Source organism: Dasypus novemcinctus, chromosome 3, assembly GCF_030445035.2.
Source record: "Dasypus novemcinctus isolate mDasNov1 chromosome 3, mDasNov1.1.hap2, whole genome shotgun sequence".
In the NCBI taxonomy this organism is placed as follows: domain Eukaryota; kingdom Metazoa; phylum Chordata; class Mammalia; order Cingulata; family Dasypodidae; genus Dasypus; species Dasypus novemcinctus.
In genome coordinates, this window is record NC_080675.1 from 41,040,495 (window position 1) to 41,181,992 (window position 141,498).

At 51.4% G+C, this 141,498-nt stretch overlaps 1 protein-coding gene and 1 pseudogene across 3 annotated transcripts; both read left to right on the top strand.

Moving 5' to 3' along the window:
* Window positions 1–790: 790 nt before the first annotated feature.
* On the top strand, window positions 791–95,827 carry ACTN1 (actinin alpha 1). Of its 3 annotated transcripts, XM_004477315.5 has the most exons (22): window positions 791–1,183; window positions 53,272–53,386; window positions 56,672–56,791; window positions 62,787–62,873; window positions 64,853–64,940; window positions 65,493–65,571; window positions 67,097–67,178; window positions 68,901–68,986; window positions 76,452–76,544; window positions 77,803–78,033; window positions 81,655–81,802; window positions 84,925–85,075; window positions 85,601–85,709; window positions 86,200–86,340; window positions 87,579–87,761; window positions 88,044–88,178; window positions 89,221–89,400; window positions 90,066–90,212; window positions 91,236–91,316; window positions 91,822–91,887; window positions 93,091–93,249; window positions 94,895–95,827. In XM_004477315.5, the coding sequence occupies exons 1-22, from the start codon at window positions 1,079–1,081 to the stop codon at window positions 95,051–95,053; spliced, it is 2,745 nt and encodes a 914-aa protein (XP_004477372.2). In that variant the 5' UTR covers window positions 791–1,078; the 3' UTR covers window positions 95,054–95,827. The 3 variants fall into 3 exon arrangements, with proteins under 3 accessions (XP_004477372.2, XP_004477373.2, XP_004477374.2); XM_004477316.5 differs by lacking the exon at window positions 91,822–91,887; XM_004477317.4 differs by lacking the exon at window positions 91,236–91,316 and having other exon boundaries at window positions 94,895–95,475.
* Window positions 95,828–125,848: 30,021 nt separating this feature from the next.
* Window positions 125,849–127,025, top strand: LOC101438433 (ADP/ATP translocase 3-like; annotated as a pseudogene).
* The last annotated feature ends 14,473 nt before the right edge of the window (window positions 127,026–141,498 follow it).

Consider the following 141,498-nt stretch of genomic DNA (forward strand, 5'->3'; position numbering starts at 1 on the left):
CTGGCCAGGGTAGCCCGATCCCCGCCCGTCCTGCAGGGGACCCCGGGAAACGGAGCGGCACAGCCGCCTGCGGGAAGTCCCACGGCGGGGCGATCCCCTGAGCCCCAGGGCAGGCCGGAAAGGACCCTAAGGCGAGGCGGGAAGGTCCGGTGGCCCAGAGCGCTGTTCGCAGGCGAGAAACCTCGCTCCGGGAGGAGAAGCCGGTAGACAGGGTCCCGCCGGGAGAGGGCGGGGAGAGGGTGGGGGCGGGCGGCGCGCCACCAGGAAATTCCCAGGACATTCCTTTCCATTCCGTCCTCTCCCCGCCCCCTTTCCTTAGATGCCGACCTGCCGGGACCCAGGGCTCCCCAGAGAAAAGGACATGTTTTCCGGGTTTTCTCGCGTCCCTTCCCCACCACCTGCCCGCCCGGGGGCCTGGAGCTTGCGTGGGAGCGCTATCAGGCCCGCGCGCCCGAGTTCAGGTCCTTCCCGCGAGCGGCGAACCGGTCCAGTCCCCGACGGCTCCGGGGGCTCCAGAGCCCGCCGCTCGCTCCCCGAGCTCCACCAGGCATCCCCCGGCTTCAGTGCCGTTCAGCTTAAGCTGGTGTCACATGAGCCGCGGGGGAGTGGGAACCCGGGGAGTGGGCGGGGGAGCGCGCGCCGGGAGGGGGCCGCCAAGTCCACCTATATGTGCCGCAGCCGGGCTGACGGATGCCAGGAATTCCCAATGAGCGGCGATGGGGGGAAGTTTGGGCAACTCGGCCTGGCCAATGGAGAACCTCGGAAGGGCCCTGCCCCTTCCCCCGCCCCCGTCCGCCCCGGCTCCCGCAGCGCGAGGGTGTCCGCCTCGCTCAGTGTGCGCCGAGCTTAGGTCCGAGCGCCGGCCCCGAGGCAGGCAGTCCACGAGCTCCAGCCGCCGCCGCCGCCTGCAGCAGCCTCCGCGAGCAGCGCCGCGGCGGAACTGGGCGCAGGCGAGCTAGCCCGGCCCCGCCAGCCCAGCCCGACCCCCTCCCCGCGCCGGGGCAGCCGCTGGAGCCGCCGCTGCCGCCCGGAGAGAAGGTGGAGGAAGAAATCCAGCCCCTAGCACGCGCGCACCATCATGGACCATTATGATCCCCAGCAAAACAACGACTACATGCAGCCGGAAGAGGACTGGGACCGAGACCTGCTCCTGGACCCGGCCTGGGAGAAGCAGCAGAGAAAGGTCGGTAACCCACCCCGCCCGCCGCAGCAGTCCCCGGCCCCAGCCCGCTCAACCCCCCGGGCTCCGGGCTCCGAGCTCGGAACCGGTTCGGGGAGCGCTCGCGCGGGGGCGGAGGATGCGCGGCCGCTGTGAGGTTGGGGTGTTGGGTTACAGGCACCGGGCGGAAGGGGGAAAGCCGCTGCCCCAGAGCCCGCGAAAGCCGAGTCCGAGCGCGGAGAGGTGGGGCTGCTGGCGGGCAGGTCTCCGTGGGGACCGGGATCCAGGCATTCCCGCTCCCTACAGCCCCAACCCCGCAAGGGCAGGGCGCGGGGGCAGTGCGCAGGCGACTGGGGCTGAGACCCACCCCCTCCCGGGTGGCTGCTTGCCCCGGATCGATTTTTCTCTTCCCTTCCCCGCCCCCTGGCCGCCTCTCCATATGGCGTGCGGTGGCTGCGCTCTTTCTGGGCCTCCCTGGGCTCAGTACCTGGAGGGGGCAAGGTGTCCAGGACTCTGCTCCCCACCCCTCAGGCCGAGGGGAGAGCGGGCGCTGGAAGGATTGATGACCGCCTCGGAGTCTGCCTGGAGGTGGACTGGCTGGGGTGTGGTTGGGACGGGGAAAGCCCGGGGGGCCACACGGTGCCCTAGCTGCCCTGTGGGGGCGGGGTCAGGGCTGCGAACCGTTTTATTGCTTAACTCAGTGGCTTGCTAGCTGCGAGCCCGAGCCGCTAAAGGGCTTGCGTCTGCGTCCTGCTCCCCCGCCCCCGCCCCCCACCCCTTCCCTGGGTGTTTGATCTGAGTCGAGGGGCTCCAGAACAAGAGACTGTCCCCGGGAAGATTTGGGGTCAGTCACTGGGGATCCCTGCCTGGCCACCAAACCGCGTTGCAGGCGCCTTGTGCCGGGCGCGCGTCCCTCCACGGGGGCTGGACGCCACGGGGGCTGGACTCGGAGTTGGCAATGGGACTCGAGCACAGTGGTCGGTGGCCGGAAGAGGTCAAAACCACTTGGGGGTGGGGGGAGGCCGCCCCAACCCTGCTGCCTCTTCCTGCCTGCGCGGTGAGCCCTTGCCCCAGACGGCCACGTACCCTGAATACCCCCTCCCGTCTCCCCCATCCTGTCCCTCCCCGTTTCATTCCCCCCCCTTACCCCATCTGATCTGGGAATGGGGGGACAGGATGGCGCGTCCCTCTGGATGGTGCGGTTAGGGCTGGGCTTGAGGGAGAACGCTCATGTCCAAAAATGGTAACATTCATTCCCTTTTTTACACTTGAAAGGGGGGGAGTTTAGGGAGCTGTCTGAAGTTTTTTTTTTTTCAGCCGAAGGCATCCTGTATTAGCTCACTCAGGAATCCTAAGCCCTGAAACGGCGCCCTTTTACTCACTTCATCAGACAAGCAGAGGTAATTTAAAACACACTCACAAAGCCCTTCCTCAAAGTAGGGCGACCTGGGGCTCTGTGCAGCTGTGTCAGATGGTCCCCTGGCCATCCTGGCTTTCGGCTTGCTTCTTTTAATAAGTTGCCTAACCCTAGCTCTTCCTGTGGGTCCCCCGGGGGGAGAGCTGGGGGGACTGTCAGCAGCCCCCAGTCACCTGGCTTATTCCCAGGGCCATTGGCTCCTGTGTTGGGGGAGCTGAGAGTTGAGTGGATAATGTAGAGATTTCCATGGGGTGTAAGACAAGGGGGCTCTTTCGCCCCCCCTCCTTCCATGATGAAGCGTTCATGAGAATAGATTTTATATTGGACAGGTGGGCTGGGAGTGGGTGATGAACATCCTGGGATCTTCCTTGGGGAATGGAAAAGGAGCATTTAGTATTTGCCTAGGCGGGGCGCCCGAACTGCCCGAGAACTGGGTCCCTTTAAGGATTGTGGGACTTGCCGCAATATATTTGGGAGGAAAACACAGACTCCTAAATTCTGACCTGGGTGGTGGTGGGAATAAGCCTCTGGGTAGCCAGATAGGAACAGGGTTGCTGGGGTATTTGATTCTCAACAGGCAAACTCCACAGCTCCTGGAGCTTGCAGCTGCTAAGCTCTTACTGTGTGCCAGGCACTGTTTTAATCGTGTCATCTATATTGTCCCAGTTGATACCCTCAGCAGCTCTATGAGCCAGGCACACAGGTGGAGAGGAGAGGTCAAGGGCACAGAGGGGGCTTGTGGTGGGGCTGGGGTGCAGCTGTGGTTGTGATAGGCAGCTCCCCCCACTTGCCCCGCATTGGTGAGGGTGCAGGAAGGCTGGGCCAGGCCTCTGGAGCCTGCGAGGATCCCTGGAGGCAAGACCGGCTTTGGTGGGGTTGATGGAGGGGGACAGGGCAGAAGGAGCTCAAGGCAGGGAGCCTGGTCCAAGTGGTTTTTCTTGCCCCTGTTTCCCTGTGTTAACCTTGAGTAGGCCTTGGTTTCCTCATCTGTAACATTTCTGCCCTTCCCCGTGCTCAGCGGGGTGTGCGGCTATGGGGAAGTGGGGGATCAGGCGTTCAGTAACTTGTTGCTTTTGACACCTTCTCTGCTGGCCGCGGGAGGCCAGGGTTGAGTAGGAAGCACCACAGCCCATGAGTGGACAGAGGCTGCCCATTCCAGATGAAGGCTGGGATGGAAGTGAGCAGAGCGTGCAGGACCGGCGCGGTGAGATACGGAGCCCTCTTGGGCAAGAGGCACAAGACCCCGTTTTTAGCAATCGTGAGCTATTTTGGAGACTGTGGACAAGGCATTTCCCGTTTCTTTTTTTTTAAAGATTTATTTATTTTTAAATTTTTCTCCCCTTCCCCCTCCCCAGTTGACTGCTCTCTGTGTCCATTCACTGTGTGTTCTTCTGTGACCCCTTCTATCCTTATCAGTGGCACTGGGAATCTGTGTTTCTTTTTGTTGCGTCGTCTTGTGTCAGCTCTCCGTGTGTGCAGCGCCATTCCTGGGCAGGCTGCACTTTCTTTTGCGCTGGGTGGCTCTCCTTACGGGGTGCACTCCTTGAGCGTGGGGCTCCCTTATGCGGGGGACACCCCTGTGTGGCACGGCACTCCCTGTGCGGATCAGCACTGCGCATGGGCCAGCTCCACACGGGTCAAGGAGGCGGGGGGTTTGAACCTTGGACCTCCCATGTGGTAGGTGGACGCCCTAACCACTGGGCCAAGTCCACTTCCCCATTTCCCTTTTCTGAGTTCCTTTTATTCATTCGTGTGTGGGCCAGGCCCAGTTCTAGGTGCTGGGAATAGGAACTGAATGAGACAGACAAGGTCCCTGTTCCTATGGTGCTTCCGTGGTTTGCTCTTCTGTAAATGGGGCGCCTGTCTGCCTTGCTGAGCCCTTGGGCTACTACAGGAAATGACTTAGTAGGAAGTACTTCCTTGGTGAAAGTAATGCTTGATGCAGGTAGAAGAAGTCCGGACAAGCAGGAGGTATGACTCAAGAAACCCGGTGGGGTTGACCGTTTCTTGTTACTTCCTCAAAGCTTGTTGTGGTGCAGAATTCGTGGGGCTGGTCTTGATGTTTCCAGAATTCCGGTTGTTTTATGACACAGCACGTGGATTGGAGGAGTTTCCTGTACTTTTCCAGCTCCTACAGTCTTCCTGACCTTTGAGGCTGAGCGCTGAAGCTGCCTTTTCCCTGGGCAGCGGGTCTGAATGCTCACCTTTCTAGGGTGACCGTGGCCCTGAGTTTATTCTCCGGGGGAACTTGCCCCTGCCTCCTTTACAGTGCCGGGCATCCTGGCGGTCAGCCGGCCTGGCGTGTTGGAGAGAGCTTGTCACCTTGAGGAGGATCCTGGCTGTACACTTTTTTTTTTCCAAATGCAAATGAAAAGTTTCATTGAATAACAATGTTTCAGACTAAGCAAGACTGTAAGATGGCAGAATCATTTACATCCCTAAAAAATATTAGCGCAAAATCTGTATAAATGCAGTACAAAGCTGACTCTACACTATGAGGCTTGTGATCTTGGGCAAGTTACTTAACTACTCCGAGACTTCAGTTTCCTCGTTTGAAAGGGGCTCCTGCCCACCTTGCATGGTTTACATGAGAAGATACATAAAATGGCATTTCATAAGTGCTTTGCAGATGGCGGCTGTTAAATTTTATTTTCTCTCTTCCCTTTCAAGACCTGGAGACCGTGGTTTAGTGGGTATCCCACAGGCACTGGCCCTGGGGCTTTTTGCATGTAGGAGCATAATCAATCAATATTTGTTGAGCTATTTGAAACAGATATTGAAACAGATGGTTGGGAAGTGGACTTGGCCCAATGGATAGGGTGACCGTCTACCACATGGGAGGTCCGCGGTTCAAACCCCGGGCCTCCTGATCCATGTGGAGCTGGCCCATGCACAGTGCTGATGCGCGCAAGGAGTGCCCTGCCATGCAGGGGTGTCCCCCACGTAGGGGAGCCCCACGCACAAGGGGTGCGCCCCATAAGGAGAGCCGCCCAGCGCAAAAGAAAGTGCAGCCTGCTCAGGAATGGCGCCACACACACGGAGAGCTGACACAAGATGGCGCAACAAAAAGAAACACAGATTCCTGTTGCAGCTGATAAGGATAGAATTGGTCACAGAAGAACACACAGCAAATGGACACAGAGAGCAGACAATTGGGGGATGGGGGAAGGGGAGAGAAATAAATAAAAATAAGTAAATCTTAAAAAAATAAAAGAAACAGATGGCGGCGCTGGCTGGTGAACGGAGGTGACTGTAATTAAGGACAGGGTCCTGAGTGCACCCACATTGGGCCAGGTCGCAGGCTTCCTTGTTTGCAGACTCTTCGGGACACGGAGACCATCACAGGAGCTAACCAAGGTCAAGAGGGCAGGGAGGGCCTGCTGTATATGGGCTCCCCGGGCGGGCGGGGTGGGGCTGGGTCATTTCACACAGACAGGACTCGCCCACCACTCGCCCACCGGTGTGAGGGGCTTGTGTGCCTGGTGGGCCTAAAACCTGAAAGAAGAGAGATTTGCCTCTAGTCTCCATCCTCCTCACCGTTCTGCTCTCCTGCCTGCTTCACCCATGCTGGTGTCCCTTCAGGTCCAGGACCCGGCCCGTCCTGTTCTCCGCTGAATCCCTCCCAGGCATCGGACACAGGGTCAGAACCTGTTAGTGGTGGTCAGGAAATATTGCTGAGATATTTTCCACTCCAGGTAAACCATCTTGTTCCGGGGCTGTACCGTGGCTCAGACTTCTGCAGGTAGACCTGCTCTGGGCACCCTCTGGGTTCCTGTCTTGGCCGCCCCCTTTACTGGCTGTGTGATTTTTTAAAAAAAAATTTTTTATTTCTCGCCCCTTCCCTCCCCCCCCCACCCCCCCAGTTGTCTGCTCTCTGTATCCATTCGCTGTGTGTTCTTCAGTGACTGCTTATATCCTTATCAGCGGCACCGGGAATCTGTGTTTCTTTTTGTTGCGTCATCTTGTGGTGTCAGCTCTCCCTGTGTGCGGCACCATTCCTGGGCAGGCTGCACTTTGTTTCACGCTGTGCGGCTCTCCTTAAGGGGCGCACTCCTTGTGCGTGGGGCTCCCCTACATGGGGGACACCCCTGCGTGGCAGGGCACTCCTTGTGCACATCAGCACTGCGCATGTGCCAGCTCCACATGGGTCAAGGAGGCCCGGGGTTTGAACCGCGGACCTCCCATATGGTAGACGGACGCCCTAACCACTGGGCCAAGTCTTCTTCCCTGGGCATGTGATTTTGAGTGACTCTGCTCTGTGCCTGATGATGCTAATGGAAAATGGGATTGTAATAGTGCCTTCCTGATAAAATTGTATGGTGGTTTGGTGGCAGAGCACTTAGCATATAGTGAGTGCTCAATAAAGGTTAGCTATTTTGAGCAGCCAGAGTTTCCATGGCCTTTACCAAGTGCACTTTGAGACTAGGCATGTTTTATGAACCCATCTTTGAAGGAGCTGAGGTTGGATAGGGATCTAGTGGGGTTTTGTTGTCTTTGACCTCTGACCCTGAGGTCTGCTGCAGCTCATTCTGAGTCACTTGACCTCTGATTTCTCAGTTCCCCTCACTGTGGGGTGGGGCTAAAGACCCCTTGCCTGTCCTTCTCCTACTTCCAGGGTGGTAGGATGGATGTCAAAGGGCTTAAAAGCCTTGTTAAGGTGTTAGAGTATATGTAAAATTACCACAAAATAGGAATTTTCTCTAGAGGAGAGTGAGATTGGTCTTCAGACCCCACTGTTAAATAGCCCAGGGCATTCTTTGGGCCCCGCCCATCCCTTCCAGCAGCTTACCTGGTCCTACTTGACTCAAGGACCTGGTGCAGCCTCCTTCCTTTCTAAAGCCTATTCCGTGTGTGTAAGCTGAGAGCAGGTGCCACTTTGGCTGGGGAAGTGACTGGCAAAGCCTGGAGGAGAGATGGATGGGTGCTGCCACCCAGCGCAGGCCCTCTGGCCCTGGACTAGGTCGGCTGGGGCCGCTTCTGGCTGCCTCCAAGGCTGCCTGAGGACAGACAGGTGTGAGAAGGCCTGGAGAGCACTGAAAACCAGATTTTCCAGTTTCAAGGTACAGTGGGACATGGAGGGGCTGCACAGGGGCTCCTGGAGATGGGATGGGCTTGTAGGAGTAAGGGGCTCGCTAGCAGGCTCCTGCAAAATCCGTGGTCTCTCCTTTTTAAAAGGAGAGGGACTCTGACTGCTCGGGGAGGGCTGCAGTGCTGTTGGTGGTCGTGGGCCCTTTGTGGGGTGTTTCTGAGTGTGTGTGTGTGTGTGTGTGTGTGTGTGTGTGCCCTGGAGGGGGGTGGCTCCAGCCAAGTGGATGTGCTGTAGGTGGGGCTTTCTGGTGATGATTTTGCCTACCCTCCCCCCCATCTTCTCGAGGAAGGCATCTGGCCACTGGCCACAAACCATAAACCTGGTTTGAGGACCTTTCACACAAGACCTGGTGCCTCTGGTGGCTCTGGAGCACCTGGAGGGGCAGCTGGAGCCCTGGAGGGACCTAGAAACGCTCCTGCTGCTGTGTCGCTAGGAAAGAGCCCAGGTTTCTGTTCCCCTGTCCTAGCAGTGTAAGAATGTTCACCATTTCTCCTTGTGGAGTCAGTCAGTGAATGTTAATTGGATGCCTCTTAAGTGTCAGATGCTCGACTGGTTGGAGTCACAGAAATCACAGTTTAGGCAGAGAAGGAACCAGAATGACTCCGCGTCATACCAAGCCATGTCAGTACTGAGCAGTGGTGTGGCTGAGACAGACACAGTGTGCAGTAATGGGGAAGGCAACAAGGTGGTGGAATTTGAGTTGGACCTTAGAGGACATACAGATTTGAAGAAGGTTCTGCTGGGAAGCCTCACCTTTCCTTGGCAGTTGGGTTGTGTTTATAAAGAGAGCAGGGCAGAGACGGGGAGAGGCAGGAGAGTAGAAAGGGCAGGGAGGGAGAAGCCTTGTAGGGCAGAGCAGGGCTGCAAGGGCAACCTGCACAGGGCCGGGGCCCGCTCAGGCCTGCAAGCTGCTGGGGCCGGAACACCCCCTCCCATGGTTCTTCTTTCACTTTGTTTCTCCCCTTCCCGGAGCTGGCCTCTCATCCTTCCGGGAAGAAGGCTAAGTGGGGCTGTCTCTACAGGTCACAGGTCAGCTCTCAAGCCCCATCCCTCTATACAGGTGCCGTTGGGATCAGCCCAGCAGGTTCACCTGCCCCAGCTGCCCACAGTGTGTAACCCACTCGAGGAGGGCAGTCTCCTGGACCGATGCCTGGAGCTAGGGGGCTGGTGAATCGGGGCCCCTTCCCACCAGTCCTGCTCATATCTCCCCTTGAGTGTGGTCAGTGGGCCACATCTCTGCAGGAAGAGCCCTGGGGCCGAGGATCCTGGACGAGGATTGCTGGGAGCACAGGACCATCCCGGAGCTAGGCTGATTTGCTCACCAAGGATACTGGAAGTGTCGTGGAGCCCACCAGGCAGAGAGGGTTTGGGCAGCTCTAGTCTACAGACGGGGCTCCCCAGAGAGGTCATGGCTGAGAAGCCGCAGGCAGAGGAAACCCCCTTCTCCTGGCTCCTTAGCCCTGGTTGGACTGGATCAGCCCCGGTTCAACTCATAGTTCAGCCCAGGGTTCTGTTTCCACATCTGCCGAGACCTGCTCAGTTCTGTTTAGTCCAGACTTGGCCCTCACCAGAGCAAGGAGCCTCGGGAGTATGGGGCAGGGGGCAGGAGACCCAGCAAACCTCGGCCACAGACCTCCCCCTTGAGCCCAGGCCGAGTGGCAAGTCCAGGCTCCCTGGAATCCTTCCTGCTCTGCTGGGGAGGGATGGTCAGGCCTGCTCTTCCCTGCTTCACCTGCTGCTTCCTCCTGGCATCTCCTGGCGGGGAGGGGAGGGGAATCTGCCAGGATCTGGTCAGCGCCTTGAGTCTGGGCTAGTGGTGTGTCAGCAGGCCCTAAAGCTTGGCCCCACCCTGCCCCCTGCCCCCAGCCCCATTGGTTGTCCAAGGGTGGGCAGGGCATAGTTCAGATCCAGTTTCCTCCCAGAAGAATGAGCGAAAACCAAGGCAGCCCGGGCAGACGCATGCTCAGATCGGGGGCGGGAGGGGCAGGGAATGGATTTGTTTTTTTTTTTCAATTTCTTTTTCTCACAATAATGGAGCTGCTGGTCCTTTCTGCATCCGTACTAAGTGTCAGGCACTGTCCTAAGTGCTCCCCAGCCATTCAAAACATCTGCCCCTGTGAGGTGGGTACGTCATTACCGTTTTAGGGTAGCAGTTAAATAGCTCTGCGCCCATCACTCAGCCACCCTGGGGTGGAGCTGGGGCTCCAGGGCCCGGCAGTCTGGCTCCAGAGTTTCCACTCCTTACCAGTTTGCTCAGCTGCTTACATAACAAATACTTGCCTATCTAGGAACATTTAACCAAAGACAAACATATACAAAACAAAATCACCGGCAGATGTGAATGTTCCCGGATTAGAGCAATGGTGGTTGCACAACCTTGTGAGTATCGGAAAACCTACTGGCTGGCACAATTTGAAAGGGTGAATTTTATGCTATGTGAATATCTCCGTTAAGAAAAAACACCCCAGAAAATATTAAATAATATAAAGGATTGCCTGTCATCCCACCTCCCAGGGGTAGACCCTCTGACGGGCGTTTCCGATGGTCTTTACCTCCCTGAGCCTCTTTCTCTGATTTGTGTGTCACCTTGCCTGTCTTGCTCAAGGGCTACGCTGTGGCCAGGGGTCTGGGTTCATGGTGAGTGGCTCCTACAAGAGGAGCACAATCAAGAACTTCAGCTTTTGTGGACAGTGTGATGCACGATGTGGCCCTTTTCTTGGAAACTGCCCAAGAATAGATCCCAGATAAGCACAGGCAAACAGAAGAGCGGGGCAGGGAGGAGGTGGTGGGCTGGGGAGGAGGAGGTGGGCTTGGTGGGTTACCCAGGTCTGAGGCCTTGGGGAAATTCCCGGTGGATCTGTGCCTGTACACACTGTTGACCTGGGACGGCGTCTCACCAGCGTCCCCTCTGCCATCCCAGGGTTCACGGTGGGGGCCCGAGGAGGGCTGCCTGTCACCAGGCCTGAGGCACGGCCGGGGGCCCTCCCCGGGAGGCAGCTGCACCGTTCTTGGAGGTTGCCTAGCAATGGTGGAGAAAGGTGACTTAGCCCACTACAGAGGCAGGAGAGAATAAAGAGGATGGAAATCGGGCGTAGATGCAGAGGATGCTGTTACCCTGGAAACGGCCTGCTTGGTCCTTGGCGGCATACAGCGGGCCACTTCCGGGGCTGGGATCCATTCTTCTAAAAGAGAGAGTGGGGTTCTCTCCAGGCCTATCACCCACAGGGTCTGGCGGGGGCTGGGGGATGTAGAGCAACCCCTCTTGCCCATGAACTGTGTGCTAGACATGTTCTTTTGGTGGCCTCATTTAATGGTCACAACAGCCTTACAAGGTATGTGGGATGATCACGCTCTCCAGATGAAGAGCCTGAGCTCAGAGATGTAAAATAGCTGCAGCCCAACCTCGTGAGGAAGGGCCCGGAATGAAGGTGCTGGTGCCCCTCCTTTTGGTTCAAAGCATATCACAACTTGAGATACCGGGGTACAGGTAAACACTGTGTGCCTCCTGGGAGGGGAAGAGAAGAGGGAGGCTGGAAAGGAGAATCATCTGTTTTACATCCAGTTATTAGCCAACTGGTATTCATTAAGAATGTTCCACAAATAAATAGAAAGAATAAGAGCTCATACTGATCAAAGGCTGAATGGTTTAGATCACCTCAATCTGTCAAACATCCCTTTGAGGAAGGCGCTATTTTTTTCTTGTGTTACGGATAGGGAGAATGAGGCTCAGAGAAGTTATGTATCCTGCCCAAGATTGACCAGCTAGGAAGCCAGGTTGTGAATGAATCCAAACAGATGACCTCGGAACTTGGCTCTTAATCAGAAGTACAGATACATCCCTGTACTGTAGCTATTAAGGAGTTTAGTCTTAATTGGGAAACAAGGCTTATATAAATGAATTTCATAAGAGAACAATTCAGGATGGTATATAGAAGTACTCACTGTATGCATCATGTTTTGTTTTGGTTTTCGACATTTTCATTTTCTCTATTGTTTTCTCTCCATTAATCATGACAAACTTGTGAGGTAGGTCTTATTCCCATTTTACGGATGAGGAAAGAAAGGCTCAGAAAGGTTAGGTGACTTTCCTGGGGTCTCCCTTGCAGCCTGAATGTAGGGGCACTGATTTTGAACCCAGGTCTTTGACTGGAAGGTTTGTGAGGCTAGGGGATGGGTACGAGCCTTTCCAAAGTTACTTTTCTTCATTAAAAGGTAGAGGAAGTGGATGTGGCTCAGGCAGTTGAGCACCCACCTCCCACATAGGTCTCAGGTTCAGTTCCAGTGCCTCCTAAAGAAAAAACAGACAATGAGCAAAAAACAATGAGAAGACTTTGAGCAAAAACAGTGAGCAGACAGAGCACAGACAACAAACGAAAAAAACAACAACGAGCAAACAGATGAGAAAGTCATCTGAGTGGGGGAAGGTAGTAGAGGGGAGCAGGTGTAGTTCAAGTGGTTGAGCTCCTGCTTCCCATGTATGAGGTTCTGAGGTTGATCCCTGGTACCTCCTAAAAAAAAATAGATAGATAGATAGATAGATAGATAGATAGATACATAGATAGATACATAGATAGATACATAGATAGATAGATAGATAAAAAGTAGTAGAGGGAAGTGGACTTGGCCCAATGGATAAGGTATCCGCCTATCATGGGAGGTCCAAGGTTCAAACCCTGGGCCTCCTTGACCTGTGTGGAGCTGGCCCATGCGTAGTGCTGATGCACTCAAGGAGTGCCGTGCCACGCAGGGGTGTCCCCCGTGTAGGTGAGCCCCATGTGCAAGGAAAGCCGCCCAGCGTGAGAGAAAGTGCAGCTGCCCAAGAATGGTGCCGCATACAGGGAGAGCTGACACAACAAGATGATGCAACAAAAGAAACACAGATTCCCTGTGCTGCTGATAAGGATGGGAGCGGTCACAGAGGAGAGTGCAGCGAATGGACACAGGAGAGCAGACAACTGGGAGGCGCAGGAAGGGGAGAGAAATAAATTTAAAAAATAAATCTTTAAAAAAAAAAAAAAAGGTAGTAAAGCATGGTAGTTGTATTTTTCTACATTTCAGAAGGTATAAATTCAGGAGTAAACTCAGGTCCCCTGAACCTGGAAACCTCAGTTGTCCCATCTGGGCTTTCCTAAGGCTGACTCCAGCTTTTGGGGAGCAATCTCCCCTATTTCAGAATTCAGCAGGCCCCTTCTCCCCTCTGCAGTATCTCTTCTTCCAGTTTCACCTACTCCTGTCCTTTGGAGATTCTCTCTTTGTGGGGTCACCCAGGAGCCAGACAGGTTTTTTTTTTTTTTTTTTTAGGAGGTACTGGGGTTTGAACCTGGGGCCTTGTACATGGGAAGAAGGAGCTCAACCACTGAGTTCCACCTGCTCCACAGACAGGCTTTTAAGCCAGGTAGCAGCGACTCCATGTTTATTTTGATTTTAAAAGCCTGGGCACATGAAACCCACAAAGGTTGAGGCTGTTGTGTAAGCCATTGAGACTGTTAAGAAAGTTTGTGAGGTCAAGTTTGGGGCCTTGGGTTGGGGTCCCTGGGTTTGGCTCTCAGCGCTGTGGGGTGGGGGAGCTTTTGAGCCAGAGAACAGCGCTGAGGACAAGACCCTTTCCTGACCCGCATGTTGAACCTGCTGGGCTAAGGGTCTGAATCAAGGGCCTTAAAAGGTTCAGCTCAGGACGGAAAAGCAATCTTGGGAGCAGGAGCCTGTGATCTGAGGCCAGGCCAGGGCTTGTAGGGGAGCCTTTTTATGGTCCCAAAGGTTTGTTTTTTAAAAGCCATCTGCAAAGCTGATTATAACTGATGGGAGTCAAATGGAGTGGTGCTGAGCTGAGCTCTATTTTCAAGTCATCTGTAGGTGCAGTAACATGATGGGAGGGAATTTCAAGGTGGGCGGCTGCTCTCAGGCAGGTCTCCTGATGGAACCCAGCTTTACATCTTGGAAGAGAGGCACCAAACTTTGGATGTGGGTGGGAGGGGATGTGTGTTAAAATCTCTCTCTTCTCCTTCTGTCTGATGGTGAGGATGTCCACGCATAGCAGCTTGTGGTTTGGGGATGGATGGAGAATTGGAGCTTTTACTTTTCCTAAGTCAAATCTCAACATCAAGAATAGGATCCCTGCACCCCCACAGTTAGAGGACCTGGGTCCTCGAAAAGCAGCTCTGGCCCTGCTGGCCCTGCTGCTTTGTGCCTGCCCAGGCCCCTGTGTGCGCGTGGCTCTGTGTGCCTGTCCTTCGCTGCCTGCGTGCGTCTCTGGGTCTGAGAAGCCCCTCTGTTGGTTTTGGCTGCTGCCTTGGCTTGGGCAGGGGCGCGGTTCTCTTTCAAACATCCTCCAGATGATATATAATGGCACTTTCCAGTGGAGTTCCCGATATTTCGGAAGGGCCTTTCTTTCCAGGAACCCAGAGTGCTTTTCCAGACTTGGCCCTGAGAGCTGGGAGATGGAGGAGGCGGCGGCTCAGGAAGCCTGCTCTCCCAGAGGAGGGGGAGTGGGGCCAGGCCCCGGCTTCCTGCCTTTCGTCTGGGACGCTGGTGGCTGGGACTGCTTGGAGTTACTTTCACCTGCATGAATCCCTGAGGCCCCTTCTAAAAATGTGGATATTTTCCCAAATATTAGCCCCAGCGACCACCTATCTTTTTTGTTGTTAAGCAATGATAATTTTAGAGATTCGTTGTATGTAACTAGCTCTTTTAAAAAAATTAAGGAGGGAAGTAGACTTGGCCCAGTAGTTAGGGCGTTCGCCTACCACATGGGAGGTCCAAGGTTCAAACACCGGGCCTCCTTGACCCGTGTGCAGCTGGCCCATGCGCAGTGCTGATGTGCGCAAGGCGTGCCGTGCCACGCAGGGGTGTCCCCGCGTAGGGGAGCCCCACGCGCAAGGAGTGCGCCCTGTAAGGAGAGCCGCCCAGCGTGAAAAAAAGTGCTGCCTGCCCAAGAATGGCGCGGCGCGCACGGAGAGCTGATTCAGCAAGATGACGCAACCAAAAGAGACACAGATTCCCGGTGCCACTGACAACAACAGAAGTGGACAAAAACAAGAACACACAGCAAATGGACACAGAGAAAGACAACTGGGGCGGGGTGAAGGGGGAGAAATAAATAAAATAAATCTTAAAAAAAATTAGGGAATGCCACATTGGGGTCTCAGTTCAGTGGCGCTCCAGGGAGCTGCTCGTTCAGGAGAAGGCCCAGCTTGGGCTCCCCTTCCTGGCCCAGGGAATGTGTCTGGGAATAAGGGAGCTGAACAGCCATTCTTCCCCATCCTCCGGCACGAACTGAGTAGACCCTGCGCCGTGGGTCAGGCACATTTCTAAGTGTTTTACAGATATTAATTTATTAAACCTTCACGATATTCTTAAGACTGTTTGCTAGGAGGAAATTCGAACGGTGCTTGGAAATTAACTTGTTCAGGCCTGAAAGACTCAGGTGGTCACAGCCTTTGTTTCTAAAATTTCCCAGCAACTCTGTTGGCTTCAGGTTTTTAAGAAAATAATACATGATACCTAGCGTTGTGGCCCCTGCATGCTTCTCCCCAATCCCTGAGCATATGTTCATACCATTCCTGCACCTGTGATTATCAATGTTTTGTGCCTGTTTTACAATTTTAAATAAAATTGAGATCATTCCCAGTGCAGGGGCCCTGTTGCTCACACCATCCTGTACCTGGAGCCACGGGTATGGCCTTGGGAGCGCAGCACCCCACTCCACGGGTGAGAGGGCCGAGGCCCTAGAAGACTTGAGGAGGTGACGCAGCTCCTTGCAGGTGGGAGGTGGAACTAGACCCCTGGCTTCCTGCCTCCATGGTCGCCTTCCTTGTGTTACACCTGCTGCTCCGAGTCCCATCTTGAGTTCAAAGACGTGCTTATGTCTGATGAAGGACAGGACAAGTCAGTCTCTACCTGTTATTTTCTCCCCCCATGTGGTTTGGGCACCTTCCTCCTTGCCTGTGCCCTCTTATCCTGGGCTCATGAGAGTCTGGAACCCCACTCAGCTTTGCTCTTTTTTCCCCTCCCAGGGTAGCATTTGTGCTTTTATTACCCCTTGGTGAAGCAAATATGTAATGAGAAAAAGCCACTGTGGATTTGGGAATATTTCTAAATGAGAATTTGTATTTTCTGCATCACAGTGGCATCTCGGAGCATTGGGAAGTATTCGCACTCTAAAAGACAAAAGGCTGTGCTCTGTTTCCAGATGTGGCTTGGGCTGCACATAGAGGTTTGGAAGAGTCCAGAGGTGGGGGGCCAAGTCCTTCCCAGCCGGGGGCCCACTCCCAGGCCAGGGACAGCCAGAGGTATCACAGTTCTGTCTTCCTTGGCCCTGCCTGCTTTCCTGGCTCTCTGCCACCCAGCCATCGCCTTGCTCACTTAGCACCTCGGCTAGAGGATGGGCTGGAGGGAGAAGTGGAAAGGCCAGGTCTGTTTTGCTGCCTTTTGGAAGCCCTCAGAAACACTTTCTTTGGGCAGTGTTGTGAAACTTGGCTCTAAGGACATCTGGAGGCTTCTCCATGGATTTCGCTTATCTATGAGTGACCTGAGGATTGAAGGCATTTGTGGGGTCTCCTGGGGACCCCTACCTAATAAGAGGTCTGTTATCCAAGGATCCTAGAGGCTATGCCAACCTCATCCCAGAGTCCCAGTGCCCAGAAGGGCTGGGCAGTGTGAGAGAGTGGTTTGTGGATTAGAGCACTGGTGGCCAAATTTGAGCGTATCAGAATTCCCTGGAGGGCTGGTTAGAACAGACACTGGTCCCTGAGGTCTGGGGTGGGGCCTAGGAATTTGCATTTTTAGCCATTTCCCAGATTAGTGGAGAGCACTAAGTTACTCTAGCGAAGGGTGTAGATTTAGGCCAAGGTGGAGAATTAGGACCAGATTTTGCAGTCTACTGTGACGGTCTTGAGCGAGACTGTGACTTTTCTGTTATTTCCTAGTGCCTCTCCTTCCTCTACCCAAAATAAATAAAAACTATGTTCTTTCTCTGTTGGAGAGGCCCAGGCTTTGGGGAGAGAGATGTATTCTGAATCCTGAGCAAGAGTGACCCATTCCTCCTGCCCCTTGAAGAGTAGGCAGTAGTGGATGCTCTCCCAATATTGGGTGTTGGAGAATGGTGACGGTGGGTGCCTTTGGGCTTGGGTGCCCCCTGCAAGTCAGGAGGGGGCCAGAGGCCAGGGAAACCGGCCTTAGGATTGGAACCTGGGACCACGCCAGTGCCTGCCACACTGCTCAGGGACCTCCCCCGGGTGTCCGGCGATGGGGTGGCTGGGAGCCAGCGCATGGCCTCCCAGCTCCGTCTTAGGCAGGCCAGCTGCATCTTTTCTTCTTTCGGCCTGCTGCCCCCTTTGGATTCCGCTCAGAGGTGCTGGCCATCCCGACCCCCCGCCCTTTGCTCTCTGGAAGGGGGGCCGTGTGGAGTTTCTGGTCCTCGCATGTGGGTTTTGGGGACCTCGAAGGAAGTAAAACCTGGGCTTCAGTTTCCCTTTTCCTTCCAGCCCTGACCAGAGGGCCCTCTCTGGAGGGTTGGATGTCCGCAGCCTGCTCTCGTAAGCCACAGGGTCCCAGGGCGTGTGGAACCAATGTTGGGCCCTCCAGCTCTCCAGGAAGCGGGTTCCTGCAGGACTGTGGTTGACCTGCCCCTGCACCCTTTCTGTTTGGGACGTGGGAGCGGCATTTGGGAGAGGGTTAGATGTGGAAAGTCCTTTCTGAACTCTTGGGCCAGAGAGCTGCTTGGCAGAGGCCTGTCCCCTGGGAACAGGGAAAAAAACCGTGTTTTAGGTACCAGGGCCTCCAAAGACCTGCGTTCCTTCTCGGTGCTGCCCGTGGCTATTGGGAGATGCTGGGCAGATCACATCTGAGCCTCACCTGTAAAATGAGGAGGCTGAAAATTAGAGGACGGTGGTGGTCATGCTGGCTTTGTTCTCAGAGCCCGCTTGGATTATCACCTGGAGATGAGCTCTGCCGTCTGGCTCAATGCCAAAATTCTGGGTTTCTGTCCGGGTGGGTTGGAGTATGGTCACCCAGCAGATCAAGCCTGAGGTGGACCCCTGGGCTTTCCAGCCTGGCCCTTATCTTTAGGCGTCTTCTGTGTCTTCAGCTCTCAGGAATTTACTCCCACCTTCTGGGAAGGGCGAGGGTGGAGTCAGAGGAATGAGCTTCCTGTATGGACCCAGAAGCCACTTCTTTGTCTTGGGCTCTGCCTTCACTCTCTCACTCTGGAAAAACCTCCTTCAGCTGTGGCCCCGGTAGCCAGGTGCCTGGAGGGGAGAGGGGGAGAGGCCTCGTTCCAGGTTGGTGAAGGTTCACTCGCCCCTGCCTCCAGCCTGCAAGTTCCGGGCGTGGTCTGGGGGTGGGGACCCACCCAGAGCATCTCTGCCCACTGCAAGGTGGACGGTCCGTAAATGGCCCTCTGTGTAGGCTTGGCTGACCTGTAGGCCTGGTGGGAGGGAGGCAACCTGCCTGTGGGCTCCCTGCAGGAGCAACTCCGCCTGGAGCCAGGGAGCAAGGCTTTCAGCCTGGAATCTGCCCAAGGGACTGGTGTCAATAGGCAGCCTTGTCTTTCACTTTGTTTACTCCCAGAGCTCAGCTCTATCCTGTTCTCTCCCTTGCAGAGATTTGAAAGAAATCAAATCAAATCATAGAATGCCTGAGCCAGAAGGGATCTAAAATTATCCCATTCCCCCCCCCCCACCGTGTTCTTCAGATAAAGAGACTGAGGTCCATAGTGGTGATCTGACCTGTCCAGGGAAACTGCCACGAGTTCCATTCCTTGCAGGGGCTGGTTTTAAGGAGCCTCTATTCCATTCACACATAAACCTTCTTCTGAAGTCATCCTTGCTGGTGGGCTCCAGAACACCTGATAGACACAACCAGGATGAGTCTTTATGCTCTGAAGGCAGATGATGCTGCTGGGGTTCTGGCTAGCCTCTGGGTCATCTGTTTCAGGTGGAATCACACATGCTGCCCGCTAGACCCTGCTAGGGTGGAGGGGGTGATGGGCCGGCAGGCCTTTTGCGTGGCTGCCTTCCACTCGGGTGCTCCTAGGGCCGGCTCCTGACTTGGCTCTCCATTGAGGAGGGGCACGAGAGATGCGCCTAGGGCCCGAGGCAGCCTCGTGGTGGTGTGCCCAGTCCTGTGCTAAGTCCATGACGTGCATCATGCCGACAGATATCGTCACTGCCCTGTGAATTATAGGCCTGTTACATATTTATCCCCATTTTACAGAAGATGCTGGAAGTCGGAGAGTTTGAATAATTTGTCCAACCCACCCAGCTCTTAAGTGGGGCAATTTGAACCCAGGTGTCGCGGGCCAGAGCCGACACCCCTGGCCAGCCTGTGGCTCTCACCAGCCTGAAAAAGGGCAGTCCCTCAGGAGAGCTGGAGCTGAATCTCCAACCTCCCTGGGTCCCAAGTACCTCTCCAGACCCGTGCGTTCCCAAGGCACCAGAGCAGTGGAGAGCTGTGGGGGTGGAGGCAGCTGAGGGCCAGGTGGAGCTGCGTGGCCCTCTTCCCACTCCTCCTCTTTACCCTCCTCCTTTCTTCCCCTTGTCTTTCTCCTTCACCCTCTCTGTCCCCCTCCCCGCAAGGGTGGCTGGGCCTTGCATTGCTGGGAGCCTGGTGGTGCTGCCCTGGAGCTGGGGCTGCCTTCTTGGGTGGTCAAGGTCGGGCTGGTCCTCAGAAGTGCTCCAGACCCTGCCGCCTGAAACCTTTCTGCAGGCTCCTGCTGGCTGCTTCACGTACAGTATCTTATTACTTCATCCCCACAACAAGGCAGGAGGTATGAGCCCCATTTAAAGATGAGGGATCAAACACCTGACAAGTTCAGTAACTCGCTGAAGCTGGTATGTGGAAGGCAGATTCCCACCTAGGCTGTGGGGCCAAAGCGCCCCACCACCTCGTGCCCAGGGGGAGGAGAAAGTGGCAGGTGGCTCAAAATCCCCAAACCCGGGAAGCGGACTTGGCCCAGTGGTTAGGGCGTTCGTCTAACACATGGGTTCAAACCCCGGGCCTCCTTGACCCGTGTGCAGCTGGCTCATGCGCTGTGCTGATGCGCGCAAGGAGTGCCGTGCCACGCAGGGGTGTCCCCCGCGTACGGGAGCCCCACGTGCAAGGAGTGTGCCCCGTAAGGAGAGCCGCCCAGCGTGAAGGAAAGTGCAGCCTGCCCAGGAATGGCTCCGCACACACAGAGAGCTGACACAAGATGATGCAACAAAAAGAAACACAGATTCCCGTGCTGCTGACAGCAACAGAAGCGGACAAAGAAAAATATGCAGCAAATAGACACAGAGAACAGACAGCTGGGGGAAAGGGGAAAGGGGAGAGAGAGAGAGAGAGAGAGAGAGAGAAATCAATCAATCAATCAATCTTTGAAAAAACAAACAAACAAAAAAACCCCAAACCCAACCAACCACAACAGAACACTTCCCAGGGCAGGGGAAGCTTCCTGGGCCAGGCTGGGAGTGTCTTCCTGACAGAGCGTGTTGCCAGGAGCGTGTTGCTGGGGTCCCCTGGGAGAAGAGGCCAGGTGGGGAGCATTTACCAGTTGCGGGGGCCTCTCCAACCTGTTAGGATGAGGCTGGATTTGGGACCAGGGTGTTTGTTGGAAAAACCCAGGCAGGTCAGTGCAGTGGTGCAAGCACAGCCTGAAGCCAGACTGAGCCGGGTCCTCGCATCTGGCCTTCTTTTCAGGTTGAGTTTCAGTGCCTATTTACTCCTGGGAAAGTGGGAGCCCAGAGGAAAAAAAGAATAATAGTAGTGATAACAGCAGCGGTGGTGTCATATGCTCTGATCTGTCCTGTTGTTCTGTGCCCAGCGGTGTCCTCAGCTTTCTGCCTCCAAGCCCTGGGGCAAGGGTTTCGGATATGCTCACTCATCAGCTTCTCACAACAACCCTGGCGGGCGGGCACCAGTAGTGCCCATTTTACAGATGGAAAAACAGAGGCCTGGGGTGGTTTCGTAACTAGCCCAAGGTTTTATAGCTAGTAATTGGCAGAGCCAGGATTTGAATGCAAGGATTTCCCAGATTTCCCCTCAATAGGACTGCCACATGGCCTTCAATTCCAGTGCCTGGCATAGCATCTGACAGCTAGTGGGCTTTCAGAAAAGCTGTAATGACAGAATGAAAGGGGGTTGGATCCTGCTCTTTTGAGAGAAAGCTGCCTTGAAATTGGAGGGATCCTGGCATGGTTTCCTGTGGTTGTGAGATTGGCAGCCCTGCTGAGGCTACACCCATGGCTCCTTGCAGCTGCTTATTGCCTGGGTGGAAGCCGGAGCGTATGGGGAGCCTTCCAGCATGGGTGGAGTGGGTGCAACTGGGGAGGCTCTCTGCTCTCAAGTGTCCAGGAGACATGGTGCCTGAAGGCTCCTGCTTCGCAGTCCTTCCTTTGGAGAGGCAGTCACTGTCTTTTTCATGTTACAGAGGTGGTTAGGTACTTAATTCCCAGGGAAGGATAAGATAGCAGATAGTTTCGAATTTTACAAAGTTACTAGTGCATGGGCAGACTGGGGTTATTTCTTGTTGCTCATTTTATCCACAGTGCCTGGCATGTGGTAGGCACTTAAGGAATGTTGCAGGAATGGATGATTTTTAAAAATTTATGGAAAATTCAGGCACAGAAGAAAATAGTCCAGTGAATCCCCATATAACCATTCTCTAGCTTCAACAATTAGCAACTGAATAAATGATCTTGCTTGTAATATTTAGCCATCTAGGTTATTTTGCAAGGAGATTAGTCTGGAGTAGTGAATTGCTAGGAACTTCTCAAACGCAGAAGGACAGGCAGAGATGAAAAGATGCTATGTTAATAATACAATGCACCCTTGGGTCTCCAGGTGCCGGGCAGGGTGCAGGAGCTCAGGTGAAGGACTGAACAGATTACACTTGCTATCTGGCCCAGTGGTACTGAGCTTCAGCTCTAGGCTGTGGGGACAGTTGCTGAAGGGTGAGTTCAGCTGGATACAGGAGATTCTCAAACATATACGCTGGGATTGAAGGAGCTACAGCCAGCAAGAGTTGGTCCATTCAGCTAACATTTACTGTGGATCATCTCTCTCTCTTTTAAATGAAAATTCAAGCCTAAGAAAAAGTAAAAAAAATACCCCTGCACCATCATCCAGATTTGACAGGCATTAAGCTCCTGCTCTTTCCAAGTCTGTGCACTGGCAATTTCCCTGTAATGTACAAAGATGTTACATCCAGTGCGGGGAAGGGAGCCCAGAAAAAGGGCCCTACTCCACCCTGGAGGAGACAGGCAAGACTTCCTGGAGGAGGTAATAATGTGAGCTGGAAATGAAACCTGGGCTCATGGATGGATGGATGGATGGATATTGATAAAGCAAGCAGAGCAAAATGTTAACTGTAGTATTTAGGTGGCAGAAGTAGTATTTTATAATAAACTGTTTTGGGGGAAAAAAGGAGATCTAGAATTTGTGAAGTTGAGTCAGGCAAAGGGGGGGTGGTGGTGCAGGGTGGATGGGAGGCTGGGAGCAGCTGCAGTGGAAGCTGCCCAGGGTGGGCGACAGGACGGTGAGTCAGCGGAGGGGCAGCTTCTGGCCACCTTCATTAGCAGGAGCCGGGCTTGCCCGAGTCCTGCTTGGCGTGCGACACTTGGAGCTGGACGCTACATTGGGAGGGTTATCGACCATTAGAGGGTGTGGAGGGGCAGAAACCATGTCCAGGGAGTTCTCAAGGAACCTGGCTGCTTGGAGAAGGCTAAGGGCTGTCTCGTGGAAGACACGGTGTTTGACTTGCTTCTGGGTAGAAGTAGGACTGGGTGGAAGTTGTGCCGAGAAAGGGTGTGGTTCCGACTAGAATTTTCTGAGTCAAGACTTCCCAAATGGGAAGCGGATTTGGTGCAACAGATAGGGTGACCAACTGCCTACCACATGGGAGGTCCAAGGTTCAAACCCCGGGCCTCCTTTACCCGTGTGGAGCTGGCCCATGTGCAGTGCTGATGCGCACAAGGAGTGTCGTGCCATGCAGGGGTGTCCCCCGTGTAGGGGAGCCCCATGCGCAAGGAGTGCACCCCATAAGGAGAGCCGCCCAGTGTGAAAAAAGCACAGCCTGCCCAGGAATGGCGCTGCACACACGGAGAGCTGACACAACAAGATGACACAACAAAAAGAAACAGATTCCCCATGCGGCTGACAAGAATGCAAGCAGACACAGAAGAACATGCAGCGAATGGACACAGAGAGCAGACAACTGGGGGTGGGGGGGAGAAATAAATTTAAAAAAATAAAAATCAAGACTTTCCAAAGAAGGAATGAACTGTTAGGTTGTGGGTTTCGTGGTCCTGAATGGGTTCAGGTAGACTGGGAGGTCTTCGGGCAGGGTGGGGGGCTGTGCTGCCTGCCCTTCGAGGCACCTCCTCATGCGGAGTTCTAAGGATGTAAGCGGGGGCGGGGGGTGAGGTGACCCGGGGGCTCAGGCAGGAAGGGCTCAGGCAGGAAGGCGGCTGTGGAGGAGGCGCTGGCCCGTTGCCATGGTAACCATCTCTGCTGTGGGTTTCCAATTCAAAGGATGCCCTGGAAGGGAGTGAGCTCAGCCACCTGAGAGGTGATGAGTCAGGCCTGCCTCCAAGGTGCTGCCCACCCTGGAGACTCGGCAGGAAGGGGAGCAGCAGGCCCTGCCCCTACCCCTCCTCAGACCGCCGAGATGCCCTGCCCAGGCAGAGGTGGAAGGCAGCATGGCCGGCGGCCCTGGGGATCCAGGTCCCCTGCTGATTCAGGAGGAAACCGTCGTCCAGTCGGTCAAACATTGGCCCTCTGCCCTCCACTGAAATGGCCTGGGCGCCGGCCACGCCGCAGTGCAGTGAGAACACGGACAGTGAGGGTGTGGTTCAGTGTGCTGAGAGGTTCGAAGGAGACGTGCAGGCTCTTGGTGAGGGTCTCATCCAGTTGGGTGAGGGTGGCTTCCGGGGATGATGGGGAATGGTTCCTGGAGGGAACCATTTGATCTGAGACTGGAAGGATGAGGAAGAGCTAGCTTGAGGGAAGCGGACTTGGCCCAGTGGTTAGGGCGTCCGTCTACCACATGGGAGGTCCGCGGTTCAAACCCCGGGCCTCCTTGACCCGTGTGGAGCTGGCCCATGCGCAGTGCTGATGCACGCAAGGAGTGCCGTGCCACGCAGGGGTGTCCCCCGCGTGGGGGAGCCCCACGCGCTAGGAGTGCACCCCGTAAGGAGAGCCACCCAGCGCGAAAGAAAGTGCAGCCTGCCCAGGAATGGCGCCACACACACGGAGAGCTGACACAACAAGAATGACACAACAAAAAGAAACACAGATTCCCGGTGCCGCTGCTAAGGATAGAAGTGGTCACAGAAGAACATACAACGAATGGACACAGAGAGCAGACAACTGAGGTGGCGGGGGGAGGGGAGAGAAATAAATAAAAAAATAAATCTTTAAAAAAAAACACCTAGTTTGCTAGGTCAGGGGTCAACCCTCAACCCCTGGCCACATGTCCAGTTTGGTGTTCTTGTCAGGGCGTGCTCAGAACATGTCAGCTGCTGACGGGATCACAAGAATCTCAAACCACCGTGATTTCAGAGCACCAGGCAACTTTCCCAAGACCTTAAGGAATCTACACCCACTGGACTCCAGGCTCTACCTAAGGATCCAAATAAGAGCTTTTAGCCTGCCCCCTGCCTCTCCCCCCATATCCCTATAGTGTGGCAGTCTGAGTGATGAAACTGAAAAGCTTCTGCCTACTTGCTTCACCCATATGGCCTCCATTTCCGTTTGAAAAGATACTTTAAACAACTTCAGGAGGGAAAAAAAATGGCCGTTTTAACCTTTTTAACCTTTTTAATCTTTTCACCTAAACACACTACTATTTATATCCTCAGAAACCTATTTTTGTTTTTACCTCCTGCATGCATAATTTTGATAATGGTCGTCATAGGATATATAAAATTGAGTTCTGCTTTTTAATTTTCCCACTTGGTATTTATCAAATACATTTTTCCTTTATTTCATGGTATGGATTTGTATTTTTATGCCTCCTTCATAAATGCATTTGAAGTGGATACACTAAAAGGTGCAGGTATGATTGAGTTTTAAATGAAAAATAGAAGATTGAGAACTTTGTCGGGATGGGGTGAGGTAATTGAGAAAGCAAAACTTAAAAGTGGTTAGTTTTTATAAGTCAGCACTAACTTTAGTTCCAAGCTTCCTGGCAGCCAAAACAAAAAGGGAAACTGGAGGTATCATAATGTTGATTACCTAATAAAAGGAAATATCCCAGTCATGGGAAAGAAACACGTTTTATAAATACCAAAGGCTGAGGGCTTTTACCATTTTAGGTAAAATGGACATGGAGCAGTGGATGATGCTGTCAATATTAGTTTCATGGAACACACAGAAACCTTTCTTTGTATACTTGGTTCTTAAATCAACCCCCAGTAAAAGCCAAGGGAAGGGTGCTAAATCTCTGTCCTGGGAAGGCCTTTCCATAGGGAAGCTCAAGTAATGAAATCTAGTTCTACTGTTTCTAGAGGTTTAACCTTAGCCTAAGGGAGGAAGAAATTCCTTGGAGATGCTCCTTAGCATTTCCTGGACACTCTCAAAGAATCGTTGTTGGACAGGACCTGAAAAGAGGTCCACGTGGACTTCCTGGCTCTGCCTTCTTCAGAGGTTTCCTGAGGCCTTTACTGAAAAGGGAAACAGTTTGTTTTAGGGACTGGGCACTCAAGGTACAAAAGTGCTATTTTGTTATGAAAATGAAGTTTGGCCCAGCTCTCCTCTTCAGAAGGAAGGCTGTCCAGGCCAAAGCTGTCCTCTAGAGGCCGTTTTGGATCTGCTCTTCTGCCTCAGCTGGGCACTTGTGGCTGCGGAGCTCGTTGCCACAGAGCAGGCTCGAGGCCTTTCAGGAAGGAAACCGTGTGGTCAGGCAGGGCCTGGGCCCTGGGTGTGTCATCTCTAACGGCCGCCTCCAACTTCGGCCAGGTGACATGCAGGCCTCACAATTCTCCTCTTGGGACGTTTTTGTGGTTTCTAGTTTCTGGCTCTCGGAGATAATGCATCTGTAAATATTCCTTTCACACAGACATTTTCCTTCATTTTAGGATAACGTCCAGGAGCTGGGTCAATCGGCCAAAGGGGTTGCTCATTTCAGCGACTCCTTTTACATATGAATCAGATTTTGTAAAAGACTGACCAACTTGATATGCCCCCAGCAAAACACAATCTGTTTTTTTCCTAATTAAAAAGGCAACTGATAGTTATTGAGAAAATCTGGAAACTACAGCAAGCTACAAAGGAAATAAGGATTACCTGAAATTCTCCCACCCTGCCAGCACCACGATGTGTGGTTTGGTGTGCTGCCACCGTGAACCTGCTGCCTCTGCCAGGCAGATTTGAGCTTGGGGCGGTCCCCCGTGAGTGACTGCCCCTTGGCACCTCTGACCTGCTGGGCCACTTGACTTTCTTTGGTGGAAATATCTCTTCAGCCGCTTATCTCACTGTCGGGCTTGGTACAGACATTTCTAAGGTTTGGAAAGCCCAATGAATATTTTCTTTTTTTTTTTTAAAGATTTAATTAATTAATTAATTTCTCTCCCTCCCACCCCCCACCCCGGTTGCCTGTTCTCTGTGTCTATTTGCTGCGTCTTCTTTGTCCGCTTCTGTTGTTGTCAGTGGCACGGGAATCTGTGTTTCTTTTTGTTGCGTCATCTTGTGTCAGCTCTCCCTATGTGCGGCACCATTCCTGGGCAGGCTGTGCTTTGTTTCGCACTGGGCGGCTCTCCTTACGGGGCACACTCCTTGTGCGTGGGGCTCCCCTGCACAGGGACACCCCTGCGTGGCAGGGCACTCCTTGCATGCATCAGCACTGCGCATGGGCCAGCTCCACACGGGTCAAGGAGGCCCGGGGTTTGAACCGCGGACCTCCCGTGTGGTAGACGGACGCCCTAACCACTGGGCCAAGTCCGCCGCCCAATGAATATTTTCATCTCGTGCTACATGTATAGAAGGTGATTCAGAAGACTCTCAGAATTTAAATATTTGGGTGGAAAATGTAAAATTATTTTACCCACTGGCAACTTTAGCAGATTCCTCAATAGCTCCTACATGTCAGGCAATACCTCTAGGGGTAGGGACATCAGACTGATGAGCTTTGGTGAGAGAAGTGGTCAAGAAGTGGACTGTCTGAGATGGTTCTTCCCCAGCCTGGCACCTGACCACATTCCCCACGTTCCTCTCTGTCTGTGAGGTTTGTCTGTCAATTCACTAAACTTGAAGGGAAGTGGAGGAGCAGGCATAAATGAGAACCTAAACCTGCTGTCGCTCCACCCGGGGCTCACTTCCCCACCCTGCCCTTTACTTCCTAGCCAGCCCTTCCACAGCCCCGGGGAAAGCTCTCCTTTGCTCCCCTGGTCTGCAGGAGGAACCCTCCAAGGCAGGACAGAAATCTCGCTGAACTCTTGACTGGGGCGCTGGCTGTGGGCTGAGGATTGCTGGCATGCCCAGCCCAGAGTGTTCCTTCTGTTCCTGGGTAGCTCACCAATAACCAGACCAAGTGAATTTCCTAGAAGCCAGGACAGGAAAAAGATGGTCTGTTCATGGAATTACTTGACCTCATATAGGGAGTGAGGCCCCAGTCCCTGGCTCTTAGGAACTGACAAAAGGTTTCTTAGGTGACTTCAAATGCTAAAGAAGGTGATGGGTACACACAGGAGTGACACACCTGGATGGATGTCATCATTGAATATGTGGAGGGCGATGCAGAGAAGCGTCCATCCTCCAGCAACACTGGCCTTCTCTTGAGAGAGGTTTGGGCAGGGACCATGGCTGGAGGTCCACAGGTGTGTCCATGGGGAAAAAGAGACGAATGCTTAAATGATGGCTTCTTAGGGTTTGGGGTATCCGGACTCCTTGGGGACTCTGGTGGAGGATGCTCGTTGTCCCTACCACTGAGTAGCTTCAGGCCTGCACGTCTGATGCTCTCACTTCCACTCTCCAGGCGTTGGGGATGATCAGAGCTTTGGGGCCATGGGATTCACCAGGGAGAATCCTGGGGTGGGGACATTTCCTTGGGGGTGGTGGTGGGGAAAACCACCAGAATACCTCGGCTGCTCTTCCCTGCTGGGGCCTCACAACGCCTCTAGCTTGTGCTGATTGATTTGTTCTGACTGGTTTGTTGAGAAACTCTACCCCCTCTGCCTCCTTCCGCCATGATCTGTAAAGGCTGGTCCAGTTAAGATTCATGGTAATTGGGAGGGAGAGAGGCGTCTTGGGGAGACAATGACCTTATGCTTTTGCTCTGGGAAGGAGAGGTTCCTGTGCTCTGTATAAGGAAGGTAGCATTTGAGGGCCTTTCCCCCCCTTCTTTCCTATCTGGTTGTGTCATCGTCTTTTTGGTGCATCGCTTCACCATGCGGGGGCCTGCGTCTCTCTGCACCACACAGGTCTGGGATGCATTTTTCCTTTTTTCCCAGGAGGCCCCGGGGATTGAACCTGGGTCCTCCATATGGCAAACGGGAGCTCAGTTGCTTGAGCCACAGCCACTTCCCCAAGCGCCACTTGACTAAGCCTGTATTATACAGACGTGATCATTCACGCCAGATGACCACGGCTTCCCTGTAGGTGTTCTCCTTCCCATTGGCATGTCCGCCCTCTGCCATGAATTGGAGCATTTCACTCCAAGGCCAGGTTTCTGGAGGTGGTCCGTGGACCACTTGGGCCTTGCCCAGGCCTACCATGACAATTACTTTGGAGTCAGAACCCAGGAATCTGCATTTTAAAACAAGTTCCCTACTTAATTCTTAGTTAAAGTTTGAGAACCCTTTGAAGATGTATCTGGGGGTAATATTATGGATTTAGTTTGAATGGTGGTAGTTCTTCTATACATACTCACTCCTTTCTTATTTACTCATCCTATAGAACATTCTAATGAAGCTTTGACTCCGTATAGGCATAAATTCACTGGCCTTTCCAAATGTCAATCGGGTATCTCTTCTGGACCCCAAACCTCCATTACTTAGGAGGAAAGTAAAGGAAGGAAAGAGAATCTGTTACTGCCTTCCTGACCATAGTTGTTTTTGGCTTTGGAGAGGGTGGGCCAGTTGGCTATCTGCAAGGCTCCCTTAAAGCGATATTGCAGTGATAGTGGTAGGAGACATATTTTTTCATCATGGGGAAGCTGAGGAGCTGTCTGTACCAGGCAGATGGCCCGCATTGTTCACCGGTCTCTTGTACCCTGCGCAGTGGGCCTTTCCCTGCCGCAAAGCACAAGCATCTGTGTCCTTCAGGGACCCGTCCAGCTCTGTGGTTCGGTTTCCTGTGGAGAGAGGGCTTTTCAACATTCTGTATCCTGCCTCGCCCTGCTCCTGCTCCCCTCCCAGTCCCACCTTAGTGACCTCTCACCCTCTAATCTTAGTTCAGCCAAATTCTGACTGTGGGCTGTTTGTTGTCCGGTCTAGTTTTCATCCGCACAGCGTGACAACAGGGGTTTGGGTTGGCTCTAGATTCTGTGGCTGCCTCTTTGTTGTCATGATACCGGATCATTTCAGCCTAGGGGTCTGCCAGCGCTTTTTGCTGGCGCAGACTCAAGCTGCCCCTGGCAAAGGAAGCCTGAAGGCCCACGGGACTTGATTTAACAGGCAGTCCCCTAAAGGGTTCATTTTGGGGGCTCTAGGTCACGAAACCCCCTAACTGCTTCTCTTCCTGGGGGGGAGCTTCTCAGGGGAGATGTGACACGGTGTGCAGGAGGGGTCAGGAGCTCAGCAGTCACGGGGGCAGGGAATTGAGTATGGTAGGGAGGGCATCAGGGGAGCCATGTGGATGGGGCTCCCAGGAAGGCTTGGTCTGCAGGAGCCAGGGCTTGGAGCTCTTTAAGGAAGGGATCTCCAGAGTGCTTAACCTGGGGGGACCTGGAGACCTGGAGGGCCCCAAGGAGGTGAAACCTTCCTACCCACAGGCAGATGAGGCTTACGTAAAAGGAAAAAGTTCCGATTGGAACGAGGTTCCAGTAGAACTACTGGACACTCTTCTTTCTAATGGCATTGGACTTGGTGCAGCCATTGTGCTAACATCATGGCTCCTTTGTGTAGCAAAAGCCATGAAAACGTTCATACCCTTTGGCTTGGTAATTCCACCCCCAGGATTGTCTTAAGGAAACCATCCAACTGAGACAAAGAAATGCTTAAAAATATCTTCTGTGTGCTATCTATCAGGGCAAAACCGGGAATAAAACCTTGCATGTCTTGCTAACATTGGGGGAAGAATTTTAAGAAGCCATCACGATGGTAGCAGAGTGTTTTTGCAGCCTTTAAAATAATTAGGAAGATTATATAGGAACAAAATATTCAATAGATGGCTCAGAACATAGAGCATTATATAGTGTGTACATTCTATTTGGCTGCAACTGTAAAACCAGTGTAAATAAAGAAGATAATATACAAAAATGAAAATAGTTATGGTATGGTATGGTAAGGCTGTAAGATTAAATGCCTCTTATATATTTAAGTTTTAAATTTTACAGCAAGACAATTTCCAACTGAAGCTCTATCCCTTTTCAAACGTTTTCTGCTATCACTTGCCCCTTTTCTTGAGTAACAGCAGCTCGGGGACAAGGAATCATCCATTCTGAGTACATTTCTGTGTATGTCGTGCACTGCTAGGCCCTGTGGAGCACACAGGTGGAATAAGACATGGCCTCTTGAACTTAAGGGCAGAGATTGTGTCCCTTTGCTGGGCACATATGATATACCTGGTGTTTTTGTTTCCTAAGGTTACTGCAAAAAGTACTACAGAGTGGGTCAACAGAAAAGCGTTGTCTCGCGGCTCTGGAGGCTGGACACCTGAAATCAAGGCTGTGCCAGCAGCCGTGCTCCCTCTGAGACCTGTAGGGGGGAATCTTTCCTGGCCTCTCTTAGCTTGGTGTTTGCTGACAGTCCTTGGTGTTCCTTGGTTTGCAGCTACTGTGCTTCAAGCTTTGCTTCCCAGGTCATGTGACGCTCTCTCCTTGGTCTATTCTAAGGGCCCACCTACTCCAGTATGACCTCACGGTACATTTATGACCATCTTCAATGACCCTATTTCCAAATAAGGACACATTCACGAGTCCTTGGTCACAGGGCTTAGAATTTCCTATCTTTCGGAGTGGGGATCGGGGACACATGACTCAGCCCACAGCACCTGGGTTGGGCAAGCCGATGAGTGCCTGGGGCCAGCCCAGTCCACTTGTATAGGATGGCTTCTGTTCAGTGTGTCACCACTTTGAGTAAGGTCCAAGTTAAATGAGATGTCTGTTATTCACCCCGTTTTCTAGAGACAGGAAGCTGAAGTCCAGAAATCTCCAGCATCCTCCAGAGACGGCTTGGCACAGAGGCCAGCTCCCTATGGGGGCTGTGGAAGCCCCACCTCCATTCCCAGGGCAGACCCCGAGATGAAGATGCCCCTTCTCAGGAGGTGGCGCTTTGGGGCTGGTGGCAGCCCTGGTGGCGACCAGCCTCTCCTTCAGTGACCTCTCCTTTCCAATCTACCGCTGCCCTGCATTGGTGCCGGGTGCTCCTGGGGGGCCGCCCTGTCCACACTTTCCATTTGGGGGACTTTTGACATTCTGTTTAAACTGGGATGTGATTGAGAGCGTGTGAGGGTGAGAACCGGAGGCTCTGGCTCTTTAAGGCTCGGCTTTCAAGAGAATTTTGGCAGAGGAGACACTGAACGTTTAATTTTAGGGCTGAGGAGGGGGGTGGGGGCGTCCCTACTGCATCTGGTTTGTGTTAAGCCCTTCCTTGTAGAAAAGGGCTGTGTTTATGGTTAAAATCCGGCCGAGACCGAGGCAGGAGGGACACACTGGGCAGTGTGGCACAGAGACAATGCTCACTGTTTCCTTGTTGTCCTCTGACCCTGTCCCAAGCTAAAAGGTTCCAACTCTCAGAAAACCGCAACATCCGTTTTTAGCCCTGAAGTTAAAGCGGAATGTTTGCCTTCAGACAGCCACCAGCAGCTGGGCTTTGCCAGGCCAAAGCACTCTCCCTTGGGCCTTGGAACTCCCCGGAGTTGGCCGTCTGTCAGCTCCATTTGTCTGGAGTCTGCAGGGTCCCAGCTAGGTCAGTGTTGCTGCAGGAAGGTGCCGTGGAAGACTTGGCACCCCTTGGGGACTGAGGGCGTGAACTTCAGCGATGCCTAGACTATCAGAGCTGGAATCCGGTCACCTCCTGACAGATGGGGAAACTGAGCCCTGGGGGCTGAAGATGCTCATCCAAGGACAGACAACAAATCAGCGACAGGCTTGGGATTCAAATCGGACTCTCCTGAGGCTCCAGTCTGGTTCGCTGCTCTTTCCATGACGCCTCCTGGTGTTTCCTCCTGCCTTGCGGGCGCTGTTGCTCCTCCGTGCCCTGCCTCAGAGGGGGCAGCAGGAGAGTGCACTGGGCTGAGCACCTCCGGCCCAGCTTGTCCACTGCGGTTTCCCAGCACTAGCATGGCACCTGGCCTAGAGGAAGAGCTGAGAAAGTATGAGATGACAGGATACTAGGGCGGGGGGAGGCTGGCGTTCCAGTTAGACCACTGGTTCTAGGCCAGCGTGGGTAGGGGGAAGAGGGGGATGTGTGTCTCCGTTTGCAAGGCTCTCCTTCTGAGACCACGTCCCATCTTCTCCAGTCCCTGCTCTGTCTCAGCACGTCACCCAACTCTTAGAAAGTCTATAGAGTTTTGCTGGAAGGTGCCATAGGTATCAAATATTCCATCCCTTTAAGTTACAGATGAGGAAACTGAGGCAAGGCTATACAGCAGATGATGAGAACATCAGGGCCAGCATCCAAGGCTGCTGGGTTCCGGAGCTTTCGTGCTTTCATGCTTTCCTGCCCGTGCATATATGACAGGAATTGAGGGTTGAAAGAGGGAAGACGCATCTTGTCCTTCGGGCACCCACATCCTGCGTTTCCTTCAGCAGGACAAACTGTTCCCCCTCTCTTCCCACCTCTCTGCTTCCTCTTCCCCTGCCGTGGAGGGTGGTGGGGTGATCTCACCAGAGCTGTCTGGGTAACAAGGCTGGGCCTGTGGGGATTGGGCCAAGTCAGCCCCTTGTGCCTTCCTAGAAAGGGAAAAAGAGGGCAAGCTGGCTCACTTCCTGGGAAACCAAAGCCAGTCACTCTGGAGTCAGGGCCAGGGAGGGGCCCATCAGTCACTGCGGGCCTTGGGAGACGGCTTCCCTTCTGCAGAAGCTGGTTGTCCCCGGAGGCGGAGGGCTCGGGCTCCCCACCCGAGCCTGCCTTCTTTGTTTTGGGGTGTCTTTCTCCGCAGGGCCGGCGGCAAGGCGAGGCGCCCCGTCTCTTGGCCAGATGGTAGCTCTGCCTCCTTCTAATGGGGAGTTCTGCAACACTCTCGGGAATCATGTTTCAAAACGTTTTTGGTTTACAGTCTTCCATTTCTGTTCATTTCTGTTTCTTATTAGAAAGGTAAGACATGCTAATAGCAAAAAACAAAAACCAAAAAACCAAAACAGTATAGAAAGTCTAAGAAGTCACTTACTGCCCACCCCAGTCCAACTAACTCCTCATAGGTCACACTTAACTTTTCCAAGCCCTATACAAAACTTTACATTTTTACTTCTTTATATAAAAAGTAGTTTATGTTTGATGTGTTTACTGGTTGTGTCTCTCAGGCATTTTAAGAGCCCTGAGGCAGGGCTGACAGCTGGGCAGAGGGCCCCAGACATGCCCCTCTCCCCCTGGGCTGGGGCCCTGGCCGGCCCTGCCACAGTAGCTATCTCCGATGTAGGCAGACTGGCCAGCCGGTCCCCATGGACAGACTGAGAGATGGAAGAGAGGCCGCCGTGGCAGGAGCTGGCAGTGAGTGGCACAGCTCTGGGGATGTCTGGGCTGCTGAGTCCACAGGAAGGCAGATGCCTGCCCTCCCCCCCTCCCCCCCCTCCCTCCCCGTTCCCTCCTCCCCCAGCAGACTTGCTTTCAGTATCCTGGGGAGGAGCTTGCTGTCCCCACTCTCCCCCATGTCCTCTTCCCTGCCTCCCAATTCTTCCTGCCCCAGGCTGTTTTCTCTTCTAGAGACTCCCCCAGAGGGTTGGCTTTAGATAGATTTTTGGCCGGTAAGCTACAGAGACTAATGCAAAACTTCTAATTTCCTTTGGAGAAATTCTTATCTGTTTCTTGCTACTAGAGCCCAGCATCTCCTAGACCAAGTCCTGCCCCGCCAAGGCTGCTCCTCCCCTCCTGCTGACTGCCATTCGCTGTCCTCTCTGCTTGCTCGCCAGAGTGGCCCTCCACTGGGAGCCTTCCTCCAGGAGCACCTCTGACATCCCTGCAGGGCTCTGCGCAGGGTTCCCTCTTGGGTGTTCTGTCGGTGCCACTTGGGGACAGGTCCCTTGCTGGTGATGTATATAGTATGTGGCTAGTTTGGAGCTCCCTGAAAGCAGGGCCATTTCTTGCTCATTTTTGTGGCATGCTAAGGGCTGGTCTAGAACTCTGTGATTAATAGGTGCTCAGTGAGGTATTGGACTTGGCCCAATGGATAGGGCATCCGCCTACCACATGGGAGGTCCAAAGTTCAAACCCCAGGCCTCCTTGACCTGTGGAGCTGGCCTATGCACAGTGCTGATGTGCGCAAGGAGTGCCCTGCTGCGCAGGGGTGTCCCCTGCGTAGGGGAGCCCCATGCACAAGGAATGCGCCCCATAAGGAGAGCCGCCCAGCGCGAAAGAAAGTGCAGCCTGCCCAGGAGTGGTGCTGCACACACGGAGAGCTGATGCAGTTAGATGACGCAGCAAAAGAGAGACACAGATTCCCGGGCCACTGACAAGAATAGAAGCGGTCACAGAAGAACACACAGTGAATGGACACAGAGAACAGACATTGTGGGGGGGAGGGAAGGGGAGAGAAATAAATAAAAAATAAATCTTTAAAAAAAGAAACAGGTGCTCGTTCCAGGTGTGACATGCTCTCTGATCGCAGACACGCAGACCCTTCCCTGCCACATCGTCCAGGAATCCTGCAGGCTAGCACTGGACACTGAGGCTCAGCACTCTCTCCTGCCCCGGCTTGCTCTTGGTTGTGTCATCTGTGGGCCTTTCCTCCCCTTCAAGATTATAAACTCCAGGATCCCCACTTCCCTAATGTTTGGGGATAGAAAATAGCAGTCTTTGTCTCCAGCAGCGTGGGATGATTGGGACCATCCATGGGCTGTGTCTGACTGAGCTCAGGGAAGTGAAGAGAAGCGTGAGGCCTGTTGGGAGCTTTGTTTTGCACTCTGTGCTCCCTGAAGGAGAGTGGTTCTCATGAGGCAGCAAGACATTGGGAAGAGCCCCCAGCAGTCCTGGGGCGGAGGGATGCTGCTGTCTTACTAGCTGTATCCTTGGGCAGGTCTTTACTCTGAGCCTCAGTGTCTTCCTCTGTAAAACAAGGCCACCTACCTCACAGGGTTGTTGGCCGGGACCAAGCGAGATGATGGATGTCAAGCACCTGGGGTGACTGCTGCACCTGCTGGGCTCCTTCAGTGGTGGCAGGTGTGGACGGAGCCCAGGCGCACTTTCAGTAAACCGTTAGTCTTCCTTGCCCATCTCTCCCTTCTCTGCACTGAAGGCGATAAAGACTTCCTGCACCCTTCTCCAGCCTGAAGTTAACCAAACTTGCCTGATTATAGAATTTGGAATTTGTTGGCCAGGCCGACTGGGCAGGACCACCATCTCAGGGCTGCTGGGGAAGGTCTGGGAAGTCTTCTAGACTTGTTAAAATACCGATTCATGGGCCCCACCCCAGAATGGCGAGCATGGGGTGGGCGGCTTCTGTATTCTTAAACATTTGGAAGTTTGGGAAACACTGTGTCCTTAAGTGCTCTCCCAGGGGCTGTATCGTTTGCTCTTCACACCCACTTCACAGGTGAGACGGTGAACCTTTAAGGAACTTGGGGCCCCTCAGCATGCTTGTGGTGGAATCAGAATTAGAACTCAGATCTCCCAGGGCTGTGTGTTCATTGTGCCTGCAGACATTCCACGTCAGCATGGAAAAGGTGGGAGATGGGGAGACGTGGAGTGACAGGAAGGAGGTGAGTAGCACAGGCTGCAGTGGTGGGGGTGAACCATGGCCCCTTCTCCTGCCTGGGGCTGGCGGGATCTCGCCGTGGGGATGGATGGTGGGGCCGGAGCCCTGACCCCAGGGCCGCCCACCCAGGTTTCACTGCTGGAAACCATGGCCCACACGGGCGTGGCTGGCCTCGGGCTTCTTCCCAGGGCCGCTGGGAGTCAGCAAGTGTCAGAGCTGGGGAAGTGCCTGAGATAGGGAGGACCACCATCTCAGGGCTGTTGGCGAAGGTCTGGGAGGCCTTCTAGAAACAGGCAGGCCTGGCTCTGCCGCTCACCTGTGGGGAGAAGGCAGCGTGTGCGGGAAGCGAGGAGTGGGTACTGCTGGGAGGGGCCCACCGCCTCGCCTGCTTCCCCCTTCCCAGGGTCGGCCTGGGCCATTAGAGAAAACCCCTTTTAGGCCCTCTCTGCTCTCCCTCTTTCCAGTTTATCCTCGAGAGGCTCTTAACGATCATTTCCACCTGGTTTTCTCCTAGGTATCGGAGAGGCTCAGGGTGGCTGGGAGGGGCATTGACATTGATCCTTTAGAGGGTGGCCCACCCCGACTGCTCTTTAGCCTGGGGAGCTTAAAAGGTGCCTCTGCCTGGCTCCACCCTGGGATGGGACTTGCAGGGCTGGGGTGAGGAGGCTCTGGCCGGCAGGCTGGGGTAGGGGGAGCCCTGCTCTGGGCAGTTGCAGGGGTGCAGCTGGTACGCAGTGTCCGCCTCAGAAGGGAGGAGGGATGAGGTGGTCCGGGCTGCCGGCGCTGGCCTGCCGAGCCTGTGGTTCAGAGCCTGCGCTCTGCAGCCTGGCTGCGATCCTGGCTTCTCCACCTACTGTTCGTTGTGACCTTGGGTGACTTTGTGAGCTTCTCCGTGCCTCAGTTTCTTCATCTGTAAAATGGGGTTACTGATAGTTCCTTCCTCATGGGGCAGCTCGGAGGAGTCATTGAGTGTGCCCTGGGGGAGCACTTGGGACAGTGGGCTGGGGACGGTGGCCCTGTCCTGTCTCTGAAAGTCCTTCTGCTCTGACCTTCAGATTAGATACTCTTTGGGCCTTCTCTTGTGAACTGTGGGGAGCCACTGTAGGTTTTTGGGCGGGCAGGACCATGTGGAGTGGAGAGCTGTGTTTTAGCAAAGGGTGGCATCTACCCACTCACCCATCCCCGGGTGCAGGTTGGGAAACCTGGGTGTGCCCTCTGGCCCCGCCCCTGCTTCCGCAGTATCTCTCTGATCCACCCACATCCGTCTCCACCATCACACCCTGGTCTGAGCGACGTTCTTCTCTTGCCTGGGCCTTGGTAGCAGTCTCCTGCCTGGTCTCCTTGTGGTCCTGCTCGCCCACCTCCAATCTGCTCCTCGCGCTGCAATCACAAGTCTCCTTCCAAAATGCAGGCGGAAGGGTGTTCGCCAACACCCCAGTCCTGCCTCCCGCCACCCCCAAACCTCCACTGAAGTCACGCAGATCCTCTTCAGTGGCTTCCACTCTTCTTAGGAGAAGCCACCCAAGCACCCTGGGCATCTGCTTGCCTGTCTGTCTGTCCAGCTCGAGCCTCTTGCACCCCTTTCCTCTTTACACCAGCCCCAAGGGCCATTTTTCAGGTCGTTGAACAGCCCTCGTTCCGTCTCGCTGGACGCCCCCAGGGCCCTTAGAGTGACTCCCAATTTGTACCTCCTGCCCTGGTGTTACTCTCAATAGCACCCGCTGCCATTTTCAAGTGCCCTGGTTTGGACAATAATTTGTACGGTCCCCCTTCCTATTTTACAAGCCCTTCATCTCATGAACACGCCTCGACCTTAGAGATTCACCGGCTTCCTGGCGGCAGGCGCCAGGCGCCGACACCCCGGGCCAGGTCTGGGCCCGTTTAGGCCGTGCCGCCCGGGGACTTTTCCTGTGTGTACTTAGCGCACTAAACCAACATGTGCTCATTTGTAGGATTCTCTGGTTTGCGTTCCTCTCCCCTGTCAGACTAAATGTTCCATGAGGACAGGGTTGGTCTGTATTTGCCCATCGGGTAACTCCAGTGCCTGGCAGGCAGCGTTGGGTAAACGCTTACTGAAGGAATGAGTGAACGCGTGAATGAATAAATGGATGAGTCTGGCTCCAGCTCGTTGGCTGGGGAAACCTGGAACCCGGGCTGAGCCAGGAGAATCTGCAGTGGCCTGCTGTGAGGGAGGCTGCTGGCGCAGAGCCAGTCCAAGCCCAAACAAGCCATTTGCCCGCACGCTGGCATGCAACTTGGCCACCCCTTTAGTTATCCAAGGTCTCTCTCAATGGGCTTTGTGTTTGGAAAGCCAAAAAAGAAAGGCGTTCAAACCCTCTTTCCAGACGTAGAAGAAAAACCCGCCTGGCCCACTTTGCCTCTCCTGGAACCCGGAGGGTCCAAGGCCCTCTCCCTTGGATGTGAGTGTTGGAGGAGATTCCCAGCTCAGGGAGTTCCTGGGGCGTCCTGGGAGCTGCGGCGCGGAGGCCGTGGAGCTGCCGTCCTGGGCTGCCCTTTCGCTGGCCCGCTCTGTCAAGGTCCTGTGAACGGGTCCCTGTATGGTGCAGGGCCTGGGGCTGTGCAAGCAGGAAGGCAGGTGGGGCAGGCTGGACGCCCTGGGCCGGGTGGCCCTGGCTGCCTTCGCACTGTACCCCCCGACTTGAGCGGAGGCCAGAGGCCTGCCCAGGGGAGCCTCTGCCCCAGCACAGTGGAGAGGGCCCAGGCGTTCAGGTCCTAGGTCGAGACCCCCGTTCGAATCTCAGTTCTGCCTCCTCCCAGCCGTGTGACTGTGGAAAGGTTGCTCCGTGCTCTGACCCTCAGTCTCCTTATCTGTGGCGTGGGCTTGCTGAGATGGTGTGGGCACTGCCCCGTCGTGAGCACTCCAAGTGGTAATGGTCATAGCCCACACCCGAGCAACTCCAGGGGGTCCGTTCCCGCTCCCCTCCCCTCCCCTGGGGGCTCTGAGAGGTCCACGTTGGTGTCACTGTCCCCATCTTTAAACCAGGGGCGTAACACTTACACTTTCCTCTCGAATGAGGTGTGGCGAGGCCGTGGGGGCAGCAAGCCCCTCTCGCGGTGCCCCTGCTCTCCTCAGTCCGTTCCCCCTGCTGCACGGGTTCCAAGGTCAGGAGCCCCATGGATCCTTTTGATCTTGGAGGATGGTGATGCCCGTCCTCACCCGCAAACACAAGTCCCACGTCCTGCTCCGCCCGAGGCCCCCTGGCCTTCCCAGCAGTGGTAGAGGACCGCTGCCAGACTTCCCTGCAGCTGCACCTCTTCCCACCCTTCCGGAGATGTGGAAGTTTCCACAGACGCATTCCTGTTCCCCAGCCTGCTGGTCCCTCTGCCGCCCTGTCCCTAGCTGGGCTGGCCGCGCCGGGTGTTGGCCGCCCCTACCCCCCCCACCCCGGGGCCAGTAGCCTGTCATGCTGGGCTGGCCGCGCCCCAGACTTCTGTCCAGGCTGGTGGTCAGGCCGGAGGACAGGCGTGGTCTGGGGCCACGTCGTCCTGGGCCTGGGTGTGGCTTTCCGTGGCCCGCAGGCTGCCTGCAGCTCCCTAAAGGGTTTTTGGAGTTCTGTGCTGCTTTTTAATGTCCTGGCCTGTGTGCTGTGTTTTTTTGCTGTTTTTTTTTTTTAGAAGAAGAAACTTTCATTTTTCTGGACCTTCAGTGAAGGGGCTTGAGTTAATGAGGCCCCTCGGGTCACAGCCCACTGTCACCACCGGTCCTCACAAGGCCGCTGTACATCACCGCGTTTTACCCTGTACCCTTCCTGGGACAGACACCCAGGTCGCCCCACCCCACCCCTCACTCCCAACACCAGTAGTGGGACGATGATCAGTCTCCTGCACATCCCAGTATTCCCTCGCTTGACAGTTTCTCTGGAAGGGGAGCTGCTGGTGGAGGGTCGGTGCACGCTGAGTTTCTGGTACAGAGCTGGGTGGCTCCCCGAGCAGCTATGCGGTCCACCCTTCCCCCAGCCGAGCACGAGGACCCCTGGATCTCTGAACCCTGCCACCATGGGGCATCATTAGCTTTCTAATTGTTTGCCAGTCTATTAGGTGTTAGGGGATATATGGTGGTTTTATAGTTTGCACCTGAGGAAGAGCTCTTGGCAATGTCAAGCCTCTCTTTCCCGTCCTCCACTTAGGTCTCCTGGAAACTAGAAACTTCCCCTTGGGCATGGGATAATGACTGTCATAGTTGATAATCTCCATGATCCTCTGCAAAAAGGCCCCTGCGTATGGCACTTTACAGACCCAGCCTGTTGATGCCTTGGTCCCCTTAGGAAATTTCCTGCTCCCCTCCCACCTTCGCCTGCGGTGCTTCCACAGTGGCTGCGCTCTGGTCTCAGGCTCCCACGCCCTGCCGGAGTGTCTCCGGCAGCCGGAGGGCTCTGGGTTCCCTGGAGTGTTGTGCTTTCCCTTGGGGGCGCCATGCCTCACTTGCATTTGGTGTGAGGTCCTGGGCTGCTGGGCGGTGCCCCTCCGGAAGGAGCGACGGCCGTCGTGGCATTGGGTTGGACTTTTGGCCGGACTAGTCCTGAGGTCGTCTTGATGGCGTCAGGGCATCTGGGACTGGGGAGAGCTGGGGCGCAGCGCGTGCTGGAGCGTGCTGGCGGGGACTCGGGAACAAGCTGGGCACCACGGCCACCCCCAGACCCCTTCGATGCTACCGGGTCCCCATTTAGGACACATGGACAAATTCCAGGGGCCCTGGAGTCGTTCCTCTGTCTCACTCCTTTCCATGAGCCATTCTTTCTTTCCCCTTTCTCTCTTCTTTCTTGCACTTTAATAATGAACTCTAGACACTATCGTTATTATTAATTATTATGTGTGAGGCTTTTTGCATATATTAGCTCATTGAAACCCCTTATCAACCCAGTGTGAAAGATATTATCCCTGTTTTACCATGAGGAAACCGAGGCTCAGAAAGGTCAAGATCTAACTCAGGTCTCAATTGCAGACCCAGATCGAACCCTGATCGTCCACACCCGTCCCGTCCACCTAACCTAGCCGGTGGGCCTCAGGGCGTGGTACCTGCATGATCATTAGAAAGGCTGTTTCTCTGCCTACTCCAAGCCCGTCGAATTAGAAATTCTGGTGGTGGGACCCGGCAGTCTGTTTTAACAAACCCGCCTGGTGATTCCGAATGCTGCAAGTCCAAGAACCACTGCACCGAGCTGTTCTGCCATTCTTTCTTCTTCCTGGTTTTTTTTTTCCTGCCCCTGCTTCTCTGCTTCTGTCTCTGGGGCAGCCAGGTGGCTTCAAGCCCATTACAAATAGGTGCCTGGGGCTTCGACCTCCCCCTCCCCAAGTCCCTGAAAGCAGTTGATAGCTGATGCCTCAGCCGCCTCAGGCTGCAGGCTGGTGCCCAGGCGCTGGGCGGAAGGGGATGCCACAGAAAGGGCTGGGTGGCCAGGGGCGGACTGTGGGAGAGGCCAGAACAGAAGTGCTCGTCTGGAGATAATGTGGGGGGCACAGAGAGGAGACCTGGGAACCATCTCTGTCCTAGCAGTATCTGCTCCTTTCTCACGGATTGGTAGGAACTCTGGAGAGGAGCATCTGTGGGGGGCCTTGGCTTCTGGGCAGGCTCCGTTCCCAGCCAGCAGAGCACTGTCGGAAAACGACCTTGTGGAGGGGAAGGGAGCAATCTGGTTGTTTTATTTTATTTTATTCTTCAAGCCTCCACTTTGAGTCAAGTCCAGAGTCCAGTGCTGGGGCCCTGTACACACCATGCAGTTCTTTCCTCAGCCCCAGCAGGGGAAGGCTCGCTCACGCCCATTTCACAGATGAGGCCTTTGAGGCCTCGAGCTGCAAAGTGACTTGTCAAGCATCGTGCCTCAACTACGCAGAGGAGTCAAGTTAGGAGCTCGACTCTGCCAGACCACAGGGCCCCATATGTTAGGAGTATCTGGCCGGGCCAGATCCCTGTCATCTGGGGAAGCTCTCCCTGGAATTGAGTGACCCATAGCTCTAGACATCTGTGCCAGAAAAGCCAAATGATCTCACTTTTGGGTGCTTTTTCCTTCTTTGGAGAAGGAATGTGTGGGCCTCTCCTGTGTGCTGTCAGACCTGCAGGGCCAGACTTGGAGTCCAGATGTGGGGGAGGAGTCACAGGCAGGACCTCAGGAGAATGGCTCTTCTCACCCTGGCCTTCCCGAGCCCCTGGAGGACTGGCCTTTGATGTTTAGGCAAATGCCCTGGGGAGTGAGCCTGTCCTTCAGAGTAGCCACCCCCCTGAGAGGCGTCAACAAAGCCACCTGCACTGGCAGCTCGGGGTTCAGGCCTGGCTTAGGTACTGCATTCACCCAGAGACCAGAGTACCCCCTGCCCCAAACCATCATCTCAGCCTGCTTGTGGACCGCCCTCAGCAGCTGAAGTACATCAGTTAATCCCACCAGTCCCCAAAGAGGGCAAGGGTCAGCGGCTGCCTTCCAGGTTGGGTTCCTGCCAGTGGGCCTTTTTACCTCAAGAGAAAGCTTAGGGGGTCCAGGAACATTGCCAGCTTTGAACATTTAGTGAGCAGCTAGTCTGTCCAGCGCTGAGCTAAGTCCTTTCCATTAGCTCACATAGCTTTCCCTCATGACAGCCCTATGAGATACTCATTTTTTTTTTTAATTAAGATTTTTTATTTTTCCCCTCCCCTGCCCCCACCCTGCTGTTTTTGCTGTCTGTGTCCATTCGCTGTGTGATCTTCCGTATCTATTTCTCTTTTCTGTCTTCCCTTCTCATCTTTCTCCTCCAGGATTTGGAGGGATTCGATCCTGGGGACCTCTGATGTAGAGAGAGGTTCCCTGTCAATTTTGCCACCTCAGTTCCTGGTCTCTGCTGTGCTTCACTTTGGCTCTCCCCATTGTCTCTCTTTTTGTCGTGTCGTCGTCTTGCTGCGTGACTCAACTTGCACGGGCACTGGCTCATCGTGTGGGCATTGGCTCACTGCACAGGCGTGCCTTCTCTTCTTTTTTTTCTCTTCTTTTTTTTACCAGGAGGTCCCAGGGATTGAACCTGGGTCCTCCCACATGGTAGGCGGAGGCCTTATCACTTGAGCCACATCCGCTTCCCAAAAGCCATGTTTGTTCTCTGGGACTCATTTTTGTCTCCATTTTATTGCTGAGGAAACTGAGGCTCAGTGAGGCCAGTACCTGGTCCAGGATTACACTGACAGAGCTCCAGGATCACTGGATATTGCTGGGGTCTCTTTGGTCCCTTGGGGAGAGAGAGACTGTGTCTGGGGTAGGGGGCTGATCGGAAGTGGTGGTGGGTGGTAGTTGACTCCCGTTGGCCAGGACCTGAGGGGACAGACCTTGTTTCCTCCTGGGGATGATGACTTTTAGAAAATGACTTTTAGAACAGCTCTGAATTCTTTTTTTTTAAATTTCTCTCCTCTTGCCCCCCCCCATTGTCTGCTCTCTGTATCTATTTGCTGCGTCGTCTTCTTTGTCTGCTTCTGTTGTTGTCAGTGGCATGGGAATCTGTTTCTTTTTGTTGCATCATCTTGTTGTGTCAGCTCTCCGTGTGTGTGGCGCCATTCCTGGGCAGGCTGCACTCTCTTTCGTGCTAGGCGGCTCTCCTTACGGGGCGCACTCCTTGTGCATGGGGCTCCCCTACACGGGGGGACACCCCTGCGTGGCAGGGCACTCCTTGTGCGCATCAGCACTGCGCATAGGCCAGCTGCACACGGGTCAAGGAGGCCTGGGGTTTGAACCGTGGACCTCCCATGTGGCCCTAACCACTGGGCCAAGTCCGCTTCCCATCACTCTGAATCCTTTAGGAGCCCACAGTTTCCACCCACACGGTGCTGGAAGGCCCCTGAGCTGCCCAGGTTGCCTTCCGAGGCGCCTCCTGGTAGCCCTGGGCCCCTCTCCAACCAGGGACCTTCCTTAGGTCAAAAGGCCCACCACCTTGGCGTCCTTGGAGTGTGCGGTGCTGCGCCTTCCACGGCCACCACTTGCACAAACCAGGAAATGCGGTATCCTACCCCCAGGCTCCTCACCTGACCAGAAGGCTGGTTTCCGGGTTTCCTAGTCAGTGGCAAAATAAATAAATAGCAGAACCTCTTTCTTTCTGACTTGTTAGAGCTCTGTGAATGATTAACTTTGATCAAGTGATAAGGGGATAGGAAATGAGCTTTATGATGGTGAAGTTTATTGGGCTCCTGCTGTGTCCTGGGCCTCTCCCTTGCTGTTTTGCTTCCATTATCTGGAGCTTGACCACAACCTTGCAAAGCAGTGATTTTATTTATCTCCATTTGGCAGATGAGGCCGTTGAGGCTTTGACAAGGTAATTAAGGTCACAGCCAGTGAGTGGCATAGGCTGGTTGGATGAACATGCATTAAGCATCTGCTGTGGACACAGCACCGAACCGAATCTTTTGATCCACATGATCGGATTCGTTCCTGTCTAGTTCCATTGTAGGTTTTGTTATCTGGGTTTTACGGATGAGGATCCGGAGGCTGAGGGCAGATGAAGGGTGTAGATTGGGACTGAAGGTTGGGTCTGTCCGCTTCCCCTCCCCCAGCAGCCTGGTCCTGCGTCTCCAGGACCCCCAGGATTCACGGGTCACGCGGGGCCAGCCTTAGCGCAGAGGAAACCGCCAGGCGGTTCTCACCTTTTTCAGAAACCCCTCCTTGGTGGGTGGAAAGAAAGTCGATCTGGGTGGAGTTGTTCCGAGGCCTCTGCTTTTCATCTGTGAGAGAACCAGCTGGCAGCTTACTTTGCAAGGCTGGCAGCCGGCTCCTGATAAGTTAACCAGATACTCCTGTTTACCTCACCAGAAGACTGGGCATCGGAGATAACTTCTGGGCAGGTCTTTGCTTAGTCAAACCACCCAGCGCCCACACCCCATCCACTGGCCGCCTCCTGGGGTCAGATGGCTTCAAGGGCGGCGGGGGGAGAGAGAACAATCCCTGGCTGTTGTGCAGTGAGCTCCCCCGCCCCAGCGGCAGCGGATGCTGCAGGGAGCTCAGCCCTGTGCACGTGTTTGCCCAGCCCTCTCCGGTTCCCTGGTTGAGGCTCCTGCACAGCAGCCAACAGTGGCAGGGCAGCAGGCTCTTGGCGCCAGGTGCTCCCCCAGAGGGCTGAGGGCTTTGGGGGCTGGTGGGTTTGTTTTAAACTTGATGAGCCTAGACCTACTCCTGGTTGCTTACTCTTCAGGAAAGAGACCACCCGGTGAGAAACTGGCTTTGTGCACACCTAGGGAGCCCTGCCCTGCCGTGAACAGGCTTGGAAGCTTGTTGGAGGGTTTGCTGGGGCCCCTCATCCTTCCCCACCGTTAGCAGTTTGCCGTCTAACTCTTGGTATGGATGCTGTACGCGATTGCCGGTTCAAATTCAAGTCCTGGTCCCTGCGTAGGACTTTATCGCCTCTTACACTGATACGGTCTTACACTCTGAGATTCCTCAGAGCCTTTTCCCAATATATCCTATTTGGTTCTCTTACTAATTTAATTCTTTTAAATAAATAAGATAGATTCCCCCCTTTTTTTGTCTTTTTCTCATTCTTTTTTGTTCTGGAAACATGTCTTTGTTTTTTGTTTTTCCTATGATATGTAAATACCAAGCTCCAACCCTCCACCCCCCACCCCATATCACAGAAGTCTCCTCTGTCCCATCCCAGAGATCTGGCGTAACAAATGTATGCCCTTCTAGGCAGGCTTTTCTTACATTTGCATAGTTGATTTTTTAAAATAGATTTTAAAAAGTTGATCGTGGTACAATATTCAAAAGAAACAAAGGGGTATTCAGTGAAAAGAAATGCCTTTCTCTCCCTAACCAGAGCCTCCCAGGTCCCCTGCTTGGAGAAGCCACTGCTCCCAGGATACAAGAGAGAGATCCTTTATTTTAAAATAAAAAATGCCATAAAGCCTTCATGGACTGTCCAGTAAACTAATAACAAGGGCCTGGTGGGAACTGGCAGTCTTTGAAAAATATATATCTTATTATGATTATCTATATGAAAAACAAAATTTTTCGTTTTCATCATTTTTTTTTAGTGTACAATTCAGTGGCATTAATTACATTGACGATGTTGTAACACCATCCATTACCAAAACTTTTTCATCACTTCAAACAAGAACTTGTACCCATTATGCGCTAACTCCTACTTCCCCCCTTCTCCCAGCCTGGTAACCTCAAATCTGCTGTCTCTAAATTTGCCTATTCTGGATATTTCATATAAGTGGAATCATACAATATTTGTCCTTTTGTGACTGGCTTAGCATAATGTCTTCAAGGTTCATCCATGGTGTCACATGTATCAAAACTTCATTCCTTTTCATGGCTGAATAATATTCCTTTGTGTATATATACCATATTTATCTGTCCATTCATCTGTTGATAGACACTGGGTTGCTTCTGCCTTTGGCTGTGGTGAAGAATGGAGCCAAAAAAAAAAAAAAAAAAGAATGGAGCCGACAGTATCGAGAATGAAACCCTGGTACATCCGCTGGGAATTGATTAGCCTTCTTTGACAAGGAGCAGAGCCCCCAATTAGAATAAACCCACCGCAGGAACAGAAGATTGTCACTGGGCGCTCTGATTGTATTAGGTGCATTATGACGGGAAAAGTTGCCAGGCTCCAGCCTGCGAGGTGTGGGGGATTTGTTTGGGGCTCAGAGCTGGAGGAGGCTGAGGTGACTTATCTGAAGTTGCATGCATGCCTGGCCGAGCCAGGGCAGGGCCCCGGCTTCCTGGCCCCTGGCCCGGGACAGTAACTCCCCCAGAGTAGCCCCTCCCAGGGGAACAGGAGGCTGTGCTGGGCGGGGTGTGGTTGGCACGTGAGGGCCTGGCCTGGTGGCTGGTGAGGCGACACCTGTGCCCCACCAGCACACAGTCACCTCATTTTGCTGCGGGTGGGGGCAATTTTGTCTACCTTGCTGCACAACCAGTAGAAAAAGCACCTTTGTCAACAGAGGTTTCTCTGGTGAGGTCAGCCAAGAGTGGATGGCCTGGACTTGTGCAGTGAGGCGAGTCAACATCAAAAAGGAAAACAAAGGCGGGAGGAAGGGCTAGTGTTCATTAAAAACCAGCCACATTCACAGCTTGGCAAGTAAGGGAGAAAAAAATCCATGCTTCAGTTATAGGAGCACAAGCACTATTTGCATTTTGATGTCTTTCCCCCTCTTCTGTTTGTGTGATTACTTACATAATTGTAAACCTGCAACACATAAAATTCTGTGTCTTTTTTAGTTAATATATATAAGCATTTTCCCACAGTAATATATAGTTTCAGAGCCTCTCATTTTGGCTGTGTCATATTCCGTTAAAAGGACAAAGCGTGATTTACTTAACTAAGACCTTATTAATATAATTTTGGGCTTTCTCATTTTTCACTTGCAATGCTGGCAAGAATGTCTTCAGGCTCACAGCTTTTTCTTTATTTAGTGTTATTTACTCAGAACGGCGTCCCAATATTGGGCTAAGAGTTAATGCCCATTTTAGTTTGCACGGTAGGAATGAGTTTACCCTTGCAAGTTGCTTTCCAGATCTCCCCGTCCATAGTGGTGTGTTGCATGCTTCGTCATTGCACCCATTATAACAATGGGAATTATCAGAAACCATTTCTGCTGATGTAATAAAGGAAAACTGGTGCCTCTGTTTTACAAGGCACGGGCATGTCTAACTGTGGTCCCTTGTGACACGTGTTGGTTGTTGATCAAGCCCAAATGAAGGAAGTGTCCTCCATTGCTCCTCACAGGAATCCCCCTTGGCTTTTGCTACCAGATTCCCAGATGGCGACGTTGGCCAGTGGTCTGCTGTGTTGACCGTGGTAGACAAAGGCATCTGCTGAGGACATGTTTTAAACATGCCATATGGAATTGTGTGTGGGACTTTTTTTATTAGGAGACTTAGAGACATTTCATGTTTCTCATGATGGAACCAAGGACCCTGTGAGTCCTAATTCAGATTTAACCTGCCTACAACTTTTGGGGGGAAACTGTAGGATGGCTTATTTTATTTTTTAAACTGTACCAGCATGTAAAAACTAGAGGATGGGGAGCTGATATGGCTCAAACAGTTGGGCACCTGCCTGCCACACGGGAGGTCCCAGGTTCGGTTGTCGGTGCCTCCTAAAGACGACGAGCGAATGCAATGAGCTGACAAATGAGCAAATACAATAATCAGGGAACAGATGTGGCTCAAGTGGTTGGGCACCCGCCTCCCATATTGGAGGTCCCCAGTTTGGTTCCTGGGGCCTCCTAAAAAAAGACAAGCAGATGCAATGAGCAGAGACAGCAGATACTGCGAGCAGGCAATGAGCAGACAAAAGAGGGTGCCATCTCAGGGCAGTGGGGGGAAACTAGGGGATGTCACAGATTTCTGGCTCCTCTTTATTGGAGGTCTGGCCACATGTTCCACGTGGAGCAGAGGGGGAGCTGCTGTCATCCGGTCCTCACCCCCTGCCCTGACGTTGAGGCTGTGACTCGCCCCCTGCCCCGACATTGAAGCTGTGATCCAGTTAGCTGCTTATCAGCTCACATGCACACTTGGACACTTGCAACTCTTTCTCTGTACCCACATTGATCTGGTGCATGGAAAAGCAAAGGATAGCCCTAGAGAGCTACTGTTCCAATGGCAACAATGCAAATGACTATGCAAGAATGGGTGAGATTCTGCCCACCCTTCTGGCCATTTAGAATCTCAGCCTTGGTTCTGCTGCTATCTTCCAGCATCTCGCCCATATCTGCCCTGAGATCTATGTCCTCCGGAAAATGTGTGGGCCTGGGAGTCAGGGGTACTCTACTGTGTGGCCTGGGGAGACATGCTTGCCCTCTCTGGCCCACAGTGGTAAAGGGAGAGTTCGACCTGGGCTATGGCTAATGTCTCTTCTGGTGCTGGCACTCTTCATTGAAATGTGCAGAACAGAATGAACAATAATAATTAGAACTCTAATTTGCGTGGTTCCATGGTGTGAACAAAGGGCCCGTGCGGCTCACTCAGAGCTGTGATTATTTTATTGCTGTAAGAGTAGTAATAGGTGATTACTGAGCAGTCACTGTGTTCCAGGCCCTTTATTCCTTGCGTTACACGGAATACCTTACTGAATCCTCTGGTAACCCCATGGGGTGGTAGATCCAGCATTATTAATATTTTATTTATTCTTCATCACAGTCCTGCCTGGTAGATTCCACTGTGTCCATTTTACAGACGTGAAAACTGATGCTCAAAGAGGCCAGGATAGCTAAAGTCACATCCTAGTGCTTCTGATCTGGGGAACAGGGAGAGCATGTTCTCAATACCTATGGCTTTTCAGCCTACTTTCAAAGGAAATATATTGCCATGATACTTACTTTGTTTCATTCATTCTTTCATTCATTCATTCACTCCTTCCTCCCCCGCCCTCATTGTTTGTGCTCACTATCTGCTCTCTGTGTTTGTTTGTTATGGTGCTCTCTGTCTGTTCATCATCTTTTAGGAGGCACTGGGAACCAAGCCAGGGACCTCCCAGGTGGGAGAGAAGCACCCAATTGCTTTAGCCACTTCTGCTCCCTGCTTGCTGTGTCTGCATGTTATAACTCCCCCTTGTTGCATCATCTCGTTGTGTCAGCTTGCCATCTTGCTCGTCTTCTTTAGGAGGCACCGTGAACCGAATCTGGGGACTCCCCCCCATGTGGGGGGGGGGGCTCAATCCGCTCCCCTCCATTACATTGTTAATAAATTTCATGAGGTTCATGAGGGAAGCTGATATGGCTCAAGCAGCGCTTCTCAATGTGGCCCTTGACCCCAAGTACTTTCCTGAGACCTCTCAGCCTTCCTGAGACCATTTCTACATCATCATCTCCTATCACCTTGTCAGCCTGTGATTCTGAATGTGGCCCCAGGGGGTGACCAAAGGACCCCAGGATGGGGCTTTTGGAGCACGGAGAAGGTCAGACAGGGCCAGGCCTGGGTGGGATTGTGGCAAAAAAAAAAGGTGGGGGGGCGGGCGTGCCCTTTATTTGGCTGGGGTAGCACACCACATCGGGCGTCCAGGCCAGAGATCGCGGGTCTCTAGCCACGGACGTCAGTGTGGCTGCTGCTTGTCTCCTCCTTGCTGGACCCCTGGAGCCCTGCTAAGGGGTGGCTACCCTTTTTTTGTTCTAACATGGGAGAACGGGAGTGCAGGCCTCCAGAGCAGGCCTACCCTGTTCCCGGGGCAAGAATGTGGCAGCCAGGTGTGCACGGAGAACCCATGCTGCTGGCTTCTGCGCTGCCCCCTGGGGCCCCACAAGGCCACTGCCACAAGCACTGCTGTCCGCCCCCCACGCCACATGTTGAGCTCTCTCGAATTAACACGGTCCCGGTTCACAGAAAAGTTCTTCAGATAAAGCAGCTGTCACCTGGGAAACAGAGTGCAGAGCTCTGAGGGGCTGGCACCCGGGCAGGCGGGTTCCGAGGGCAGCCGGTGGGCCTGGCGGGGAGGAGCCGGCCGGGTGGGAGGACAGCAGTGGCCCCTCCCAGACGAGTCCCGGGAATGCGTCCAGCGAGCCAGGCTTTTCCCCTCCTTGAGCACTTTGTGAAAGGTACCTAGTTAAGCTTCCTGAATTTTATGGCGCCCTCTCGCTATCCCGATTTTACTGTCCAGGAAACTAAGTTCAGGGAGGTTAATCTGGAGGTGGCACAGCTAGTTGTAAGAGCGGATTTGGGACGTGAACCGGGGCCGGCCCATCCCCAAGTGCGCGTGCTCAGTCGCTTGGGTGAACTCCGCCGGCTCCTGCTTTGGCGGGAGCTTCGCAGTAGGTGCTGCTTGTTGGGCAAATGTTCTGCTCCTGTTGGGGAGGGGCTCGGGGGCCCCCCTTCAGCCTTCAAGGCTGTAGCCCCCTGCGGGGGCCGGAGATGGGGGTTGGGGGTTTTAACAAGCTCGGTTCCCCGAGGCCTCCGCGCCAGGGCTTTGTGTGCGAGACTTGAACAAACACAGGTGTGTTTTTGTCTCCCAGCGCTCAAGCCTGGCTTCCCCAGGAAGTGAGGCTGGCTGCTTTCAACAGTCCTTTTCCTCTTTCAAAAGCAGCGTCTTTTCACAAAAGCAGCCTCTTCTCCTTTCTCGTGCCCCCACCCCCTTCCACGACTGGGCAGTAAACAGAATGAGAGTTCACACCCTCCACCTGTGGGGGACGCCTGCGCTCCCCTCCTGGACATCTTGGCCACCTTGGCCCCGAAATAGTTCCTTTGTGTTGCTGGGGCTGATCCAGTGCCCCTCGAGAGAGTGGGAAACCCTGGGCAGAAGGCGAGCGTGGGCCTAGAGGGTGTGGCGGCAGCAAGGTGCTGTGGGAATATAAGATGGTGGTGAATGAGGAAAAGACCCGAGGGGAAGGTACAGTGTAAAAACACTTGCACAAAAGTGCAAATATGGGCAGAGGACCTCAGGGAGAAAATATGCAAAAGTAAAATAAATTATAGTCACTTAAAAATATTTTTAACAACAACAACAAAATGTTATACAACAACAACAACATGTTATAAACAACAACAAAATGTTATAAAATGCAAATGAAAGCTATGTATCAGGTTTGCAATGCTAATGCTTGAGGAAGAGCCACCCGATCAGTACCCATTTCCTCTGAGCCATCTTCTGCTTCCAGAGGGCCCCTAAGAGTGCCGTTTGTCCTTTCGTGCCCCTGCCCTGATAGCACCCACAAGGTGTGGTTTGAGCTTCCAGGGACCTCCCAGCTTTGCATCTCTTTCTTACTTGCACCGTCACTCAGCCACAAAGTTAGTATTACAACCACTAAAAAGTCCATTGCAGAAGAGTAGGAATTGTTGCTATTCTGTTCACTGCTATTATCCCTGATTCTGTGCATGGGACTCTAGGGATATAAAGGTGAACATGAAATTCCTACCTTCAGGAGCTCTCAGGTAAAGAGGGGATGAGGGAAAAGAGGGGTGTGATGATGGAGCTTACAACTGGCCTGGTGATCACTATGCAGTGGGAGATGGGCAATGATGGATTACGGGCAGGGTGCTGTAGGTTTCATGCATTCAACTCAGACATGGCAAGTGACTAGTTAGGAAGCCTTCCTGGAGGAAGTGATGTTTTGGTCCAATATTGAAAGGTAACTGAGTGAGTCAAGCAAGATAGAACATTCCAGACTGAGGAAGCAATATATACAGCCTTCCCACCTCCACTCTGCGTGCCTGTCTTCCCAAAGCTTTGGGATAACACATACACAGCTCTGTTCTCTTTGTCATGGGAGCTGACTACATACAGAACGGAGGTGTTTGCAGGGAGAGAGAGGTGTCCTGTGTGGGTAAGTTCCTAGTGAGAATGATTGAAAGATGAAGCCCAAAGTTGGGGGGAAGTGTCACAAGTGTCTCCAACTCCCCACTTGTGTGGACTGATGTCTCCCCATCTCTCTGCCCCCCTTCTTGGTCACAGGCCCTTCAACCCTTGTTGTAAACCTACGCAGCCATTTCCTGACCCCTGATAGTCCCTGGTGTTCTGTTCCTCCCTCCCCCTGCCCACTTCATTTGGAGTTCCCCAGGGAAGGTAACTGAGGGGCCATGCTTCTGGTGACCTTTCCTAGGAGAAGGGGTGTTTCTAGGGCGGCCGCTGCTAGTATGATATAATACACTGCAGGGTAGGTAGAGGAGAGTGGACTGCCCCTGCCTCTGGGAGAACTGAATGTCAGTTCTTGAGCCCCGTGTAGTTGATGATGCCGTTTAGTGCAGAACAATCTGGGGTTACCCAAGCATAGTTTAGAGCTGAAGTAAATGAGCTCTTCTCTCTGATTCTCATAGAATGTGACAGTTGGAGAGGGAAATTGAAGTCTACACTTCTCATATTTGTTGTCACCCAGTTCCTTGTTTGGGCCACCAGATGGTGCTGTTGACACAGAACAGCTTGGTTGGTGGCTTACCTGATTGAGATCTCATTATAGAACCAGCTTCAGTTTTGCTGTTCTCTCTCCCCACAAACTGGAGAGTTACAAAATTGGTGCCCTCGGCATGTAGCCTCCTTTAGATTCACTCTTGGGAATTCTTCCTCATGCTTTTGCAGGTTAGGTTGTCCCCCTACCCCACCACAAATATACACACCTACACAGTGGGGTACTTATCTTTCTCCTTATCCTCTCACCATGCCTCTGAACTCTGCCCCCCCCCCCCAATTTATTAATCCTTTCCCTTAGCCAGCTACCAAGTGATTTAATAAACTAATTGACCATCAGGTGCTAATGTCTTAATAAATTACTCTGGTAAAACTGAAGATTGAAACTAAGTTTTACAACCTAAGAGACAAATTGCTAGGAATGGAATTGAGGCACCTCTAAATGTGGGTGGGAATGTTGCCAGAAGAAGGCTGAGAGGGGAGACCTTAAAGGTTTATCTTAACCTTTGGCCATCCCTGTGGTGCCCATGCGTGCTGCTTGCTCTGGGTAGGGCTACTTCTCAGCTCCTGCCCTGTGCAGAATAATCGTGCTGAGAGCTTTTCTGGACTCTGCTGAGTGGATTTCCCACCTTCTCAGGACCCATGAGCTGTATCTTCTAATGAGGATGACAATACCAGACTGCCTGGTACCTTCTACAGAACAACTGGAACGGCAGCATGAGGCAGAGGGGTTCTGGGGACCCATCGAGGCCCCTTGTTGTGGGCCTGTGCCCTTGTGGCTTGGGGAGAGGCTGAACACTTGCTCTTCTTTCCTTTGCCCAGACGTTCACGGCATGGTGCAACTCCCACCTCCGGAAGGCAGGTACGCAGATCGAGAACATCGAGGAGGACTTCCGGGATGGCCTGAAGCTCATGCTGCTACTGGAGGTCATCTCAGGTGAGGTGGATCATTGGCCATGGGACTCCCAGGGCAAAAGTGCTGCCAGGTGGACCACTGACCCAGGAGAAAGTGCTGCCTGCTGGGTTCTGCTACTTTGAGAATGCTGCCCTGCCACCTCTGCTTCTGCTCTGAGCCCTTGGTCATGGCCAGCTTTGGGTCTTTTGAAAGAAACTGGGATGGCGTGGATAAATTCACACTAGATGAGGGCTTGTTCCTCGCTCTGCTGCCGACTGTCCAGATGTCCTTAGATGAGTCCCTTTGCCCGTCCACCTCAGCAGTCTCGTTTGCGAAAGGAACGGGTTTGAAAGATGGGCTTGGGGCTCTGAAGTCCCTCCTCCCCCACAGTGCTAGGAGTCTATGGTCAAGAGCGCAGTCACAGGCAACCGTCTCCCAACCTTGGCTTACTATCGCCTACTTAGATCGAAGTGATCTCCGGCCCTTATCCAGCCCACAGCCAGGGATTTGGATGTCCTTCAAGAAAGGGGCAGCTGCACTTGAATGCACCTCTCAGGTTTCTTTATGGATAACTTTCCTGGTGGTCCTCAAGATTCTAGGCTTGGTGTACACCAGGCACTCTTAGCTACTCTCTTTATTTTACCTTCCTCCTTGAGGCTGACGAATCCCAGACTTAGTTTCAATCCAAACCTCTTCCTTGAGCCTCTTCTGAAATACTTATCCTGTTGGGAATCTCCACTCAAACTTGGAATGTCCAAAACGGAAGCCTTTATCTTGTTCTCAAAAAACAATACCAGTGTCTATTCCAATACCCTATGCCCGTTCAGGGAATCAGCTTAGCTCCTCTTCACTCCACTTTGCAACTGGGCATTCAGGTTCTGATCATTCTATTTCCTTTTTCTATAAATCTTTTGACCTCTACAACCACGGCATGGGTACAGGCCTTTGTGAGCGCTCACAAAAGCCTCCGACCCTCCTCCCAGCTCCTCTCTTCCCAATGCAGTCCATTCTCTATACCGCAGGCAGAGTGATTCTAAGACAACCCAAATATGGTCATGCTATTCCCTGCTGAAAACCCTGTAGTGCCTCCCCAGAGCTTTGAGCATGCAGTCCAATTCCTGCGCATAGTTTGCAGGATCCTTTGAGAGCTGGCACCTGCTTTGTTTCCCAACTAACCATTCCTGAAAAGATATCAGACCCCTGCCAATCCAAGAGGCATGCAATTCTCCCCAGATAATGTGCATTTCACTGACCTTTGCACAATCTCTAAATGCCTTCTAGAATGACCTTCCCTACCTCCTCCTCCATGGCCCCAATTTTTTTTTTTAACCCTGGCATTACTTTTTTTTCATCCTTCAAAACTCAGATCAAGGGTTTCCTTCCGGAGGTTTCTCAGACCTTCCCACCCCAAATCTGAGTTGGCTACCCCCCTCTGGCTTCCTACAGTGCCCCACTAATTCCTCTCTTATGGCATTTACCATGTGGTATAATCACTCCTGACTCACTTTCTTTCCCCTTCCACGTGGAGCTCCTTGGGGTAGGGACGGTCTCAGATCCGTGTCCCCCGTGCTTACAACTGTGGTTTGCCAGTAGGCGATGCTCAGCCTTATTAGAAGGACAGTGGGAGCTGGGTTTGTCTGCATTAGGGGAGCTGGGTTTGTCTGCATTACCCCAGTGCAGAGGGGCCGGGCCTGCCCCCGGCAGGAATCTGCACACTTCTGGAAAGCAGCCTTGTCTCTTTCTTGGGGCTGGGGAGATCTAGTTACTGAGGTGCTGCCCTTTCCTCCAAGCATCTTAGGAGATATGTAGGATGCCAACTATAGAGGATCTCAAAGGGCTCCCTGGATGACCCACCCCAGTCTCAGCTGGGCCGCCTGTTCAACATGCAGATTCCCAGACCCCACCCCAGACCTCCTTTGTCAGAAACTTAAGGGGATGGGGGTGGGCGTGTGCAGTGTAGCCAGTTTTCCAGGTAATGTTTGTGCTGGGCAGAGTCTGGCCCGGGCCTCGGCAGCCCTCCCCGCTGTCCTAGATGGAGACTTCCTGTCCAGCCCGAGGGGAGGGAACCCCCCGAGGGTGAGGTATCTGCAGGAGAGGCCACGCGGCACCACAGGGCTGGCGAGGACGGGCCTTGGAAAACCATGGGTGGAAAGCCTTGGCTTAGTAACATGAAAGCTGGCCAGGCTGCCCTGGCTGCTGAGGGGCCAGCTCCCATCTGTGGCAGGAAGTCTGCTCTCCTCAGAACTGGCAGGCCCTGGGACCTGGAAGGGCTCTGGAGAAGCACTGCTCTGACTGGGTGGGCCTGGCCAGCATCGCGGCCCTCACTCAGCAGGACCACTGGCCTGCCGGGGTGGCAGCTGGGTGGTGGGTCTGGAGATCAGGCGGGTGCAGGGTCCTGAGGTTCAGGCTCCAGGGTGGTGCTTCTCAGCTTTTTGGCATCTCTGACCTCTTGGACGCGCTGGAAGCTGTGGGCCCTTCCCCAGGTGTGGACATCTGCGTTGCATATATAAATTTTCAAATAGTTTCAGGAGGTCCCTGGATGACAGGTTAAGACCTCTGTTCTGAGATGAAAGTGCTCCTAGTGGAGTGTTTGGAAAGGCATTCCTCCACCCCTGCTTCCCTGTAGCTGCTGACCTTGACGCCTGAGCAGCAGAAGCATCTGCCTGGGAGGTGGGCGGGCGGCAGGGGGAGCGAGTGAGCGTGGAGGTTGGCTCGGGGGCTGAACCGTGGGTCCTCGGGGGAGGCAGTGAGCAGGACGAGAGCTGTGGTTCTCATCAGGGAGGGGACGCTGTGCCCACGCCACTTAAACACCAAGGGGAATTTTTCAGAATACTCTTAGAATGACTCATAACCCTCCCAGGGTAAAACAGAACGGACTAGAAGAAGTTCAGGGGCTTAGCATGTGCTGTTCCCACTGCCTTGCTCATCATTCCTGTAGTCCTTGCCTGGCTGCCCACTCAGAGGCCTTCCCCGACCGCTGTCTCAGTTCCTCCTCCTTTCCCCTCCCCCTCCCCTCTCCCCTCCCCCTCCCCCTCTCCCCTTCTCTTTGAGAGCTTTGAGCCTTCTCCGGGTTTGGTATTTGTGTATATTTATTTAGGCACTTCCCTATTTAAGTCACCTCTTCCCTACTGGACTCTGTAAGTACAGGAGGGCAGAGACCTTTCTGTTTTGTCCGAGCGCTCAGCCAAGTCCCTGGCTTATTATAACGTCTTAATAATTGTTGGGGGGTGAAAGCAGGTGTGCTTTGGATGGAATCGTGGCGAGAGCATCCCCGGCTCCTGGATAACAGCATCTCACCCTCCCTTTCCTCCCTCTTGGTCTAATCAGGTGAACGCTTGGCCAAGCCAGAGAGAGGCAAGATGCGCGTGCACAAGATCTCCAATGTCAACAAGGCTCTGGATTTCATAGCCAGCAAAGGGGTCAAGCTGGTGTCCATCGGAGCCGAAGGTGAGTGAGGCCTGCTCCCTGGCTGCCCAGCGGAGCCCGACCTGGGCCCTTCCTGCCCTGACTCCTGGACTGACACACCACTGGGAGCTTTTGGAAGCGGGACTCCGAGCGCCTCCGTGGAGCTTCCAGTCTCATGCGTTTGTGCTAAAATGAGAGTTTGGCCCACAAAGCCAGAAATATTGATTATTTGGCCCTTTACAGAAAAAGCTTTATTGGGAACTTAGGCTCATGCTTGAAGCAGAAACGGGGGTACCTTATGTCTCCTAACAACTGCGTCAGCTGAGAACCTCCGAAGGACAGAAACCATGTCTTCTACATCTTTGTGTTCCTATCTCCTAGCAGGGTGAGCATGCAGTTGATGCTAGGAAGTGTTTGAAAAGCTTGAACAAACCACTTTACTTTGTGATTGAGAAATTATTCTCTTCCTTTTAATCAGAAGCAAAGAACAGTTTATTCTCTTAGGGAGGAATAAAGCCTTGGCAGAAAAAGCCTTGACTAAGTAGAATTGGAAAGCCAAAGAAAATGCCACTCAGGTGGTCTAGTGTAAGCTCTGACACCCTGGGGCAGGGAGGTGGAGAATGTGTGGTGTGAGCCAGGGGTGAGCAATGGGGCTGGGTGGAGACCATGGCAAACTGGGGAGAGCGTGTCCTTCTAAGTAGGCAGCCACTACATAGATTTGACCAATTGTTGCTGTATGGGACTAAAGATCTTCCAATTTTTCTAAAGAAGCCAGAAATCAAGGTATTTAGAATGGAAAATTTGGTAGTAGCTAAAGAAAAAAAAAATTTTTTTTTAAGACTCCTTGAGCATCAAAGAAGAGTAGGGAAGGGGAAGCTGGAAGAGAATACCATTTACTGGAGGCCTAGCTCTGTGCCTGGCTACACAGGATGCTTTACATGGGTTGTTTCCTTCAACCTTCACAACAGGCCTGTGGGATGGGTATTGCCATCCACATTTCACAGTGAAGGGAACGGAGGCGCAGGGAAGTTGTTAAAGTGAAAGAGTGTAGTGCAGCTGAGCATAGGCTCTGGAACCAGACAGCTTCTACGTGGGCAAGCCAGGATGAAACCCAGGCAGTAAATCCAGAGCCGAGGTCTAGCTTCCCATCGCCACTAGGCCTTGCTGCCTTGCTCAGCAGGGGCCTAGGCCAGGTCACTTGTCCTTCCTGTCTGACTCAGCTGTAAAGTGACGGGCCAGATGTGCCATGCTTGCTGGAGCAGAGTGATGAGCAAAGAGAAGATACCGGCATAAACTCGCATTAGCCACCTCTCATGGGCCGGGGCAGTTGCTTAACCTCACTGACTTCAGCTTTCCAGTTTCCTTAGCACAAGGCCTAGCTTCTCTAAAAGATTTCTTAAAGCTCCTTGGAAGTAGGAAATTCCTTCCCTTTTCACTGCCCCGGGAGCCAGTGCTTTTCCTGGTTTGAGCAGTAAGATCAGCTGGGATGTCTGTGCTGCTGAGACGGGAAATGAGAGAAGGTGCCAAATGGGCGACGGTGTTTTTAATGAAATGAAGTTTACTGCTGTAAACTACCAAGTCAAGGCAGCAGCGCAATGACCTGGGATGGTGACTCCTAGAGGGCCAGCGGTGGTGCCACTTAGCCCGGGCCACTGGCGCTGTGCCGTGGACACCAGGCCTGAAGGGGAGAGACCCTCAGACCTGTAAAAGGCTCGAGGACGAGACTCTGATTGCCCTAAAGGGAAGAACCAAGCACAGAAGGTTGACCCCATGGACAGACGGCTTCTGCATACCATGTAGAACCTTAGGGAAGGGAATGGGAGTTCTCTGTCCCTGAAGGTGTTCAGATGGACGCTAGAGACAAGAAGCTTCCACGAAGCAAGGGGTTAGAAAAATAGATCCTTTAAGATGTCTTCTATACTTCTTGATTGTAGAGTGTCTAGAATTGATGGAATTGAGATTCACCTGGTTTAAGCAGGGAGAGGACTGAGAAGGACTTTTTTTAAGATTTCCCCTCGTTGTTTGCACTTGCTGTCTGCTCTCTGTTTCTGTTCATTGTGTGCTCTGTGTCCATCTTCTTTAGGAGGCACCAGGAATCAAACCCAGGACCTCCCATTTGGAAGCAAGGTGCCCAATGGCTTGAGCCACCTCTGCTCCCACTTGTTGTATTTCTTATTTTGTTTCCTCGCTGTGTCTCTTTGTTGGGTTGTCTTGTGTTAGCTTACCGTGACAGCTTGCTGTCTTGCTCCCCTTCCTGAGGAGGCACTGGGAGCTGAACCTGGGGCCTCCCGTGTGGTCAGCAGGTGCCCAGCTGCTTGAGTCACATCCGCTTCCCGGATTTTTAATTTTGACATTTTTGAGCAGGGACAGGTTGATGGCTCTGGGTGCCAAGAGTTGGCATAGTCTCTGACTTAGGGTGGAGGGGGCAGCAGGTCTCATAGCTAAAGCATTGGTCAGAGCGGTGGTAACCCCTGTTTCTGTTTCTGTCATGGTGGATTCCTTCAGCATATTCAGTCCTGGCGCTGGCAGAAGGGAGAAGCGGGTTCTGAGTAAACACCGGATGTGAGTAGCATCGTAGCCAGCTGCAGACCAGAATGGCTGGCGTGTGACACGTGTGCCCTGCTCCTTCCCACACCCGTGGCAATCAGTGTTAATCTGTCATGGCCTTTCCCCACCGAGCTCATTTATGGACTTCCAGTCTTCCTTCGGGACCCAGCGTTCCCGGAGGCCTGTGATAAGGGGCTGTTCCTGCTCCAGTCCCAGAGATTCCTGGGAAAAGGATCAGCCATTCCCCACTTAGGGAAGGAGCATCAGCTGGGAAGGTTTATGGCCTGTGGGGGGAGTCAGGTTGGAATTGGGGCTGGAGTGGCGCCTGGGGTGTTAAATGAACACACCCAGTCTCTTTGTCCATACTCAGGAGTGCAACTGCTTCTTTGTGATGAGTTAGAATTTAGTAAGCAAAAATCTCTGTGGGGGGTGGGGGCGGGGTGCTAGGGAATGGGGAGAGGAGTACAGAAGAAAGGCCAAAAAACTAGGCTGCTTGCCTCCTGGGGTGCTGGGAGGGCCCCTGTGAGGGCCGATCTGTGGGCATCAAGCTCCAGGCCAGTGGGAGGCTGAGGGATTTGGCCTCCACGGTGGGGGACGGGAGGGGGGAGCTGGGGCAGCAGCCAGCACTCCAGCTGGTAATGCCCAGCTGCAGCATTACCACACGCAGGCCCTTCTAGCCTTGGAGGAAGTGTCTTCTCGTATGGAAACCCTGTGCAGATAATTTCATGCCTGTTTTTCCCACGTGCCTTCCGTGTTACAAAGACCTTCCCAGCAGATTGTTCATGGCTGCCTTGGTCTGTTTGTTGAGCCCAGCTGTGCTTTGCCCACACCTGGGGCTTGCCTGGAGGGCCCTAAGCGCGGCTTCTGCTGTCAGTGGGCCAACCACGGGCCCGGGTTACCTCGTGCCTGGGCCCCGTTTATTCGTTCATTCAGTTAGCAAATATTGGTGGAGAGCTGTCTCTGTGCCAAGCACTATGCCGGGCTCTAAGCAGGGATGCAAAGCAGAGAAAAATCCTTCCCCTCGTGGAGCTTATGTTCCAGGAGGAGAGAAAAAGGACACAAATACAACCTGTCAGGTGAAGAAAAATTAAGCAGGGGTGAAGTGGGATGGTCCAGGTAGATCTCCGTGAGAAGTGGACGTGTGCACAGAGATTGAAGGGAGGCCAGGGCGAGCCATGGCTCTGGGGCGGGGGGATGTTACAGGGGGCCAGAGGGACCTGGAGGAGGGGCTCCAAGGGGCCCAGCTGGCCAGACCCCGAGGGCCTTGCCAGCCACTGGCTTGAACTCGTGAGTGGGTGGGAGACACCAGGGTTTTGAGCTGAGGTCTGGGGATTTACTCAGTCACTCCTTGTACACTGTATACTCACATGGCTTCCCATTTGGGGCCATTGAAACTAACCTCACAACAAGCCTTACTCCCCATTTTAGATCATTGGCTAGGGATAGAGTCCTACATAGAAAAGTTGAACAATTTTGAGATGCTTGCTCCCTATTGCAAATTATTTCCCAGAAGTTTTTTGTTGATGTTTTAAGTTAGTTACACTTAACAGCTGCAGTTTGCTAGCCTTGATAGCATCAAGGGGTGTGCATGTGTTTAACTTTGCTAATTTAATAGCTGGGAAAATGGCATTTCTTTGATTACAAAAGTGTTTGACCATTCCTATGAATTGGCTGTTTGTAGTTCATGATTTGTGAATTGTCTATTCGTGTCTTTTTTCTATCCATTGAGGTTTTAGGCTTTTTAAAATTTTATATAAAGTCTTTCTTAAATATTACATATGTTAAACCATTGAAAGTCACAAACAAAATTGCATTTTTAGGATATCAAACCTTTATCAAATTTTTTATTTTATTTTATTTTTATTTTTTAGAGGTACCCAGGGATTGAACCTGGGACCTCATACATGGGAAGCAGGTGCTCAACCACTGAGCCACATTGGCTTCCCTGAGTTGTTGTTTCTTTGTTTGTTTTGCTTGTTGTATGTGTTTGTTTTTTCCAGGAGGCACTGGGAAACCGAACCCAGGACCTTGCATGTGGGAGGCGGGTGCTCAAATGCTTGAGCCACCTCCACTCCCAGAATGATTCTTAACAGAAGATTCTATCTCCCACCCCTTTCCTTGTGACATGTTGGGCAAAGTGCTGGCTGGCTGACTGACTTGTTATTGAAGATGCTTGCATGTTGCTACAGCTCCCTGTGTCTCCAACACAAGCCCTCAGGCATGAGTCTGTGCCTCTCTGGTGTCTGGGGCATTTAAACCTCCCTATAGCAGAGTTACATGCTGTCCCATGTCCAAACCAGGAGCTCTTCCCACTTTGCTCAGGACGCCGACACAGACTCAGCAGAATCCCTACCTCCTGGGAAGCAGCTGTGGCCAGGCACCACTTTATGCCTTGTACCTTGTTGGTCACAGAGTAGCGGGCAGTTTTGCCCTCACTTTTGAGGAAGGAAATAAGATCTTAGAGTAAAACTTACTTAATGGAAATTCATTCTTGTTTACAGGGTTTGTGGAAAATAAACCCTAGTGGACCTGAGTTCAGGGATAAAGGACTCCCTGGAGTTTCCCCTTCTCATGGTTCAGTTTTGCCTCTGCTAAACCTAGACTGTTATAGATAGGGAAAAATAAGATTTTCTTTGGGTGCTTTGCCCTTAACTGAGAGTGCCTACTTACCAGTTACCATCTCCTGGTCTAGATGGAGCCAATTACCATCTTTTGGTCTAGAAGCAGGTGAAGGTATAGGGTCAACATTTGAGTGCCACCTGTTTAGCCACCAAGACCATAAATAACCTGATACCTTAAGCTCTTTGAAGACAAGGCTTCTGTACCAGACTCTAGACCTGGTACAGAAAAAAAAAAAGAAAAGAAAAATTAAGTTTCTCATGTTTAAAAATCTTGAAAAGTACTCATCAGACTGAACGTAGTGGGATATCATTTAGGTCTAATCTTGAAGCTATTGACTGATTTTTTTCAAAAACCTTATTTTAACACTCAGCTGGTTCATGGCATCATGAGGTTGATTTGTGAGTCAGTGGATCCTTCAAGATGGCAGTTTACAAAACTTTGTCTTTATTACCTTTTCTCGTTCTACTGGCTTTTGGAGTGTAGGTGGCTGATTTGAGAGCTGTGATTGCGTAGAGCACCCCAGCTTGCAGAGTTGCTAGAACATTTGTGATGGCTCAGAACCCCCCTCCTCTCCCACTCCCACTCCTGCCTTCTCTATCCACTGCTGACCCCCTTTTCTGTTGCCTTACCTGATATATACCCACTGTCTCCAAGCAGAATTGACCACACCATCTGCGCCCCAAATAGACTTTTCCTGCACTAAATTTTTTTTTCACTAAATTTCTTAAAACATCTTTTTCCTCTACAAATGGAACTGTGCAGGCTTTGGTTCCCAGCCCAGTGCGCGGCACCACATGGGCACTCGGGGACTGTTAAGTCTGTCCCAGCAAAAAACCCATCCTAACGTGTCCTCCTGCTTTTTTGGTAGAAATCGTGGATGGGAACGTGAAAATGACCCTGGGCATGATCTGGACCATCATCCTTCGCTTTGCCATCCAGGACATCTCTGTGGAAGGTAGGTCACCCCTCTTTCTGGGCTCAGCCTAGAGAGCTGCCTGACTTGGGGCTGCGGACCCTTGATCGTGGGCCGCGTTCTGAGCTCCTTGCCGGTTTCTGGGTATCTGTCCTCCCTCCCAGGTGTGGTGTGTAGTACAAGAACTATTTGGGGGTGCTGGTTCCCACAGTTGTGTTGGCCCTGGGGAGACTCCCCACTTTGGAAAAGTCCATGCAGCTTTTCCCTGGTGCACCCCAAGGGGTTCTTGGGTTGTTAATCAGAAAGGGCAGGGAAATAAATATTCTGGAGGGCGTGGAGGGAGGGGAGCTGATCCCAGGCCTCCACTCTGCTCCCACAGCTCCCTCTGGGGGCCGCTCTGCAGATTTGCAACAGGCAGCCGTGGCCTAGGGCAGTGATCCCGCTTAACTTTTTGTTCCACACTCCAGCTGTTTTTGAGCTTTATGTCTGATATGTGCATTTTTATTGTGATAAGTTATATTTATGTGTTGCTATACACATGATAAAACACACATAGCAAAACATTTTAAAAAGATGCGCTAGAGATGAAATTATTTTAAAATTATTTTTATTCATTTTAATGGTACAGAAGACTTCAAAATAGTTGTATTCAAAGTAATTTTTTGTCTTATTTATTAGAGTTACTATTTATGTATGGCTGAAGTATTTTAAAAGGCCCACAGCAGTCATGTAGGGCACGTCTTAATGATAGTGGGTACGAATCTACTTTTCCAATAGTTTTGATTCTTTTGGTCTAGTTTCTCATCAGCTCTAATTAAAAAGTGATTGTTTTTATCTGATGACATGGCTGATGAAGCATTAGCTCTGCCACTGTGTTAGTGTTTAATTGTGCTTGGCTTATGTTATCATTTCATCTAGATCCATTTTAAATCCATTTTGTGGGAAGCAGACTTTGCCCAGTGGATAGGGTGTCCGCCTACCACATAGCAGGTCTGCGGTTCAAACCCCGGGCCTCCTTGACCCATGTGCAGCTGGCCCATGTGCAGTGTTGATGCGTGCAAGGAGTGCCGTGCCATGCAGGGGTGTCCCCCACGTAGGAGAGCCCTACGCGCAAGGGTGTGCACCCCGTAAGGAGAGCCGCCCAGCGCGAACGAAAGTGCAGCCTGCCCAAGAATGGCGCCGCACACACGGAGAGCTGACACAACAAGATGACGCAACAAAAAGAAACACAGATTCCCGGTGCCACTGATAAGGACAGAAGCGGTCACGGAGAACACACAGTGAATGGACAAAGAGAACACACAATTGGGGGGGGGGCGTGGAAAAGGGGAGAAGGGAAAAAAAACCCACTTTGTGAGTTGAAAATAAGTAAAATCATCCACAAACTCACTTGCCTGGGTACTGTGACCTGCGGGTCACAGGAAGTGACCCTATGGGGTTATGTTTGCAGCCCTTCTGGGCTGTGGAATCCCTGGTCCCTTCAGATGCGTCCCTTATCGTACACGACACCGACTGCACCACACACAGCATTGACACCACCAGTGTCGAGCTGTGTATTAAGTACAGGGTAACTCTATATTTTAGATGGAAACAAAATATGAATAGGAGACGTAAGGCTTTTGGTCCCCAGTGCTGTGTGCACTCCGCAGGGTGCACGAGCCCCTTGGGGATTCCTCACTGTTTTTTTAGATTTCACGTTTTCTCCCCCAGTGGTGACCTGACACAGGTGGCTGGCTTGATTTGTATCCCTACCGTTTCACTGAATAAAAGGAGGTGGGGAGAGACACTCTGAAAGTTCAAAAGACCATAATCTCAGTATTTAAACGAGCAGTGTGTCTAGGTCTTTAAAGACTTCCTACTCAGATTTTCTGTTTCCCAAATAACTTTTCAAACGTCCGCCAGGAGATCTGATGGCTGCGTCTTCATCCTTCCTCGGTAGCAGCAGGGTCAGAGTCCAGGGACCCCCTGTGTGGACCCCCCAGAGCCTGCCCCCTGACTCTCTGCCCACCCCTTCCCCACAGAGACTTCAGCCAAGGAAGGACTGCTCTTGTGGTGTCAGAGAAAGACAGCCCCTTACAAAAACGTCAACATCCAGAACTTCCACATAAGGTGAGCGGCCCCGGGGTGGAGGAGCTCTGCAGAAGCTGGGCTGTCTCCCCGGGGGACCCCCAGGCCCTCTTGCTTGGGTCAGTCTCGGCTCTAGGACAGAGCAGAGGCCCTTGTGAAAGGGGCAGTTCCTGGGAAGGGGACGGTAATGTCCTGTGAAGCCCGCCCTTCCCATCCCCCAGGCAGTGTCCCCGACAGGGCCACTGCCTGATATGCTGTTGGCTGAGGCTGATGCCCTGGGAAGCGGCCCCGGGGCGTACCTGGGAAGTTCCCACCTGGGGCTCCCGAGCAGGGCAGACTGGGGCCGCAGGCCTTGGTAGGGTGGGACTCGGCAGGTTGATCCCAACTTGCCAATCCCTCCGCCAGGCGTTAACCCTGGGATTGTGGTGGGAAAGAATGTTCCTTCCCATCTTGACTTCTCCTCACCCCTGTCCTGAGGAGTTCGTATTTCTCCCTGGACATGAGAGCTTTGCCCTGAGTCAGTGCTTCAGGACAGTGTGCTGCCCGATCGGCCTTGCTCACCCACCTTGCCCACCCTCTCCTGTCCCCCGGCAGCTGGAAGGACGGCCTCGGCTTCTGTGCCTTGATCCACCGACACCGGCCTGAGCTGATTGACTACGGGAAGCTGCGAAAGGTATCTGTGCCTGCTGGCCTCCCACTGCCGGCTCTTGGCCCTGCTGGCGCCTGGTGGGGGAGTGGGGAGGGCAGGACCGGGCCCTGGCCCTCCCAGCCCGAGGGTTGTACGCTCTGTAGACCAGCCGTGGAGACCGAGTCCCGCCCAGGAGCGATCAGAGCAGCCCCTTCACTATTCGTGCTGTTTCGTTACTGGGTGTGCACAATGCGCGTGCACCTGCAGGGACATGCACAAACAGGAAATCTGTCAGAAATGCGGCAGGAATTTTGTTAGGATGATACAGTAAGCAGCAGTGTGTTTTCTTTCTCTTTCTCCAGTTTTTGTTAGTGGATACATTGCTTTGGTACTTTATTGCACATTTTATGAGGCATTTTATCCCAGCCTCATCCCCAACTGCTTGCTGGGCGATCCTGGGCACGTCCTTCCACACATGTATTTAGTTCTTGTTGCTGAATTTTGGCTGTGATTTCCTTTTGGTGCTGCTTGATTTCATTTATGCCTCTGGCATAAGCTGTGGGGTGATTCTCTTGGGTATTTGTGTGTCGAGGGCGCAGACAAGCGGCTGGGAGCTATGTAATTGTGTTTTCAACCTCAAGATGGTTCTTAGTGTCTGGGCGGGTTAAAGGACCCTTGGCCTTGACCTTGGAGGGGCCTGTCCCAGACCACTCTGACCGTCCTCACAGTCTCCCCTCTCAGCCCGTCCAGGGTGCAGAGGCCTCATGGCTGGGGCATTTGGGAGAGGCCCCCCGGGAACCCCTCCAAACCCCCCAGTTGATGGTGTAGGTTGGAACGTTGCCTGTCTGTGCATGAATCTCTTGGCAAAAAGGGCTCGTAGGACTGGCTGGCATGGTGTTGCTCCACTTCACCTTGAACCGTGTGCTCAGCAAAGGCACCCCCAGCCTGCCCGTGCAGGCCAAGCGAGGCCTGATGTTGCCCGTGCAGGAAGTGCTCAGTGGGCTTTTTTTTTTTTAAATCAAGTACTTCAGTGCTGATTTAATCAGTTTAAAATGGAAAGAGCTTTAGCTCTGTAGTAAAAATTCAAATTTGGGGAAGGGCACACTTTGAAATAGCAGCCCATAGAGAAGATTGGGAAAGGAGTGGTTTCTCAGGGAAAGTATTTTTTTTAGACACCTATTCTTTTTCCTTCCATACTTGAGTCCGTCAGTGTTGAAATATGTCTGCTCCATTTATTTGTGACATAATATTCACTTGCTCCATTTCCTTCCCCTATCCACATTCATTTCTTAGCAGTTCTTTTCTACCCTCCAGCTCAGGCTGCAGTTCCATATCCTATACCCCATTCCTTCTGACAGAGAAACTGAGGCCTGGAAGGATACAATGTCATTGTAAACCCCCGGCCCGTGAGCCCTGGCTGTGAGGCCGGAACTGGCCCCTGAGGATGGAGCCTGGGAGGGGCTGTTGGGAAGTTCTTCTGCCCCCCGGTTCTAGAGCTCACCCAGTTGGGAGCAGCCCCTGGCTTGTTCTGGCTCTCATTTTATAAACCTTCCTCCTCTGCTCCCTCCAGGACGATCCCCTCACAAACCTGAACACCGCCTTCGATGTGGCAGAGAAGTACCTGGACATCCCCAAGATGCTGGATGCTGAAGGTGAGGGGCTCTCCTGCCGGGCCTCCAGCTCTTGCCTCAGCCCGTGTCTGAGAGGCAAGGGGTCCCAGCAGCCTGAGGCAGGAAGGGAGAAGACCTAGCCTTCCCCGACCTCATCAGAAGGGCCAGGGATTCCCGAGCTCCGGAGCTTAGAGGCGAGGCGATAGCTGGTGTTCATGCCACTTGCACGTCATTTGCCCAAGGATGGTTCTTTTCTTGGTGTCGCGGTGTAGTGGGGCTGGGCGGGGTGTTCCCTTATGGTCCCTCCATCTGGTAGGTACCGTGCAGGAGCGAAATACCCCAACCCTCTGAGCTCTGGGCTGGCTTGTAGGCTGCGGAGCCCCACATCCTCTCCCCTTCCCGGCCATGTCTGGAGCCGCGGATGGTGTTTGGTCCCGATACCATCAAGGTCTCCTAACCTCGGCGGCTTGCCTTCCCGGCTGCCTCCTGAGGAGACGCCCAGGGGTAGGGGTTCCCCACTCGGACCCTCTTCCTCAGCAGATCCCAGCCGGAGGAAGTAGTTCCCGTGCAGGGTGTATGAGGGGGGTGTGTGTGGGGGGGTAAGTGTTGACTTCGCTGTTGCTGGCCCGGCCACCTTGACGGGGGCGGGTCTGGGGTTTGACCGCAGAGCTGTGGCCCTGGGGCTGGAAAGTCAGCTTTTACTGGCCGTGAAACCAACTAGCCAGCTCTTGCCAAGTGCAGCAGCTCAGAGGGGGTGCACGGAGTTGGGGGCATCCAGGGAGCGGGTAGTTGTCTCCCTCTGGCTGGGAGCTGTCCAGCTCGTCTTGGTCCCGCCTCTGCTCTGGCCCCCTGGCACAAGCCTGACACACCGTGGGGGCTTTTCCTTGACCGCCTTCGTGTCCAGTGCCATTTTGAAACGCTCCTGCTCCGTGTTGAGGGCCTGGGAAGGCACTGTCGGGCGGGCGGGGCCTGGGGAGGGGTCCAAGGCTGCTCTCTTCCTTTGCGTCCCATTTCTCCCTCCCACCAGTGGCCTTTTTATTTCACGTTTTTATTAGGAAAAATTTCAAACATGTTTAAAGTAGAGAGACTAGTATAATGAGCTTCCACATACATATACTCACCATCCAGATATAGCTATTGAGATTTGTCATACCTCATGCAGATTTTTTTTTTCTTCCTTTTCTGCTTTCTTTATTGAAATATTTCAAAGGCGATCCCAGGCATCCCATCATTTCACCCCGACACACTTCAGAATGTGTACCTTAAAAGTATGGCTATTTTCTTACGTAACCACTTAACAAATTAACACTAATTCCTTGATACATCCACTGCCCAGCTCATCCAGTTTCCCTGGCTGTGGGAAAAAAGTCAGTTTTAGAGTTGGTTTGTTTTAATCGGGATCCAAACAGACCCCACATGGGCATTTGGTTGTTACATTTCTTGGGTCTTTTGTAATCTGCAGCCCTTTTTTTCCCTCCCACTCCTTTTATCCCTGCCACTGAACTTGATACAGAAACTGGGCCAGCTGTCCTAAAGAGTGCTCCTTATTCTGGGTTCGTCTGTTTGCTTCCTTGGGGCATCACTTGCTTCGTTGCTCTGCTCACGTTCCTGTGAAGGGAAGTTGACATGAGAGGCCACTTAGAATCAGGACCAGCCTTTTGGCACCAAGACTTGGTGGTGCCGTGAGCTGCTTTCTGAGCTGCGTCAGGAGACAGATCGTGAGCTCCTCCCGAGCTGGCTTTAACTCCAGATTTTTCTTGACAGACATCGTCGGAACTGCCCGGCCTGATGAGAAAGCCATCATGACCTATGTGTCTAGCTTCTACCACGCCTTCTCTGGAGCCCAGAAGGTACCTGGGGCCCCCAGCTCCTTCCCTTCCCGGCACACCTCATGCCAGACCCCATCCCACGCCCTCCCGCCTTGCCCCCCGCCTCTCCTGGTGACAGGTGTCTGGATGGTTTGGTCTCTCCGGTAGAGTTAGCAGCTGGTTCTAAAGTGGTGTATCGTTCTTGCTTGGCTCCGCCCCCACCCTGCACCTGACCCTTTTCTCTCCTCTTCGTCCACTATCTCTGAGAAAATCGGGCAAGAGCTCAGCGTCTGGGCCCCGAACTATGGTGTGAGCAGAAAGGGCTGCGTGAGTGCATTCGGCCAGTGGTGGCTCTGACGGCCTGGCAGGCACCGCGGACAGTAGCCCCTCCGTGCTCGCTTCTAGCTTCCCCTGGGGAGGCAGATCTGGGGTGGGGACACATTTTAAGTCAGGGAAGGTAGATACCTCCTGCCCTCGCTGATTCATTTGCAGAGGTGTCCTAAAGCCTTTCTCACCCCTCACGAGTTAGCCCCCTTGGCCTTAGGGCCTTTTCCCTGCGGCCGGGGGTCCCATGTGGGTACCGTGCACCCTGTGTCCCTTCTGTCCCCCATTAAGCACAACCCCTTGGAGTGGGGAGAAGGAGTGGCTGGGGAGGCCTGGCTCCTCCAGTTTTGCTCGGGGCAGCCTGAGGTCAGAGGCCAGGCTTAGCTCGGGCAGCGGCGCCACTCCCCCAGGTCTCCCCACAGGCAGTACCCCGGGAAGCACGCCCTCCAGTCCCCCAAGAGCACAGAACCACGGGCTCCACCCTCGCCCTTCACGGTCCCCCGAGGCCATCACATGCTCATGCAAACCCCCCGCCCACCGCATGGCGTCTGAGCGACCTGTCTCGACCTGCATGATGGGAGCGCGCCTCCCGCGCCCCCGCCCTGTCTCCCCCGCTGCCGCCGCGTGCCTGCCCAGTCTGCCTCTTGCCCTGTGTCCACTTCCGCTCATTCCCCGCCCGCCCCACCTTTCTCCTTCCACCGTCTCACGTCTCCTCTTTCTGCTCATCCCCTTATTTTCAGTCTGTCCGTCTGTCTTGTGTTCTCTCCCTGTCCACCACGGCTGTTTCGGTTTGCTCTGTGCCGCTGCTGCTTACTTTCTCCTCTCAACCTCTTCTCCTTCTCTGTGCAGATGTGTAGGCACGCTAAGGCCGGCTGGGGAGGCCACGTGGCCTAATGTTTCATGTCACTGCCACGCCTTCTCGGGTGCGCAGAAGGTGAGCTCTCCCGCGGCCTCGCCCACTCTCCCTGCCACCCTTTTGCCCATCTCTTCCGTCCTTCCTGGGCATCTAGCAGGACCCCTAGAGTAAAAGGAAGAGCTAGAGGTGCCCCCTCCTCCTCTTGCAGAGGTGCAGGACCCTCTCTGAACCTTGGCCAGGACGCTTGACGTTGCCAGAGAACCCCAGTCTCTGGAAAGAAGCTTGTTGTCTCCGCTCCTTCCCTGGACCCCGTATTAAGGGCCCTCATCTGTGGCAGCACAGCTCTTGGCTATACCTCCTGACCGTTCCCTTCAGCATCTAGGGCCCCTTTACTTCTCTCTGACCCTCCTTCCTGCGTGGTCAAGGCCATCCATTTTAATTTAGCCAGTAGCCAGGACAGGGAGAAGACTTTCTGCCTCCTCCCTGATATCCGGGCCAGAGGTTCAGAGCCCATCCTGATATTCCCAACCAGACCTGCCATGGACAGTCAGGCAGGTTCCACATTACACAAGAGTGCCACAGCTAACGGGCACTGTTCACACTGTGGACACGGAAGATCTGAATATTTATTACTAGAATTAACCTGTGGATGGCAATAAAAACGTCTTCTAGCATAATCAGCATGACAACTTTCTAATAGAAGTGCCTTGAGAAAGAGGTGTCTTTAAGAGATATACAGAGGCACCATACGTGCTAGCAGCGGCCCTATTCCCTGCCTGGACGAGCGCCCAAGACCTTCCTCACCTCCTTCCCAGGGCTCATTGGCTCTGGCTAAGGCTGGGGAGAGCAGCCCCTGCCTGGAGGCTCCCTCGCAGGGGTCCCGGCCCAGCCCCTCCGCCTCTTCTCTGGCCTGCCTCCCGCTTCCTCTTCCTCGTGGCCCCACCGCTGCCGCTGCTGGCCCTTTCGGCCTGCTCTGGCCCCTCTTGTAGCCAGGTTGTGAGCAGCATCTGCTTCTTGGCCTTGACCAGCCCCCAGCCCTGATGACCTGAGTCTGCTGCCCGTCCCTGTCCGGGCTGAGCGCTCTGCTGTGGCTTCTGCCTCTTTGCAGCCCTCCCCGCTCCCCTGCCTCCTCCTCCCATTTCTCCCCATCTCCTTCGGGGGCTCCGTCCCAGGCTTCATGCCCGCCGATCCTGCCCCTACCCAACTCCGAAGCCTGCCCTGGGTCCCGGCTGATGACCGTGCTCGGAAGGGGCATGTGTGTGCGTGCGTGGCAGCCTGCTTCCCCCCACCAGATCTCGTGCAGTCTCCCCCATGCCCTCTTCCCTTCCACTCATCCCTGTTGCCACCATTTCATGCTCCTTTTGCCCACGCTAAGGACAAGGTCTCTTGAGGGGAAACCAGCTGGGTTCGGGTGGCAGCAGTAGGGGTGCGTCTCATGACCTGGGCCAAGGGCCTTAGCCTGAGTTGCCCCCGGCCACTTTGAAGGCTTTGGGCCACGGCTTAGAGTGAAGCAGGCCAGTGGGAGGGGGCCCCACCTCTCCTCGCAGGGGGGTGGAGGGTCTTCCATGACTCATCAGATGAACGAGGCCTTCTCGCCCTGATTGTCCCCATGGCTAGGCCCAACGGGGGAGTGTTCCCAAGCCCATGTCCAGTGCCCTCCATCCTCTCCACTGCTTTTCTGTTGCCAAACCTTGGGCAGATGATCTGGAAAGGCAGTAGAGTCTAGTGTGGAGGACGTGTACCCACACACGGCGTGCAAGTTTGTGTGCTTGAATTTCCATGTCGGATGCAGAACACCTTCAGTCTGACATTTCGGTTTTGGTGCTGAGTTCTTTTCTTAGCTCTCCTCTCACCTCCTCTCCCCATACAGGAATTGAGAATGGGTGGAGAACCCAAACCAAAAGGTTTTATTTACGTAGTTTGTGCTTTAAAGTTCGTGGTCCGCTGGGAACTGTTTCTAAGAAACAACCTTCAAAGCACGCGCTTGATCTGATGCAGGTGTTTCTGGATGCTTTTAGGAGTAGGTGGTGCTATTTGCCGCCATCCGTTTGCCCATCGGTTACTTTATTCACTGTCCGTGTGACTCTGCTAAGGGAAAGAAACTCTGCTCTGTTCCTGCCCTCAAGGAATATGGTCCCTCTGGGTAGACGATTAAATAAAGGAGGCCGCAGCAGCCCACCGTGACGGCAGGCAGATCAGTGCTCTAAGCGCTCTGAAGAGGGGCAGGCAGGCTGGAGGCTGGAGGACTCGGAGGTTTTCCCAAGCAGGTGGCGCTGGAGCTTGAGGGTCCTAAGGATTGAGGAGGGGCAGCGAGTAAAAGCCTTGGTGAGGGCTAAGAAGGGAGAAACCCTGTTGTTAGGAAGGTGGTCACAGCTTGTGCAAAAGCTTCGAGGTCTGAGAGGAAGGCATGTGAGCGGAGAGCAAGGTTGCTCCAGTCCAGCCACTCGTCTAGGCTGCCTGTGGAGCCTGCGGCGGCTGCGGGAGAGATGGGCCGAGTTGCCCGCAGTGTCCGCTCCTCCTTGTCTGGTTACCCAGCCCAGCCTGACCCACGTGGGGGACACTCAGAACGTCCATCCGGTATCCCTGCTGGTCTGAGGCCCCGTTAGCAGGACACCAGGGCTGCTTGCTGGTTGGTGACCAGAGGGAAGATGAGGCAGTGGGTAGCGGTGGAAGGAAAGAAATGGGGTGGTTTTAGCTCAATTTTGGGAAATTTTAACTCAAATGCCAGAGGTGAGGTTTCCGTGGTATCCCTGTGAATATGTGGTTGTGGGTGGCAGAACTATGATGCATCATTTGACCAGATTTGGATGTCCCGTAATTGAGAACGGTTCCTTTTTAGACTAAACCCATCCAGGATAAATTGGTGCCGAATGTTAGAGTAGCATCTTGGCTTGGTTTTAGGTTGGGATAGCTAAATGCCGGGGATAATAGCCCGTCACTTTTTAATATGAGACCAAACATATTTCTTTTTTTTTTTTTTTTTTTTTTTTTAAAGATTTATTTATTTATTTAATTTCCCCCCCTCCCCTGGTTGTCTGTTCTTGGTGTCTATTTGCTGCGTCTTGTTTCTTTGTCCGCTTCTGTTGTCGTCAGCGGCACGGGAAGTGTGGGCGGCGCCATTCCTGGGCAGGCTGCTCTTTCTTTTCACGCTAGGCGGCTTTCCTCACGGGCGCACTCCTTGCGCGTGGGGCTCTCACGCGGGGGACACCCTTGCGTGGCACGGCACTCCTTGCGCGCATCAGCACTGCGCATGGCCAGCTCCACACGGGTCAAGGAGGCCTGGGGCTTGAACCGCGGACCTCCCATGTGGTAGACGGACGCCCTAACCACTGGGCCAAAGTCCGTTTTCCCCTATATTTCTAATATTACAACTTAAACAGGTCATGAAAAACATGAAACTATGAAACAGGGAGAGGTGAAAAAAAATTTTCTAGTCTTTTGCTTTGGTACTTGAAAGTAATTGTTTTACCTATCCCTACAGAATCTTTCTCAGTCCATTGATGACTCTGTGCTTACATTACTTCATCCCGTGCAAATTCTGTTGACCTCAGAAAAGTCTGGGCACTCAGTTCTGCCCCTGGCTTGGGTTTCAGAGTGGTCGTCACCAGGAATAGACTGCAGCCACGGTCTCCCCAGGGTTTTTCTGAAGTTGCTTCAATTTCTAAGTTTCTCTAAGGGAATGAGTTTTTCTTCCCTTGGGGGCAAATCTCTCCTTGAAGCTTCAGAGCTAAAGCAGTTTCTTTGAGATTCGTTTATACTTGGTGATACTGGGTATCTCTTCTAAATGCCCCATAGTGCATGGGGTTCTGGTAGCCACAGGAGAAAAAAAGTTAGAGAACTGGAAAACTGGAATCCCAGTCCCCACTGCCCAAAGCATCTTGCCTTCTATTCCAGGGATTCCGACCTGGAGACTTGTCCTTGCTGAGCCCATCTTACCTTTTGGGCTGAGGTTGGGGATTGAACCCTTCTTTATAAAAGGGCCAGTGTGGAAGTGATTTTAGCCCATCCTCTTGCAGGTTTCTTTGGAAGGTCCATGCCTGCCTGGGAGGGGGGAGGGTTCTGAGATTCTTGATGGTGTTTGTTAGAAAATCAACTCTGGGCTCAAGAAACTGTTTCCTGGGGGTAATGGTGGGAGCTGGGCTATCACCCGAGGCAACCCTGACCAAGTTTTCAGATCAGGCCAGTGGCCTTTTCTAAAGAAAGAACTCTTTTTTCCTGATTCCCATGCCTGACTTCCAAAGGCAGATTTCTGGGTTGGAGTGATCTGTTTTCTCAGGTTGTTTCTCCTTCTGGTGAGGCCAGCCCAGGAAGGGGCAGGCTGAGACATGGGCTTGGGAAAGAGGCTGGATCTTGGTGAAAAGTCCCCTGGAGGCCTGCTCTGGAATCTCCCCCAAACTTAATCCAAAAGGAACCCAAGCCCCCTTTGACCCTGCAGCAGTCAACAGTCCCTAAGGGATAGATGAGGCTCAAAATCCCACAAATGCTGTCTTCACTCAGTCCAGGTTTGATAAATTGACTCGCAAATCAAAGTTTCAGGCCACAGAACCTGGGATTTCAAGATGAATCAGGGGGACAAAGAGGTTAAGGTGGACTTTTTCCAGTAATACCACGGCGGTGGCTGCTGCATGCCTGCAGTGATTGTTACCCTCTTATGAAGCACATTTGGCAAGTGTCTTTGCAGCCACTTGTGTTCTTACATAAACGTCGGCACAGATTGGGTCTCCGTGGGCCCTTGCCCCAGCCTTGCCTTCAAGGGTAGTAGCCCTGTTGAGAGCAGGCAGCTAGCTGCCCCCAGCCAGCCTGTGTGACATGCCGGCCTGGTTCTCCCACGACCCTGTTCTCTGTTCGTCTTCTGGGTTAGGCTCCAGGGTCAGCCATGGCATCTCCAGGACAGAGTTGATTTGGGGGCAGGGGGTGAGGGGTTAAGGATGTAGCCTTAGTTTCTTGAGACTTGGGGTTTGAAGTCCTCATCTCAGAGGACTCTTGAATCATGTCTGGCCATCCCCACAGTTGTCCTTGTGGAGTGCCAACCCACTCTGACCTGTACAATGTAGGACACAGTCTCTTGACTTGGTACTTGAAAGGACCTTTAAGGTTATTTCATTCCTTCCCCTGCACACATACACCCCATCACAGTCACCTAGAAATGACATGATTTGGTGGGTGTCTATCCTAATTGAAATGTTCTTCAAGGAAAGAAACGCACATCTTCTCTAGTCATTCCTTCTAAAGTCTAAGCACGTTCCTTCTCAGGCACTTTATTCCTTATGGCCAGCCTTAGCCCATCTTGCTGCAGTTGAAACCCATTCTGTCTTGTTTTCCAACCAGTTGTGAGGCTTCATCTTTCTGCCCCTTACACCAGCCATCCTTTGTCATCTGCTGGGCCAACTTCTCCCCCAGGTCCCGGGATGCATGCCTGTCTCCTCATAAGCATTATCTGCTCCTACTCCCAGGCTGTCTTCTTGCTCACTTACCCCCCCCCCCCCACTCACACAAAACAATAGACCCAAGAATACAGCTGAGTTTAGAGATCACCCAGGCGCCCTGGCTTTATGAAGGCCGAGTGCCTGCTGGTGGGAAGTGCGCAGCCGTGGGAGGAGCCGTCTCCCGGGGTTTCCATGCCATTGCATCTGATTGCCATTCCAGTCCCCTTTCGTTCCTCTTGCTCCCGAGGCTCGGCTCGGGAGCCCAGCACTTAGCGCATGTTTAGCCTTCCCAGGGGAACCCGTGCTGGGCTTGCTCTTTAATCTTGCCCTCAGTGAGTTTGGGGTCCCTTTGTTTTCTCTAATGTGATTCAGGCTTTGGCCAGGAGCCTTGAGAGATCCTTTCAGGATCCTGAGAGGCCTCACTGCCAGTCAGTCAGCACCGTCTTCCAGGACTCCCAGATTTGAACTCTCATGTCTCTAAGGTCCTGGCCAGCCAGCCTGAGGCCCTGAGCCTTGGAATCCCAGTGCCTCCCCTTGGCACTCCAGGATGGGCTTGGATTTTCTAACCTCTCCACTCACCCAGAACGTTTTGATGTGACGTCAGCCCTTAGATTAGTTTCTTCCCAACATACACATTCAGCCTCAAAATCTGGCCCTTCTCCAGAGGCCCAGTTCAGCCACCAAGACTGCTAGCCAGGCTCCCTTGACCCAGGGGGCCTGGCCATGCTCTCACCGAAGAGGATAGTCAGGAGGGGAGAGGAGGGATGTGAATTCAAAGGCCTGGCAGCTCCCTTCCAACCATGTGGAGCTGCGGGGTGGGGCGGCTTGGTTGGCGCAGGTGTGTACCTGGTGCCCAGTGCCAGGGTGTGGCTGGTGATGACCGTCTGTATCTTCTTGCCAGGCGGAGACAGCAGCCAATCGCATCTGTAAGGTGTTGGCCGTCAACCAGGAGAACGAGCAGCTCATGGAAGACTACGAGAAGCTGGCCAGCGATGTGCGTACCCCCTGGGTGCTCCTGGCCTGGCCCCAGCAAGGCCCTGCCCTCCTGCCCCTGAGAGAAGAGGGAGCCCCCAGGACCCGGACTTCAATCCCATCCCTGGGGCGTAGTGCGCGACCCCAGTGCACTTAACCCAGGCAGGGGGCCCGGAAAGCCCTTCACCTCTCCAGGCCTCGGTTTCCTCACTTGTCACATGAGAGTTGAGCAAGGGGATCACAAAAAAGTCTCTCCCACCTGGCCTGCTGCTTTTTGAGTTTCACATAAGCCGGGAAGGGCCATGTCTGGTTGAGGGGCTGTAAAGCTGGGGTAACTCGGTGCTGGCTCAGACGGCTGGCATCCAGGGGACTTGGTGGGAGCGTGCTGAGCGTGCATTTCCACCACCAACTGCGTTTGGCGTAAGGTTCCACTTCCTTTTTCCCCAAAAGCGTTCAGCCCTTTGAACTGCTCAGTCGGCTTCTTGCTGGGCCTGCCATCCAGCAAAGTGGCAAAGAGCCCACTTTTCCGGAGCCCGAGTGCCTGGGAAGCATTCCCAGTTCTGTCATTCTAGCTGGGTCACTGTGGCGAGTGACGTAACCCCACAGTGCCCTGGTTGCCTCCTCTGTAGCTGGGAGCCGACCACAGCCCTTAGCCCTACCGGACTCCTGACTCTTAGTGAGTTAGTTCCTATGACGCACCCAGCACCTTGCAAGTGTTCAGTTCATTTGCTCTCATCGCCTCCACTCCTCCTCTGTCATCTCCGCCACCACCACCTTGACTCCAGAAACACAATTCAGGCTTCCTGCCTGTGCTCCAGGCCAGCTCTCTGCCCCAGAAGCCAGCCTCTTCCCTTTGGAGCCAGGGACCCACGTTCTAGGATCCTAGAAGGCTGAGTGGCAAGGGCGTTAGAGGACAGCAGTTAAACCCTCTCATTGTACTGATGGGGAAACTGAGGCCCACCCTATTGTAGGGAACCTAGAAATAGAGCTTCAGGTCTCCTGCCCCTTGGTTGAGCTGTCTTGCTGCCTGGTATTTGGGAAGCTTCTCCTGGCAGAGCAGAGAGATTGAGAGATGCTGGCTGTGAGTGCCCCACGAAGCCCGTGGATCTCAGGGAATGCCCCAGACTACAGGCTACAAGCCTGGGAATGCCCTAGGATGGAGTTGGGAGAGAGTGGGGGTGGGGTGGGGATGGAAGTGAGCACTCCCAGTCCACACCCTGTATGGGAGGGGGGGCTCTAGCCCTCGCGCCCTCCCTCCCAGCACCCTTGCCCCCTTGCAGCTGCTGGAGTGGATCCGCCGCACCATCCCGTGGCTGGAGAACCGGGCACCCGAGAACACCATGCACGCCATGCAGCAGAAGCTAGAGGACTTCCGAGACTACCGGCGCCTGCACAAGCCGCCCAAGGTGCAGGAGAAGTGCCAGCTGGAGATCAACTTCAACACGCTGCAGACCAAGCTGCGGCTCAGCAACCGGCCCGCCTTCATGCCCTCCGAGGGCAGGATGGTCTCGGTGAGCACGGCGCGGCCGGCCTGGGCCAAAGGCCCCCCAGAACTGGAGTCTAGGCCCCTGGCCTAGACTGGCCACCCTCCCCAAGCTTCTAGTCTTTTATTATTATTTTTTTTAATTACATTTAAAAAAATATATGAGGTCCCATTCAACCCCACTGCTCCCGCCCCCCACTCCCCCCACAGCAACACTCTCTCCCATCATCGTGATACATCCATTGCACCTGGTAAGTTCATCTCTGAGCATCACTGCACCCCATAGTCAATGGTCCACATCATAGCCCAGACTCTCTCACGTTCCATTCAGTGGGCCCTGGGGGGATCTACAGTGTCCCGTAATTGTCCGTGAAGCACTATCCAGGACAACTCCACGTCCCGAAAACGCCTCCACATCTCATCTCTTCCTCCCGTTCCCCACACCCAGCAGCCCCCATGGCTACCGTTCCCACACCCATTCCACATTTTCTCTGTGGACACTGGATTGGTTGTGTCCGTTGCACACCTATGTCAAGTGAGGGCCAAGCTTCTAGTCTTGATGCGGGGCAGCCTCGTGGGCCAGAGCCGGGGTGGGAGCTTTGCTTCTTGGGCGCACGTGCACTGCTCCCGAAGTGAGTTCCCCGAGCCCTGTGGAAAGGGGCCTGGCCTTCCCGCCCCTGCCAGGCTGGAGCCTGAGCTGCTCAGCAGTGTGGGGCCCCAGCGCACCTCTCCCCTCGCCCCCCTGGTCAGGCTCGTACTTCCATATCCACGCACCTTGCTCATCTTTATGAACAAAACACTCCTGACATATGGAACCAAATAGGCCGTAAAGCAATATCAAGAAGGATAATTTTCATGGAATCATGTTTAAGCCCTTGAAACAAACAAAACCCTCTTTATCACCTTAAACAAGTATTAAGAGTTTTTTGTAGGTTAGAAATAGGAAATTACCCATAATCCTACTACCCAGGATCATTTAACATTTTGAGAAACAATCCCTTTAGTCTTTCTAGGTAAATACCTTTTTTAAATAAATGGGGTAATTTATTAAAGTATGTAACCTTTTGGAGTTGGCTTTTTTCCATTCAGTAGAATTCACTGGAAATGGATCCAGGTTGTTAGATGTATGAATAGTTCCTTTATTTTTCTTTCTGGATAGTATTCTGTAGTACTGATGTTCTACAATCTAACCATTCATCAGTTAAACAATCTGAGTTGTTTCCAGTTTGGGGGTATTATTACTAATGCTTCTGTAAATATTAGTGTACTGCTTTTTGTTTGTTTTGTTTTAAATTTTTTATTAGGAAAAATTTTTTTTTTTAATTTTTTATTAGGGAAGTTATGAGCTTACAAAACAATCATGCATAATGTACAGAATTCCTGTACATCACCCCTCTACCAGCACCTTACATTGTTGTAGAACATTTGTTACAGAACATCATCAGACTTTCATCACTAACTGGTCCACGGTGTATATTTGGTATACCTTTTCTATACACCTCCTATTAGTAACACCATGTATTAATATTATGCATTTGTTGTAGTTCATGAGAGAATATTCTCATATTTGTACTGCTAACCATAGTCCATCTTCCGCTACATGGCTCACCTTGTTATACAGTCCCATGCCTTGTACATTCTATCCAAAGTGTACACTCAGTGGCTCTCACTTTCATCACGGAGCTCTGCAGTTATCACTCCAGTAAACTTACGTTTTCCTTAGCCCAAAAGAAAATATCCCATACCCCTCTATTATTGACTCTTAGTATTGATAGATTACCTTCTTTGACATTGATGCAGGAATATTACAATATTGCTGTTAACTATAGTTCATAAGTTGCATTAATTGTATTTTCCCCATGCATCACTATATTCTGCCACCTTATAATAGTGACATACTTTTGTTCTAGTTCATAGAAGAACATTCTTTTATTTGTATTATTAACCACAATCCTCATCCACCTCCAGGTTCACTATGTTATTGATCTCTATATTACTCTCTAGCTTGCTTTTTGTGTGTGTGTGGAAAAGATAAGCAATGGTTTACTGTCTTATTTGACATTATCCAGTTTTGTATTTAAACTGGCAATCTTATTTTTTTTCTAATTGATTTTTTATTTTTTTATTTTTTTAAAGATACTTAGATTATACAAATGTCACAAAAAATATAGGGGGTTCCCATGTGCCCAGCTCCCCACACTTCCTACACTTTCCCACATTAACAACATCCCTCATTAGTATGGTACACTCATTGCAAGTGATGAACACATTTTGGAGCATTGTCACTAAGTGTGGATTAAAGTTTACATTGTAGTTTACACTCTCCCAATTCTGTAGGTTATGGCAAGATGTATAATGGCCTGTATCTCTTGTTGCAGTGTCATTCAGGACAATTCCCAAGTCCCCAAAATGCCCCCATATATACCTGTTTTTCCCTTCCCTGCCCTCAGAACCTCCAGTGGCCATTGCCTCCACATCAATGATACAAGATCTTCCATTGTCTAACTTTCTTTCAATTGACATTGACATCCCTACACTAACCCTTTCAGCTACAATCTCATTTATAAACCAGTAGCGTTAGTTATCCTCACCACAGTGTTACCGTCAACCCTATCCATTTACGCACTTTAACAAACTAATTGAAAATTAGATAAATAAATTTTTTCTTCCTTTTTGTTTAAATAGTCCCCTATGCACGGCTGCCCCGCAAGCCTCCCGCTCACGCCGCGCTCCCCCAAGCTGAGGGCGGCGGCCTCCTCCCGGGTCCTCCAGTGGCCGTGGGCCCCATCTCCCCCCCCGCCACTGGGTCCTGGGCCCCCCGCCACGCGCCTTGCCCCACGCCCCTGGCCCCAGCCCCGACCCGCTCCGTGGCGCGCCCACAGGCCCTCGGCGCGACCCCAGCGCCCCCGCCGGGCCCAGTCCCGCAACGGCGCCCTGCGACCCCCGACCACTACGCACACCCCGTTCCCAGCCCAGCTGGCACCCAGCTCTCCCCCAGCGACCCGCCGCAGACGCAAGCCGATAAATATAATTTTTAAAGAGAATCCTAAAGCATGTACTATTTAAAAAGCTGCTTAAAAAACCACCACCACGCAACTCATGTTATATGTGACTAGCCTTCTGTGCCATTCGTTTATCTTTTTTTTAAGGTCACATTTTTTATATTCTTTATCCCTCTCTGTCCTGCCCTTGAGACTTGGGGGGGTGGGGGGTGAATTTAATGAGTCAGGGGATCATCCAGAAGAAAATCTGAATAAATTCTCTGGGCTAGAGCTTTTGTCCTTTAGAGTAGGAGGCTCTGGTACCTGCTTGCCTCCTTGGGTGCGTTGCTCTGTTGTCCGGGCTGGTCCTATAACCTTTCTGGTTGTCTGGTCAGAATCCTTTCAGAAGCCGGTTGTGGGGTGGAAAGCAAATTGGGCTCTTTCCCCACAGGGCTCCACACCCAAAGCCCACAGCAGACTGACCTGGGTAGCCTAGGGCCCCCCCCTCCCTGGGAGGCTGGTGCCTGCAAGGCCAGGGAAATGCCAGTGGGAGCCTGGAGGTGGGCACTGGGCCAGCGTGGATGTGGCAGGGGCGGTGGGGATGTGGCAGAGATGAAAAGCATGGAGCAGCCGTGGGGGACTGAGCCCTGCCCCTCCGATGCCCACAGGATATCAGCAACGCCTGGGGCTGCCTGGAGCAGGCCGAGAAGGGCTATGAGGAGTGGCTGCTGAACGAGATCCGCAGGCTGGAGCGGCTCGACCACCTGGCAGAGAAGTTCCGGCAGAAGGCCTCCATCCACGAGGCCTGGACCGATGGTAAGGCCCGCCTGGCGCCCTGCCAGCTGCGCCTTCCAGCCTCCGTGCTCCCCCACCCAGCTGCCAGCCGTGATCCCTTTCTTCTCTTGCTTTTTGTTGTGTTTAGTTTGGTCTCTTACTACTTCTGGGACGTTCGGCAAGTTCCTTAGCCATTTGGTTGCCTCTGTTTCCTCCATCAAGTAGATAGAATATTAGTACTTACCTCGTAGGGTTGTGAGTTAAATGGGCTAATAGAGGAAGTGCTGAGAAGGGTTCCTGGCCTAGTGCAGTGCCACGTAGGTGTTCATTGTTCTCGTCCTAATTGTTTCTTCCACCCCTGGGTCAGTTAGGCTGGGGTTTGAATCCCTGCCGCTTTGGAAGCAACATGAATTTGGGATCAGTGGCTTAACTTTGGGGCCTCAGTGGCCTCATCTGTAAAATGCAGGTGAAAAGGGGCCTCCTGGGGTGGCTGTGAGGTACATTTTATGCTTAGCAGCGTGCCTGGCACATGGTACGCCCTCGGTCCATGATAGCTCTTGATAGTTTTCTTCCATTCCTTTTCTCTCTTCCTAATACCTAGGCCTCCGATTCTGGTGAACCAGAGCCCTTGCGTGAACACACGTGCCTCCCCCTTACCTGTTACTCTGCTCTTGAGGCCCTCGGGGCTGAGCCTGGTGTCTGCTCACTGGCAGTTAGGGTTACCTCTGAAGAGAGAGAATCACACCCGGAACAGCCTTTTCCTCCAAACCGGGCCGGGGCTCGAGAGGGGTCGGGTTGCCCCATTCAGCTGGGGCGCCTGGCTTGGCCGGAGGAGCTCAATGCCCTGAGATGCCCCCTTCAACCCTGTATTACGCTCCTCAGACCTGCAGAGGAGTACCCAGGGCCACATCCCGTGGCCGTGCGTCCCCTGTCGGGGCAGGGGGTGGTTGGCTTGGTAGAACCGCACTTGGCCTGGCTAAGGGGGCTTGGGCTCGGCTCCCTGTTGTAAGAACATATGCTGGGCTTTATGCACAGCGATGGGAGGTTGCTGCCTCACCTGCCATGTGCGTGGTTCAGCGTTATTTATGCAGGCGTGGGTGGTGCAGAGTGGAAGGGGGCTGGTGGGGATTATACTGCTTCCGCCGCATGCTCCTGGCATGCTCCCTGGGGCCAGGGAGCAGCTAACTGGTCCCCAGCAAGGACGTGAGAAGTGCTGGCATGCTGAAGGACACTTGGCACCCACCTTCGGGGGAAGCAGTGTGGCTATACGTATTCATGCCTAGCGATTTTCTTGCCCTCTAACCCGGGAATTCCATTTCTTGAGACTGCCTAAAGAATCACCCCTAACATGAGGGGCACCACCTGCACGGAGATGTTCCAAGAGAGTCGAGCTGCGGTAGTGCCAGCCGAGGGACCTTAACGTCCTACAGTAGGGAGGGCAGTGAGTGATTACATCAATGGTGGTTCAGCCCCAGATGGGACGTACGGCCCTAGGTGGTCTGTATGAAGACCAGGGAGCCAAAGGAGAGATTAGATTCCCATCGTGTGCTGTTAAATCTCTTGAAAGCAAGATGCCTAATTTGTCTGTATCCCGAGATGACTCCCTTGTCTGTCTCCTGGTTGTGCCTGCTCATTGCTCATTGTCTCTGCTCTTTGTGTCCGCTCATTATCTATTGATCTTTAGGAGATACTGGGAACCAGACCTCAGACCTCCTTGTGGGAGGCAGGCACCCAATTGCTTGAGCCACATCCGCTCTATCCTAGAGTGTTAATATGACAGCATACAGAGAAGAAAAGGCTGGAAAGGAGAAGAGAGTAGTTTATGTGTGATTTAAATTTTTTTAAATTGTAGTAACATCTAAAACATAAAATTTGCCATTTTTAAATGTAGGATTCAGTGGCATTAATTCATTTAAATACCAAGTTGCCTGACCGTCACCACCATCCACTATCCAAACTTCTTTATCACCCCAAGCAGAATCTCTGTACCCATTAAGCAATAACCTCTTCTTCCTCCATCCATAGACCCTGGTAACCTCTAATCTAATATCTGCCTCTAAGAATTTGCTTATGTTTTCAAGGTTCATCCATGTTATCACATGAATCAGCACTTCATTCTGTTTTATAGCTGAATAATATTCCATCATATGTACATACCATATTGGGTTTATCCATTCATCTGTTGGTGGACTTGGGTTGCTTCCACCTTTGGGCTATTATGAGTAATGCTGTGATGAGCCTCGGTGTACAAGTATCTGTTCAGGTCCCTGCTTTCAGTTCTTTTGGGCACATCCCTAGAGCTGGGCTCCTGGATCATACAGTAATTCTATGCTTAACTTTTTAGGGAACCTCCAAATTGTTTTATCTGATTTCTTTTCTTTTTTCTGTTGTCTAAACTTGTTGTGAGGCTATATTATTATCTCTTACTATAAAGTAAGAGAATAGTGAGCAGGAGAGAAATGTCACCTGGCGACCCAGCCCCCAACCCAGCCTTCCTTTCCTGACACAAGCCATGAGGCTGTGATGGGTGTAGACAACGGATGGTGGGCTGTGGGCACTGGTCCTGGGCTGGTTGGTTCACAGCGCTGCTAGTGAGCACCATCGAATGACAGTCCCCAGAGGTGTTTTCTCATCCCCACTTTCCTCATGAGAAATGAAAAGCTAAGAAACGCAAGACCTGCCCCTACAGAGCAAGTGCAGTGCACCACCAGTCAAAGAAGTGGGGATTATGTGCAGAAAGAGCTGGACACACTGACCGCACTGGAGTAATGGTGGGTGGCGGTGCACGGCTCCTAGGAGCTAGGGAGAAGTTCTAAAGCCGGGGTCCCCCCTGAGGTGCTCTGCTTGGTGTCTCCCCTAGTTAAGCCACAGCTATTTGCAAAGTTACTGCTGAGCCCTGTGTGTTCCCACGTGCTCCTGTGAGCTTTCCCATGTAAAAGATTTTAATGTCAGTGCTCCATCGAGGGCAACTTTCCTGCCCATTCCCCATAACTGGATGTTCGGGCGGCTCATCTGCTTTCTTGCACTGCTGATAATCTACTGGTGGACATCTTCTGGGGATGTACCCTGGAAATGGAGCCCCTGGGGCCCTGAGGAGGGGGTGGTGGGGCCGAAGAGTGGGGCCCCGGCTCCCGCTCAGCCCCGCGCCCTCTCCCTCCATCCAGGCAAAGAGGCCATGCTGCGGCAGAAGGATTACGAGACGGCCACTCTCTCGGAGATCAAGGCCCTGCTCAAGAAGCACGAGGCCTTCGAGAGTGACCTGGCCGCCCACCAGGACCGTGTGGAGCAGATCGCAGCCATCGCGCAGGAGCTCAAGTAGGCCACACCCTCCCCAGGCCCCACACCCCTCTGCAGCCCTGGTGAGGGGCTGGGGCTCAGTTTTCTTAGTTGCAGTGGGATTGGGAAATGTAGCTGTGGAAAGAGGAGAGTGGGTAAACCCTAGGTGCCCAGGCAGGAAGGAAGTTGATACAGAAGACGGAGTGTCCCCTCCACTCTGGGGAAGAAGGCTTGGCAGCTTCTTGGTGGGGAATGAGCTGTAACTATTGCAGGACCAGAGGATGGCCAAGCCTGGGCTCAGAGCTTGGAGCTTTCTCACTGGGCCTCGGCAGGTCTCTGCTGTTGGACGTCAGGGTCAAGGCTGGTGCATCTCCAGCTGAGTTGGGGCGGGAGCCCTTGGAGTAGAGGACTGTTGACCTTCTTTGATGTCCTCTGGGAAAGCCTGGGAAGATCTTGGTGCAGGGTGCACTGCTGAGCCCCTACCCCCCATCCAGTCCCAGGGTGAGGGAGGGCAGGCCATGGAATTTATCCTCAACTGACTCTTTCTGTCTCTTCCCTCCCCAGTGAGCTGGACTATTATGACTCACCCAGTGTCAACGCCCGTTGCCAAAAGATCTGTGACCAGTGGGACAATCTGGGGGCCCTAACTCAAAAGCGGAGGGAAGCTCTGGAGGTGAGGGCCCTGGAGGAAGGCCTTGGCCTGTCTGCATTCACAGCTCTGAGTGCCTCTTCCTGCTTCTGGACTCCCTTTGCTCTGGGTGACAAGGACTCCCCTGGGTTCCCCAGGTCTCTCCCCCACTCCTGGCCTCAGTGTGGAGGATTCACCATGGCCCTGATCTGGACTCTGCCCGGACGGAGGTGCATCCTCCCAGTCCAGTGCACTCATCAGCTCAACCCCAGCCATTTGAGAATTTCCCTATTCTGCAAGCTCTCTGGGGGCAAGGCCCCATGAATCCAATGTAGAGATGGTCCACAGACCCCAATTTAAGACAGTCAGTGCCCCCAGGGAGAGCCTCCTTTATCTGCCTGCATTAGTCCAGTGCTTCCAGACCTTGTCCCCTTGGGGCTTGCCAGCAGGACCTCGGAGACTATTGCAGGGGGTCGGCGTGGGAAATCCTAGTTATCAACTCTGCTAAATTCTTCCCATCCTCTGGCACTCCCAGCGCACAGAGAAACTGCTGGAGACCATCGACCAGCTGTACCTGGAGTACGCCAAGCGGGCTGCACCCTTCAACAACTGGATGGAGGGGGCCATGGAGGACCTGCAGGACACCTTCATCGTGCACACCATCGAGGAGATCCAGGTGGGTCCCGGCCACCTAGGGTCCACTTACGGCCCACATGCCTCGTGGGGCCCTCGGTCAGCGGCCACAAGGAAGGAGGAACAGAGCCCACATTCTGTGGCGTGTACCCCCTTGGACCAACCCTGTAGGGTAGACTGAGGGACAGCATCCCAAGGCAGTCATAGATTTGACAAATGTACAAGGTACAAAAGCCAAAAGATGAAAGGGTTGTATGCTGAGGTCTCCTTTGTCCTTAGTGCCCTCCCCAGAGGTAAGCAAGACCAGCCTCTGCATATACATGCAAATATACACAGTAACATTCTCCCCCGTCTTAGTCAGGGTTCTCTAGAGAAACAGAATCAACAAGGGATATCTGTCAATAGTACGCGATTCTATAAGAGTCTCTCACGCAGCCGTGGGGATGCACAAGTCCAGGTTCCACAGGCAGGCCACAACCAGGGCCTGCAGTGGAAGTCCAGTGAAGGTTCTTGACAAGTTCTGGGAGATGCTGGCTGTCCAGAGATGAGCTGGAAAATTCTCAATGCTGGAATAATTTCCCCCTTCAAGGAATTCAACTGATTGGGTTAAGCATCACTCATTGCTGATGGCAATCTCCCTGATTGGTGTAATTATAACCAGCTATCTATGATTTACAGTAAAGTCAATGGTGGTGAAAGTCCATAAATGCTCTTGTATTACAGTTAATCCAGTGCTTGCTTGATCAAACAACTGAGCACAATCACCTGGCTGAGTTGACACAACAGCCTAACCGTCACAGCCCCTCTCCTCTTTTTTACGCAAGCGGTCATCTTTATTATGTGCTGGATCCCGAACCTTGAGTTTTAATTTATGGAGCAATTATTTTGGAACTCGTTGCACATCAATACATGGCTTCCTCATTCTTTAATACAGCTGCAGAGTATTAGGTTTAAAACTTTTTTGCAAAGAACTGAGGAAGCCTACCTTGGGGAAGGTCACGTGCTGGGGTCCACCTTGTTCGTGCTCTGACCGTGAGATTGTAAATGCCCCAGGGTGGGTGCCGCCAACTTCACAAGCCCCTAGGATGAAGCTGTTGCCTTGATGAGTCTGCCTTCATGTTCCCGTGACCATCCTGGTCCTCAGCCATGAGAATCCTTGATTGAGGCCTCCTGGGCTCCCAGTTGGGGAAGGATTGGGCATCCCGTGTCCCGTACACCCACCTTTATCTACGGTGGTACCCAAGTGACTGTGCTCCTGCTGAATCCCCCATCTCTGCCCAGGGACTGACCACAGCCCACGAGCAGTTCAAGGCCACCCTCCCCGACGCTGACAAGGAGCGCCTGGCCATCCTGGGCATTCACAACGAGGTGTCCAAGATCGTCCAGACCTACCATGTCAACATGGCGGGCACCAATCCCTATACAACCATCACGCCTCAGGAGATCAATGGCAAATGGGACCACGTGAGTTGGGGGCTGGATGGGGTTTCACAAAAGCAGAGTTTTTGCCTCTTTTTAATTTTTTTCTTTATTCACTGGTTGATTTTTATTGATTTTTCACTGTAACAAAATAAACAATCATTTGTGAAATTAACAAATGACCAAATTTCCAGGACAGGCTGGCATCTTCACTTCTGATCCATTACTGGCCAGCTTCTTTCCCTCGTGGGTCCTGTATTTCCTCATCTGAAATTTGGGGCAGATGGCCGGCCCATCCCCAACATCCCATGGTTGTTCCCTCCCCAGGTGCGGCAGCTGGTGCCGCGGAGGGACCAGGCCCTGACGGAGGAGCATGCCCGCCAGCAGCACAACGAGAGGCTACGCAAGCAGTTTGGGGCCCAGGCCAACATCATCGGGCCCTGGATCCAGACCAAGATGGAGGTAGGTCCAGTCATAGGAGGCAGGGCTTGCACTTCCCACCCCTTCCCAGCACCATCCCAGCTAGCCAGGCTTGGCTGGTCTCCTCCAAGGGCAGGACCTCTGAGGTCCATGGTCCTGAGCCCACAGAGGGACATGGAGGCCTCTGCAGGGGAGGCCTGATGAATTGATCCCAATGTCTGGTTTGGGAACAAAGACCAACATGGGGACACCACTAAAGAGCCATACGAGAAGGTCACACGGGAAGATGGGCTCTTGGGATGGCTGATTTGACTCACTCCCTCTGCCTCATCTGGCTGACCAGGTCTCCCCTTCCTCCTTTGAGCATTGTGCTTGCATAAGGTGAACAATATTCCCAGAAAGAGAGCCAAACCTTGGGCAAGCATAGGCTTTCTTGAAAATGGTGTAGGCTAGATAGAAGGGTGCTGTAAAAGATCACAGATGGAATACCACTTGGGCTAGAGCATAGCTCCAAGCTCCTTGACATCATAGACCTGTCAAGTTCACATTTGTGTCTCCCCCCACCCTGCCACCACCTTCTTAGAGCATGTGCATTGTAGATGTTCAGGGACCACCTGCTGGATTGAATTGAGTGGAGAGAAAATGCTTTCATGAACAAGGATTGTTTACGTGGGGGAATGGCAGACAGGTAGAAAGGGGGATTAGGCCTGGCCTGCAGAGATGATGGGATCCAGGAGGGCCCAGGCAGGCTTCCTGCCAGGCAGAACAGCAGAAGCAAGAACCTGGGCACTGAGATAAGCCAGGTGTGCTGGAGCAGTGAGAAACTGGTTCAGTGGGCACAGAGAGGGTTCCTGGGGTGGGCAGTGATTGGAAACAAGGCTTGGGAAGGGGATTTGAGCGGTAAGCAGACGTGTGAACATTTAGATTAGCTATTGCCTCCTTATGAGTTGATGGGCTCTGTAGGGCTGGGCTGAGAACTGAGACTCATCAGAGGGGTTGGCCCCGGACCTTGGAGGCCCCAGTGTCCACCCCCGGGGCACAGAGCGATGTGGTCTGATAAGGTGCCTCCTCCCCGGGTGAGCAGGAGATTGGGAGGATCTCCATCGAGATGCATGGGACCCTGGAGGACCAGCTCAGCCACCTGCGGCAGTACGAGAAGAGCATCATCAACTACAAGCCAAAGATCGACCAGCTGGAGGGCGACCACCAGCTCATCCAGGAAGCCCTCATCTTTGACAACAAGCACACCAACTACACCATGGAGGTGGGTGGGGCTGACCTGGCTTCTCAGGGAGGGAGCCCCGGGTCCCCTTCTGGGCTGGGAACAGGGTTTCCATCGTCCAAGGAAACTGGTCCTAGAGGAGGATAAACTCATGCTTTGGGGTGAAGGGACCACTCACTTCTCTCCCCCACCTCAGACTCCGGGTCTTCAGCCTTCAATGCCTTTCTGAATTTCCTGAGGAGCTTGATGAGAAGGCGGATTTCCATCTCCTCTATTTGATTCATTGGGTCTGGGATGGGGCTCAGGAAGCTAAAATTTTACCAAGCACCCCTGGCCATGCTGATGCTGTTGCTTTCAAAACACTGGTTTAGGCACCTGCTTTCTAAAATGACTATTCGTTTTGACCACTAAGGGGGTGTGTGTGGGAGGGGGTGGAGGTTGTGTTCAGGGATTCACCCACTCTTGTGTCCTTTCATCTTTCCCACTACCAAATCAGCCGCCTTCCTGCCCTGACCCCCACCTGTGCTCCTGGTCTCTTTGCTGTGCCAGGCAGTGGCCCCGCCCCACCTGGAAGGCTGTCCCATCCTGGTTCCCCTTCCCTCTAGTGACCTGAGAATTCAGACAGACAGGGTGGGAGAGGTGGGCAGGGGCAGCCCAGGCCCCAGGCTTGGGTCCCCTGTGCTAACAGGCTTGTCGGCCACTGCCAGCACATCCGCGTGGGCTGGGAGCAGCTCCTCACCACCATCGCCAGGACCATCAACGAGGTGGAGAACCAGATCCTGACCCGGGATGCCAAGGGCATCAGCCAGGAGCAGATGAATGAGTTCCGGGCCTCCTTCAACCACTTTGACCGGGTGAGAGCCCCCCCCCATGCTTGCCTTGAGCAGCCCCCGGCCCCAGGGCACTGGAGGGGCCTGCTCCTCAAGGCTCGGTGCTCGGGGCTGGGGCTGCCATGCCAGGGCTGCTTCCTGGACAAGTAAGGAGGCGGCGGAGTGAGGGGGGACCCACTGACAGGCTCCCCTCACGCCCTGCGCGCCCATGGAGCCGTCCATGGAAAGCCTGTTCTGGTGTCTCACAAGCATCCCTGCCTCCCCCGGAGACAGCGCTCATGTTGTGGGTAGAGAGAGGGCCTTTGACCCCTGACCCTTGCTCTCCCACCCTGAGGAATCAAACCTTAGGAGTAAGGCTACCAGAGCCTTGAGTGAAGGCCAGCTGCCCATGGCCTGGGGGCTGTCCCTTGCCTCTGCCTCTACCCGGGGGCTGCAGAAGTGGACAGAGGAGCAGGAGACGCTGCCGCTGCCCTCAAGGCGGCCTTTGGACACTCTCCTAGGGATGGCAGGGCTGTCGGTCCCAGTTTGCATCCAGCTCTGGGGCAGGCTGGGTCTTAGGTGGACTGTTCCCTCTCAGGACCCTGGGGGTGGGGGGGTGACAGGAGGGGTGGGAGCATGGGGTCCGGGGCTGCCCACCACCCCTGCCTGCTTCACTGCCCTCCAGGCACCTGGGGTGGGGGTGGGGATTTGTGCAGCTGAACTTCAAGGAAACCAAGGTCGGGGTGTTGGGACTGGAGGGCGGCCGGGGCACTTCTGGGGGAGCTTCTCACCTCCGTGGCTCACCGTGCTCGCCTCTGGCCCTGCTTCCCGGAGCAGCGCTGCGTGTGCCGGGGAGAGGACACCCTCGGGAAACCTCGTCGTGTGTCTAACCGTGTGCACTTTTATTTCCCCTCCTCCCCACCCTCCCGCCCTCCCCATCCGCATGACTGTCCACGTGTCTCCCCACACACGCCACCCTCCGCCTGGGGCATGGCCCACCCCCCACCCCTCACGGCCTCCACCTCCCCGGCACCGCATGGCTCGCTGCCTGGCGCACCGCGGCCCCAGGATCACTCCGGCACGTTGGGCCCCGAGGAGTTCAAAGCCTGCCTCATCAGCTTGGGTTATGATATTGGCAACGACCCCCAGGTACTCGACTCCTGCATGGAGCACGCTCAGGGGCGGCATCCGGGGCGAGAAATAACGCGTGTTTCTCCTTTTTTTCTCTTCTCTCTCTGTCTGGCTCTCCCTGTCCCCCCTTTCCTGTGGGCTGCGGGCCTCGTCCTCTCCTGCTGTCCTTGCCTGCCCCGTGCTGGGCTCCTCCCACTGCTCCGACCTCTGAACCCTGCCCTCGGTGGTCTTTCGTGGGACCTCCTCGGTGCCCGCGTTCCTCTCTCCTTGCTGCTCTCCATCTGTGGACCGATATTTGCATCTCCCTGCCGTCCTCCTCTTTCCTGTGGACATTTTCCCCGGATGTGTATTTGCATCTCCTCCTCCTGTGTCCTCTCCCCTTCCTGACCCCCAAACCATGAACCTCGTCCTGCCTCCCGCTGTCCGTGCCCTGTGTTCCTGGCCCTGGGCCGGACCCTCCTCTTCCCACCTTTCTGACCCTCCTCGTGTCTTGGTGCCACTGCCCCCACCCCCACCCCCACAGAAGAAGACAGGCATGATGGACACGGATGATTTCCGCGCCTGCCTTATCTCCATGGGTTACAACATGGTAATGTAAACCCCACCCTCTCTGCTGGGCCACAGCCTGCCCTGGTGAGGAGCGGCCAGCCAGCTGGAGAGGCCAAGCCCTGGCCGTGGCAGGCTGGAGGTCCTCGTGCTACCCTCCTTGGAGGGACCTCGAGTTTCCAGTCCTTGGGGAAGATGGCACCCTGAAAGCCAAGCCTGGCCAGGGTGTCTTTGTGGGTCCCAGTGGCCTGGCTTTTTCCCTCAATCTCTGTGCCAGTCTTATCTTCTGGTACTTACTGTGGAGACAGGCTTTTTTGCCCCTACTGTGAAGGGCTGGGCTGACCCTGAGGCTGCTGGGAAGAACTGGTGTTTGGGCATTCTGGGTTTGGGGTTAGCTCTGCTTAATCTCCCCTGAGGCTCTCGCCAGGCTCCAGGCCCAGACGCCTCCCAGACTTCTTGGGCTACCCTCCTCTCCTGCAGCGCAGGGAGCTTGGCTGGACAATCAGTTAACTCCTGGGCCGTGGTACAAAGGCCAGAGCCTGCAGGCTGCCAGGCCCAGAGGCAAGGGCACAGGTGTGAGAGGCAATGAGACCTGGGCTTAAATCCCAGCTCTGCCGTCACCAGCTTGTGGCCTCAGCTGACGTGAAGGAAACCCCACAAGTCTATTGTTGGGGCTAAATGAAGGAACTAAAATGCCAAACATAAACCTGGCACATAGAAAATACAGTATGGTGGTGGTGAGAGTATAGATGCTGAAGGCAGACTGCCCGAGTTCAAATCCCAGCTTAACTACTTACTGCCAGTGTGACTTTGGGCAAGTCACTTAGCCTGTCTGGGCCTCAGCTTTCTCTTCTATAAAATGGAAGGAGTAAGATGTCTACCTCAGATAGTTCTGGTGAGGATTAAATTAATTTGAGTTAAAATACATAAAGCACTTGGAATGGTACCTGGCATATAGTACATGATACTTAGGCATTAACAGTGGTGATTGATTATTTATAGTGGCTCTGAGGAGAACCCAGACGTCTGTAGTGGGTGGGAATCCCTGAGCTGAGTCTTTATTGTTGGGTGTTGTGTCCTTCCTCATACTATCAGGACAACCCAGGTTAGGTCAGGGGGCTGCTGTGCCCTCCTCTTCCAGCCATAGGCTACTATGAACCCCCAGGAGCGTCAGGTCTGCATGAGATATTCCCAGCAGGCCATGGGTGAGAAGCTGACAAGTTCTGGGGCTGGCTGTTCTCTCCAGGGAGAGGCAGAATTTGCCCGCATCATGAGCATCGTGGATCCTAACCGTCTGGGGGTAGTGACATTCCAGGCCTTCATTGACTTTATGTCCCGCGAGACGGCTGACACAGATACGGCAGATCAGGTCATGGCTTCCTTCAAGATCCTGGCTGGGGACAAGGTGGGTCTGCTTCTGTGACCGTGCGGGTACCATGCAGGGGTGGCAGAGGGCAGAAGTGAACAAGGGCACCCCAACGCTTCTTTCTTCTCAGGTCCCATTTCACCTCTCCTTGCTATCCCCCTTGACCTATTTCTATAATGCTTGGGCCAGCTAAGGTGTTAGGACACAGTATTACCTTAAAGGCATTCCCTGCCAAAGGTACTGTATGTCAGTCAGGGACTCGTTCAAGAAGGATCTAGTGATGCAATGATGGGTGGAGGAGGTGGGTATTGGGAGGGCTGTGTGATTGGGAGCCAGGGGGTTCATCTGACAACCCCTTGGACTTCACTCTTACATTGTTCTCCAACACTGGGATGGGATGTCAGTGGGCAGTAGGAGGAGGGACTGGAAAGCAGGAGGACATCAGTGGGCAGCAGGATGAGGGACTGGAAAGCAGCAATCAGCTTTGGGTTTCCAAATCTCCCAAGTACCCTGCAGTGCCCTGCTTGCCAGTGAAAAAGTGGGAGGGATGCTGAGGGCCTGTCTATGGAACCTAGAGGCCCAGTTGAGCACTTGGCCATCTCAGCTGATCATTGGTGAACCTGGATGTCACACAAACCCACCATCATCTCTAGCCTAGGGATCTAAAGTGATTTATAGGAGCCATGGCTCTAGTTAATATTACAGAAAAGCCACAGGCTGCATCCAGAGAAAACTGGGGACTCTGGGGACTGGGCTTCCTTTCTGAAAAATTCACAGTATTATCCTTATGTCTCCTTCGCTCACAACGGAAAAGATTCAGGTATTAAATAGCAAGTGCCACTGGGGAGTATAATTTCCAAAATGTCTTAATCCATAAAGGCATAAAGACCGAATCTACAAAGAGGTTCTCAAAGGTCTAAGTACAAGAATGCCCTCATTGGAGTCTTAGGATCTTAGAGCTGGAAGGAACCTTTGAAATAATCTAGTTGAAGTGACTCATTTTGCAAAGGAGGAAACTGAGGCCCAGAAAGGGTCCTGTTCTCTTGACTTTTAGAATGATACGAAGGCAGCCTCCCCTCCTTCATACTGGGCCCTACAAGACTCTGGCAGAGGGTAGGGGGCCTGGAGTTCCTAAACGAGGCAGCTGCCAAGTAGACCTGTCACGGGCACGCCCGAGGGAGGGGGAAGGTGGAGATCCAGGCAAGGCGCAGTTTGCAACTACGGTTAAGATGGTCCAGCCAGACTTTAGATGCTGTTTATGGCAGTAATGCCCAAACCCGGATACTTACTGGATTCTGCTGACTCACTAAAACTAGACTCTCTGGCCAAGGTCCCCAGAGAGACCGTTCGAGTGGGTGAGGGGTCCTCCAGAAATCTGTGGGTGTCACAGGAAAGCCCGCTAAAGTTACTCCAGGATGTGTATGATACACGAGAGTGAAGATATAATTAGCACGTTAAACTATCCCAGAAGAAATCTGAAGGAGGTATTAGGGTGGGAAACATGAGATTACTTAAAATTTACCGAATCCAAAAATAGGAAAAAACCCATCCAGATAACGCGAAAAGGGACCAAAATGGGGTCTTACGTAAGGTCGTAAATACGTTTTGCCGCCATGCCGCTTTACGGCCGCCAAAGATGGCCGCGTCCCTTTGAGACCCGCCTGATCGCGCACTCTCCCCGCAGAACTACATCACGGTGGACGAGCTGCGCCGTGAGCTGCCGCCCGACCAGGCCGAGTACTGCATCGCGCGGATGGCCCCCTACAGCGGCCCCGACGCCATGCCGGGTGCCCTGGACTACATGTCGTTCTCCACGGCGCTGTACGGCGAGAGCGACCTCTAACCCGCGCTGCCCCGCCCACTCCGGCGCCGAGCGAGCCCCGCCCTGCGCCTCCGCCGTATCCCCCTCCCCCCTCCCCCTTCCCGCCCGGGTTTGGTTTCCGCTCGCAGCCCCGCCCGGGGCGAGCTGGGACTCACGTGGCCTCGAGCCTCCCTCCCTACCCGCGAAGTGACAGTTTATAAAATTATTTTCTGCAAAAAAGAAAAAAAAAAAGTTACTCTAAAAAAAAAGGTAAAAAATCAAAAAACCACATATTTTATTATAGAAAAAGTATTTTTTTTCTCCACGAGACTTAAGTGGAAAAGAGGGAAATTTAACTGTTTGCACCGAAGTGTTCTGTTTTGTTGTGGCATAGGAAAATAACCAAGCACAATGTTATATTCCATCCTTTTTATTGACTTTAAATTTTTTTTTTTATTTCTTTATCTGTTCCATCTGCTGTATTCGTTTCTCCAATCTCACGTCCGCCTTGGCGTGGGAGTGGGGGGTGGGGGTAGGGGGTAAATCTTGTCAGAAGGCACATTGGTGCATGTGTGTTTGCTAGCTCACTTGTCCATGAGAATATTTTATGATATTAAAGAAAATCTTTTGAAATGGCTGTTTTTTAAGGAAGAAAATTTATGTGGCTTGTCTTTTCATTTTAGCCTCTTAGCAGCACACTTTTTTTTTTTTTTTTTTACTATTGCCTTTTAAAAATGGGAAGGACAAACTTGGAGAGTGTGGACAACTTTGATATTGCTTGGCACGAACCATATTAAAACAAGGATACTCCTGTGACAGCTCTTGTTCCTTGCTTGCTGTTTTCCAGAAATGTATGTGGGGTCAAGAATGGTGTGGGGCACGTGTACCCATTCTTAATATGTTTTTGACCCTGGTGCAAACTTCTTACACTTCACTTTCATTTTTAAAAGGAAAAGGTGGTTGCCCCACCTTCATTTGTTTTCCATCCGCAGTAGCAAACAGCTCTGTGACATCTGCATGCCCTTAACTCCCTCCCCCCACCCTATACCCCTTTTTTTTTGCCACAGGGGACAGATTCAGTTGTATGTGTAAGAGTCATCTCACCCGCTGTACTGTCCAGCTTCACCTGGGGACTTACTGGAAATGCAGAATCTCATGCACCACCCTAGACCTACTAAATCAGAATCTGCCTTTTAATAAGATCCCTGGGTGATTTGTATACTTCTATTTTTTCCTCCTCACCTGTCTGCCCTGAACATTTTACTCAGAAGTGCAGGGCAATGAAGATTTATTAACAGCACAGTGCTGCAGAAATGCAATTTACCAACTGAAGCCATAGGTCTGTTACCTCTGTGTCTAAGAATTAAATAGTTTTGTGTAGCAGTTGCAGAGAGTTGGGTCCGTGGAGTCAGACTGCCAGAGTTCAAATCCATGCCTGCCATTTCCAGGATGAGTAAGAGTATACAGCAGTTTCCTTCTCTGGTGAATGGGAATAATAATGGTGTTGTGAAGCCATGCAGTTTATTGGATATTGGTGCATATACATATTAGCTGCCGTCAATCATTTTAAATTTCAAGGGATTTAACTGAAGGATCTCTTAAAATTGGAAGAGACTCCTTAAGATGATATGCCCACTTAATTAAGGGGACTAAGACCTAGTGAGCTGGGGCCAAGCATGACGGTGGTCTTTGATTGTGAGGCTCTCTTGTTTAGGGATTAGTTCAGGGAGTTTCTGGGGCCCCCAATACCCTGGGGAAGAAGGTCCAGAGAGAATGGAATTAGCTTTGGGAAACATTCCTTAGGTGTTACCTTAGGTTTTTAGTAGAAGTTCGGTCAGTGCTCAGTGAGGGTCTGCTGTGGCTGAAAAGCATGCAACCAGGCCAAAGTCTGGTCTCCAGGGGGTCAAAGTCTTGAAAGAGGCTGATACACAAAGACTCTTTTTTTAGTTGTTTACATGCATGTCTAACCAAGTGCAAAGTGGTCTCAGAGGGCAGGAGACCAGGGAATGTTCCAACCAGAAAGGTTCCTAAACCCACGCAAGCACTTTGACGCACCTCAGTTTCCAGAGGTTTTATCAGTCGGCCTCCTTATCAGTGTATACTGTTTTTCAATGTCTAAGAGGCTTTTGAATAAAAGACATGTCCACTGAGTTATTCTACAATCTCAAGGCTTTTGTGTGCAAATGAATATAGTTAATTAATGTTTAACCTGTTCTAGAGGTAAAATTTCAAATCCTACTTCTTAAATCTTAAAGGTTATCATATATATCTTGTTATATTGATAATGTAATTTTTTCTGTAAAAATAAAAATGTTTAATATGTAATCATTCATACATTGAATAGGTTAAATTTCTCCTATTAACCTCTTATTAAATTCACTTAAACGTTTTTAAACCATATTTACAAATTTCAGTAAAGTTAATTCCCTCAAGGGCATTGAATTCCTGACCCAGCTAGATTTGAATCAAAGTTTCAAAATCTTGCTTAGCATAAAGCACTTGAGAATATTATAAAAGTAGTCAATCAATTTCCCTTGAGCAGTCCAGTGCTGTTTACCAACAATCAGATTCTCTTGCACCCCCAAAATTAAAATCCTGTCATGTTTCGATTACACATTTCAGATTAAAAACACAAACCTGGGGAACGGATGTAGCTCAAGTGGTTGAGCACTTGCTTCCCACAGATGAGGCCCCAGGTTTGATCCCTAGTACGTCCTAAAAATAAAACAGACGATAAAACCAACTTTCATTGGGGAGCAGAGGTACCTCAGTGGTTGAGTACCTTTTTCCCATGTATAAGGTCCTGGTGTTCATTCTCCATTACCTCCTTTTAAGAATCACAATGCTAATATTCACTGAATTTTCTAATGGATTCAAGCACCTTAAATTGGTCCACAGGTTATCATGATGGGTGTGTAAGAGTACTGAGTGACACCAAGTGTTTGATTTACTTTGTCAGTTTACTTACTGCTATACCTCCAAAAGGAGATTTAAAGTACCTTAAAGTGCTTTTTTGGGGGAGTCAAACGTTCAGAATTGTAGTTTGTATCACTTAGAGATTTCAGGATACAGGATAACACATTTACACACATCTAGGGATTTTCCCCAAGGACAGGTGAACTCACAACATCGTCTCTCATGGGCTCTGTCTGCCATGCCACCAGGGTCCCCAAGTCCATGCCTTTCACCTGGCATTTGTCTTGCAGCCCATGTTGCTACCCCTGGGACATCCTATGGGTTTCACCCTTGCCCAATTTTCATCGTAAACTATTCCAATTTACTGTGACGATTGGGTGGTAGTTAATGGTTCCTTCCCCAGCTGATTGAATTCGTTCATGTCTTTACTGACAGCCTCACAAAGGCCAATATATGAAAATGGCTCCTCTCGCTCTGGCCAGGCAGCCCCTTGGCAAAATCCTAACGGGCATTCCAAGTACCAGGCGCGTCTCAAGAATGTGCTGTGTCCTCCACTTTCTAGCTGCTGCCTCCATCACTGGCTCAGCTCAAAGCTGTGCCTTGGATGCAAGGTCAGTGCCCAAAGGGCACATTCACTTGGCTGAGTGAGTTACCCAGATTTCCTTGGGATTGAGAAGAGAGATTGGCGGGAGGCCGGGTCAGTGCTTCGGCCTGAGCCTGGCCCTCTGGAGACCTCCATGGGTGGTGTGCACGGTGGGACTGCCAGAGTCTAACGCCCCAAAGCCCTAGCCCAGAGCCTGCCTTACTCTCACTGAAGGGAGAGAGAGGACCTCCTACAACAGCAGTGGCTGCTAAGAGAAGCACGTGTGGATACAGGGCTGCTCGCCACATGCGAGCTGGCTCCCCTTGAGCAAATTACTTCCCCAGTGGGGTCAATAATACTACCTTCCTCTTGTATCCGGCATACAAGAGGCACTCCATAAGTGGTTAGTGAGTATTGTTACTACAGCTTTTAAAAACTCACTTGTGCTTTGTTGTTTGCTGTTTTGAATAGTCTCAAAGGAAAAGACCTGACTATAGAAAAATACCGTTAGCGGGAGCCCGCTTCCAGTCTTCGGGCTCTGTGGTAGGCTGAGTGACAGCACCTCCAAGACATCCATCACCGAATTCCTGGAACCTGTAAATAGTACCTTATATGGCAAAGGGGTCTTTACAGGTGTGGCTAAGTTAAGGATCTTGAGATGGGGAGATTATCCTGGGTTATAAAATGGGTCCAATGTAATCGCAAAGCTCCTAAAAGGGAGTGTCAAAAGTCAGAGGGAGATGTGGCGATGGAAACAGAGGTCCAGAGTGATATGGGGCCGTGAACCAAGGAATGTGGGCAGCCTCTAGAAGCTGGGATAGGCAAAGAAAGGTAATGTCCCCTAGAGCCTCCAGAAGGAACGCAGCCCTGCGGACCCACTTTGGACTTCAGGCATGTGGGAAGCCTAGCTGCCCCTCGTAGCAGTGACCCAGATTATAGGCATGAGCCTGTGGAGGATCTGCCCCTGCTTCAAAGATCTGAGTTTGCAATGTTGACCCTTGGGAGGCTGCCCTTACTTGCTGGACCGGGGCCACTACCACCAAAAGAGCCAGCCCACAGAGGAAGGAAATGGATACTACAAAGCTCTGAAACCCCAAAGGGACCAAAAGGGCCCCAGAAGGAGGGGGTGGGCTGGGCAGCTCAGTTGGTTAGGGGCCCTGGGCTGAGGGGGTGAAGGTGACGGGTTTCATCCCAGAACCTCATCTAGAGAAGGTCTGCAAGGCCACAGGCTGCTCCCAGCCGAGGCCAAATTCACAGGGGCAGAAGAGAGGAAACTCACCATAACGTGGCGGTGGGAAACCCTGAAGAGCCCTGTCTCCAGGTGATTGGAGCTTCATCTCTGTGCAGCGTCCTGGACGATAGCGCCAGACAGGTAACCACTAGCCCCTTTCAGCACCTGGCTCTGGAAAGCCCGGAAGTGAAAGCTGGAAGCATATATACTGAGGCAATGCGGGCCCAAGATTTACAGGACACTCAAAACTCTGCCTGAGAGAGGCCTTCAGCTGACCATCAATGACCCCATTTCAAGTCTTTCAAAGCCCCAAGAAGGGTGTGGAAGCTACTGTCTATAATCCAGTTAAGACCGGAACAAACACAGAAATCTGTACCGTTGACCCTTTGCCAACTCGCTAAGACAAAGAGGGCGATGATCATAAGGCTCCAGGGTGTCTCTGAAAGGAGAGCTCAGCATCTGGTAGGACCAACCACGAGACCTGGAAAGGCTCTGGTGGCCAAGTGCCCGCCTTCTCTCCACCTTCCATGGCCCTTCCACCCAGTGTCTCAGCTTCCCTCCTCTCCCCGCAGCCCAGCTCACTCTGCTCATTGCTCCCCATGGTGAGAGGAGCTGGCCCCACAGTGCCCCAGCATGTACATTTCCTCTGTACAAGAGGCCAGTCCCAATCTCAAATTTCCAGGAAAGGCTATTTCATAACCTCAACTTAGCCCTGTCCAGGCTGGACTGATCCAGCAGTGCCTCTCTGTGAATGAGGCGGGGTCATTACTCACGGCTCAGTTGGACAGGTTCCCCACCCTCGATTTATCTACCTCAATCTATCAATTCTCCCGCTTTAACGTCTCTGAAATCGGCTTGCGTTTTACACAATCTCATTTTACAATCAATGGTGTCTTCCGATTGCTGTTGGCCAGGGGCAGTCATGACTTAGTTGTCTTTGCCTGCCCATTTGGGACAGGAATGTGAGGCCTGGCTGTATTCTGAAAAATGTGAGATTAAGCACTGGCATTATAACTTGCAGGTTGGGTAAGGGCACACAGAAAGAAAATCCTGGCGGTCGTGGTGGAACACACCCAAAAAATGTTGCCTTATCAATGCTCTTGATGACACAGAGAACAATGGTGTGTGGAGAAACAGGTGCTTAAAGACTGCACCAAGTGTTTGATGGGATTTTAGAAAATTTGTTTTGCTTATTTCCTTTTTATCTCTGCACAAGAGTGATGATGACATTTCTAAATAAAACTCTTTGAATAAATGCATGATAAAATACATAAAATACATTACATAATACAATTCTGAATGATAAGAGTGCACGGTAGTCAGTTTAAATGGTAACACTTCCCTCTGCCTTCTGCCCCCACCCCCTGATGGCTCATACAATAATGGAGCATCTGATGGTATCTTGGTTTTTGATGTAAGAAGTACTGTTATGGGATTTTATCTAGGTTCTTGGCTATGCTGCAGAAATAAATTTCAAGAGCACTCCAGGTGAGTTAGATCAATAATTTATTCAGGTAGGGAGGGAAGAGAAATGGGAGAAATAACAGAGCAGGGGTTCTAGGTAGAGAGGAAGGGGGTGAAAAGGGATGAAGAGGGCTGATTTACAGGCTAAATTCCCCATTACAGATTATAAATCCCCAGGTTTACTTGCGTGGCCACGTGGCAGAGGAAAAATGGCGAGAGCGGCGCACAGAGGACAGGAACGGGTCCAGAGGCAAGAAAGCAGGGCAAGAGCGCGCTCAGGCCCAAGGTCTGCTTTATAGACTATTAATTATTTGCCCCTTTGCTAATGGCAGGGGAGGGGTTCCAGCTGGTTGCTGTTCTGACTGATGACCGCACCCATCAATCCCCTAGTGAGGACCCAATGATGAAGTCCCTACGGAACATCTGGGGCTTTTCCTTGCCCCCAGAAGTCTTTGTTCTGCATATCAGAATCTTGGGGGCGGGGGTCTTTCAGCAGCCAACTTGGGGTTACTGATGTCTGCGTGGACTTTTTGCCAAGTTCCAGATCCGTCTATTAATTCCCTGTCTTACTAGCCTGCTTCGGTATCACAGCCTAGCTGGCTTAAACAATAGAAATTTACTGTCTCACGGTTCTGGAGGCTAGAAGTCCAAAATCAAGGTATCAACAAGGCCATGCTTCCTCTTAGAGCAGGGGTTCTTAACCAGGGCTCCCTGAGCTTGAATTGAAAAAATTTACTTATTATCTTTATGTTCTCTGTCCTCTAACTGAAAGCTAACATTTCCTTCACTTATGAATGTATGCAATAAATTACAGCAGTATTCATTTCATATCACATTACGATCGTTGCATTTCCTGAAAAATTGCTTATACTCATCTATACTTTGAAATTATGGTAGCTGTTACACCCGACACTAGTTGAGTGTCATAAAACTATCTGCCACTACACTCTGAGAAGGGTCTGTGGTTTTCACCTGACTGGCAAAGGGGGCCATGGAACAAAATAGGTTAAGAGCCCCTGTCTTAAAGGGAGCATCTGTTCCATCCCTCTCCTCTGGCTTCTGGTGGGTGGCAGGCAATCCATGGTATTCCCCGGCTTATGGTGTAACTCAGTCTCTGTCTCTATCGCATGGCCTCTCTCTGTGTCCAAAATCCCTCTCCTTATAAGGAAACCAATCAGATTGGACTTGGGCCCACCCTAATCCAGTTTGGCCTCATCTTAACTAATAATATCTTTAAAGATCCTACTTCCAAATAGGGTCACATATGAGGCTTGAACATATCTTGGGGGCGGGGGGCACAATACAATCTACAACACATATCTTAGAGTCAGTAAACTATGGTCTACCAAAATATGGTCAACTCAAAACCTTCCGGATTCTACTTTTCATAGGAAAGGAAATGAAGGATTCATTCTAAATTTACTCTCTAATTCAGCTAGCTAAGAGATCCAAAAGCAAGACAAAACACTCATTCTTTCATGAATTACTTTACCATGTACTTGCTAATTGCTCCCCCTCCCCCAGCATCTTCCATTCAAGCATGCTTTTTTTCCCTGAAAAATCTCCTTAAGTCCTACTTTCCCAACGAAATGTACAAGGGAGATTTTGCAAACTCTCAAAGGGTAAGGTGACTTCTGGAACAAGCTATCTGAGAGGTGGTTTGTGAGGACTTGCAAAAGGATGCAGTGATCTTTGGGCCTAGCCCTGGTTCCCTGAAGAACAGGTTCTGCTTGACAGAACATTGTCTTCTCTTGGGGGTTGGATATATTGCTATGTATGGTAAGAGCAATATAAAGATATCTCAATACTTGCTGAAATTCAGCTAAGCAGCATCTCTTTTAAAAATCAATTTTATTGGGAAGCAGACATGGCTCAACTGATAAGAGTGTCTGTCTACCATATGGAGCGTCCAGGGTTCAATTCCCAGGGCCTCCTGACCTGTGCAATGAGCTGGCCCATGCGCAATGCTGCCACTGTGGGCAAGGAGTGCCGTGCCACGCAGGGGTGTCCCCAGCGAAGGGGTTCCCCATGCACAAGGAGTGCTGTCCCAAGTGAAAAAAGTCAGCCCACCCAGGAGTGGTGCCACACACATGGAGAACTGACGCAGCAAGATGAATCAACAAAAAACAGATGCAGTTTCCCAGTGCTGAAGGATAATGCAAGTGCACACAGAAAAACACACAAGTAAATGGACACAGCAGACAACAGGGGGGAAGGGGAGAGGAATAAATAAAAAAATTAATCTTTTAAAAAAAATCAATTTTATCGAAATGTATTCACAAACCGTACGATCTATCTATAGTGTACAATCAATGGCTTTTGGTATAATCACCAAGTTGTGAACTTATCACTGCAATCAATATTAGAGCATTTTCATTACTCTGAAAAAAAAAATGCTCCTTACCTCCTAGTAGCCACCTCCCAGTCCCTCTATCCTTCCCCTGCCATACATAACTGCTACTCTGTTTCTGTCTCCATAAATTTATTTGTATTTACATTTTATATAGATGGAGTAGAACAATAAGTAGCACTTTGTATTTGGTTTCTTTCACTTTAGTCTACTTCCTTTTATTTTTAATCATTAGTAAAAGAATATTAATATATTACTATTCCTGACAGTTTGTAGTTTGCTTAGGTGTATGTTTTGCCTATATCACCCTATTATTAACATCTTGCAGCACTAACATTCATTTCTTCTGTTTTGAGAAAAACATTCTTATATGCACTATCAGCCATACTCATTGTCCACAAGAGGGTTCACTGTGCTGTAGTTCCACGTTTCATCTTTTAGCTTTCCTTCTAATATAGACACAACCTTAAACCTTTCAACTATTAACATACCCATACATCAGGACTGTGTATTACAAACATGATAATGTGCTTTTATCTCTTCTAGCCATTTCCAAGCATTTACAATCTTGTTACAAATTCTGTACCAATTAAGCCTCAGCTTTCCATTCACTACCCTCATTCTATCTTCTGGTAACCTTCATTCTAGCTAATAGCTCCATGAATTTGCTCCTTATATTTAGTTCGTATTAGTGAAGTCACACAATATTTTTGTGCCTGGCTTTCTTCACTCAACATCCCATCCTCAAGGTTCATCCATGTTGTCATATGCCTCATGACCTCATTTCTTCTTACAGCTGCATAATATTCTACCATATGTATAGACCTCAATTTGTTTATCCATTCATCGGTTGATGGACACCTTGGCTGACAAGCAGCGTCTTGTCTTGCTCTTGAAGGGAACATGGGGAAAGTGGAGTGGAGGAGAGTCCCGCCAGAGGTACAAGTGACTGCATGAAAAAGCGTGTGCATTACGTGCTGACTTAAGAATCTGACAACGTGCAGGGAAGTTTCTGTGTGCTGTGAGGACCAATTGTTGGTCCTATCTTATTCACACCTTTTCCTAATGATGTGGACCCATCAAATCTACAGTTGTTATGAAGTCAGTAAGGTAAATGAGAGAATTAGAATCTAAAGAGATCTCAACAGGCAATAATGATGGGGGTAATCTTATAAAATTATATGTCATAGGGATAAATGTACAACTATGAAACTGGGTGTTGTGGTTTGAATTGTGTCTCTCAAAAAGATATGTTGAAGTCCTAACCCTAGACACTGGTAAATGTGACCTTCTTTGTGAATAGGGCATTTGCAGATGTCATCAAGTTAAGATGAAGTCATATTGGATTAGGCAGTGCCATGTGGAAATGCAGAGGTCCACAAGGAAACACCATGTGATGACAGAGAGAGAGAGGCATCTACAAGCCAAAGGATGCCAAGGCTTTCCAGCCACCACCAGGAGCTAGGACAGAGGCATGGAACAGATTTTCTCTCAGAGTCCTCAGAAGGAAATAACCTTGTCATCACCTTGATTTTGGATTTCTAGCCTCCAAAACTGAGAGGCTACCCAGCTCCTAGTATTTTATTATAGCAGGCCTGGAAACATAATAAACTGGGTCTAGGGAAATCCATATAAAAATTTCAGGTGGGAGGATGCAGCAGGATGACATGAAAAAAAAGGGAGAGGTTTTAAATGTACTGTGAGCCAACGAGGTGGCGAAGAAGCTTAAAAGTTTACATGCTCTTGGGCTGGACCAGCAACTTGGAAACTCAGAAGTGGTTGGTGTCCACACTTTCTGTCAGTGTGGACATAAAGCAGAGACAGCTGGTCTTTAACAATAGAGAAGAATGAAGCAAGAGGCAGCAGGGGAGAGGCAGATGGTCCCGTCTCAGCCACACCTCAGCCCAAGCCTGTGAGATAAATTGGATCCCTGCACCTCATGTCTCATTCCCCTTCTCTAATCAAGGTGGGTCAAGTGCGTTTCAGGTATGTGGAACTGAAGGTCCTAAAAGGGGGTGGGAGGGATGGGGCAACATGACCAAGGAGACTACGTTGTCTGTGAAAATCAAGGTTGAGGTTCCTTTGGGACTTACTCTAATGATCAGAATTAAAGGAGTTGTCCCTTAGTCCTTCCAGAATTCTGGGGGGATTTCCCAGGCTCTAATCATGGCAAGATTCTTTCTAGTTCAGAAATTTGGACCCCATGGTAAAAGGAACATTTAAAACTCAGTCTGACAGCTAAGCAAAGTAGAGGAAAAGGGAGGGCCTTTTTTAAAATTTTTATTTTTTAGGTACTGGGTTTACCTGGGATTGAACCCAGGACCATATGGGAAGTGGGAGCTCAACTGCTTGAGCCACATCCGCTCCCCATTCTTATATTTTATATCCTGGGGTAATGAAGATAATGGTAGTGGGGAATGCAGAAGAGAGAGTAGGATAGAGATTTCCAAGGAAATAAAATGTCTCCAGTGACTGACACAATATGGGAGACGAAGAAGAAGAATGTTCATGGAAGTTTAGTGTTGGAAAGACCTTTGACGTCATGGAGTCTGACCTTTCTATTTGATAGAAGAGAAAACCAAAGGCTGTGGGCCTTGCCTCATCCTAGGTCACATGGGTAGGTTTGGGGTAAGACCCAAGTCTCCTGACTCATAGTCCAATGCTCTGTCTAGAACAGGCAAGTTTGGAGCCAAGGTGGAATAGAAGATGGCAGAAGGGAGAGGGGAGAGGGCAGAAGGGAGAGGGGAGATGGGAGAGGGAAGAGAGGAGGGTGGAGAGGGGAGGGGGGGGGGTTCACGCAGTAGGGGAGTTTGGTTTCTGACCCAATCAACATGAGATAATTAAATGTGATAACTGGTGATAGTTTCCAACCCAGTGTCATTTATGGGAGACACTCACTTATTATTAGGCTGTATATTAGTTTGAACAAAACTTAACCAAAGCTGGTAAAGCCAGAGGGATTATTTACTGGCCTGAATAACTGAAGAATAAAGAGGTAATGCTGGCTTCCCAGGAGTGTGAGTCAGGGGCTCATACAATGCCAGAAGGATCCGATTTCTTTAAATTGGCTGTGCTGTTAAACAGGCTCACTCCAAGTGGGCAAAAGGACTGCCAGCAGCTCCAACCTCACTGGCCTGCAATTTCAAGTCTGTGAAAAATTCTTGAAACCAAAACACCATTCTCTGAAGATGGGGAACACGATGGCTGGGCCAGGGCAACGGGATTTGCTCCGGGAACCAAACCGGGGACCTTCCATGTGGGATGCAAGTACCCTAGGGCTTGAGCCACTTCTGCTCCCTGCTGGCCGTGACCTCTTCTTGGTTGTGGCATCTGCCTGGTGGAGTGGGTGTGGCGTCTGCTGGCTATGGCATCTGCTGGTTGCAGCGTCTGCTCATCTTTTTTAGCAGGCACAAGAACTGAACCCGTAACCCCATGTCAGAGACGAGCGCCGAATTTCCTGAGCCACATCTGCTCCCCTGTATCAGGTCTCTTTATTGCAAGCAACAGAAACTGACTCTGCTGCTCACCTAAACTCCTGTAAGGAATGAGCGTCCCCAGATGCCACCAACAAGCATGACCGATGTCCGTGACTGGTGGTGAGTGGATTTCCGCCTGAAGTCGGGGGCTGTTGCTGGAGGAAAGGCAGCTGGCACCTGAGTCAGAGGTGAAGGCGCCCCGGAGCAGCTTGTCACTGCCCCACTTATACTCTTCCGCGCTGTTGGTGAGCTCCAGCAAACTTCCACGGGCAGTGGCTGCATCTGTGCCTAGGGGCTTTATTTCCCTCCCAGAACCACAGAAGGCCACTCTGCCTGAGACTGGGGCACATTACTGAGGAAATAGTCTCGAAGAGCAGTTCTCAGCTCTCAGGGATTGGTGTGCACACGCCAGCGCCCTCACCCCTTGGGTGGGACTGACTCTCCACGTTTCCCGCAAGATTAAGTCCAGCTGCCCACTGTGGAGGCTGCGCTCACGGGGCACCCTCTGCTAGCTGCCGAGGGGATGCTTTGGGGGTGGCCCAAACTAAGGCACAGGACATTCTCTCAGACAAACTTGGAGAGAGCAACTTACTGGCAAGCCCCCTGTCCAGGAACTCTGAAGCAGCCCCATACCTGGTCCTCAAACAGTGCTAGGACGTGTGGACTCACTGGTTGGAGGAAACAATTTCAGAGGTCGTGCTGAGAAGGGAGCATGGCATTTAACACCAAGATACGTGGGACACGAAGTGTCGAGGAAAGGAGCTGTCAGCTCTCTCAGCTGCCTCCTTGTCCTTTCGTGTGCAGCCAGTTAATGGGGCCTGTGGGAAGGAAATTCCCGGGAGGTGTGGCGAGTCTGGAGGGGTCAGGACTCTGCCTGGCCCTGAGCACCTGTTCAGGTTAGGAACAAAGTTCCCATTTTAATTCAAGGCAATGGGAAAAGAGGGTTCTTGAAGCAAAACTTCCCTTTATAGGTTCTATTTTAGGACACGTCTGTTCACTAGATAAGGCCTTCCTGGAGAAGGGTGGATGTAAATGAAATACTAGTGTGAAGCACCAAACGCAGCCTCAACTAGGCAACTATGGAGTCTACCTACTCTACAACGGCTGCTGGAAGCGGATGCTTAAGGCGCTTCTTAAAAATGCTCTAGGTGGATGCTGCCATCCAATGGCCAGATCTGTCATTACACCATTTCACAGAGGAGCAGGAAACAAAACCAAACCTCTCATTTGCCTCCAACTGACCTGCTCCAACAGGCCCCACCTGGGTTATTCCCGGGACGGTGTGAGGACTTGAATCTGTGCCATAGGATTATCAGAAGGAACCTGGTACAGTTAGCAGGAGGAAAACAATGGTTAACATTTTTTTTTTAAGATTTATTTTATTTATTTCTCTCCCCTTCCCCCACCCCCACCCTAATTGTCTGTTCTCTGTGTCTATTTGCTGTGTGTTCTTCTTTGTCCGCTTCTGTTGTTGTCAGCAGCATGGGAATCCGTGTTTCTTTTTGTTGCGTCACCTTGTTGTGTCAGCTCTCCGTGTGTGCAGCACCATTCCTGGGCAGGCTGTATTTTCTTTTGCGCTGGGCGGCTCTCCTTACGGGGCGCACTCCTTGCGCGTGGGGCTCCCCTACACGGGGGACACCCCTGCGTGGCAGGGCACTCCTTGCGTGCATCAACACTGTGCATGGGCCAGCTCCACACGGGTCAAGGAGGCCCGGGGTTTGAACCGCGGACCTCCCCTGTGGTAGACGGGTACCCTAACCACTGGGCCAAGTCTGCTTCCCAATGGTTAACATTTTTGGGGTACATTAAGTTTTACTTAAGGTACCTGCATTGACTCATTTAATCTTCACAAATATAATTATTACCTCCATTTAAAAAACTAGGAAACTAACGCATAGAACTCTTAAGTCGGTGGAGAGCTGGGATTTGAACCTGGATCTCTCTGCTACCCAGAATCAGTGTTTATCCATCTTAGCTGAGGTTCTCAATGGGAATTGTTTAGGGAGCTTGTTAAGGATGCAGAGTCCAGGGCTGTAATCCCAGAGATTCTGACTGAGTAGGTACACAGGGGCAAAGACAACTGAGAATGTGTCCCCAGGACGCTATGCATGAGGTCTAGGAATCCAAGCAGGTTCATGGGCCACACTTTGAAAAGCAATTAAAATCTCATTATTACCAGCAGGGAGAGTTTGTCTGGGTGTAAGAAAGAACTTTCTAGTACTCACATATTCTGATTCAACTAACATCATTGTGTCAAGCATTTTGATAGACACTTCCACATAAACAATCTCAGTTTCCCTCCTTGGTCCCTCTTTTAGGTAGGTGTCCCCAGTTTGTAGATGAGGGTACCAGGCCTGAAACACCAAGAAAAGAACTCATATCTCCCTCCTTTCTTCCCATTCGGGGCCTCGGACATGTTTCCTTTCCATTTTCTTAACCAGGGTCCGTGAGCTTGAATTGAACTTCAAAAAAAAAACAAACCACATTATTCTTGTGGGGACATGTTGGTGTGGGTGTGATGTATTTACTTAAAAATACACAGGATAGTGTGGACTTTGTAAGGGGTCCGTGGTCTTCACCTGACTGGCAAAGGGATTCGTGGAAGAAAAAAGGTTAAGAACCCCTGCTCTAGAGTCATGTGGGTGGCATGGATCCAAGTATTTCCCTGGGGAAAGGCCTGCAGGGAAAGGAGGCCTCATTGTGGGGCTGCTTTCCATGGGTGGCTGTGGCATGCAGTCAGATCAACTCACATGGCCAAGGGGAAAGGATGCCTTCAGGCTCTCCCGAGGCCCAAGGAACCAGAGCGGCATGAGAACCCTAGAAGCCTGGGAGGGAGGGAGGCCCACTGTTTCACAGGCCAGCTCCTGCTGCTGCTGCGCTCACGGTGGAACACCTGACTAGCCGAACAGCTGAGTAAGCAGCCAACGGGGAGAGGGGAAAGCCCTCTGGGGCGGGGGCCTCAGGCCTGACGGTTTCCCAGGGCTTGAGGCCTTGAAGGTCTGGGGGTCTCTGCCTGGACCTCAGCGGTACGGGAGGAAAACGGCCACGGCCGCATGGGGGCCGTGGTCAGGTGAATCCTCCCACCCTGCTTTGTGGAACAAGGACTGAGCCTGAGCCTCCAGACGGCGGTCCCTCCTGGCTGTGTGGGGAAGGGACTGGCTGGGTGGCTGGGCCCCTGGGGGACCGAGAGGACAGTGTGCAGGCAACCTCTCCACGCCGCCCAGCTCAGGTCCTGCCGACCGAGGTGGCCCAGTGTTAGTCCTGGAAGGGAAGGGGCTTTTCTGAGTTATGTCTGAAAGGGAGCGGAGGGGCCTGCATGGGTGCCCAGCTGCTGTCTAGGGAAGGCTTCAGAAAGAGCAGAAAACAAAAACCACCTAGAGCAGACACGGAGGTGTTTTCAGCTTCTGCGTTATGTGTATGGCAGTTACCAAGCTTGGTAAGCTTTATGTGGCCCCTGGAGGATGAGGGGCTGGGGTTGCTGGCCCCTCCTCTGGTCCTGCCAGCGGCAGTGGGCCTGTCCCCAGAACCAGCGAGGCTTCCCCTTGCTCCCACCCAAGAGTGTTCCTTTCTTTGGTGTCCACGTTTCTTCTTCACAACATTTTGTACTGTCTGGTTTTTATTTTTTTACATAAAGCTAGTCTTACTTTTATAAGCATACCAAAAACAACAATGCACACACACAGAAACAGTACTTGGGAAAAACTACAAATTGGATGATGCTTAGGAAAACAGGCTACTTTCACCAGAGCAATAATTTCATTTAAAAGAAATACATTCTCAGATTTCAAAGAAAACACCCCAGAACCTAGTTGGAGAACTTCTGATTTAGAAAATTAAGGTCTTGTTCTATTAAAGTGTTTTTCCATTGTGAAATGTTCATATGGAAAGTTCATCTTTAAAATGGAAAATCTTCAGATGATTTACAAAAGTAAACTAGAAATTTCAGTTCCTGAACACGGGCAGGCTGAAGGATCCTGGTGTGAGAAACACTTGAGTGCTGCAGGTGCGGATCCTATGTGTGAGTATGTCAAAGTGACGCCAAGAGGGCCTTTTCTTTTCCTGGCCTGGCTAAACCTTGCTCACTAAGAAATAGAAAATATTGTCAAGCAGTTATGAAAAACATGTGATGGGCACAGAGGAATGGTCCAAATTTAAGCCCAGCGTAGGATATAAAGTAAACTGTGAATTGGAAGCAGAGGCTCCAGAGTCTGGTTGCTGTTTGTTTTTTTTTTTAAGATTTATTTTATTTACTTCTCTCCCCTTCCCCACCCCAGCTGTCTGTTCTCTGTGTCCATTTTGCTGCGTGTTTTTGTCCGCTTCTGTTGTTGTCAGCGGCACGGGACTCTGTGTCTCTTTGTTGTTGCTGTGTGTGGCACCGTTCCTGGGCAGGCTGCACTTTCTTTCGCACTGGGCGGCTCTCCTTACGGGGCACACTCCTGGTGCGTGGGGCTCCCCTACACGGGGGACACCCCTGCTCGGTGCGGCACTCCTTGCACACATCAGCACTGCGCATGGGCCAGCTCCACACGGTCAAGGAGGGTTTGAACCCGGGACCTCCCATGTGGTAGGCGGATGCCCTATCCACTGGGCCATGTCTGCTACCCTGGTTGCTGTGTTTAAATCCTGGTTTTGGTCCTTCCCAACTGCAGGACCTCGGTCAAGTTAATTAATTCCCTAAACCTCAGTTTCAGCATGGGGTTAAAAATAATCTCTGTTTTAGGACAATTTGGAGGATCTAATGGGAAAAAAAAGAAAGCTCAGAACGCTTACTTACTAGACCATATAGCAAATACATTTCTATGCCAATATTGTGTTTATATTCTTTTTGTGTGTGTGTGTGTTTATATTCTTAATGATCATTTTTTCATTTCTGAGCGGTGGGATCATGCTGACTTTAACTTTTTTCTTTTAGAAAAAGTGCCCTTTAAAAATAATAATTAAAAACAATAAATCAGTCGTGTCTGTCCGTCCCTCCCCCAAAGGAATACCAATTATTGCCGGCTAGGCAAACGGCTCACTTTCTACAGTTACTGAGTTGCTGCTTCAGTTTGGTTTGGAGTTAAGAGGGAGGGCTTTGGAGTGAGTCCCGGGTTCAAATCCCAGCTCAACCACCTTCTCTAAATTTCCCATTTCCTGATCTCCTCTCTAAAACTGGAATTCGAATACCTCAGCGGGGTTCCGGCGAGGATTAAGCAAAAGAAGGAATGTAAAACAATTAGCCTAGTACGCGGGCGGGGTTTTTATTAGGATCACGACGTCCTTTCTATTCATTTGCAATTTTTTCCGTCTGACGGGAGGAGCGGGTCTCGGATTACCTCATTGGTCTCAGAGTGCTCGCAGCCGGGAAGGGGCTGGGATGGGTGGGGGTCTGGTAGGCTGGTCCCATGTGCGGGGGCTGGGGGCTTACAACCCTTTGAAGCCCCGAAAGGCTAATTTGGACTGGAAACCAGAAACTCAGCCTTTAGCGAGCTCTTGCTGTCGGGGTGGGGGCGGCCCGCGGGCCCACGGCTGCGATGCCGAGCTCCGCCCCGAGAGGGCGCTGGGGCCGCGGGCTCCTCGCGGCAGCCGGGGGCGGGCTCCCGGCTGCCGCCACCTGCACGGGCGGAAGCCGCGCGGTCCTTGCACGCGCCCTGGAGGGGACCTGCCGGAGAGCGAGGCGAGGACGCGGGCCCGTCGCCCACCTAGACCCTGAGGGCCGCGAGGGGGCCCCGGAACACTTGCGTGGTCTTGAGGTTGCACACACGTGTGGAGAGGGAGGGGGAGAGAGACTGGGGGTTACATTAAAAAATAACCGTTTACATTTAGCATATGAAATGCTTCACAAGTCACTGCAGGGTGATTAGCATTTCAATTCATAGCCGGCTACCGGCGCTGTGCTCCCACGACAGGGCCCTGGAGGTTTTAACAGTACTTTGAACTTGTCCTTGACCCCGACCCAGGCTGGAGGGACCAAGAGGAAAAAATCTCCTTCCTGGGGAGGCCAGTGCCAGATCAGCAGCCACTACTTCCTTCACGGAGTTTTAGTGCATGGGGCGCTACCTCATTCTATAACTGTTTCAAAACCCAGAGCCTGGCTATTTCGCAGTTGATCTGGCCATTCACTTACTGCGGGGCATTTGTGGCCAGGCGTTCACTGTTACAAACAAGGCTACAGGGACTGTCCTTGCTTATGCCTGGTGGGCTGGCACAAATGTAGCTTAGCTGGTTCCAGACACCAGCATTTCTCATTTTTCGCTGTCTCTAAAGGAGGAGCACCCGCTTACTTACGCTCGCAGCTGTATGTGAAGATACCTGTTTTCCCACAACCTGGCTCACACCTGACACTCTACTCCTGGCCGGGCACCTGTGGGGTGGAAATTGCTCCCGGTTGTGTTAATTTGCATGTCCCTGTTTACCTGTGTGGTTGGCATCTTCCCATGTTTGTGGTGAAGGCGGGTTTGGGATCAGAATGAGTCTGGGCACCCCGTGGGGACTTTGTTAAGCAGTGGGGATAAGGGCCTCTTTTAGGGTCCAGGAAAGTGACTGGCTTAAAAAGCATCTTCTGAGACAGCTTTGTAGTGGGAATGGGGTGTTTTCTTTTAAATACAGAATGGCACTCTTGGGTTAGGTCCCATATTGCCATGACAAAGCCCTGCTCCGTTGCAGCTGCCTCCCTGGGGCAGGGTTGACAGGGGCCTTGGGGTCTCATGACTCAGCAGGGTTGGAGTCACAGTGTCTCCAGCCCCGCAACTTGCATTCCTGAAGGAGGTGGGGCTTACGGGATCAGAATCCCAACTGTTCTAGCCTTGGGCAAGTCATTTGACCTCTTTGAGCCTCAGTTTCCTTATCTATTAAAAGAAGAGATAATGGTTTGTGCAGAACCAATTTTTGGCCTGCTCAAAAATTGTTCACTGCTTTTAAGTCTCCAGCCTAACTCTTCCCAGAGAACCTTCTCTACCTGGCCTTCTTAACGTGTGTGCAAGCCACTCCTTTTAACCATTTGGTCTCAGGACCACTTTATACTCTTAAGAAATATTGAGGATGCTAAAAAGTTTTTGTTTCTGTGGGTTATAGCTATCAATGTTTGCCATGTTAGAAATGAAAATGCAGAAAAAAATTGTAGTATTACTTAATTTAAAAAACAAATGCATTATATGTCAACAATAAACATTTTTTAAGAAAAATAATTGTATTTTCCAAAATAAAAAATAGTGAGTGTGTCAGTACTACACATTTTTGCAAATCTCTTTAATGTCTGATTGAATAGACAAAAGCTGGTTTCTCATATTTGCTTCTGCATTGAACTACTGCGCTATCGCACGTCCTCTGGAATGCTCCTCTGTACACTCATCAGAGGAGAGGGCAAAAGGCAAATAGTGTCTTAATATTATTATAAAAACAGCTTTGATCTCATGGATTTCCTGAAAGGGGGGACTTAGTGGAAAGAAGGATAATGGAGTCTGCCCTCGGGGGATTTAGAGTCTGGGGGCGCCGGGGTGGGCTCTCTATGGCAAACGCTGTCAGGCCCCACCCAGATCTCGGCATTCGCCTCGGGAGGAGGAGGCCTGCTTGCTGTGAACACCTGGTGCGCTCAGAGCGGGCGGGGCCGAGCACAGAGCTGGCTCGGAGCGCAGCCGAGGACGGAGGGGGCGGGGTGGTGGGAGTCCCCGCGGCCTGGCTGCTCAGGGAGAGGACGGAGGCCTTCTCCGAGAGGATGTCGCGGTGGTGAAAAGGCTTGATAGTGCCCCTTAGAGAAGTGCCTTCCCTTCTCTCTCACTGCTGGGATTGCCTGGGATCACCTTCCAATCAACCCCTGGCTCAGAAATCCTCCTCTCAAGGTCTGCTTTGAGCGGAGCGCCTGGAGCCGTGCGCGGGTGAATGTTTAACTGCTTTTCTGGGGGCGGGGTGCGGGAAGTCCTGGTTTGCAAAGTTTGCCGATTTCTGTGGTGTAAATGTTACCAGAATGAAATGTCACCCAGATGATTACTCATGGAAATTTCCACCTAACCCCTCGGTCGAGCTATGCTTGCTTTCAGGAATCCTGTGTAGGATGCCAATTACTGTAACACCTGCTTGAACCGGTTCTGCTTTAAGCAGGCCCCGCAGTGCGGTGCATAGAGGGGGCTGCGCACAGGGGCCGTGCACGGAAGCACGTAGTACAAAGAAGAGGCTCCTGCACGAGCCCTAGACGCCACCAGCAACCGTAAAAAGCAACCCCGACCGGTTCAGCCCGAGATAGCGACTGGGCCCCCTGGGCAATCAGTACTGAGGGTAGGGGTCTGGGGACAAAGAAGAGACCTCTGTGCATGTCCAGGCAACCCCTTCCACTAACCCTGACACCTCAATAAAAGAACACTGCTCCCCTCCCTTCTGGGAGAAGGTGCTTTATAGACTTGAGTTCACCCTTCCCCATTCTTTGATCCAAGAATGAATTTTCTGCTCTACTTTTTCGAATTTGGGTTCGTTCAATTGGCAGAGCTACACCAGATGGGAGACCCATCCCAAGGGTCTTTTTTGTGTTGTGGCTGATTTGGGGCGACCAACTCGATGCCGCTGAACGCAGAGCTGGGGAGAAATGAGCACTGTGGGCCCGTGGGGGCCGGTGGGTGCTGCTTCCAGCCTCTCACTGTGGCGAGGACTCCCGCCAGCCTCTACTGTAATTGCCTACCCGCCTGGGGCCTCTCTGGGGTCTTGTCACCTCAACACTCAGCACAGAGTCTACTCGTGGAGGTACAGATGCTTGTTGAGCGGATGAGAGGACGCCTTGGTGACTGCTGTCAGGGTCAGGTGCACTGGGGGAGTGGAAGCCCGCTTAGAGGCGGCCCTCAAGCTGACAGGAGACTTGGGGCATCAGCCAGAGTTCACCCAGCCCAGCAGCAGCAAGGCCTGAGGCCAGGCAGGGTGTGTTTGGGGACCCGGGTCTTTGCGGGGTGAAGGCTGCAGCATGAAGGAGGAGATGGGCTCCGTGTTCCTCTGCCTGACTGGAGGGCGTCCCCCCATTTGGCCTGTGGGCAGGTAGGACTGGGCTGTGCCACTGGCTCCCCTCAGGCTGCAACCCTGGCAGTCTGCCCGGTGGCCCCTTCTGTCATCAGCTCTTAGGAAGTGGGAGCCCTGGCTGGATCACCGCGCTAGCCGGGTCCCACCTGACAACAGAGCCGGCTCTCAGAGTCTTTTCCATCACTGCCACCTTGGAAGGGCTCCTGCGGCCTCTCCCCCCAGGGCCTGGCGTAGGCCAAGAAGCAGGGGAAGGCTTGGCCAGCGAAGAGCTCAGGGAGCATGGGAAGGCAACGGGAAACCCACAATTAGAGCTGGGGAGAGTGGGACGTGGAGACAGGCCCCGGAGGCACGTTTACTGAGCTGTCCCAGAGCAGGCTGAGTTCATGAACCAGGGCTTCCTGGAAGCTTTTGAGTTTGGAGCTGAATACTAAGATCTAAACAGAGCTGACGGGTGTGACCTACCCTGGGGAATTGCCAAGAGCATTTAGACCTGAGAGCAGAAATCACTAACCTGCGCTGCCTTGCTCTTCTTGCGTCATCTGGAAGGCTAGGAGACTAGGACTGTAGAGTGGGAAACACGGGGGTTCGGAGGCCCAGCAAACCTTGGTTTGAATCCTGCCTCTGCTGTTTACAAGCTGTATGACCTTGGGGAAGTTACTCAACCTCTCTGAGTCTTTTTACTCATCTGTAAAGTAGGGCTTTTGGAGTGTAAGAGGGTCAAATGTGACAAGGCATGCTAATTGACCAACACATGCATCTGCAGAATAATTAGGAATCAAATAATACTGCATTTCATTGACTCTAAGATACCGTGATTTTAAAAGGCAACTTTATTTTACATTCCTCTAAAAAAAAAAGTGCCAAATAAGTTGAGTTGCTACCAATTATAAGATACACCCAGATTTCAGAGTTAATAAAATGTGAAAAATATGTACATCTTAAAATGACTGAAATGCAGCACTTCTTTTTTGTCTCATTCGTGGTTTTTATGCTTATGGACTTCTCTGCCTCTGGAATATAGCCGGGGTGCAATACCCTCCTGCTGACTGTGCTAGCTTCCTAGGGTTGTCACAACAAATTACCACCAACTAGGAGGCTGCAAACAACAGAGATTTTTTCTCACGGTTCTGGAGGCCAGAAGTCCGAAATCGGGGTGTCAGCAGTGATACTCTCTCCGATGGCTCTAGGAAGAATCCTCTCTGCCTCTTCCCATGTCTGATGGCTCCTTGCTCCTTGGCTTATGGCAGCCTCACTCCTAGAATTCCGCCTCCATCTGCAGGTGGCCTGCTTCTCTGTGCGCCTCTGTGCATCCTCCCCTCTTCTTCTTGGGGCACCAGTCATTGGATTTCAGGCTCATCCTAACCTAGTATAACCTCCTTTCAACTTAACTATATCTGCAAAACCCTAATTCCGAAGAAGATCACATTCTGAGGGTCGTGAATTTTGGGGGGACACCATTCAACCCCCTATACTGTCCCACTCAAAAAGTCATACCTGTCCCCCCATCCCATTCCGTTCCCTCAGCTCGTGCTGCTGCCCCTGGGTGGCCTGTGTGTGGGAGCCTGGGCTATAACTGTGGTTCCTGGTTCCCTGGAGTATCTGTCTTGACGTCCGCTCAGCCGCTTAGCCCCTGTGAAGCCAGGGAAGCCATTTTCTGCCTCCGGGAGCTGTTCTGCAGTTTCTGGGGCAGAGCTGAGCACAGGGTAGTGACTCAGAGCCTTCTGTTCTCAGAAGATGGGCGATGGGAGAGTCACGGCAATAGGGAGGACAAGGGTGCCGCCCCCCACCTTGCCACGAGGCCTGTTAGAAGATATTGGTAAGCTTTTGGATCGACTCCTTGCCTGGCCTCTGGGCCCTGGAGGGAGGCAGGGAAACCCTCGGGTTCCCCATATGAGAGATGAGGAAACAGGGATAAGGGGTAACAAAGGCTAGAGGAGAAGCCTGTGGGGTGCAAAGCACTCTGTTGAGAGCCGGCAGTAATGAGCTGCTCAGGCTGGACAGAACCCAGATCACAGCGCCGGGCGTGTTCAAGGGGTGTTCACCAACAGTTTGAACCAGAGCCTAGACCTACACTGTCCAATTCAAGAGCCCCAGCCCTATATAGTCATTGAGTATTTGAAATGTGGCTGGTTCAAATTAAACTGTAATGTATGTGTAAAAAACACATGAAATTTCAAGTAATTTTCTTGAAAATAAGAATGTGAAAGATTTTATTGTCCACTCTTACCCCTTCTGTTCAACATAGTATTGGAGGTTTTAGCCAGTGCAATCAGGCAAGAAAAAAAAATAAAGGGCATCCAGATTGGAAAGAAGAAGAAAAACTCTCTTTATTTGCAGATGGTATAATCTGTATATGAAAAATCCTAAGGAATTCAAACCCAGAAACTATTAAAACTGATAAATACAGCAAAGTTGCAAGATAAAAGATCAAAAATCAATTATAGTTCTACATAGGAGCAATGAACAATCAGAATATGGAATTAAGAATACAATTCCATTTACAATAGCATCAAAAAGAATAAAACAGTCCTGAGGAAAAGAAGAAACCACTGTTCTAAGGAAAACTCTCAAACTCTGATATCGAATGGAGCATGCCCTGCAGGTTTTTAGAAGCCTTGGGAACCTGTGACTTGTTTCCCTCCAATTTCTCCTTACCGTAATGCAGATGCTTATCCTATGTCTGTCTCTCATTGTATATTGGAAGGAGATAACTTGTTTTGTAAGTTTCACAGGTCTTAGCTGGAGGGGACTTTTGACTCAAGATAAACTGCATGCCTACAACTGATTTCTATGTGATTTTGTAGTTAGCATTGCTACTGTAATGATTTAAGGCTTTTGGAATTTTGTGATGTAATGAACGTATTTTTCAAATGGAAAGACGTATCTTTTGAGGATTCAGAGGGTGGAGTGTGATAGTTTGAGATTATTTTATGAATCCCCAAAAGAGAAAGATTATGTTTGTAAACTTATCTATTCCTCAAGGTGTAATACCCTTTGATAGCATTAGATTACCTAATAAGATCAATTTAGGGCTTTTGATTAGACTAAGTCACGCCTCCTTGCTGGCTCTGATATAAATGTGAACACAGACAGAGGAAAAGGAAGCTGCCATACTTGGTCCTGCCCTTTAGAGAGGTCTAGAGGCTCGCTTAAGCATGAGTCCTCCAAGAGGATGGGCCCGCTTAAGCATGACTCCTCCAAGAGGATGGGACCACGGAGCAGCTCAAGAGGAGACCAGCCCTATGCCAGGTTTGCCGACAGCTGCAGAAAGGTAGAGACCTCGCAGAGGTTGGTGGCCATCTTGCTTCAACACATGGCAGCTGGCTTTGGCGAGAAAGTACCTCTTACGGTGCTTTGATTTTCACTTTTCATGACTTTTTTTTTTTTTTTTTTTTTTTAAAGATTTATTTATTTATTTAATTTCCCCCCCTCCCCTGGTTGTCTGTTCTTGGTGTCTATTTGCTGCGTCTTGTTTCTTTGTCCGCTTCTGTTGTCGTCAGCGGCACGGGAAGTGTGGGCGGCGCCATTCCTGGGCAGGCTGCTCTTTCTTTTCACGCTGGGCGGCTTTCCTCACGGGCGCACTCCTTGCGCGTGGGGCTCCCCCACGCGGGGGACACCCTTGCGTGGCTCGGCACTCCTTGCGCGCATCAGCACTGCGCATGGCCAGCTCCACACCGGTCAAGGAGGCCTGGGGTTTGAACCGCGGACCTCCCATATGGTAGACGGACGCCCTAACCACTGGGCCAAAGTCCGTTTTCCCTCACTTTTCATGACTTTGAACTGTAAGTTTTTACCCCAAATAAATCCCCTTTATAAAAGTCAAAAGCCAAAAAAACACACACAAAAAAACAAAAAACAAATAACAACAACCCAAAAAAGCCAAACAAACCCCTCTTCTTAGGAATAAATTTAGCAAAAGCAGTGTAACACTATGCTGGAAAATTACAAAACTTCGTTGATTGAAATTAAAGACCTGAATAAACAGAGAGACATTTCCTGTTCATGGATTGGAAGACTCAATATTGTTAAACTGGCAATTCTCCCCAAATTGATTTATAAAGTCAATGAAATCCCTATCAAAATTCCAGCAAGCTCTTTTGCAGAAATTGACAAGCAGATCCTAAAATTTATATGGAAATTCAAAAGGCCTGGATTAACCAAGACAAATTTAAAAAAAGAAGAACAAAGGTAGAGGACCTTCACTTTCTAATTTCAAAACTTACTATAAAACTACAGTTATCAAGACCATGTGGTAGTGGCATAGGGTGGACATATAGATCCATGGACAGAATTGAGTGTCCAGAAATAAATTCTTATATTTATAGTCAATTGATATTTTTTTAACAAAGGAGCTGAGTCAATTCAATTTGGGGAAAGGATAATCTGTTCAACAAATGCCCCTGGGACAACTGGTTATCCACATGCATAAAGATGAGTTTAGACCTTCCCTTAACCATAACCCCAAATCAACCCAAAATGGATCATAGGTTGAAATGTGAGAGTTAAAATAATAAAACTTTTAGAAGAAGACATAAGGGAGAGTGGATGTGGCTCAAGTGGTTGAGCACCTGCTTCCCACATGGAAGTTCCCTGGTTCCGTCCCCAGTGCTCCCTAAAAACAAAAACAAACAATAAGCAAACAAATGAAAAAGTCAGCTCAGGGAAGCCAATGTGGGGTGAGCCCCAGCTTGCCTCATACAAGGTCCCAGTTTCAATCCCCAGCCCTGGTACCTCAAAAAGAACGGAAAACAAGAAAAACTATTTAAGTCTGGCCGAGATTTCTTAGATACAACACCAAAAGGAAGGTCCATAAAAGAAAAAAAGAAATGGTAAATTGGGCCTTATCAAAATTAAAGACTTTTACACTTCAAAAGACACTCTTAGGGAAGCAGATGTAGCTCAAGTGACTGAGCTTCCGTCTACCATTTGGGAGGTCCAGGTTCAGTTCCTGTGCCTCTTGGAGAAGATGAGTAAGACAGCAAGCTGACACGACGGGCTGGCACGGCGAGCTTATGCAACAAGGAGACACAAAGAGGAAACACAATGAGAGACACAACAAAAGCAGGGAGCAGAGGTTCCTCAAGTGACTGAGCACCTCTTTCCCACATGGGAGGTCCCACGTTCCATTCCCAGTGCCTCCTAAAGAAAAGATGAGCAGACACAGAGAACACACAGCAAATGGACACAGAGAGCAGGTAGCAAGTGCAAACAATTGGGGAGTGGTGGTGGTGGTAAATAAATAAATAAAATAAATCTTAAAAAGAGACATTTAATAAAATGAAAATTTTGTGTGACCTATGTATCTTAAAAAAAGACAATAAAATATTTTAAAAATAAAATGAAAAGACAAACAATAGAATAGGAGAAAATATTTGCAAAATACATGTCTGATTAAAGGCTTTTATCTAGAATGTAACAATTCAATGCTAATATGACAAACAACCAATCAAAATATGGTCAAAAGATATGAACAGATATTTCCTCAAAGAGCATACATAAATGGTTAATAAGCACAGGAGGAGATGCTCATCATCATTAGTCATTAGTGTAATACAAACTAAATTCACAATGAGATAGTGTTTCACACCCACCAGAGTGGCTATAGTTAATAAAGTGAACAATAATAGGTGTCATTGAGGATGTGGAGAAAAGCCTCTGATACACTGCTATGGGAGTGTAAAAAGAAGAAGTCAGGGAAGCAGACTTGGCCCAGTGGTTAGGGCGTCCGTCTACCACATGGGAGGTCCGCGGTTCAAACCCTGGGCCTCCAAGACCTGTGTGGAGCTGGCCCACGCACAGTGCTGATGCGCACAAGGAGTGCCATGTCACGCGGGGGTGTCCCCTGAGTAGGGTAGCCCCACGTGTAAGGAGTGCGCCCCGTAAGGAGAGCCGCCCAGTGCAAAAGAAAGTGCAGCCTGCCCGGGAATGGCACCCCACACACACGGAGAGCTGACACAGCAAGATGATGCAACAACAAAAAAACACAGATTCCCAGGCCGCTGACAATAACGGAAGCAGACAAAGAACACGCAGCAAATAGACAGAGAACAGACAACTGGGGTGGGGGGTAGGGGGGAGAAATAAATACATAAATCTTAAAAAAAAAAACTGTTCGGAAAACAGTTGGGCAGTTTCTCAAAAACTTTAACCTAAAACTCCCATGTATCCAAGCAATTCAATTCCTAGGTTATCTATGCCAGAGAAATGAAAAAATATATCTACTCAAAGACTTGAATGTAAATGTTCATTATTCATAACAGTCAAAGAGTAGAAACAACTTAAATATCCACTAACTGGTGAATGGACAAAATATGGTCAATCCATACAATGGAATATTATTTAGCAACAAAAAGGAAGGGACTGCTATATAATCTGCCTCATGAATGAACCTCAAGAATATTATGTGAATATTCTATGATTCCATTGATATGAAATGTCTACAGAAGGCAAATTTATAGAGACGGAAGATAGATCAGTGGTTGCCGGGGCTGGGGTGGATATGTGGATTATCTGTAAAGGGGCATGAGGACTCTTATTGGGGGGATGAAAAATGCTCTAAAACTAACTTATGGTGATGGTTGCACCACTTGGTAAAATCACTAAAAATCATTGAACTGTATGCTTAAAATGAATGGTTTTTATGAAGTTCAACAAGGTTGTTAAAAGATCTTATACATTTTCAATTATATATTGGAATGATAATATTTTGGATATATGGGGTTAGACAGATTATGTTAAAATTAATTTCACCTGTTTAATGTGGCGACCAGAAAAATTTTAAATGATGAATGCGGCTCACGGTGCGTTTCAATTAGATGGAAAGTATTGGCCTACACTTCAACCAGGAAGGAACTGCGAGTCCAGGATAATTGCTCCACGCACTCCCACTCCCTTGCTTCTTTCCACCCTCCAGCTGTCTGAGACTTCCCTGTCCCTAAACAGTGGAGTGACAGCCAGTTGACGGGTCTGGAATTTCCCCTTGGGTTCAGCTATCTGGGTGAGGGGACCCTGTTTCAAGGGGCATAGGAAAGTTGGGGTGTGCAGGGGCCATACACCACGCCCAGGGCTGATTAAGGCACATGGGGCCTCTGAACTGGTTGCCCACCCAGGCATAGCGGTTGTGCCTGCTCATAGGCCTGAAGTGTCAAGTGCTTTCCTTTAACACACAAACTCATGACCTTGATTCTCTCTCTTTTCTTCTCTCTTGCCTCAGTTTTAAAAAATTTAATTTAATTTAATTTAATTATTTAATTTATTTCTCTCCCCCCTGTTGTCTGCTCTCTGTGTCCATGAGCTGTGTGTTCTTCTGTGCCCGCTTGCATTCTTGTCATGCGGCACCGGGAAACTGTGTCACTTTTTTTGTTGCATCATCTTGCTGCGTCAGCTCTCTGTGTGTGTGGCGCCACTCCTGGGCGGGCTGCACTTTTTTCGTGCGGGGCGGCTTTCCTTGCAGGGTGCACTCCTTGCGTGTGGGGCACCCCTGTGTGTGGGACACCCCTGCGTGGCACAGCACTCCTTGTGCACAGGCAGCACTGCATGGGGGCCAGCTCATCACACAGGTCAGGAGGCCCTGGGCATCGAACCCTGGACCCTCCATATGGTAGGCGGATGCTCTATCAGTTGAGCCACAACCACTTTCCCCCTCAGTTTTTTTTTTAATACTTTTTTTTAAATTAAAAAAGTACTTTAGATTATATAAATGTTACATAAAAAATACAGGGGATTCCCATATTCCCGCTCTCCCCCTCCCACACTTTCTCACATTAACAACATCCTTCATTAGAGTGATAACATTTTTTACAATTGATGAACACATATTGAACCATTGCTACTAAGTGTGGAATATAGTTGACATTGCAATTTATACTCTGTCCTGTACAATTTCGTAATTTATGAGAAAATATATAATGGCCTATATCCATCACTGCGACATCATTCAGAACAATTCCAATGTCCTGAAAATGCTCCCATATTATACTTGTGTTTCCTCCTCCCTGCCCTCAGAACCTCCAGTGGCCACTGCCTCCACATCAATGATAAAAGTTCTTCTATTGCTAGAATAACAGTAAGTCTATAGCAGAGTAACAGCAAATCAGGAATTTGTTCCCTGCCTCCCTCATCCCATTTTTTTTTTTTTTAGATATCTTGGCCAAATGGTTCCTAATGTTTTTTTTTTTCTGTAGGAAAGTTGACATTTGTATTTCAAAAGCCTACATGGGGAAGCAGACTTGGCTCAATGGATAGGGCATCCGCCTATCACTTGGGAGGTCCGCGGTTCAAACCCGTGTAGGGGAGCCCCATGCGCAAGGAGTGCACCCTGTAAGGAGAGCTGCCCAGCATGAAAGAAAGTGCAACCTGCCCAAGAATGGTGCTGCACACACAGAGAGGTGACACAACAAGATGACACAACAGAAAGAAACACAGATTCCCAGTGCCGCTAATAAGGATAGAAGCAGTCACAGAAGAACATACAATGAATGGACACAGAGAGCAGACAACTGGGGAGGGGGGGAGAGAAATAAATAAAAATAAATCTTAAAAAAAAAAAAAGCCTACATGGACTCATTCAGTTTACTCTGAAACCCTGACCATGGCCCAGGAGTGCTTGAACACCTAGAAAAGTGGATTTCTTTGGAAAATGTACCATCATTTCTATTTTTTTCCCACAAGTAATTAGAGTGTGGGTTTCAGATCCAGACAGACTTAAATTTCAGTCCTAGCTTTGGCACTAACTGGGAGACAGACCCTGGGTCAGTTTCTTAGCCTCTGCAAGCCTTAGTGTTCTAATGAGTAAAATGGGGACAATTATAACACCTCTCTTGAGAGAATTAAGTGGAATAATATGTATGAAGGCCTAGCATGGTGCTTTACACTTAACGGGTGCAGTAGATGTGACTACAGCCTCTTTTGCTGGACGTATTGCCTGTGTCTCTCATACCCAGTTCATCTAATCCACCCGTATGACCTTTATGAGGGGGCATTTGCCAACTTTTTCCAAATGTGCATGTCCTGTGACCCAGATTTCTGAGTCAAGGACTCTGTCAAAGGGAAGTTGTCAGAGATCTGCACAAAGATCTGTCGGCAGGGACTCACTGCAGCACTATTTATAAAGCAAAGCTCTGGAGGTAATCAAATGTCCAACAAGAAAGATTGGTTAAACCCACATCCAAAGGATGTAATATACTGCACACACTAAAAAGCGCGTGATCAACAATTATTTTAAAGACATGGGAAATTTTCATGATGTGGGAATTGGTGAAAAAAAATAGGACACAAAAATATTTGTAGTGTGGTCCTCATTCTGTAGAACAGAAAAATATACACACATAGGGACAGGTTGAAAATACACCAAAATGCCTGCAGTTGCTGTAATTGGGTAGGATTATAGGTGATTGTTATTCTTCTTTATATTTTTCTCTATTTAAAAATTTCTGACTTCCAGGAAGATGGTGGATTAGAGAGACACAGGACTCACTTCTCTCCCAGAAAAATAGCTAAGGGACAGGCAGAAACGGCCTGGAAAAAAATGTTCTAGGATTTAGGACACCAAGGGAAGGCTAGACACCACCTAGGAGATAGAGAGGCACAGGAAAAGAATCTTGACGGAAAGACTGAGTAGAAGCTGCAGCTCCAGCTGCTGCTGCCCTCCCCCACCCTTGGAGCAGATGGCTTGGAAGTCTCTGGCCTCTGGCTGGCAGCTGTGGACAGAGGGGCTGCAGGGATCCGCCTCCCCAGGAAACAGGAGAGAAAGGGACACAGCCTAAGGCGGATGCAGCTTTGGGCCCACAAACTTGGTCTGCTGTGTCCCAAGAGTTTTTCTAGGCCGGATGGGGCTGAACCATTGTTTGCCGTGGGAGTCAGCATGGAGCTAAAGGGGTCTGACCCTCCAACCACCCTCCCTACCCACCAGGTCTGGTTGTTGAGGACGCAGAGGGGGAGAGAATATATTTCCTACTTGGGGAAAGGGAAGGGGCTGCCAGCAAAGGTTGGAGAACAGCCTTCGAGAAAGTCTGATCTGCGATAAAATAAATCTTAAAAAAAAAAAAGACAAAAATATGATATGACATTAAAAAAAAAAAGTAAATAGGCTCCTTTCTCCCAGCTCTTGGCACTTTCACTGGTCCCACGTCCACTCCGCTATCCCCCCACTGCCATGACAGAACAGGCCATCTCCTTCGACAAGGACTTCCTGGGGGCGGATTTGTTGCTGCTATCTCCAAGATGGCCATGGCCCCCATTGAGCGGGCCAAGCTACTGTTGCAGCACAACACACCATTAAACAAACTGCTGCCGACAGATAGTCCAAAGCCATCGTGGACTGTGTAGTCTGCATTCCCAAGGAGCACGGCATCCTCTTTTTCTGGAGGGTAACTTGGCCAATGTCATCTGCTCTTTCCCCAGCCAAGTCCTCAACTTTGCCTTTAAGCATAAGTATGAGCGGCCTTGCTGCGTGGTGTAGACAAGCACACACTGTTCTGGAGGTATTTTTCTGGCAACTTGGCCTCTGGTGGGGTGGCTGGAGCCACTTCTCTTTGCTCTGTCTACCCACTGGATTTCACCAGAATCTGCTTCGGCCATTGTTGGGAATCTGACTCAGAAAGAGAATCCAAAGGCCTGGGAGGCTGTCTAGTGAAGATCATCAAGTCTGACGGCATCCAAGAGTTTCATCGTCTCTGTGCAGGGCATCATCATCTACAGGGCAGCCTATTTTGGCATGTGTGATATGGCCAAAGGTGTGCTCCCTGGCCCCAAGAACACACATCCCGTGGTGAGCTGGATGATCTCCCAGCTGAGATGGCCATGGCTGGTGTGGTCCCCTACCCCTTTGACACCGTGAGGCAGTGCATGGTGGTGCAATCTGGGCACAAAGGAGCTGACGTGTATACCAGAACTGTCGATTGCTGGAGGAAGATGAAGGTGGCAAAGTCTTCTTCAAGAGTGCATTGTCCAGTGTTCTCAGAGGCATGGGTGGAGCCTTTGTGCTGGTCCTGTGTGATGAACTGAAGAAAGTCATCTAAGTGTGTCTGTCTTACTAGAAATGGGAGCAAAGAGAATCATAAAGAATCCTTACTTAACTCTTATAGACCATTGACCTTCAAGAAATTCCTGCCATTTTTACCCAGGCCAGTTCATGTCTAGGGCTGGGGAAAGTCCTAAAAAAGAGGCTCATTGTGATCACATTTGACCACTGGTATTGCTTATTCCATGTGTTGATCATCGGGGGAAGGGGAATTGGGACCATCGTTGTGGGTCCACAGGTGAGGCAGCTCAGCTTCGCACTCCTGGAAACCCTCGAGCCCAAATGCTTGTAGGACCCTCAGTTGTGTTTAAGTATTTATTATTTTTGAAAAATCATGCCTGCCATTTGTCCTTAAGCACTGTCTTCTTTTGCACAGCTGAATTTTTGCAATTACGTTTTTGTTTTAAAGAGTTATTTTATTTATTTATCCTCCCTCCCATTGTCTGTTCTCTGTGTCCTTTTGTTTTATGCTTGTCTTCTTTTTAGGAGATGCCGGGAACCAAACCCAGGACTCCCCATGTGGGAGGGAGGCACCAAATCGCTTGAGCCACCTCCACTCCCTGCTTTGTTGTGTCCCTCATTGTGTTTCCTTGTTGTGTCTCTTCATTGTGTCATCTTGTCATGTCATCTCATTGTGTCAGCTTGCTGCAGTAGCCCATTGTGTCAACTTGCTGTCTTGCTTATCTTTAGGAGGCACGGGGAACCAAACCCAGCATCTTCCATGTGATAGGTGGGTGCCCAACTGCTTGAGTCACATCTGCTTCCCTGCAATTGTTTTTTTAATCTTTTATTATCTTTTTTAAAAAGATACATAGATCACACAAAACCTGCAATTATGTTTTATGTTGGGTATTCTGCTGCAAAATTATAAATAAGCAGGACACATGTTTAAAAAAAAGTACTTAAGAGGTTTTTTCTGGCCTTTAACAGCCTGCCTTCCCAAGGCCCTTGGAAGCAGGTCTGCAACCCGTTCCTGGGTCCATGGTCCAGATTTGAGCAACTAACAAGGACAATCCTAAAGACCTAGAACAGGTTTAACCAAGAATCAAAGAATGGCAGGAAGACACAGTCCCCTGCACTAAATCCCCAGGCAAGAGAGAGAAATTGAGCATCAGAGTAAACTCATCATCATAATCAGATGCCTAGACATCAGCAAAAAATTACAAGCCATACTAAGAAAATAGAAGAAATGGCCCAAGAAAAGGAATATATCAAAACCCCAGATGAGAAACAGAATTTGAGACAACTAAGCAACGAGGTTCATGCAAATCCTCTAAATCAAATCAATGAGTTGAAAGACAATATGACTGAAGAGATAAAGGACTTCGAGAGGACACTGGGAAAACACAAAGAAGAACTTGAAATCTGAATGGAAAAATAACAGAGCTTATGGGAATGAAAGACACAATAGGTGAGATAAAAAACACATCAGAGGCAAGCAACAGCAGTCTCAAAATGATAAAAGAAAGAATAAGTGGTACAGAAGACAGAACAGTTGAAATTGAAGAAGAAGAACAGAGAAAGAAAAGAATGGAAAACATGAAGCAGGAGCTCAGGGAGTTGAATATAACATGGAGTGCAACAGCGTATGTGTATGGAGTTCTAGGAGGAGAAAAGAAAGGAAAAGGGGCAGAGAGAGTGAGGAAATAATGGCTGAAAATTTCCCAACTCTCATGAAAGAAATGAACTGCCATGTCCAAGAAGCACAGTATACCCCAATCAGAATAAATCTGAATAGACCCTACTCTAAGACACATACTATTCAGAATGTCAAAGTCAAAGATTAAGAGAAAATTCTGAGAGCAGCAAGGAGAAGCAAACCATCACATACAAGCGATGCCCAGTAAGTCTTAGTGCTGATTTCTCATCAGAATCCATGTAAGTGAGAAGACAGTAGTATGATATAATTATGATACTGGAAGAAAAATGTCTATAATAAAGAAGTATTATTATTATTTACAAGGAAGTATTATTTTTAGAAACAGAAAAAAACCCACATATGTGTGCTTATGTGCATTTTTAATCTGGGTCTTAGCACCATGAGGGGAAAAAGAAGCTTTTTTTAAATTCTGTTTATATGGAAGTGAGTGCCTTGTGTATAAAACCTAAGTCTTTTGGTGAAAACAATATTTCCTTTTCCCCCCTAGTCATTAAAATATTAAAACCATTTCTTATTCTATTTAAATTTGTGGGCCAAATGCTGCTGCAGAGACTTTATTAAAATGGATACTCTATGGAATGATGAAAACAACTAGTAGAGAAATTATCAAAAGGATATATATGCACTTGTTAAAAAACATATAAAGAACAAAGCATATGTAATAAAAATTTCCCTTCTCTAAAAAGTTGCCCATTTTCTTATATGTCCTTTCAGAATTTTTCTGTGCATATGCAAACATACACGATTATATGGATCCTTTTTCCTTAGTTTTACAGGAGATAATTTGTTACATATTATTCTTCATGGTGCTCTTAAAAAAAAGCTTTATTGAGGTATAATTTTATACATAAGATTTACCCGTTTAAAGGGTATAAGTCATTGATTTTTAAAGTAAATTAACAGAGTCATGCAACTATTACCACAGCCCGGATATTCTTCATATTGCTTGTTGGCTGAATGTTCCATCTGGGAGACAGTTGCCTAACAGCAGACATGGATGTCCCTCATTCTTTCCAGTGCCTACATAGCTTTATCTCATATGGATGTACCATCACTGATTTAAACAGTGCCCTACTGGTGATTCCCAGTTTTCTGCTGCAATGAACTAGGCTGCAGAGGAAATCCCTCTACACATGTCTTTGTACCCATGACCTTGAATTTGTCTGTAGGGTAAATTATCATGAGTGGGACTGCTGCATTAATGAGTATATGTTTTTATAATTTGAGAGAGTACAAATTACTTCCATTTTACCTTAGCGTTTGAGAGAACCCATTTGCTCAGAGGTGAGTTTAAAACAATAATAGAATCAAAGCTGCATAATCTGACTTAAGAAGTGGTAGATAGTACCATTAATTGGTTATCTTATCGTGTATTTGTGTATGTATAAGAATGTATATGTATTTTCACTGTATAATGTTTATATAGTGTGTGGCTGGTATTTTTTAAGTCATCTCTCCATCCCTGGATATCACAAAATTTATGTGAGCTGTCCCATAGCTGCCATTATGGGGCTTTTAAAATAAGAAAAAGCAGTTATTTGATCAGTGTTTTTGCTTTTGGGCCTGGCCAATGGACTGTACATCTTCTCTGAATAGGTTGTGTTCCCCTCTCTTAATAGAAGACATTACTGGGCCATGCACGTCCTCTTTTGGAAAACTTCTGCAAGGGACTTCTAGCTTGAGCCAGCAGGTGGCGCTTGTACCCCCCAGTGGGCCGCAGATCTGTGAGACTGGACTTTTATAGTAACCTGATGTTGCTCTGAACATATAATTTTCAAACCTCCTATCCCACCACAAGGAAAACCTCCGAGGATTTTCTTCTGGGAAGAGCAATTAGCCTAACCTCTTAGGAGTAGAAATTGCATCTCTGAGCTTGTCTGGGAAAGTAAAATATCCTCCCAAGAGTGGTGGTATGGAGGGTGGAGAGAAACCGCCCAAGGAGCGGGTGGGAGGTGGGAGGAGGTGCTGGGAAGAGAGGGAGCTGCAGGGCGGGGTCTGGGACTTGGAGTGGGAAACGCTTTGTGTCTGAGAAGGTCAAGTCCCTAACCTGTGGGCCCAAGTGTGGTTAGTTGTTTTGGACGGAGAGACTGAGTGCTCACTTACTTGGGGTGGGGCGAGGGGCAAGCATCTTGCCCTCATCCCCTTCTGCCCACCATGACTGAATGCCAGGTGCTGGGGACACAGTGACAAGACAGGCCCCGTCCCTGCTCTCACAGAGCCTAGGGCCCAGGGGAAAAGTTGGTGATCCAGGCAAAGGGGGTTGGTGAGGAGCGTGTGGGGCAGCTTCTGGGGGTCTCGCCCAGGTCAGAAGGCCTCTTAGCCTCGGGGACATCCTGGGATTGGGAGCTGAGACTGGGCAGAGCCCTGTGGGGGCAGAGCCGGGCTGAGCCCGAGGGTGTGCCCTGGAGACGCCCGCGTGGCAGGGGAGAGAGCGGGCTGCTAGGGGTCCCTGGCGGGGGGAGGGCTCCAAACCGGGGACACCGAGCAAGAGCTCTGAGGGAGGGCCCCAGTTTATAGATGTGACCGGCAGTTGCTTTGCCGAAGAGGCCCTACTTCAGAGGAGGTGGGATGAATTACCCCACCCCTTTCCTCAGAACAGGGTCAGCTCAGTGGAAAGAGGACATGCACACACACACACACACACGCACACACACACACAGCCAGGCTGTCCCCTTCGGCTGTCAGGACTCAGAGCCAAGGGAAGCACCCACACGGCCGAGGCTCTGTGACTCTGGGCAAATCCTTCACCTCTTTGGACCTCTCTGTGAACACTGTCAGCACCCTCTCATGGGGCTGTTTAAAGGGGTGAGCTCGTAGTGCTTGTGAAGCACGTAGCATAGTCCCTAACCCCCAGTCAGGCTCACGAGTGGCTGCTGTAACCTGCTAGAAGAGGAGGGATGGGAAAAGGCAGGCTGTGGCTGGACGTGGGGTGGGCGCCCCCAGCGTGCGCATCACCTGGGAGCTTGTTAGAAATCAGGCTCGCCGGCCTCGCTCCAGGCCTGCTGCCTCAGAACCAGAATCTTTCCAAATGCCCAGGTGATGTGTTTGCCCGTTAGATTCGAGAACGCAGCTCTAAGCCATAACTCAGGTGAGTAATTCGGTTTTGTGTGTGTGTGTGGGGGGGGCAAGTAGAAGCAGGAGACAGAAGGCCAGAGAGCCTTCCCTTGAAAAAACATGCATGCTAATAACCAGGGCTCAGTGTTTACAGCTTTTTTTTCTTAGAGGTAAAACTCTATACAGTGAAATGTACCTAGTGTCTGTACCTTTGAGTTTTGACAAATGCATATACCTAAGTGACTCAAACTCTAATCAAAATATAAGGCCTTACCTGCAATCCAGAAAGCTCCCTCAGACTTTTTCCCAACCAATCTCTGCCCCATCCCCCAGAGGCAACCGCTGTTCTCATATTTTTCCCACCATAGATTATATTTTTATTTTTTTAAAGATTTATTTTATTTATTGCCCCCACCCCCCCGTTCCCCCTGTTGTCTGCTCTCTGTGTCCATTCGCGGTGCATTCTTCTGTGTCTGCTTGTATTCTCATTAGATGGCTCCAGGAACCAATCCTGGGAACTTCCAGAGTGGGAGAGAGGCCATTACTCTCTTGCGCCATTTCAACTCCCTGTTCTGCTATGTCTTCTTTTCTCTCCTGTGTCTTGTTGCCGTGTGTGTTGGCCGGCACTCCTGTGCGGGGCGGCACTCCTGTGCGGGGACCACATTCCCGCATGGGTCAGCACTCTGCGTGGGTCAGCTGGCCTTCACCAGGGGACCCTGGGCATTGAACCCTTAACCTCCTATATGGTAGACGGGAGCCCAATTGGTTGAGCCACACCTGTTTCCCTATTTTGCCAGTTTTAGAACTCTATCTAAACGGAATTGTACAGTAGGCACTTTTTTCACTCAGCATAATTTTTTTTGGTGCAGGGGCTGGGGATTGACCTGGGACATCATATATGGGAGGCCAGTGCTCAACCATTGAGCTACATTGGCTTCCTCGCATAATATTTTTGAGTTTTGTCCATGATGAATGTATCAGTAATTTGTTCCTTTTTCCTCTGAGCAGTGTTCTATTTTTTTCCATTGTGGTTATACCATTTTATACTCCTACAATAATGTGTATGGAAGCTCTAGCTGACATCCTTGCTAGAATTTGGCTTTGTCAGGCTTTTTAATTTTAGCTATTCTAGAGGGTGAGTAAGGGTATCTCCTTGTGGGTTTATTTTGCACTTCCCTGATGACTAATGATGTTTTGATCTTTTTATGTGCTTAATAGCCATTTGCATATTTTCTTTTGAGAAATGTCTGTTCAAATCTTTTGCCCATTTTAAAGATAGGGCTGTTTATCTTTTTATTTTTGAGGTGTAGGGGTTCTTTCTGGATCCTGGATACCAGTCACTTGTCAGAAAGGTTTTGTGAATATGCTCTGCGAGTAGACTTTTACAGGAGCTTCAGGTGTTAGGCTCAGCCCAGGTGGGGAGCCCTGACTTTGTGGTCACATGTTATGTACTCTCACAGGGCTGGTGTGAGGTGTGTCAGTGATCCCTGGAGAAGAGGAAGGGCCATTTCCCTGCCTCCTCCCCGGTGCAGGCTCCCTTGGGAGTCAGAGACAGGAGAGGACAAGCCACCCCTTGGCTGGAAATGGCCTCTCTTGTGAAGATCTGAGTGGTTAGAGTGCAGTGCCTTGGGGAAAAAAAAAGCACAGGTTTGGCATCACATATCAAATCCAAGTTCTGCCCATTCCTGTCTGTGTGCTCTAGGGTTTCCACTCCACTTGTTAGCTGGAAATATCAATACCCACCTCCCTGGGTCGTTGTGAGGATTGAAAGGACCTTTCTTCTTGTCTGTGTTGCCATGATTACTCTCAGCAGCACGCCACACTAATGGGCTGCATTTGTCATTGTGCAGTCCTCACAGTGACCTTTGTTTTTTAAAATTTTTTATTTGAATTTTAAAAATTTATTTCTCTCCTCTTATTCCCCCCCCCCCCATTTGTCTGCTCTCTGTGTCCTTTCGCTGTGTGTTCTTCAGTGACGGCTTCTATCCTTATCAGCGGCGCCGGGAATCTGTGTTTCTTTTTGTTGGGTCATCTTGCTGTGTCAGCTCTCTGTGTGTGCGGCACCATTCCTGGGCAGACTGCACTTTCTTTTGCGCTGGGCGGCTCTCCTTACGGGAAGCACTCCTTGCACGTGGGGCTCCCCTATGCGGGGGACACCCCTGTGTGGAAGGGCACTCCTTGCGCGCATCAGCACTGCACATGGGCCAGCTCCACACGGGTCAAGGAGACCCAGGGTTTGAACCGCGGACCTCCCATGTGGTAGGCGGATGCCCTATCCACTGGGCCAAGTCCGCTTCTCCACAATGACCTTTGGAAGTAAGTCACATCACTTTCATTTTGGGGGTTGAGAGCCTGTAGAGGCTGTGGTGGGGGCTCCTAATTTTGGGGTGTCAGGGTTTTATGCAGCTTTGGCCACGAGCAGCCACTAGAGGGCGCTCGCCATTTCCTCAGGAACCATCTGGGGCTGGGCAGTCCCCTGCCCCAACACACGCCCTCCCATTGCGGCAGCCGAGGGCAGCCGTGCCCCCGGCCTGCATGGCATACAAAGTGACCTCTGTGGCACTTTCCAGGAAGATCCCCATTTTGGGGTGGGGAGCTAAGAAGGTCGCTCAGAGCAAGGTGGTGAGTTGCGGCAGGCAGGCAGTGATCAGAGCAAGGGCTCTAGTCCTTCTTTCCGTGGCACCCCGTGGTTTCTTCCGTTTGGCTAACTGAGCTGGGGCATTCACTCTTCCCCAGGCCCCCAGGACCTGTAGAGAAAGGTGATAGAGGGCGGTGAGGAAACCTTAAAGGTTTCATGCAGGGCAGGCCCCTGAGTACACAGACTACATGGAGGGGTGGGGGGCAAAGTCGGTGGGCAGTTTTCTATGCTCCCAGCCCCACCAGGGGCCCCTGCACACCCTCTGCTCCCTCACTGGATCTCACGACAACACCCAGTCATCCCCTTTCTCCTCCCACCTCCCTCAACCCCACAGGGGGTAGGGGGAAAACAACTCAAACTGGGGTGGGGCTGTCCCCCATCAGGCCTGGCTTTGGGGCCCCCTCTTGGCTCCCTCAAAGTTAAGCAGCATCTGGGACCTATTCTCCCGAGGCCGGCCTGCACCCCTTGCTCGCTTCAGTCCAGAGCTGGCTGGGGCTGGGCGCGGGGCGGGCTGAGAATCACCCTTGTCTTGGTCCAGTTTCTTTCCCTTTGGGCCTCAGTGGCCACTAGGGAATTGTGGGGTGGGCTCACAGACCCCTAAGCCCCTCACGCCAGCTCTAGGTTACTGTCCTTTTTGCCATGTTATTCCCATTCTTGGGTCCAGTCCAACCCCCACCCCCACCCCAGACCTGAGCCCAAGTGGGGCCTGACCACAGAGGGAGGAGCCCTTGGCCCTCCCCGGCCATGACAGGGAGCCCTCGCACCCACCCCCTTGGGCAAACAGGGCCCGGGCACTGACCCTGGGACCCAGCGGCCAGTGCACGGGAAGGCCGGCCCGCCAGGCCTGCCTGCCCTCCCAGGGCAGCAGCGAGGCCCCTTGGCCCCCGCCCCTGCCTCCACCTCGGGCCGAGCCAATGGGTCCTTTCCTCCTCTTTCCCTCCCAGTGGGGTGGGTGGGTCGATTCTGGGTCCAGTTTCCTCTTAAGCAATCGTGCTCTCCGTGGCCTGTCGATGATTGACCAGGCCCGGCCGGTTCCTCAGCCATGGAGGGAGTATGCCTGTGTCTGGTAGACGGCGGCCCTGGGGCCTCCAGAGCTCCGTGTTCTGGAACCTTCCTTCCCAAGAAGGGAGACCTGGGGATCTTCTTCGTGGTGGGCCAGTACCTGAATGGGCCACCCAGTTTCTCACAAGCCACATTCCTTCCAATTGCTTCTCCCTCCAGCTGAGCCCTTTAACCCCCCACCACTCACTCGCGCAGTCACCTGCTCCCTCGCCCACCTGACCACTTGCTCCTTTAGGCACTCACCTTTTTTTTTCACCTTAAGCAATGGGAGTTTAATGGCGTATGGTTTTTCTTTTTCTAATTTATTTTTTTAAGTGTACTTTTTTGAATATACACAGATCACAAAAAATCATCCACTTTGTAAAAAGCAAATCAATTTTATTGATACACATTAATAAAACATCCATCCAAAGTATACAATCAGTAGTATTCGGTATAATCACATGGTTGTGCATTCATCACTTGAATCATTTTTAGAGCATTTTCATTATTCCAATAATGATAATAATAAAGAAACAAACAAAACTCATCATGTGTGACACTTTCTGTTTCCCCTGCTGTACAAAGCTGCTCTTCAATTTCTTTCTAATATACTTATATTTATATTTTGTAAAAATAAACATACATGCAATATCACCCATATTTATATTTTACATGAGGTTTCACTGTTATACTGTCCCATGTTACATTTTTAGCTTTCCTTCTAGTAACATATAGGACCTTAAACTAACACTTTCAACCACATATATGTATGATATGTATATATCTTACATATAATAGCTCTGCTAGTTACAAACACTATGATGTGCTTTCACCATTTCTATTCATTTCCAAAGATTTACAAACTTTTTACCAATTCTGCACATATTAAACCTCAGCTTTCCATTCTCTTCCCTCATTCTATTTTCTGGAGACCTATATTCTAATTATTAACTCTGTGAGCTTCCACAATATATTTAGTTCACAATAGCACAGTCATACAGTATTTGTCCTTTTGTGTCTGGCTTGCTTCATTCAACATAACATTCTCCAGGTTCATCCACATTGTCATATGCTTCCCGACTTGATTTCTTCTTACCGCTGCATACTATTCCATCGTTATTGGTAGGAATATAAAATGGTACAACCTTAGTGTTGTGGGTCTAGTGGTTTCTTATAAAACTAAACAAATTTGTTTATCCATTCATCAGTTGATGGACACCTGGGTTGTTTCCAACTTTTGCCAATTGTGAATACCACCGCTATGAACATAGGTGTGCAGATGTCTGTTCGTGTCACTGCTCTTAGTTCTTCTGGTTATATACCTAGTAGTGGTATCGTATCACAGGGTCACATGGCAAATCTATGTTGCCTTCTTTAGGAACTGCCAAACAGTCCTCCACAGTGGCTGCACCATTCACCAACAGTGAATAAGCATTCCTATCTCTCCAGTCCTCTCCAACATCTACCGTTTTCTGACTTTTTAATAGTGGCCACTCTAATAGGTTCACACAGCCACTTTTCCACTCCTTCATCCACTTGTCCATTCACTCCCTCGTCCACTCACTCACTGTTCACTCCCTTGTCCACCAATCCACTTTTCCACTTGTCCACTCACTTGCCCAGTTCCTAGCCACAAGACCACGGACAAGATTCTCAGATCTTTCTGAGCCTCGGTTTTCTCATCTATAAAGTGGGGATCCCAGAAAACGAGCTCCCGTGGTGGCTGTGAAGACTTGGCCGCACGGGTAATGCGTGGAAGGGGCTTCAACTGGAGCCCGGAGTCGGAGCCCAGGAAACGAGCCGCAGTAACTGGGCCTCTCAGTGGCCTAGTCCTGGCCGTTGGGCCGGCGCCTGGTCTATTTCCCCATGGCCACATGGCTGCCCCAGAACAGGCGGGCTCATCCCTGCCTCTCAGCTGGGTGGTGCTCCCTGGGCAGGTGCCCTCCACCCCCATTCCCGAACAGAGGGCGATAACCACCTGCCTTCCCACACAGCCCTTCCCGACTCCTTCTTTCCCGCAGGGCACTTGCACTCCAGGGTTGCATCAGATTAGCCAAGAGACCTGGAAGATCCGGCTTGTTGCCTCCCCTTTCGTTCTCCAAGATAGCTGGGGAGCACCTGACCCCTTGAGGGCCCTTTCTCCTCCCCTCTGAGGCCTGGACGGGACCAGGACCCGGCCAGCCCTCCCCTCATTCCCTTCTTCCCAGGGGCCCCGCTCACCCACCTTGACCCCAGTGTGGACTCTTCTCTGCAGCATGTCCGGGGACTCCCTGGGGGCAGGAGTTGCTCTGGGATTGTAGGAAGGCCAGCCGAGCTGGAGGGGTCACTTGGGGCCGGGGAGGGGAGCAGAGGCTGGAATGCAGTTGGGGAGGGGGTGTCTGTGGGTTGAGTTTTTTCCTCCCTCCCCTCTAGCCAGGTAGCCTGGTCAGGAGAAGGGAGAACTGTGGGCTCCTCAAGGGAAAAAATTCTGGCCTTGGTTGGGGGGGAGGCCTGTAGAATGGCGGTGTGAACTTTGGAGTGGGCTGGACAGATGCAAGTTCCCCAGGCACTAGCCGAGTGACCTTGGGCCAGTCCCCGGGTATCCTGGGATGGGTAACATCTGGATTAGAAAATGCATGGGATGTGCTCAGCACGTGCCTGGCACCTCGGAGGTGCTCAGTAACCCCAGGGGGCTGCCGCTGTGGGCACAGCAGTGTACTGGCATGGCCGGGTCCCCTGGCCCACCCGCTCAGCTGCGTGCCCCACAACGCCTCCGGGAGCACTTGCAGCGGTTGTGGGCACCCTTCCCTGTCCCTCGGTGGGTCCTCAGAGGCGCCACCTGTGGACATTTCCTGGCTGGATAAGAGCGCCTCCTGTGTCCGGGACCTCGGGGCAGGGGGCGGGGGTGACCGTTAAGGAGTCCCATGTTTGCAGGCTGGTTTCGTGAGTGCTGTACGTCTACTGTGCGGCCCTGCCTTGGAGGGGGCTACAGTCTAGAGGTGCGCTCAGTTGCGGGGTGCATACAGGTGCGGTGGCTGCGGGACTGGGTCCCCCCTCTGCGCTTCTTGCCTGAACCCACCCCTCCATGCCATCGTTCTGTTTGCTCTTTCATCTGCTCCATTTTAAGCTCCTCAAAGACAGGAGCTTTTTTTTTTTTTTTACCTTTATATTCTTGTTGAGTGGCTCTGAATGAATGGACGGACACCAGGCAGGCCCATGGTGAGAAGAGGGCACATGGGTGGTGAATTCTGTGTCTTGCTTGGGCATCTAGCAAGCCGAGGCAGGTGTGGCCAGGCAGGCAGCCTAAGGTCCTGTGCTCTCCCTGCCCGTGCCCTCAGCCTGGTGCTGAGGCTCGAGGTTGGCGGGGTTCTCCGTGTTTGCAGCCTTCTTGACCCCACAACCCCACTTCCCTGAGGTCAGGGGCTCCTTGTGCGGGCCGTGTCGGGCGCTGCCCGTGCAGGACACGCCGGGCGCAGGGCCAGGGGCAAGCCAGTCCGCAGGAGCTCGCCTTGGTCCTGTGCCCTGGCTCCTGCACCCGCGGTCCGTTCTGGGTCCATTGCCTTCATCAGGCTCATTGAAGATGGAGGCCCCGTGGCTACTGGCAGAGGAGGGAGCGTAATAAAACGCCTGGGGCTGCAGTTGTCTCCACGCAGGGTGGGTCTGGCAGCTCTGCCCAGGGGACTGGCTGGGGCAGTGCTCCCCGTGACCTCCCAGCCTCCATGACCTTGTGGCCCATGGTTGGTCAGTGGCTGGAATTCCCCCTGAAGAGTCAGCCTAGTGTACACAGGGACCTCTTCAGCCACGTCCTGGCCTGGAGTGGGGTGACTGAGAGGCCACCTCGCCCACGCCTGTGCTGAGAAATGCCCCCAGCAGTAGCCCTTCTTCCCCCTGGGCAGGACAGCAACGCCAGGAGGGGGCCTGCTGTGGGGGCTGGGGGGGGGAACGGCCCTCACTGGTCACGTTCCCATGGATGCAGACCTGGGACCAAATGCCCATGTAACCATGGATAAGCCGTAACCTTTGGGGAGTTTTTGCCCTGAGTCTGCTTCCTCATCTGTGAAATGGGGGTGCTTATACACAATGGATCTGCCAATTCATGCTCCAACACAGACCAACCTCAAAAGCATTACACTGAGGGAAGCGGATTTGGCTCAATGGATAGAGCATTTGCCTACCACATGGGAGGTCCAGGGTTCAAACCCAGGGTCTCCTGACTGTGTGATGGGCTGGCCCATGTGCAGTGCTGATGTGTACAAGGAATGCTGTGCCACGCAGGGGTGTCCCCACATAGGGGAGCCCCACGTGCAAGGAGTGCACCCCATAAGGAGAGCCGCCCAGCATGAAAGAAAGTGCAGCCTGCCCAGGAATGGTGCGCACACACAGAGAGCTGATGCAGCAAGATGATGCAACAAAAGAGACACAGGCGATGCAGACCTGGCCCAATGGATAGGGCATCTGCCTACACATGAGAGGTCCACGGTTCAAACCCCGGGCCTCCTTGACCCGTGTGGAGCTGGCCCACATGCAATGCTGATGTTGCACAAGGAGTGCCCTGCCATGCAGGGGTGTCCCCCACATAGGGGAGCCCCACGCTTAAGGAGTACGCCCCCTGGGAGAGCCGCCCAGTGCAAAAGAAAGTTCAGCCTGCCCAGGAGTGGTGCCGCACACACGGAGAGCTGATACAGCAAGATGAGGTAACAAGAATAGACACAGATTCCTGGTGCCACTGACAACAATACAACAATGGAAGCGGACACGGAAGAACATGCAGCAAATAGACACAGAGAGCAGACAACTGGAGCGGGCAGGAGGGAAGGGGAGACAAATAAATAAAAAATAAATAAACCTTTTAAAAAAAGAGACACAGATTCCTGGTGCCACTGACAAGAATACAAGCGGACACAGAAGAACACACAGTGAAGGGACACAGAGAGCAGACAACTGGGGGTGGGCGGGAGGGAGAGAAATAAAAATATAAATTAAAAAAAATAGCATTACACTGAGTGCAGGAAGCAAGGCACAAAAGGTCACATATTGCATGATTCCATTTCTATGAAATATCCAGAATAGGCAAATCAAGCCACACAGCAGGGTACTGGTTGCTGGGGGGCTGGTGGGAGGAGGGAAAGGGAGAAACTGTTTAATGGCTTTGGGATTTCCTTTTGGGGTGATGAAAATATTTTGGAACTTGACAGAGGCAGTGGCTGCACAACACTGTGAATGTATTAAGTGCAACTGAGTTGTTTGCTTTGAAATGGTTTTATGTTATGTGAATCTCACCTCAATAAAAAAAAAAAACGAGGCTTGCTGCTGACCTCACCAGGTGGTTGGGAGGATTTTGAGCTGATGAACGTGCAGCCCTCACTCAGAGTGGGGAGCTGGTCAATGTCAAAGGGAAGCTTTCATTATCTGGTGCTGTGTGTCAGTTGCCTCCCGGCCTGGCTCCAAACACAGGGAGTTGAGTGTGGGAGCCAAGGGGACACGAGGGCAGGTGGCTTAGGCTGGGGATGCCCCCATTAGCCAGAAACAGAGGGGCCTCCAGTGACAGCTTCACCAGCTCTGGGTCAAGATTCCTGAGCTGTAGACGCAAGCTTGCACCTCTGATTTGCTGTGCAGGCTGGCCCATTTCTTCATCTACATCCAACTCCCTCGAGGTCTTCTCCCTTCTCAGGGGTACCCTGGACAGAAGCAAAGTGCATGCCACCCCTCCTCCTTGTCTTCTTCACAGCACCCAGCACTGCCAGAATGGGGCAGCTCTTGGTTTGGGTGTTTGCTGTGGGTCCTTCCCGTAACATGTAAGCTCTGTGGAGCAAATACTTTATCTCTTTTGTTCATGACTGTATTTCCAGCCTCCAGGGCTTGGCACATAGTAGGTGCTCAATAAATATGTTGCGTGAACAAATGCACGACTCATTTACACAGAGGACTCATTTACCTGTCCTGAGTGCTGTTAGTAAAGAGCTGCGAGGTCGGTGCTATCATTATCCCCATTTTACAGGTGAGGAAGCTGAGGCTATGTGACATGGAATGGCCACCGTGGAGCATGGATTTTGACTTGGCAGCCCAGCCTCAGAGCCCTGGCTTTGACCTACCCTG

Coding starts and splice junctions, on each gene's coding strand:
- ACTN1 (XM_004477315.5), top strand. CDS start 1,079: ATGGACCATTATGATCCCCAGCAAAACAACGACTACATGCAGCCGGAA. Junction 76,545..77,802: donor ACGAGAAGCTGGCCAGCGAT/GTGCGTACCCCC, acceptor GCCCCCTTGCAG/CTGCTGGAGTGGATCCGCCG. Junction 81,803..84,924: donor CCACGAGGCCTGGACCGATG/GTAAGGCCCGCC, acceptor CCCTCCATCCAG/GCAAAGAGGCCATGCTGCGG.